The sequence below is a fragment of the Scomber japonicus genome, chromosome 23, assembly GCF_027409825.1.
Source record: "Scomber japonicus isolate fScoJap1 chromosome 23, fScoJap1.pri, whole genome shotgun sequence".
Lineage (NCBI taxonomy): Eukaryota > Metazoa > Chordata > Actinopteri > Scombriformes > Scombridae > Scomber > Scomber japonicus.
In genome coordinates this window covers 19,686,184-19,830,362 of record NC_070600.1, presented here as the reverse complement: position 1 = coordinate 19,830,362, position 144,179 = coordinate 19,686,184, and the positions used below count along the sequence as shown (strand labels likewise).

Below are 144,179 nucleotides of genomic sequence, written 5' to 3'. Positions count from 1 at the left end.
GCATTGTGTGAAAATTGTGAAGGATTTTCCAAAGCGGGCAAAAATTGAAAAAAATGACAGGGTCGGTAGTGTCGAAAAAGTCAAAAATGGGAAGGGTGGGGGATTGTCCCAAAACTTGCTACAAGGAGCCAGAGGGGCGGCCTGAATGAAAAATGTGTAAAATCAAGCACCGTGAAGGCATTGTGTGAAAATTGTGAAGGATTTTCCAAAGCGGGCAAAAATTGAAAAAAATGACAGGGTCGGTAGTGTCGAAAAAGTCAAAAATGGGAAGGGTGGGGGATTGTCCCAAAACTTGCTACAAGGGGCCAGAGGGGCGGCCTGAATGAAAAATGTGTAAAATCAAGCACCGTGAAGGCATTGTGTGAAAATTGTGAAGGATTTTCCAAAGCGGGCAAAAATTGAAAAAAATGACAGGGTCGGTAGTGTCGAAAAAGTCAAAAATGGGAAGGGTGGGGGATTGTCCCAAAACTTGCTACAAGGGGCCAGAGGGGCGGCCTGAATGAAAAATGTGTAAAATCAAGCACCGTGAAGGCATTGTGTGAAAATTGTGAAGGATTTTCCAAAGCGGGCAAAAATTGAAAAAAATGACAGGGTCGGTAGTGTCGAAAAAGTCAAAAATGGGAAGGGTGGGGGATTGTCCCAAAACTTGCTACAAGGGGCCAGAGGGGCGGCCTGAATGAAAAATGTGTAAAATCAAGCACCGTGAAGGCATTGTGTGAAAATTGTGAAGGATTTTCCAAAACGGGGAAAAATTGAAAAATAAATGACAGGGTCGGTAGTGTCGAAAAAGTCAAAAATGGGAAGGGTGGGGGATTGTCCCAAAACTTGCTACAAGGGGCCAGAGGGGCGGCTTGAATGAAAAATGTGTAAAATCAAGCACCGTGAAGGCATTGTGTGAAAATTGTGAAGGATTTTCCAAAGCGGGCAAAAATTGAAAAAAATGACAGGGTCGGTAGTGTCGAAAAAGTCAAAAATGGGAAGGGTGGGGGATTGTCCCAAAACTTGCTACAAGGGGCCAGAGGGGCGGCCTGAATGAAAAATGTGTAAAATCAAGCACCGTGAAGGCATTGTGTGAAAATTGTGAAGGATTTTCCAAAGCGGGCAAAAATTGAAAAAAATGACAGGGTCGGTAGTGTCGAAAAAGTCAAAAATGGGAAGGGTGGGGGATTGTCCCAAAACTTGCTACAAGTAGCCAGAGGGGCGGGCTGAATGAAAAATGTGTAAAATCAAGCACCGTGAAGGCATTGTGTGAAAATTGTGAAGGATTTTCCAAAGCGGGCAAAAATTGAAAAAAATGACAGGGTCGGTAGTGTCGAAAACGTCAAAAATGGGAAGGGTGGGGGATTGTCCCAAAACTTGCTAGGAGGGGCCAGAGGGGCGGCCTGAATGAAAAATGTGTAAAATCAAGCACCGTGAAGGCATTGTATGAAAATTGTGAAGGATTTTCCAAAGCGGGCAAAAATTGAAAAATAAATGACAGGGTCGGTAGTGTTGAAAAAGTCAAAAATGGGAAGGGTGGGGGATTGTCCCAAAACTTGCTACAAGGGGCCAGAGGGGCGGCTTGAATGAAAAATGTGTAAAATCAAGCACCATGAAGGCATTGTGTGAAAATTGTGAAGGATTTTCCAAAGCGGGCAAAAATTGAAAAAAATGACAGGGTCGGTAGTGTCGAAAAAGTCAAAAATGGGAAGGGTGGGGGATTGTCCCAAAACTTGCTACAAGGAGCCAGAGGGGCGGCCTGAATGAAAAATGTGTAAAATCAAGCACCGTGAAGGCATTGTGTGAAAATTGTGAAGGATTTTCCAAAGCGGGCAAAAATTGAAAAAAATGACAGGGTCGGTAGTGTCGAAAAAGACAAAAATGGAAAGGGTGGGGGATTGTCCCAAAACTTGCTACAAGGAGCCAGAGGGGCGGCCTGAATGAAAAATGTGTAAAATCAAGCACCGTGAAGGCATTGTGTGAAAATTGTGAAGGATTTTCCAAAGCGGGCAAAAATTGAAAAAAATGACAGGGTCGGTAGTGTCGAAAAAGTCAAAAATGGGAAGGGTGGGGGATTGTCCCAAAACTTGCTACAAGGAGCCAGAGGGGCGGCCTGAATGAAAAATGTGTAAAATCAAGCACCGTGAAGGGATTGTGTGAAAATTGTGAAGGATTTTCCAAAGCGGGCAAAAATTGAAAAAAAAATGACAGGGTCGGTAGTGTCGAAAAAGTCAAAAATGGGAAGGGTGGGGGATTGTCCCAAAACTTGCTACAAGGGGCCAGAGGGGCGGCCTGAATGAAAAATGTGTAAAATCAAGCACCGTGAAGGCATTGTGTGAAAATTGTGAAGGATTTTCCAAAGCGGGCAAAAATTGAAAAAAATGACAGGGTCGGTAGTGTCGAAAAAGTCAAAAATGGGAAGGGTGGGGGATTGTCCCAAAACTTGCTACAAGTAGCCAGAGGGGCGGGCTGAATGAAAAATGTGTAAAATCAAGCACCGTGAAGGCATTGTGTGAAAATTGTGAAGGATTTTCCAAAGCGGGCAAAAATTGAAAAAAATGACAGGGTCGGTAGTGTCGAAAAAGTCAAAAATGGGAAGGGTGGGGGATTGTCCCAAAACTTGCTACAAGGAGCCAGAGGGGCGGCCTGAATGAAAAATATGTAAAATCAAGCACCGTGAAGGCATTGTGTGAAAATTGTGAAGGATTTTCCAAAGCGGGCAAAAATTGAAAAAAAAATGACAGGGTCGGTAGTGTCGAAAAAGTCAAAAATGGGAAGGGTGGGGGATTGTCCCAAAACTTGCTACAAGGGGCCAGAGGGGCGGCCTGAATGAAAAATGTGTAAAATCAAGCACCGTGAAGGCATTGTGTGAAAATTGTGAAGGATTTTCCAAAGCGGGCAAAAATTGAAAAAAATGACAGGGTCGGTAGTGTCGAAAAAGTCAAAAATGGGAAGGGTGGGGGATTGTCCCAAAACTTGCTACAAGTAGCCAGAGGGGCGGGCTGAATGAAAAATGTGTAAAATCAAGCACCGTGAAGGCATTGTGTGAAAATTGTGAAGGATTTTCCAAAGCGGGCAAAAATTGAAAAAAATGACAGGGTCGGTAGTGTCGAAAAAGTCAAAAATGGGAAGGGTGGGGGATTGTCCCAAAACTTGCTACAAGGAGCCAGAGGGGCGGCCTGAATGAAAAATGTGTAAAATCAAGCACCGTGAAGGCATTGTGTGAAAATTGTGAAGGATTTTCCAAAGCGGGCAAAAATTGAAAAAAATGACAAGGTCGGTAGTGTCGAAAAAAGTCAAAAATGGGAAGGGTGGGGGATTGTCCCAAAACTTGCTACAAGGGGCCAGAGGGGCGGCCTGAATGAAAAATGTGTAAAATCAAGCACCGTGAAGGCATTGTGTGAAAATTGTGAAGGATTTTCCAAAGCGGGCAAAAATTGAAAAAAATGACAGGGTCGGTAGTGTCGAAAAAGTCAAAAATGGGAAGGGTGGGGGATTGTCCCAAAACTTGCTACAAGTAGCCAGAGGGGCGGGCTGAATGAAAAATGTGTAAAATCAAGCACCGTGAAGGCATTGTGTGAAAATTGTGAAGGATTTTCCAAAGCGGGCAAAAATTGAAAAAAATGACAGGGTCGGTAGTGTCGAAAAAGTCAAAAATGGGAAGGGTGGGGGATTGTCCCAAAACTTGCTACAAGGGGCCAGAGGGGCGGCCTGAATGAAAAATGTGTAAAATCAAGCACCGTGAAGGCATTGTGTGAAAATTGTGAAGGATTTTCCAAAGCGGGCAAAAATTGAAAAAAATGACAGGGTCGGTAGTGTCGAAAAAGTCAAAAATGGGAAGGGTGGGGGATTGTCCCAAAACTTGCTACAAGGGGCCAGAGGGGCGGCCTGAATGAAAAATGTGTAAAATCAAGCACCGTGAAGGCATTGTGTGAAAATTGTGAAGGATTTTCCAAAGCGGGCAAAAATTGAAAAAAATGACAGGGTCGGTAGTGTCGAAAAAGTCAAAAATGGGAAGGGTGGGGGATTGTCCCAAAACTTGCTACAAGTAGCCAGAGGGGCGGGCTGAATGAAAAATGTGTAAAATCAAGCACCGTGAAGGCATTGTGTGAAAATTGTGAAGGATTTTCCAAAGCGGGCAAAAATTGAAAAAAATGACAGGGTCGGTAGTGTCGAAAAAGTCAAAAATGGGAAGGGTGGGGGATTGTCCCAAAACTTGCTACAAGGAGCCAGAGGGGCGGCCTGAATGAAAAATGTGTAAAATCAAGCACCGTGAAGGCATTGTGTGAAAATTGTGAAGGATTTTCCAAAGCGGGCAAAAATTGAAAAAAATGACAGGGTCGGTAGTGTCGAAAAAAGTCAAAAATGGGAAGGGTGGGGGATTGTCCCAAAACTTGCTACAAGGGGCCAGAGGGGCGGCCTGAATGAAAAATGTGTAAAATCAAGCACCGTGAAGGCATTGTGTGAAAATTGTGAAGGATTTTCCAAAGCGGGCAAAAATTGAAAAAAATGACAGGGTCGGTAGTGTCGAAAAAGTCAAAAATGGGAAGGGTGGGGGATTGTCCCAAAACTTGCTACAAGTAGCCAGAGGGGCGGGCTGAATGAAAAATGTGTAAAATCAAGCACCGTGAAGGCATTGTGTGAAAATTGTGAAGGATTTTCCAAAGCGGGCAAAAATTGAAAAAAATGACAGGGTCGGTAGTGTCGAAAAAGTCAAAAATGGGAAGGGTGGGGGATTGTCCCAAAACTTGCTACAAGGGGCCAGAGGGGCGGCCTGAATGAAAAATGTGTAAAATCAAGCACCGTGAAGGCATTGTGTGAAAATTGTGAAGGATTTTCCAAAGCAGGCAAAAATTGAAAAAAATGACAGGGTCGGTAGTGTCGAAAAAGTCAAAAATGGGAAGGGTGGGGGATTGTCCCAAAACTTGCTACAAGGGGCCAGAGGGGCGGCCTGAATGAAAAATGTGTAAAATCAAGCACCGTGAAGGCATTGTGTGAAAATTGTGAAGGATTTTCCAAAGCGGGCAAAAATTGAAAAAAATGACAGGGTCGGTAGTGTCGAAAAAGTCAAAAATGGGAAGGGTGGGGGATTGTCCCAAAACTTGCTACAAGTAGCCAGAGGGGCGGGCTGAATGAAAAATGTGTAAAATCAAGCACCGTGAAGGCATTGTGTGAAAATTGTGAAGGATTTTCCAAAGCGGGCAAAAATTGAAAAAAATGACAGGGTCGGTAGTGTCGAAAAAGTCAAAAATGGGAAGGGTGGGGGATTGTCCCAAAACTTGCTACAAGGAGCCAGAGGGGCGGCCTGAATGAAAAATGTGTAAAATCAAGCACCGTGAAGGCATTGTGTGAAAATTGTGAAGGATTTTCCAAAGCGGGCAAAAATTGAAAAAAATGACAGGGTCGGTAGTGTCGAAAAAAGTCAAAAATGGGAAGGGTGGGGGATTGTCCCAAAACTTGCTACAAGGAGCCAGAGGGGCGGCCTGAATGAAAAATGTGTAAAATCAAGCACCGTGAAGGCATTGTGTGAAAATTGTGAAGGATTTTCCAAAGCGGGCAAAAATTGAAAAAAAAATGACAGGGTCGGTAGTGTCGAAAAAGTCAAAAATGGGAAGGGTGGGGGATTGTCCCAAAACTTGCTACAAGGGGCCAGAGGGGCGGCTTGAATGAAAAATGTGTAAAATCAAGCACCGTGAAGGCATTGTGTGAAAATTGTGAAGGATTTTCCAAAGCGGGCAAAAATTGAAAAAAATGACAGGGTCGGTAGTGTCGAAAAAGTCAAAAATGGGAAGGGTGGGGGATTGTCCCAAAACTTGCTACAAGGAGCCAGAGGGGCGGCCTGAATGAAAAATGTGTAAAATCAAGCACCGTGAAGGCATTGTGTGAAAATTGTGAAGGATTTTCCAAAGCGGGCAAAAATTGAAAAATATGACAGGGTCGGTAGTGTCGAAAAAGTCAAAAATGGGAAGGGTGGGGGATTGTCCCAAAACTTGCTACAAGGGGCCAGAGGGGCGGCCTGAATGAAAAATGTGTAAAATCAAGCACCGTGAAGGCATTGTGTGAAAATTGTGAAGGATTTTCCAAAGCGGGCAAAAATTGAAAAAAAAATGACAGGGTCGGTAGTGTCGAAAAAGTCAAAAATGGGAAGGGTGGGGGATTGTCCCAAAACTTGCTACAAGGGGCCAGAGGGGCGGCTTGAATGAAAAATGTGTAAAATCAAGCACCGTGAAGGCATTGTGTGAAAATTGTGAAGGATTTTCCAAAGCGGGCAAAAATTGAAAAAAATGACAGGGTCGGTAGTGTCGAAAAAGTCAAAAATGGGAAGGGTGGGGGATTGTCCCAAAAATTGCTACAAGGAGCCAGAGGGGCGGCCTGAATGAAAAATGTGTAAAATCAAGCACCGTGAAGGCATTGTGTGAAAATTGTGCAAAACTTGCTACAAGGGGCCAGAGGGGCGGCTTGAATGAAAAATGTGTAAAATCAAGCACCGTGAAGGCATTGTGTGAAAATTGTGAAGGATTTTCCAAAGCGGGCAAAAATTGAAAAAAATGACAGGGTCGGTAGTGTCGAAAAAGTCAAAAATGGGAAGGGTGGGGGATTGTCCCAAAACTTGCTACAAGGGGCCAGAGGGGCGGCCTGAATGAAAAATGTGTAAAATCAAGCACCGTGAAGGCATTGTGTGAAAATTGTGAAGGATTTTCCAAAGCGGGCAAAAATTGAAAAAAATGACAGGGTCGGTAGTGTCGAAAAAGTCAAAAATGGGAAGGGTGGGGGATTGTCCCAAAACTTGCTACAAGTAGCCAGAGGGGCGGGCTGAATGAAAAATGTGTAAAATCAAGCACCGTGAAGGCATTGTGTGAAAATTGTGAAGGATTTTCCAAAGCGGGCAAAAATTGAAAAAAATGACAGGGTCGGTAGTGTCGAAAAAGTCAAAAATGGGAAGGGTGGGGGATTGTCCCAAAACTTGCTACAAGGGGCCAGAGGGGCGGCCTGAATGAAAAATGTGTAAAATCAAGCACCGTGAAGGCATTGTGTGAAAATTGTGAAGGATTTTCCAAAGCGGGCAAAAATTGAAAAAAATGACAGGGTCGGTAGTGTCGAAAAAGTCAAAAATGGGAAGGGTGGGGGATTGTCCCAAAACTTGCTACAAGTAGCCAGAGGGGCGGGCTGAATGAAAAATGTGTAAAATCAAGCACCGTGAAGGCATTGTGTGAAAATTGTGAAGGATTTTCCAAAGCGGGCAAAAATTGAAAAAAATGACAGGGTCGGTAGTGTCGAAAAAGTCAAAAATGGGAAGGGTGGGGGATTGTCCCAAAACTTGCTACAAGGAGCCAGAGGGGCGGCCTGAATGAAAAATGTGTAAAATCAAGCACCGTGAAGGCATTGTGTGAAAATTGTGAAGGATTTTCCAAAGCGGGCAAAAATTGAAAAAAATGACAGGGTCGGTAGTGTCGAAAAAAGTCAAAAATGGGAAGGGTGGGGGATTGTCCCAAAACTTGCTACAAGGGGCCAGAGGGGCGGCCTGAATGAAAAATGTGTAAAATCAAGCACCGTGAAGGCATTGTGTGAAAATTGTGAAGGATTTTCCAAAGCGGGCAAAAATTGAAAAAAATGACAGGGTCGGTAGTGTCGAAAAAGTCAAAAATGGGAAGGGTGGGGGATTGTCCCAAAACTTGCTACAAGTAGCCAGAGGGGCGGGCTGAATGAAAAATGTGTAAAATCAAGCACCGTGAAGGCATTGTGTGAAAATTGTGAAGGATTTTCCAAAGCGGGCAAAAATTGAAAAAAATGACAGGGTCGGTAGTGTCGAAAAAGTCAAAAATGGGAAGGGTGGGGGATTGTCCCAAAACTTGCTACAAGGGGCCAGAGGGGCGGCCTGAATGAAAAATGTGTAAAATCAAGCACCGTGAAGGCATTGTGTGAAAATTGTGAAGGATTTTCCAAAGCAGGCAAAAATTGAAAAAAATGACAGGGTCGGTAGTGTCGAAAAAGTCAAAAATGGGAAGGGTGGGGGATTGTCCCAAAACTTGCTACAAGGGGCCAGAGGGGCGGCCTGAATGAAAAATGTGTAAAATCAAGCACCGTGAAGGCATTGTGTGAAAATTGTGAAGGATTTTCCAAAGCGGGCAAAAATTGAAAAAAATGACAGGGTCGGTAGTGTCGAAAAAGTCAAAAATGGGAAGGGTGGGGGATTGTCCCAAAACTTGCTACAAGTAGCCAGAGGGGCGGGCTGAATGAAAAATGTGTAAAATCAAGCACCGTGAAGGCATTGTGTGAAAATTGTGAAGGATTTTCCAAAGCGGGCAAAAATTGAAAAAAATGACAGGGTCGGTAGTGTCGAAAAAGTCAAAAATGGGAAGGGTGGGGGATTGTCCCAAAACTTGCTACAAGGAGCCAGAGGGGCGGCCTGAATGAAAAATGTGTAAAATCAAGCACCGTGAAGGCATTGTGTGAAAATTGTGAAGGATTTTCCAAAGCGGGCAAAAATTGAAAAAAATGACAGGGTCGGTAGTGTCGAAAAAAGTCAAAAATGGGAAGGGTGGGGGATTGTCCCAAAACTTGCTACAAGGAGCCAGAGGGGCGGCCTGAATGAAAAATGTGTAAAATCAAGCACCGTGAAGGCATTGTGTGAAAATTGTGAAGGATTTTCCAAAGCGGGCAAAAATTGAAAAAAAAATGACAGGGTCGGTAGTGTCGAAAAAGTCAAAAATGGGAAGGGTGGGGGATTGTCCCAAAACTTGCTACAAGGGGCCAGAGGGGCGGCTTGAATGAAAAATGTGTAAAATCAAGCACCGTGAAGGCATTGTGTGAAAATTGTGAAGGATTTTCCAAAGCGGGCAAAAATTGAAAAAAATGACAGGGTCGGTAGTGTCGAAAAAGTCAAAAATGGGAAGGGTGGGGGATTGTCCCAAAACTTGCTACAAGGAGCCAGAGGGGCGGCCTGAATGAAAAATGTGTAAAATCAAGCACCGTGAAGGCATTGTGTGAAAATTGTGAAGGATTTTCCAAAGCGGGCAAAAATTGAAAAATATGACAGGGTCGGTAGTGTCGAAAAAGTCAAAAATGGGAAGGGTGGGGGATTGTCCCAAAACTTGCTACAAGGGGCCAGAGGGGCGGCCTGAATGAAAAATGTGTAAAATCAAGCACCGTGAAGGCATTGTGTGAAAATTGTGAAGGATTTTCCAAAGCGGGCAAAAATTGAAAAAAAAATGACAGGGTCGGTAGTGTCGAAAAAGTCAAAAATGGGAAGGGTGGGGGATTGTCCCAAAACTTGCTACAAGGGGCCAGAGGGGCGGCTTGAATGAAAAATGTGTAAAATCAAGCACCGTGAAGGCATTGTGTGAAAATTGTGAAGGATTTTCCAAAGCGGGCAAAAATTGAAAAAAATGACAGGGTCGGTAGTGTCGAAAAAGTCAAAAATGGGAAGGGTGGGGGATTGTCCCAAAACTTGCTACAAGGAGCCAGAGGGGCGGCCTGAATGAAAAATGTGTAAAATCAAGCACCGTGAAGGCATTGTGTGAAAATTGTGAAGGATTTTCCAAAGCGGGCAAAAATTGAAAAAAATGACAGGGTCGGTAGTGTCGAAAAAGTCAAAAATGGGAAGGGTGGGGGATTGTCCCAAAAATTGCTACAAGGAGCCAGAGGGGCGGCCTGAATGAAAAATGTGTAAAATCAAGCACCGTGAAGGCATTGTGTGAAAATTGTGCAAAACTTGCTACAAGGGGCCAGAGGGGCGGCTTGAATGAAAAATGTGTAAAATCAAGCACCGTGAAGGCATTGTGTGAAAATTGTGAAGGATTTTCCAAAGCGGGCAAAAATTGAAAAATATGACAGGGTCGGTAGTGTCGAAAAAGTCAAAAATGGGAAGGGTGGGGGATTGTCCCAAAACTTGCTACAAGGGGCCAGAGGGGCGGCTTGAATGAAAAATGTGTAAAATCAAGCACCGTGAATGCATTGTGTGAAAATTGTGAAGGATTTTCCAAAGCGGGCAAAAATTGAAAAAAATGACAGGGTCGGTAGTGTCGAAAAAGTCAAAAATGGGAAGGGTGGGGGATTGTCCCAAAACTTGCTACAAGGAGCCAGAGGGGCGGCCTGAATGAAAAATGTGTAAAATCAAGCACCGTGAAGGCATTGTGTGAAAATTGTGAAGGATTTTCCAAAGCGGGCAAAAATTGAAAAAAATGACAGGGTCGGTAGTGTCGAAAAAGTCAAAAATGGGAAGGGTGGGGGATTGTCCCAAAAATTGCTACAAGGAGCCAGAGGGGCGGCCTGAATGAAAAATGTGTAAAATCAAGCACCGTGAAGGCATTGTGTGAAAATTGTGAAGGATTTTCCAAAGCGGGCAAAAATTGAAAAAAAAATGACAGGGTCGGTAGTGTCGAAAAAGTCAAAAATGGGAAGGGTGGGGGATTGTCCCAAAACTTGCTACAAGGGGCCAGAGGGGCGGCTTGAATGAAAAATGTGTAAAATCAAGCACCGTGAAGGCATTGTGTGAAAATTGTGAAGGATTTTCCAAAGCGGGCAAAAATTGAAAAAAAGAAATGACAGGGTCGGTAGTGTCGAAAAAGTCAAAAATGGGAAGGGTGGGGGATTGTCCCAAAACTTGCTACAAGGGGCCAGAGGGGCGGCTTGAATGAAAAATGTGTAAAATCAAGCACCGTGAAGGCATTGTGTGAAAATTGTGAAGGATTTTCCAAAGCGGGCAAAAATTGAAAAAAATGACAGGGTCGGTAGTGTCGAAAAAGTCAAAAATGGGAAGGGTGGGGGATTGTCCCAAAACTTGCTACAAGGGGCCAGAGGGGCGGCCTGAATGAAAAATGTGTAAAATCAAGCACCATGAAGGCATTGTGTGAAAATTGTGAAGGATTTTCCAAAGCGGGCAAAAATTGAAAAAAATGACAGGGTCGGTAGTGTCGAAAAAGTCAAAAATGGGAAGGGTGGGGGATTGTCCCAAAACTTGCTACAAGGGGCCAGAGGGGCGGCTTGAATGAAAAATGTGTAAAATCAAGCACCGTGAAGGCATTGTGTGAAAATTGTGAAGGATTTTCCAAAGCGGGCAAAAATTGAAAAAAATGACAGGGTCGGTAGTGTCGAAAAAGTCAAAAATGGGAAGGGTGGGGGATTGTCCCAAAACTTGCTACAAGGGGCCAGAGGGGCGGCCTGAATGAAAAATGTGTAAAATCAAGCACCATGAAGGCATTGTGTGAAAATTGTGAAGGATTTTCCAAAGCGGGCAAAAATTGAAAAAAATGACAGGGTCGGTAGTGTCGAAAAAGTCAAAAATGGGAAGGGTGGGGGATTGTCCCAAAACTTGCTACAAGGAGCCAGAGGGGCGGCCTGAATGAAAAATGTGTAAAATCAAGCACCGTGAAGGCATTGTGTGAAAATTGTGAAGGATTTTCCAAAGCGGGCAAAAATTGAAAAAAATGACAGGGTCGGTAGTGTCGAAAAAGTCAAAAATGGGAAGGGTGGGGGATTGTCCCAAAAATTGCTACAAGGAGCCAGAGGGGCGGCTTGAATGAAAAATGTGTAAAATCAAGCACCGTGAAGGCATTGTGTGAAAATTGTGAAGGATTTTCCAAAGCGGGCAAAAATTGAAAAAAAAAATGACAGGGTCGGTAGTGTCGAAAAAGTCAAAAATGGGAAGGGTGGGGGATTGTCCCAAAACTTGCTACAAGGGGCCAGAGGGGCGGCCTGAATGAAAAATGTGTAAAATCAAGCACCGTGAAGGCATTGTGTGAAAATTGTGAAGGATTTTCCAAAGCGGGCAAAAATTGAAAAAAATGACAGGGTCGGTAGTGTCGAAAAAGTCAAAAATGGGAAGGGTGGGGGATTGTCCCTAAACTTGCTACAAGGGGCCAGAGGGGCGGCTTGAATGAAAAATGTGCTTCAGGGTTAGGGTTAGGGTTAGGGTTTATTTGGGCTCCTTATTGTTGTATTAAGGCAGACTTGAAAAACTGTTAACCTGTATTTTTATTCTAATTTCATTATCTGTTGGTATTTTTTTCAATTATTTAGTCTATGAAATATCCTTGAGAGTTCCCAGAGAATGATGTTTTTAAATTGCCTGTATGGTCAAATTCACAGTCTGCAGCCTAAAAAGATTCAGTTTACAGTGATTTAAAACAGTATAGCAGCAACATCTTCACATTTCAGCAACGTTTGACAGTTTTGTTAAACAAATGACTTAGATAGTATCATCCCACGTTTAAAATAATCAAATAAGTCTCCTTCAGAATTTGTATATCCACAGTGTGATCAGCAATTTTTGAATACTGACATGATATTGAGATTACAGCTTCCATAAAGAACATCCTTGAAAGATATCTCTCTTTTCTGTGTGACTGACTCCACACATTCAGAGCTGTGTGTGTGTGTGTGTGTGTGTGTGTGTGTGTGTGTGTGTGTGTGTGTGTGTGTGTGTGTGTGTGTGTGTGTGTCTTTTACAGATAAAAATTTGAATACTGATGCAGTTCAGGCTGCAAAATCCAAGAATAATAGTAAGGTAGACCACCAGCAGGGGGCAGCACATGCTTAAAAAAAAACCAACTACTATCTCAGCAGGCATATTTTCCACTTCACCTTCAGAAGGACTCCCTCCTTTAATAATATGTATTAAAACTCTTTCATTACATACTAAATCTGTTCAGTGTTTAAAATGTATTTACCATTTTAAAAAAAAGAGAGAGATGGCTCGACAGAAAGGTTTTGAGCACAGTTTATCGTATTTTATGAAACCTCACACACAGGCTGAATCATCACAGTTAATAAAAAAATGTGTCATCATCTGGAGGTCATGAACACAGTTACATGTGATTATTTATAGTTTTCGTTGGTGTGGACAGACGGATGGATTGATGGAAGAAATTGTATTCTTTAATTCATGCTGGCTGCCACAGGGGAGTTAGGAAAGAAAATCAATTGTTGCCATCAGTGGTCCAGATTGATCCCCTGTGTGAGGTCAGATCACAGTGATCTCTCTCACACCTCCACAGCGGGGCAGCTGAGGCCAGTCACTGCTTCAAGGGACTAATTTAGCCAAACTATATCAAGGCTCAGATAACAAGACACAGACTAAGTGTTGCAACATCGCTTTTGATAACAATGACTAGATGATCCAATGTTAAAGGGTAACATGACACTGCAGTGGAGTGTGAAGGTTTAATCATTAATAATAAGAAATGATGACTGTCCAACTTATGTAATGAGAGTCAGAGTCATAAGTTAAAAATCCTTCAGTCATTGTTTTTTCTTACTTGACTACTTGCATAATCCTTGAAGAGCACCTGACTTTTCATGACTTCAACCCTAACCCTAACCCTTCTTGACCTAGTGCAGCACTAACTATTTTTAATTCATTAATAATTAACAGTGTTTGCTACTTCTTCTTTTTGCTTCCTCTTCTGAGAAAAACTGAGAAAATGTGTGCGGTATATTTGGATGTGAGCATGCGTCTGTGACGGAAAGAGGAGGGCTCAGAGGGGTGAAGAGAGAGAGAGAGAGAGAGAGAGAGAGAGATTATACACTCCTGAAAGCAGGGATGTGAGTGTAACAGAGAGAGAGAGAGAGAGAGAGAGAGAGAGAGAGAGAGAGAGAGAGAGAGAGAGAGAGAGAGAGATCCAAGGACGGACGGCACTGAGGGGAGGAGAGAAAACACACTCACTCACTCTCAGTCACACCTTCCTCACAGCCTTCAACAGCCTCAGTGAGAGACAGAGCTGATCTTGACATCCTGAGAAAGATGCATGTCTACACCAGAGGAGCATCACCATCCAGGACAGGACAATAGCTCTTCTAAACCTGCTGAGACAAATACATGCCAAGGACTGCACAGACAGGGAGAGAGAGAGAGACAGCCCTGAGGGAAGGACAGCAGCAGCAGCAGCAGCAGCATTTCAGAAAGGGCAAATCAGGGTGGAAGAGGCTAAATTTGCAGGTTTATTCTGTTGCTAAGGATCTTTAAAGAGGACCTATACATCACTGTGGGAACACGGACGTCTACTCTCTCTCTTATAGTCTGCAAGAGCTCACCCTGCTGCTGAAAAATAAAAAATACAAAACATTAAAATTGCTTCATAGTCTGAGACCATGAGTGAAGCGAAGAAAGGTGAGCTAGCCATCCGGGATAAAGCCATCCTGCACCAGCAGAGGCGTCTGAAGCAGGCCACTCAGTTCACACACAAGGACTCTGCTGACCTCCTGCCCCTGGATGGGCTGAAGAGACTGGGAACGTCCAAAGATTTGGTGAGTGGACTCTAAGGACTGCGCTTTCAGAGACTCTCATTGAGCGCTTAGGCAATTAGTTTGTAATTTATTTAATTGGAGAGGCTGATATTTGTGTGGCAAGGTGCTTCACTGAGTTGTTGAAGGATGTGTTAGAGTGGAAATAAGTGTTAATTGTACATCTGGCAATGTTTGAAAGAGAGATGATGAAAGAAAGTCAAACTTAACCACCTCATTGATTCTTTGACAGTGTGTTATCTGCTCAAGTAATCAATCATTTTGTCTATAAGCTGGTCAGAACATAATGACTTAATGTCCATCCTAGTTTCCCAAGAGCCCATGGTGATGTCTTTAATTAATTATAAAACAGAGAAAAACAGCAAATCCTCACATTGAAGGAAGTTTTTGGTCATATTTGCTTAAAAAAATGAAATAATTGCTGATTATTTTCTGTCAGCTGCACCGAGCTACAATGAGTAGGTGATTAATCGATCTGAGTCTGTCCAAATTCTCCTCTCAAATGTGAATGTTTTCTTTCTCTTTTCTTTTATGACTAAAGAAGACATAGTAAACTGAATATCTTGAGGTTGTGGATGGTTGTTGGTGAGGACAAAAGAAGACCTTGGTCTCTGAGAAGCAGTCATCGACATATTAATCTGTGATAAAAATAAGCATCAGTTGCAACCTCAGAGCTATTCATTTCCTAATGCATGCATTTGCTGTAAGCTCTATATGTGCTGTATATACTGTATGCAAGAAAGTGAGTGCAGTCTCTCAAAGGAAACTTGTCATCTGAAAGGGGTCATAAAAGATTCAGAGTCTTGCACTCTGCATGAAGAGGGGAGCAATGGCTTGTCAAAGTGTGTTACAGTACTGTGTGCAGGAGCTCTGAAAAAGAAAATGATGTCAGTATACATTCAGGAACAAACACAAATATCAGACCATGGTCATTTTTGGGGACATCACATAGACTTACATTCATTTACTGGAGACTTACCCCCAGTTATCCCCAGTTAACTGGTCCTAAGTCAAAGATTTGTCCTCAAAAGTAGCCAATGACAGACTACATGCACACATAATCAGATCATGGTCACTTTTGAGGACTTACATCAATTTCCTGGAGACTTACCCAAACCCTAACCATAACCACTGACCCAAAAATTAGCTGTTTCCCAATTAGGGACATGACTTTTGTCCCCAATTGGACAAACTGTCCCCAAATAACTGGTTCAAAGTCTTAAATTTGTCTCCCAAAAGCAGTCAATGACAGACCACATGTACACACAATCAGACCATGGTCACTTTTGGGGACTTGACATAGACTTACGTTGATTTCCTAGAGACTTACCCAAACCCTTTCCATAACCACTGACCCAACAATCAGCTGTTTCTCCATTGGGAACATGACTTTAGTCCCAAATTGGACAAGTTGATTCTAAGTCTGAAATTTGTCCTCAAAAGTAGCCTATGGCAGAACATGCACACACACACATGATTTAGGGTTTGACATACAGGATGAAAAATAGTGTAGTACAACCCTTGCACTTCCTCCTCTTCCTCTTCCAGCAGCCTCAAAAGCTGTTATACGCTGTGGAGGAACTCCCTGTAATAATCTGAACAATTTATTGCTCCACCTCTCCTCTGACACAGTTTTTCGGTGGTTTGATGGCAGCTGCCCAGATTCCCCAGAGCTCTCCAAGAACCTCGACACAATCACTCTGGCACTGGGAAGCAGCACAAGCAGTGCTCTGCGAATATCACACTGTGCATTTATGTCTGCCAGATTTTAAAACCAACATTTGTCGCTTGAAAAAAAAACACCCCCTACCCTCCTCCTCCCTATCTATTTAGTGATATTTTTTCACTCTCTTCCCTGCTTTGGCATTCCTACCTTGTTGTCTGAGATAACATATTTAAATTACTACCAGTGTTGCAATAATAACTAGCTTTCATTTAAGGTGTAAATGCTAATTTCTTGGAACTTTTTAGCTAGCGTTGGCTGTATGGAAGCAGATTGGTCTGTCAGCTGGTTGGTTCATCTGCCACTTTGGTTCAGATTTAAGTATTTCAACAATAATCGGATGGACTATCATGACACTTTGTATAGAGACAGTCTTAGTTCCCAAAAGATGAGTCTTACTGACCTTGGTGATCCCCTGATGTTTTATGTAGTATCATGGTAGATCAAAATTTTAATGTATCCAGTAAAATTCCCACAACATCAATGAGATGGGGTAACCTGAAAATTTGACATTCTTTCTATCCTCAGGATGAATTTTGATAACTTAAATGGTCCTCTGACTTCTCCCTTGTGACATCCAAGCAGTTACTACCACCACTTGGGGCTGAAGCCATTGTGGAAGTACCATACAATGCAATGCCACTAATGGCCACTAGATGAAATTTGTGTTCCCCAGAGGAGGTGGAACATTTCCTCTTTGATAGTCATAAAGTTCACGTTTGTGGTTTTGAGAGAAATATCTCGACAAATAACTGGTGGATTGCTATGAAATATCATGCAGGTATTCATGTATTCAGGGTGATTTTTTATGACTTTGGTGATCTCTTCTTGATATCTAGCACCAGCAGCACCACTGGAATACCTTGATATCTACTACATTTATATTTGATCATTTGGCAGACACTTTTATTCAAAGTGACTTACAAACTAGGCAAGACATTTGAGTATTAATTTACAAATTATTAAATAGCTGATGAGGTACAAGTGGAGCAAAAAAGAGTACTAGACAGAAGGTTGCTGTTTTTTTGAATCAATAAAGTAAGAAAGGATGGAAATAGATAACTGCATAAGAAAAAGAAAAAAACAAGGAAGTAGTGCAACGATCAACAAAAGTGCTAAAAGGTTAAAGGGGCTGAACTGTTGAGGTGTTAATGGAAGAACACATCACCTAGATGGATTAGCACAACATTTAAATTGCCTGTAATTACATTTGGTACAGATACTTATGTTTCGATCAAGAGGAAATGTAATATCTTTGGTAATTGTTTGACTTTTTAAAATCCATCACGTCAAAGTTTTAGTTTAGTTTAGTGTGGTTACCTCCAAAACGAATGAAGTTCCTGTTAGTCGCAGCTGTACTTTAGCGAATGTTGTCCACCCAAGAGAAATGATGCAACACATTGTAATGTCAGTCGCCCAAAAACAACATATAGTTACGTTTGTGTGATAGATGCCATCTAGTGGCCGTAGTACTTATGACACAGAGCAGTGGGGCAATTCAGATTACAAAATACCTATGTGTTGACAAATGTCTTCATTTAAGGGTGAAGGGATGCATAGAGGCTAAAACCCAAAGGTAGACTTTGCCAAAGAATAAAGATCCTTTTTCCCATTTTGAGTTGGGACAGTAACTACAATCGCCTCTTAACTTTAATCCACACGTTGCTCTAACCTTAATAAAGTGATTGTTTTAACACAAACCATGATCTCCCCAAACCTAAAAAGTGTTTTTTATGCCTAAACCTAACCAGACATTAACTGCAGCGTTGCCACATCATTAAATGTCATTATTTTATAACAGTGACAAAAGTCTAGTTGATAACTAACGATAGGGGCCCCATATTAAAAACTGCTCCTATGTGTTGTTTGTAGTGCACATAATCAAACCGTGTATTTGGTTGTTTAATTTGGATTTCTCTCTGTGATGAAAGCCAGAGGCAACAGAGTCCAATAAACATCTAAACACAATAAAAGCTAAAATGAAAAAATAAAACTCTATTAGATTCAAGGAGCGTAATACACAATTCATCTGCTGATTGCCTGTGATTCAACATCTCCTGCAGGGGCCCGAGACCCTCTTATCATAATACCAATTATCTTCTCCTTGACGACAGAATGAAACTCTTCTCGGTAGTTATCAAAAACCCAATCTGTGGCGCAGATGTGGCCACAGGGAGCAAGGGAGTGATTTGCATGGAATCTGTAGCGAGTAAATGTTCGATGTTAGAACAGCTTTCGGGAACTTGAGGGAGAAGTGGAAATTGCCAACAGTCTGCCACTATGCCTGTATCTCCTCTCTGCAGACAGCCAGCAACATCATCCAGGCACTGAACAGACATGGGTGTACTAGAAGTAAAAAGTAAAAAACTAAAAGCATGAGTTTCTGAGATGCACTGCTCACAAAAACATTCACAGACAAAAGATGAGATCATCTGCATTTGTATGGCTGTCGGCTGTCTGGTTACAAATCAGTCTGTTGTCTCCATGTTTTTATTATGTCATGATGTTTTGATCTAATCATATTACTTAATCACAATACTTCTTTTTCTTTTTGGCTTGTGGCCTTAAATGTTAGAAATGAATCTTCAGTGTTCCCTTTTCTTATTCTCTGTTCATTTACAGAAAAAAGCAATTAGATTACTTCTTTAAAAAAGGCGTAATATACTTAGTTTGCAAATCCAGATGCCACCATTTCTTCCACCAATCATTAATCATTGATCCCTAAACCTCTTTCCTTGCTCTGAAACTCCAAGTTGTTATAATTGGCCAGTCAACTGATGGAAAATAAATCATCAATCACTCATTCTAGCTTTTCAAATATGAGGCAAGATATATAAATATATGGTCTGCTGCTTACTCACAATTGTAAAAAGTGGTACATCTCAAATGTTTATCCTCTCCTGAGATTGTCCGAGCTACACACACAACCCTTTTAACTATAACCTCGTTTTTCTTCCGCTTAATTTCTGCTCACTGGCCTATTCTGCCCAGTGTGTATTTCAGCAGTGGAGCCTGTTATGTAAGAATGAATTTGTTTTGCTGCTCTTTAGCCTGAGGTTCTCTCAGTCTCAGCAGCAGCAGTAGCAGCAGCAGCAGCAGTAGCATCTCTACAGCCATGTTGTGCTGCAGATAAAGGGGAGCAGTGGGCATGAAAAGGGCAAAATCCACTGTTCTAAGCGATGGAGGGAATTGAAAGAGACGGCTTGAGATGGGTCGAGGAGGACACTCGGTCTAGCAGGACTGCTTTATGTAACATAGTGTGGATACATGGGTGTAAACAGGAGAGAATGAGAGGGAGTTGGTGGGAAGCATCTGAGCCCATTGACACGAACACCTGAGCTCAGCAGCACAGACCAAGTTATTGTGTAACTGCTATGCAGCCTCGCTATTTTCTACTGTACACACCTAACATTTGCTGCAAAATGAAGAAGAAAAGGAGAAAATGATAGCTTTAAAACATCAAATAAAATGTATGCCAAACAAGACAATGCTATCATTTATATGCCGAAGCTTCCTGTACATCATTTTTCTTTCATTATTTTCATTTAAGGCCAAAAATTAATGACAAAAAATGTGATTGTTTTCCAAGAATTTAAGTCTCAGGTCAGCAAAGCATTGAGGTTATAAAACTCTCCAGATTTTCATGCTGTTTTTTGAAGGGTAATTTCAATCAAATTACCCCCCGCCCCCTTCTCGACACGTTCTCATCTGCCCCTAGTTTTCAGTTTATCTAATTCTTGGTCTTGGAAACAGCATTTGATGAAACAACCTCAACTCAAGGTCTTTGTACTTGCTTTTCTGGGAGCTTTCAGACACATTGCATGGTCCTCATCAGCAGATTGAGTTTGCTCAGTTGCTTTGAAACTAAAGCTGTTCAAACTGCTGTTACTTTGAGCGCCTCCAAGACTTCAGCTTGACAGTTTATGCTTGGAATAGCTTATTCATTTTTTTGGGGGGGCTTTCACCATATTTTGTTCTTTTTTGTTCAGATTTGAGGTTCAGATATCTCGCTGCACACAGGGACTTTTTCCTCTGTAGAAAGTATACTTATTCAGTGCCTTTAAATTATTCAGTGTAATAGGAACAATGATTCTGTGAGGATGCTTTGCTGTTGAATTTTTAAAATGTAATATATGGTAAATTACATCAATAAAAAAAAGAAATATCAGAGAGAGACATCTCTAAATATACAGAACAAAAATGATTGGCACAGTTTATCCTAAGAAGTAAATTAGATAATAGTTTATTGTAATATGAGAGAACTGACCTTTTAAACATTGCCATTAGTCAAGCTGTCTGACAACATTAGACAGATTTTAAGAGGGGAGCTTAGTTTTTAGTGTAAGTCTTTCTTTTCATTATGATCAGGCTAATATTCCAGAAAAACAACATTAATCTTCTGATTCTGCAAGATTATGTGGTTTTAATAGTGGTAAAATGTTACGTCTAAACACACATATTGGCAGGAGGAAACTTTTACCATTTAAAATGTGTCCTTCACAATCTCATTTTGGTCCAATTTCACTGAACATACCTCATCTGCTGCAAAGCCTCCCTCCTCTTCTCCCTGCAGCTTAGCTGTCCATTTGCTCGTGTCCCTCTCTTACAGATGAGTGAGTCTGAAACCTGTGTGTGTGTGTGTGTGTGTGTGAAGAGAGTGGAGGCCTGTCTAATCGAGAGATTGGAGTCTCCAGGTACTTCTGAGGATGATCAAAAGCTACAGAACTGGGCTTGAATGTAGAAGAACTGTGGCATAGAAGGGACTGATTGTTTTCCTGTGTGCATTAAATACAACGTATGGCCAGATTTAGTAAACATTATGTCCAATATTAACCAAAAAACCTGCTAGGCATTTGAAAGATATTTTTAAAATGATGAATATCCAGTGTGCTTGGTGATGTACTGCTCTTTCATAAAGTCATGAATTTTAAAGAGCAGATGGCGTAAAGTACATATCATCCTAGAATGGGTTTTTATATCCGTCTTGATTTGCTCTAAATGAATTCAATTGTTTCTGATTTTCACCAGAAGGCAGAGTAGCACTTCAAAGCGAAGAGCAAACACAACACTGTCTCTCAGTGTAATCCCCTGGGCTCTCGGGAGTTTGTATCCCTTCCTCTCTTTCCCTTGTGTTAGATCAGTTCGGATGCAGCCATTATTATTAGCCTCCAGGACAATTAGGTGGGATGGAGGGAGGTTAGTGTGAACCTGTCTGTCTCTGTGTCATCTGGAGCTGTGGATGGGTGGTAACACTCTCCCTCAGCTGCTCTCTCGGGAGGCTAAAAATACCCAACAAAAACAAATAGGACAAAACAACCTCAACAACAGAAGAGGGGAGACTGCAACACTGAGATAGAGACAGGGAGCAACACAAGAAGAGAGAGTTCAGAGATCATATTTGTTGTGTATGACGTGGCTCCAATCATTTCTTTTATTGAATTTTCAGAATATAAAGCATGCAAACCATTCTCACAGAGATAGAGCTGCACTTGTTTGCCTGATCAATAGATTTGTCGATAGGCAGAAAATTAACTGGCTTTGATAAATGATCATTTTTGACGTAGAAAAATGCCAAAAAAATGTCAAGTCATTTGCTATTCTTGGTCTTATTTGATAGTAAATTCAATATGTTTGGATTTTGGACAGTTGGTTGAGCATAGCATGAAGTTTGATGGCATCAGCTTGGTTATAAAAAACTATGACAAACATGTTTCATGTATTATAGACCAAACTATTACTATTACTATTATAACTAACTAATGGAGAAAATAATATGTGGATTGGTTGATAATGAAAACAGCCATAGCCCTACAAACAGAAGCACTAACACCAACCTATACCTGTCCTATAAAAAAATATAGCACCAAAACAGCGCTGTGTTATTATCATACCCAAACTAAGACATTAGCTTTTCTGCTAAAGTCTTCTTCTTATATAACTTACAAACATGAACCTTCGCTTGTTGAACGAGCCCCCAGACAAACATTCATGGGGTAAAAGGTGCACCGCTAACATCAGTTAGCAGGCTAATTGGCTAATTTGCTGCTCAGCTGCATCACATTAGACAGTATGTAAACATACCTGCAAATGTCACTTCAGACCTGTTGCATGCTGGTTTGGTCATTGCTCTTGAATAACCCAGAGTAACCCTTTTTATTATACGACATCTCTAATGCTCTAATGCACATTTCACATAGAGGGTGGTGCAATTGGTACACAATTATAAGCAAAAAAAGAGAGGCAAAAACACATTATATTTGGGTTTATATGTAGTTGTTGACTTGCAGAAATTCTTATTAAATTACATTTTTCACAATTCTTTGACAGAAATTGCTTCACATATTAGCTTATTAGATTCTTTATTAAAAACTCTGTGAGAAACATCCTAAAATGCTAATATATTGAGTCTAATTTATCAAGAAACTACGTGTGAACAACTAAACCAACATTTTTGAATGGACTGCATTTATAAAATATCACTTTTGAAATTGCATTGCCCTTGTCCCAAAAATGTCTTGTTAAATACCTTCAAATTACTCCGAAATCTGCCAGGACACAACACTGTCTGTGCATGATTTGGAGCTACAGCAGTTTGTTTACTCAGTCTGTCATTCGGTGCAGCACCACCGCAGCAGCCTGCCAGCTAATGTCAATCAAACAAGCCTCTGACACTCTCTCCTCATGCCGGCTGAGACAAAATGGAGCATTTCTGGTATTTTTCCAAAGAGCTTGTCTCTTCATTCTAGTTTAACAGAAAGAGCAAGTTGACATTAACTTTCACTGTTAAAGAGTGATGATTAAATGTGATTTCAGTCGGACTTTAAAAGATGGATTTGTTGGCTGTTTAACTTCCATAATTACACTCATTCATGCTTGTATACTATTGTTACTCCTCAATGGAGCATTAAAAGACAGTTTCTCACAATGTCTAGGCTGGAAAAGTGGGAAAAATTGTTGATAAAATTGGTTGCCAATCTCTCGGACACAGTGTTCCTTTGTGTCCCTTCATATGTGACTGTTAACTGCTGATTTTTCTGATGTGAGTCCCTCGAACACAAACCAGTTCAAACTGATCTGCTGCCAATGGGACAACTGTTAGTGTGTGAGACAAGCGCTCCACATCATCCAGCTCTCTGTGGTTTTTTTCTCGGTCTCTCTTTCTCTGTAACTCTCCCTCTGTGAGTCACATAAGAGGCTAATTGCCATGTGGACTAATTATTTGCCTGCAACAAGCTCCAGCCAGTCACGTGATCTTTCTAATGCCCTCTTTCTCATTCTGATGGAGGTCCCCAGCGGCTGACTTCCTGTCGCACCGACCGGGAGGCTCCGATAGCTGCACATCTGCTGCCTGCCTGCTTGCCTGCCTGCCCCTCCTCTTCCTCCCTTCTTTCATTTTCAATTTACATCTCTGTCGTTTTTCTCTTTCTGTCTGCCTTCTTACATCTTTGTCCCTTGACTGAAAACCATTCGGTCAGTGTGATAAAACAACAGACGTGGTCATTAATAGTTCTGTTTGATGATTTGATCCCATCAGGGAGGGGCTTCGTTGTTTTTATAATTGATTAATTGTTAATTAACTGTCTGTATGTGAGGCTTTGTGTCTGAATTTTTATCAGCATATCCTGATTTTTAAAATGACATTAGTGCTGAACAAATAGTCAATGTTTGTAGACTTTAGTGGCATCTAGTGGAACAGACTTGGTAGAAACAGAAGTATTTTTATATTAGTGTATAATCCCATGAAAATGAGAATTATTGTATTTTCATTACCTTAAAATGAGCCCTTTATATCTCGCCATGTTTTTACAATAGCCCAAAACAAACTAAACACTGGCCTCTACCTCACCACTAGATGCCACTAAATCATGCACACTGGACCTTTAAATCGATGACGCCAACAAGAAGTCTTCTGTCAGTACTTTTTATTGTCCATTTCCTAGATAATCTGCAGCGTTCATTACCAAATAAGGAATATTTGTTATAGTGAATGGACTGCATTTATAATATAGGACTTTTATAGTCTACCAACGACTCAAACATGTCAATAAGCCACACCGTTGCACCGAGTGAAATGTTCCTTCATTAATCAAGACAATGTCTACCAGGGTCTACCTTACACAGAACTATTCTCCTGAGACTGAAAACGTGGCCGCTGTTTTTCTACCTTCAGTCTACCACAACCACTTCCTTTGTAAACCAGTACTTTTAATTGTCTGCCAATCTCGACAACTAACACCGAAAGCCATCTGCAAGTTGCTACGATATCTGTGACATGTAGTACAATCAGCAGCAATGACTGTTCAAAATGATATCATCCCCAAATCACTCTGCTCTGTGTGAAAAAGGAAATGGATTAGACCTCAGTGATGCCAAATCCACCTCAGCTGCTTCAACAATAAAAAAAAAAACACAAGCAAATGAGGCGTAACACCAGCTCACCTTGTTTATAATAGATAAACTGTTAATGGGACTCTGCTGCCTGTTGTTTTTATTGAAACAATGACCTGGTGTAATCTGCAACACATCATGATGCTAAAATCTGCAAGGAGGCCACATGATTCATATTTCACATATTCTCAGCCTGTTAACAAGCAGTCACTTGAATGAGGTGAGAAATTTGTCGAAACCTCGAGATGTGTCACGATTTATCTCACAGGAAGAACACTATATTAAAAGGCAGACAGAGGACAAGTGTAAAGAGCAAGATTTGCAATTCACCCCTGAACTGTAAAACAGAGCAGGGTCACTTGTTGCGACACTGAATGCTCCGTGCTGTTGCCTAACATGATTTGCTGGCGAGCTGGCCCCCGGAGTAGTCAGGGCTTAGCAGAAACAGACGCCAACCATCAGAGGACACAGACAAAGAGGGAGAAAAATGTAATTGTGCTCATCATCTATCGGTTTCATCTCTGATGTCTGATGAGAGCATGGATGAGGAAAACATCTCAAAGGAAGAAACCCATGATCAAACTCTCTGGCTCTCGTCTGACGTGATTTCCTCTCTTCTTATCCCTCATCTGCTGAATAAAAAACATTCTAGTGTGCAACCAGACTTGATTAACATTTAAATCTAAATGGTACTTTCCAAAAATAGTCCTTTATCTGTCACTGCTCACATCCCTCTTTCATGTGCAGTTTTTTGCATTCAGAAAACAGAACAATACTCTTGATAAATGTGTGATTTTCGGTGCCGAGGTGGGAAAGAGGTCAACTGATCTGCAGCATATTGAGAGAGGGAGAGAGGGAGAGAGAGAGAGAGAGAGAGAGAGAGAGAGAGAGAGAGAGAGAGAGAGAGAGAGAGAGAGAGAGAGAGAGAGAGAGAGAGAGAGAGAAAAGAAAACTGCTGGCCCAGAGCTGGAGGTCAATGTTGAGATCTCAACAATAATAACATCAGTTCAGTATAAAATTGGAGCTCCAGATTGGATTTGATTGGTGCAGATGTCAAGGAGCGCATAGTAGAGGCTCACATTTTGGGGGGAGTGTAGAATAGGGAAAGAAAAGGAATGAAGTACGGTGGACAAGCAAACAAGGAAAGGAGGAGAAGAAGTGGAAACAAAGGAATGGAAAAGAAAGGAAAGGTAATTGGAGGTTTGTGGAAAGGAAAGAGAAAGACAGAAGTGCATTGGAAGCAAATGAGGAGAAATTAAGAAAGGAGATGCGAGGTAAATAAGAGAAAGGGGATGAACGGTAAAGTGAGGAAGAGAAGTAAGAAAGGAATGAAAAGACAGGAAAATAAGAGAGAGGAAAATAGAGGGAACAAGGAAAACAATGAAAGGTAGTGGAAAGAAGAAAGGAAAGGAAAGGCAAGAAGAGGAAAACAAAGTAATGAAAGAAAAGAAGGACAGGGAAATAATGGGAAAGAGAATGGAAGTTCATGAGAAGAGAAGCACTGAGCAGAGGATAATTAAATAAGGGAAAGAGAATGAGTGATAAGATAACTGAAGACGTTTAGCAGAGGAAACATGAGAAGAGAGGAAAGGAGAAGGGAAATGAGGGAAGTAAATTGAAACGAGAAGAAATGAGGAAAAGATGGAAAGGGAATGAAAGGTACTGTAGTAGAGGGACATGAGATGAGGACAGAAAGGGTAACTAAAGGAAATCAGGAGAGAAGAAGAAGAAGAAAAAAAGAGAGGATAGGAGGTCTAGCTAGGCACTCCTCAGCCACAGCTGGAGCTCAGAGAGAAACCAATAGGCTAAATCAAACTCAGTGACACAGCTGGTGATTGCTAGTTTCTGCGGCTGTTTTGGAGAATGACCAGAAAGCCTAGATGGTTGGAGAGTGGTCTATGAATAGCCAACAATGTACTACAGAGTACTAAAACCTGATTTGTTCTCTTAAATAAATGCTTTTTGACCTAACGGGCAGGCAAATTGACTCTTTGATGGCATGTTGAGGTGTTGGATTGAGCTTCACATGTCTAAAATTGCTCCACGGCTCATCTCTCTGTGTCTCCTGTCCACCTTATTGCTTGCCAGTCCATGAAATTCTCCTTATCTTCATTCAGATTCTGCTCAGGAATACTTTAACAGCAGAAGCTTGCATTGCTGCGTGCATGTTAATCAGAGCAGAACATCAAATAATGAGCAGTAATGTGGAAAAAAAAGGGGAGATGGGTCTATCTTTGCCATTCCATTTTGTCTGTCCAAAGCTTTCTCTTAATAGGGGTCACAGTCACACAATCACAGCTGCTGGGATAGAGATGGAGTTCCCCTCATTGACACGAGGTCAGCATTTGCAATCCACTATTGTCTTTGTGCTACGCAATCATCCAGCATATTGTCTAAACACAAATGTCTAAAAAACACATTGCACAACCAATCTTATTCATAGTGCTCTCAAAAATATGTAAATTCAGCTACCGTGCCGCTTTATTCTAAGAGATGAGGAATCTCTTCTTTTATCCATTGGGACAGCACGTATTGTCTGCACAGCTGATGGGGGTCAAAGGTGACTGAAAAGAACTATCCAGTCTGGGGAAATTGTCTCTTACAATAATACGAGTGTCAACAGTGATGTTTAAAAGGTTATTTTCTCCAACAGATTCATTGTTAAGTGGACAGACACACCAGTTACTGTTAACCCTCACATACTTATATAATCTGACTCATAATTAGCCTCTAAGCCAATTCACATTCATAAATTCCCCATCAGTCATTAATAAGTGTTTGATTAATCTTATGTAAAAAAAAAAAAGACATTCACAATCACTATTTTACTGTCCAGGTGAACATTTGATAGAATACTGTATGAAGAATACGTTTGAATGATGATTTTTGATTTTTTTTTTAAATAAACACACTAATTTTGGACATGTGCATGTATAAAAATGTGTATCACCTACACAAAAGTAAAAAAAAGATGCATTTTATTCCCATGTTTGTATACTGTGAGCTGCATTAGGAAAAGTCTGGCTAAAAGAAATGTGTATAGAGTGTTTTTACAGCTCTCAAATGTAAGAATGTGTCAAATTTGTCCCTGAACATTATGTAAGGGTTAAAGTGTCATACGGCAGGCAATTTAAATAATTGTATACATCTACTGTAAGGAGTAATTCACAGCATGTAAGGTGGTTTGTATTACTGCTTTCTCAACAGGTGGGCAGATGGTGTTGTCCTTTACGGGACTGGCATTCAACCAAGATACTTACACTGTGACTTCATTGTTCTATGGATGCCAATATTAGCTGGCAGGAACGTTGTTTGGTTAGTCTGTCATTTTAGTCCACAGGACAGGCTTTAAATGACAAAAAAAGGTTTATGCTCTGATGAAGGATAATGTAGTGTTTTGGTCCCAAGTTCTTTAGATAACTCTTTGGTCTAGAATAAAATATCTCAATCTATTGGACAGATTTTGGTGTCATTATCAGAGGATTTTCCACGTGAATGCAGTTACTATCGGACTTTTAATAAAGCGCCACTTAAAATTAAACTAAATTTCTACTTGTCCAAAAATTCAGGTCTCCATCAGGTCTCGCAATTAAAATGACAAAATAATAATGCTCTCTAAAACAACATATCAATATTTTCTGATCAGACGCACCCTCAGACATTGTTCTGTGCCGTAAATTTGTTTTTGCTTGTTTTGGCACAAACACAACTTGATTAAGCTTAGGCATGGCTCATACTTTTAGTAAAAATAACGACTTCTTTAAAGTTAACGTCATCATCAATACAGTTAAGGTTGGAGAATGAGTGTGGCCATGGTTAAAAAACAAACAAACAATGCTGATGGTAGGAAACAGGAACTTTGTCCCTCTGCCGACTGATGGTATTGTTTTTCTTGTTATATATTAAATACTACTGTAGCATGATAATATGCTGCATCTGAAGATTAGACTCTTTCACTGCAGATTTTCTTTTGGTTAGTCATGGTTGGAAAAGCCACATGAGTTACCAGTTAGGTGATTTGTTAATTTTTAACAGAGGCGGATGGCTCAATGGGAGGGTTACGGCTATTAGGATAAATACATCCTTTGTGTAGGCCCAATATTTTACGAGATGTGAATATTAAGCATTTTAATCATGCTTATTTTTCAAAAAACACTGTTATCTCAAATTATGTAATTGTTGCAGCTGAACACAGTGCGGTCAGTAAAGGTTCGTCATCCACATTACCTGCTCCACTCTCAGGCTACACCAAACATCTGTAGTAAAAACTATATCTGTAGTCATGTCTCCCCTTAAATATTTTATTACAGAGGTGGTTTGGTCTGGAGGTGAATTTTCAACAGCAGAGATGCTCCTAAATGATCATAAAAATGTAGAAATACAACAAGCTGCAGTGTGTCTTTATGATCCTCTTACGCTTCCTACACATACTTGTCACTTTGATCATGAAGGTGACACTTCTCTACAGAGTATAAAGACTACAACATAGTATAGAATTCAGTATTTTTAGTATACAGTTCAGAGAATATCATAGATGTAAGATGAAACTGGCAGATGGGTGGGACTGACAGAAAAAGGCAAGCAATAACAAATCTGTTTGGAACTTCAGCACCACGGACAGCACCATGGATTTATCAATACACAGCACAGTTAGGCTCAGTGAGATAAAGGATCAGTGAGTCAGGCAGATTAGATTAATATATTCAACTAAACAACCTCTCTGCCCCTGTACTCTGGAGAGTGGGGATGGCAGGTTAACAAGGGACAGTTTTTTTTTCATTTTGCTAACAAGGATAGCCCCCCCCCCCCTTCTCTCCCACCTCATCCTCCTTCAAATCCCCTACTGGGTGTTACTAATAACATTAACATCCCACTAAGTGCCCTTGTAAGCTTGACAGTTTGACAACGAGCCAGTGTGCACAAAAACCAGGACCCAGAAACCGAAACAGCTAAATGGACTTCAGACAATACATATTTTGTCATTTACACCTGTGCTGTTCCTGCTGTGTCAAAATGTCTTCTGTGAAAAGGGTTTTTGTGAGGCTGAACCTGTCATGCTGAGTTTGAAAAGTCCTAAAATGGCCACTGTGCAGGGAATAAATGTGATCAGTGCTGTGTACGGTAGATAAAAGCAGGCAGATTGTACTACTTACTGCTGAAAGTGACATGTATAGTGGCACAACATAGTATCACAATATGTCCTTGTTTTATAGTTATTTTAATCATTTTGACTTTTTGAGTATACTTATATATTACAGTAGTGCCAATTAGGTTGTTTTATGTAATTTCATCACACATGTTCATTCATTTTGGACTCACTGCTGAGATATTTTTATAATCTAGGTGATTTTAGTGTTCAGAAAGCTTGACAGGAGAGCAAATGCTTTGTGTTTAATTTATGCAGTGACCGGTTTGGTGTCAGATGACTGTTCTTTTTAAAGCATGCTGTCTCAAAGTCTGTACTCCGACTGCACTGGTAGAACAGCAATGTGATTATAGAGGAACAGGCAGCTTAAATATGATTTGCTTTTTATATGATCCAGAGGGAACGGCACGTCACTGACCATGTGTCTTTTGGAAACAGTGGAAAACTGGCCTTGAGCAAGATATTTTTATTTAACATGGGCAGCGCACTAATACAATACATGTTGTACCTTGGATGATATGTAGTTGAAATTAAGTTTGTGTTACCATTAAGAAGACTGTGTGCATTTTTTTGTTTGTGCTACTAAAGAAAAGAAAGAGAAACGTGACTACCAGGCTGGTGAAGTAAAGTGAAGAAGAAGAGGAGAAATCCTTTAATCTGTGCTGACTATGATGATCTGAAAATGTTACCACGCCCGTTGAATTGGCTTTCGTGATATAATATGCCCTTCATTTCAGCAAAATTAGAAAGCATTATTTCGCCCTTTGCTGAAGCTAAAGTTAGCTGTTCAAATCTGCTTGTGAGGGGGCCGGAGGAGGAGGGAAAAGCCAGAAGAAGGCTCTGAAATGTCAAAGCATTGCTTAATTCTCCACTGTCAAAATGGCCTCTTCTTACCACAGTATGATAAGTTTTGGCTTAAAAGATATTTCTGTGTGACTGATCAGATTTTGCGCCCTCTTGAAGCTAATTTTAGATTAAATAGACATATATTGGATGGCACTTAAATTGAGCTACATCATGTTCAGCAGAAATCTTGCTAGTATTTTGTATAATCAAGCCAACATTTCCTTTTAAATACAACTCAACTGTGTGATATATCATACAGATAATTGTGTGTCTGTGTGGGAATAACATTTGCATCTATTATTACTATAATGTGAGAAAACTACTTTTTCTGACTGTACAAATAATCTCAAACCACAGGGGTTGTGGTGACATGTTCTTCACACAGTGACCTAGATACTGTATCTTCTTTTTTTTTTTTTAAAGATTAGATGTATCTTGTGGTGAGTCATATAGTCATGGTGCGTCACAAGCTAACTGTGACACACTGTATTGAGACAATGCCTCAACAATGTGGGTATTTTTCAGCATGTAAATGAGGATAGACAAGAAGATGTTGCCTACTATTTGACACACACTGAATTAACTCACTTCAGTTGCCAGCTCAGAGAAACTCCTTTGCTAAAAAATTATTCAACTCTATTGAATTATTGTCGATTTTAGTGGACTTTTAGTGTTTTTTTCCCTCTCAAGACTGTTTAATCAGAATCAATTCAAAACAAATGCTTAAATCAATGCTGAAATAAACTCCCTTTTCCACTTGAACATGTTCCTATGTGATATCTAATTCTCTCGTGTGTGTCCCCCAGCAACCTCACAACATTGTCCAGCGTCGCCTCCTGGATGGAAACATCACACGGCTGAGGGGGGAGGCCCGTGACCCCAGCTCTAGGGTTCGTTCCCCACTTGCCGATAACAAGGACGGACCAGCCGACACTGAGGAGAGGAGCGAGAGCACAGCTGATGACTCCACAGAGGAGAGAGAGTCTCTGGAGGAAAGCGAGAGGAGCTTACGGTCGGATGAGGAGGACGACAGCAGTGAAGCCGGGGCCAGACAGACAGCTGAGAAGACCGAGGGCACGGAGAGCCCGACCCTCCTCACAGCTCTGGTTGTTCAATGCAAGGTACCACACTGTGTAAAATGTCTCTCCTCTCCTTTCATATTCAATGCTTTGACACTCTACTACTGCACAAAAACTGAAAAAGAGAGCAGATACAAAAGACAGCACTATGCTATTTGTATGACTCATCATTTAAAGCCGGCACTTCATTTATTCCCTTTTTAACAACACTACAAAAGCTTAGCAGTACCCTGTGGCTGATTGGATCAGAAAATAAGACAACTCAGCCACAGGGACTAAAAATCCAACTTTGTCATGTCCACATGGGCCCCAAATGGAATAAAAGAAGGTTACAGGAGTAACAATTGTATGGGCTTGAAATGGGCAAGTTAAGGAACAAAAGGAAGAAACAAAATGGGAGGAAAATGTGAGCAGCGGCCTATTGAAACCCATGTGTAACCCATGTGCTAACCAACAGCCAACCCCACCACTGGGGGACAAGTTTTTAGGACTTGTACCCCAATGTTATCTCCTTAAAGCCCCTTTGAGCAGGTGAGCCACCTGTCAATCAACACCCACACGGCACATGTAAAAGCTACTGTCAAAGTCTCATAATCTTATTAATGGAGCAATAATTTTCAAAATGACCATCAGCAGACTTATAAGAGGACCCAAATTTTAGCGATTGAGACCATAATGGATTGATGAAAATAAATGATAGACTTAGTATTTCTGGAGAGAAGTTGAAGCTTTTAAAATGGGAGTCAGTTGGTGCTTTTCATAGCCGTCGGTGGCGTTGCATTTTAAGGTACTTTCACATTGACTTTAGCCTCAAGCTGTGGACTTGACTTAAGCAGCAGGGTCCTTTGTAGAAACAGGAAACATGCAGGTTGAGATTGAACTGTCAATCATCTGGTGTTTTACAGCTTGTATGGTAACAAGTTCTTGATTTGGTCTGGGCTAAATGGATGACAGTTTGTATAATGTACAACAACTGTCAGTACTAGCACTTTTTTTTGCCTTTGTTAGACATTTAAGAGCTGACAGAAAATGCGAGGAGAGAGAGAGGGTTACAAAGTTCAAAAAAGTTCCCCTGCTAGAATCAAATCAGTGATGTTGAGATTACATTTAAGCCCGTATTTGACCCAGAGGACACCTGAACGCCCCTTGATTGCAGGAATCCACTTATGGTACGAAACAATCCCAAGATGCCTAATTTTCCCCAACCCTCAGGGTGACTCTCCAGAGAATTGCTATAGATTTTTCCACAGAGTGAACTACAGTGTTGGAGCGCAATGGAAACTCCCTTGACGTACAAGAGTGCAGCAGTATGTACTCGTCAGTGAATGCGGAAAGTGCAGAGGGGATATAGAGCAGTGTTCATGCTGACACCTTTAGACAGAAAACATGTGACTGCAATGTCCCCTGTTTAAATCCAGATGTGGAACTTGGATGTTGCATGTCGTTTCCCGTCTAGCTCATCCCCAAAAAATCCCATGGTGAGGTCTTCCAGTGTGTAGTATGTCCAAAACAGTCCAAAATCCAAAAATGTTCAGTTAACTATCATTTATGACACAAAAATGCTTTAAATCCTCACATACCCTAACCCTTGCGAAACTGCAATCAACACATTTTTGGTATCTTTTGCTATTTTTTTGCTTAAGAAAATGATTTTTAGTTTAACAAAATAGCTGCTGATCAATTTCAACTAATCATTGCTGCTATACTATCTACAATCAAATAAAGACAAAAATGTGTGTGATTAGGATCAGGATTAATGAATAACTCTGAATCCAAATATTGGAATTAACCTCGAACACACCTAAACTACATGGAAGGATTTTAAGTTATGTTCAATTCTTATTTTTTGCTTTATTTGCACCTCTAACACTAAGATGTAAATATAAATGTTGTATTTTAGGGCCAGATTATGGTGCATTTTAAATTACCACTTTAAATGAGACAGGTAGTAGAGAGTAGCAGCATTATGCATGCAGTGACTCAGTGTTTATGCTTTTTATTTGCTGTCTTTACTTCTTACAATTTGTCTGAAACACATTAGGCATTAGGTTGCCTGGTTTCGCATGGAGATACTCACTTTGGTCACCCATCTAACACACTCAACACTACAGTGACTAATGTATGCAGAAAGGTCACACAGAATACTGAAGTAATGGTTCAGACCGTCCTCATTATTCATCCAGCATTTCATGTGATACTTCAGTGGCTGTTGCAGCAGAGAAACACAATAATAGAGCGACATAAAAAGTTAGTTTTAATAATATAATTTCTATTCTCTTTAGTTGCTCTCCTATACAACAACACGTTTTTTCATTAATTAGTCACTTATCAGGTAGAAATGCTGTTAAGGTCACTCTTTGCAGCCTTTCACTGTTTTATATCATTGTAAATTCAACACTTTTAGGTCTTGAACTGTCAGTCAGACAAAATCAGCAATTTACAGACTTTTTTAAAGGGCGTCTGGGTAATTGCGATGGGCTTTTTTCATTCTTTTCTTAAATTTATAGAGTAATCTAGCTCACGGGAATATTTTGTCACTGTAAATTAAAGAGTCTTGTTTTATCTGAAAAGTGGGCTCAGATAACTTCTGTTGTGATTTGGCATTATATAAATAAAACTGTCTTCACTTAAACTAATAAAAAAGGGCTGTAATTCAATGATTCCTCTCGCTTATCTTATAGCTTGACATTCTTTTCTTCTATGAAAACATGTTTTCTTGTTTTTATTATCTATTAAATCTAACTAATAGCAAACAAAGTAGATATGATTACAAACTTTATCTACTGTGCGTCCAGGGAGAGCTAATATTTGAATTGTAGTTAGGGGGAAATGCAGCCATTCATGAGCCATTTCAACACTATAGTGCCCTCCAGGCTCACTGGGATCTGGGCCTGAAGATAGCACTGTGTGATCGGATCCTGGACTTTCAGATGGATCGCCTCCAGGTGGTGAGAGTGGACAACCGCACCTCTTTTCCACTAAGCAAAGGAGCACCACATGGATTTATCCTCAGCCCCGTCCTGTATTCCCTCTACACCCGAGACTGTGTGGCGACAAAGCGTGAAGTGTGTGGATGACACAGCAGTTGTGGGGTTGATATCCTGTGGTGAGAAGACATCCTGAACATCACAGTGGATTACAGGAGGGGGAGGAGCACTCACCCCTTCAGCACATTGGTGGAGAAGGTGGACAATTTCAAATAACGTGAGAGTTAACACCTACAAGGACCTGGCATGTGTTATCCACACCATCACTGTCGTCAAAAAGGTGCAACAGTGTCAGTACAACCTCAGGTGCCTAAAGAAATTTGGCCTGAGTCCCAAAATCCTCAGGCACATCTACTGGAGCCCCATAGAGAGCTGCTGACAGGCTGCTTCATCACCTGGTGCAGCAGCTGCACCGGCACGGACTGCAAGGCGCTGAGGAGGGACGGTACACACGTCCCAGCACATCACTGGGTGTGAGCTGCTCAGTCTGGAAGAGCTTTGCACCCAGGAAGTCCCTCAGGGTCATTAAGCACCCAGCTCACCAACACAACAGGCTGTCGTCCCTGCTGCCCTCGAGGAGACGAGGAGGGGATACAAGACTCACAACAAGACAAATCATGCTCCAGCAGAGTGAAATCTAACAATCTGCAATATCTGATGAATGACTGCATAAGCACATTTTTACTGTTGTTATTCTTCTTTATTACAATTTTAATCAAGTTTTTATATTTACTGCTTTTCATATCTTTTATTGCTTTATAGCTTTCATTGCTTTTATTATAATTTGTATGCTGTTTTTATATTTATATTCCTTATATTTATTCACTGTTTGATGTAATGGAGCCCTGCAGCCAAAAGAATTTCATGAGTGCACTTATGCAACCAGAGTGACAATAAACATCTTGAATCTTTCTTTCATCCATCACAAGAAATCAATACAATGATACAGCAGCCTCTTCTCCCTGTGGTGTTTAAAGTATGCAGCACAGCGTCTGTGGATCCTGCATGTGTGTGTGTGTGTGTGTGTGTGCATGTATTTAAAATCAGTAGTGCACTCAAGACTTTTCTAGTGGAATCAGCGTTTTCCCCTATTACTCATTGTGTTTCGCTTGGTTTTATCATCAACTTATTAAATGCAAAGTGCTCCCCGGTTACTCATTCGCTCCAGCTATTTTTAAACTTCAGGGAGAGGGTGAGAGAGACGGATTTTGGTACTGCCGAGACTGAGACAAAAGAGCAGGTTTGTGGTCCTGCTGATAAGCCTGTGTGCCTGTGAGGACAAAGAGGGCTCAGCTCAGTCTGTACAGAGTGTGAGGGATCAAAACAAGGCTCATGGAAACTGAATGTGTTTATTTCCAACGGGGGAAATGTCCTCGCGTCAAGTGGATAAGGTATTGATTCATGAATGATGACAGGAAGGAAAAAGATATACAGACGTGTTCTCGAGAACCAGGTTGGGGCACCGGACAGTAAAACCCTCAGATGTTAGAAAATCTATTAATATAAGGTAATTAACTCAAACTCAAAAACAGAGACTTTAACATAACTTTCATAATGTTCTTAATTTTTTATGTATGAATACACAATTTTAAAAAAAGTTGTTGGAATTGCTGTTGATGAAAAGAGTAACGCCTGCACTTTGACTTCGGACCAAACGTGTATACATTGACCCCAAACGGATCAAAATGTTTTAAAAATGGCCACCACACCCATATTTATAGCCTACTGTATATATAACAATAGGCTGATAGGATTTATGAAGACAACCTGTCCATAGCAATGGCATTATTCAAAATCTATCCATAATTTAAGTAAATAAAACTCAACCAAAATTCATTAAACCTAATTAATACAGAGATCTCAAATATATAAAAACAGAAAAACTGTTGTAAACTACTTGAAAGAAAACATTAAAGTTTAGCACATGACAAAGATTATTAGACATCAGACACAAGCATTAAAAACTAATCTATGGACAGCCATCAACAAAAAGCTATTACTAAAATATATCTAACTGTACAAAATCTTACTTTTTGAATTCACAACAAATGTTGTATCTCATATTCTTGGTTCAAACCTCTGAGCGTCAGAGCGTTTTGAAGCATAAAGATGTAAGAGAAGTATTCATGTTCATGGCGTACTAGTATACTTGATGCAGATGTGACTCTGTGAGGCTTTTTTCTCTCTGTAATAATCTACCACTGCTGGTCCTGGCTGCAAATACAGCTCCTGTAGTCATTTGCAGTCAGTGTGCATGTGCAGGTGTTACTCTATCAGCAATGCTGCATTGTGATTTACACCTGTGATGTACGACACTCCTCCTAAAATGACAGTGTAATTTAATTCTGAATGAAATCTACTGCAATAAAAAACAATTAGTAGCTCATCACAGTCCAATATTTGACTTGAATGATCTAGAAAGTGACTATTTCCTGAACTGCAGATTGGCTGCCTTGTATTTGCAATTGGAAGCAGAAATATATGAAATGTATGCATAGCCTGATCCACAGTCAACAGTGTGGGGGTGGTGCCAGCATACTGCTTATCTCACATGCATGCAGAGCTACCATATGTTATGAATACATTCCTCATTCTCCCATTAATGTATTTTTTACTCCCACTAACACTCTCATCCTCTCCCTCGTGGACCATTTTCATGAAATTAAGTAAAATGCTAAGGAGGCAAAGCCCATTATAGACATTTCAGAGAGAGAGTTTCTATAAACCATTACAATCTGCTGCACTGTAGGCTTTTCTCTGCTTCCCATGAAACATGTCTTTGTGATGTGAAGAGCCCTGAAGGCAGCAGAGCAACTGTGAGATGCAGAAGATGAGAAATGTCAGTGGAAATATAGGACAAGCTGCCTGTTAGTAGTGCCACTGTAAAAAAAAAATCTGGCTTCAATGATGGGAAAATCAGGAAAAAAAAGATCAAAAATTAAAGGAATAGTTTGGGAAAGTATGCGTATTTACTTTTTTTACTGAAGGAAGATTGATATCACACTTGTGTTTGTATGAAATATGAAACCACAGCCAAGAAACTGTTAGCGTATCGTACCAAAACAGAGTCTACAGCCATGAGAGCAGCTCTGTTGGTGCCAGTTATTTTCATTATTGATTAATATGTTAAGTATTTTCTTGATTAATGGACGACTTGTTTGGAGATGGTGAAACATCTTTAACTATTTCCCAGAGCTAAAGATGACACCATGAAATGTCTACTTTTGTTCCAACCAACAACCTAAAGATATTCTTCTCTTTACTTTTATAGAAGATTAGAATAAACCGGGTAAATATCACAGTTGAAAAGCTGCAATGAGAGTTTTTAAAAATTGCTTTCTTAACCTTTGTGTCGTCTTCCCGGGTCAAATTGACCCCGTCTGTTTTGACTGTTCCTTCTTTCCTCCCTTCCTTCTTTCCTTCCTCCATTCCCTTCCTTCCTTCCTTCCTTCCTCTTTTCCTTTCTCCCTCCCTCCCTCCTACCTTTCCTTCCTTCCATCGTCCCTTCCTTCTTTCCTTCCCTCTCTTTCCTTCCTCCCTCCTTTCCTCCCTCCTTTCCTTCCTTCCTTCCTTCCTCCCCCCTTTCCTTCCATCTTCCTTCCTACCTCCCTCCTTTCCTTCCATCTTCCTCCCTCCTTTGCTCCCTCCCTGCCTTCCGTCCTTCCTTTCCCCCCCCCCTTCCTTCCTTGACTAGAGGACAACAGGAGGGTTAAAAATGACTCAAAAATGATTATCAAGATAATTGGTGATTCATTTTCTCTTTATCGACTTTCCATTGCAGCTTTAGCGTTTTATCAATCTTGTCATCAAGTTATTAGTGAAAACGTTTAAAGCTTAAAATTATCATTAAGTCAGCAATACTTTGAGTTCAAAGTTTGTATAAATGAATCATGTGACTAACCTCCTGATTTTGAGCTCTTCAGAGTGGAGTTGTTTTGCTGACTAATGAATTAAACATGCACATATGACTGAGCTGGTTAATATTTCATGCTCTGGTAACACATTAGAGATCATTAAGTAAGAAAAATCAAAGTGGACGACAGAATCAGCATTTTGTCAGGAAACAGAGTCAGCAACACGAGCGTAACAGATGAGCAAATAATTAAAAAAAACAACTAATATGATGTGTGACAGCCATACAGAGTGACCTTGTTGGTTTATTTTTAACTTGATTTTAAACTGTAAGACTACTCAACCAAACACCCGCAGCACTTTACAATGGACCAGTGATTGAACACAGAATCAATACAGATCAAGTTACAAACACACAGTTATGTTTGGCTCGGAAAAACAAGCGCTTGCTAGGAATTCCTTCAGAGATTTGTGTTGTTGATGCTGCTCCAGACTTTATATTTCAATCTGGCAGCTTGTGGCAGCCGAATGAGTTTGTTCTAAAGAAAAAAGAGTGGTGTTTTTTTTGGTTGTTTCAAAGGCTCCTCAGAGTTATATTAATGTGCTGTCGTGACTAGTTGTTTCCTTGTGTGTGGCAGTGTCAGATTGAAGTGAAAAAAAAATCACACAGTGACACTAAAACCCCCCTCTGTCTTCTCCACAGTGCTGCGAGACTGAAGTCAAGGCTTCCATCAACACCGGCAGCCAACACAACCACATCTCCACCTCTTGCTGCCAGAGGCTGGGGTAAGAAAACAGTTTTTTATAGTCAGATCTATCAAAAGCAAACCCCAAATTCAAATAATAAAGAGTTAAAAGTAAAACCAAGTGAAAGCCTGAAGATAAAGCGATAAGAATGAAGGATAAAGACAATTCAACAGTAACAGAAGGTGGGATTTACTAATGACAGCCTATAAGCTTTAAAGGCAGACTGGTGTAGTTCATAGAAGCCCTGAAATCACCTTCATTCTAACGTTAAGACTTCAAAATGCCTGAAAAACCTCTGCCTGAAGATCAGAAGCGGTGCACTGGCTTAATAAACGAGTGAAAAGGATGTGACATTTTGTTCTCATCTTAATTTCAAATCAGGTAACAGGTACAGTAAACAGTAACATTTCAGTAGCCTACTGTTTGTCTTTAAAATCCTGGTTAATATGAAACCTCAGCTGCACAAATGTTTGATTGACTTTTAATAAAAACCTCATGCAGTTGATCACAGAGTGATATGTAATGAGGAAATCTAAGATGAAATATACCAAAATGTTTTTTTCTTTGAACTACTGAATATATTATTATTCTATGTGTCTCTTTGTGTATGTGTTCGTCAGACTGGTGCCCAGTCAGGACAGTTCACCATGTGGTGTGACCAGTTCAGTGACGGATCTGCAGCTGCAGCTGGGCAGACAGACGGTCCAGTGCTCAGCTTATGTCAAAGGTAAGAATGGAAATTAAGTGAATATGCTTAATGATTTGGATTTTTTAGTCTTCTGACATGCTAAGCAGCTCTGTGAGGTTATACTACAGTGGTGCTTTAAGCTAAATGCTAACACCAACATGCTTGAATGCTCAACATGACAATCTTAACATGCTGATGTTGATTATAGACATGTTTCATGTCGATCATGAACATTAACCAAAATTTCAAATGAGACTGAGAGAATGAGGGAATATCATCAGCTTTGCAGATATTTGGTCATAACCTAAAGTATTGGACACATTTAGGTTTTGACCTGATGGTGGTGTTTCCTCTAGCGCCACCAAAATTTAAATATGTCCAATACTACTATGAACAGGGATCACCAAAATTATTACTATTAATTCTTTGAGTGCCAAACATCATGGAAATTCATCCAATCAATCAGTCAATCTTAACTGTCCATCAACACCCACACAGTAGACATCAAATCATATTAATGGTGCAATAATGTCCAAACTACCAGAACACTTATTAGAGAGTCTGACTTTAATGATTGAGATCAAAGTGACTCATTGAGATAAGAAGATTGACTCCTAGAGAGAAGTTGATGCTTTTTGAATTAGAGTCCATTGGAGCCAGGGATTGTTTTGGAGCCAGTTTCTAGAAGTTTTTAGTGGTATTGCATTTTATGGTACTTCTGCACTGCCTTCAGCCCCACGTGGTGGTAATAGCTGCTTGGGTGGCACTTGGGAAAACTCAGGATCACTTAAACTCATCCATGAGGCATTTCACTGGATACATGAACATTTTATGTACCATGATGCTACATAAAACATTACAAGATCAACAAGGTTAGTAAGATTAATCCTCTATGAACTATGAACGTCACTACAAACTTTCATGGCAATCCATCCTGTACTTGTTGAGATATTTCAGTCTGGACCAAACTGGTGGACTGACCACAATCCATCCTGAGGCAAAACGGCTAAAAACTCAGTGTTTTTATTGTAGTGGACATGTGAGTGTTCCCAAATGGTGTTTTTTAAACTGTCAAAACACACTAGGCATAAATGCAGTCGCAGCTCTAGCAGAAAAAATAAATTCACCTGCTGTGTAATTTCTGCATAGTTGCTTTTTTAAATTGTGCCTGTCTGTGTATTTAGCATTCAGACAGAGCATCCAACTCCCAGACAGAAATTAGCATTGAGCAAAACAATAGATAGGGGAGACAAGACAATGTTAGACCAGTAATTAGAAATATTTTCAGTCCAATAAATAGCTGTTTGACAGGCTTTTCGACACTTATGTGTACACCGTTTATGAGAAGATTTATATTTGCTATTTGTCTTTCCTGGGAATAATACCAATGCCTCAGACACTATTGGAAGGATTGTGGTGATTTGTACAGACCTTCATGGTATCTAGAGGGCGAGTCCTACTGACTTTGGTGATCCTCTAACTTTTCACAATGAGGTTGATTTGTAGTTTTGAGTAAAATGTTTTCTCTTTGTTGATCTTTTAATTATTCATCTGGCACCATTGTCGTGTAAAATATGAATTTGTCGACTACTTTATGATTAAATGCCTGCAAAACTTATATTATATTCCCATCAGCCTGAGATGTATATCTAACTAAGTATCTAACTAAGATAAAGGGTGTTTCCACAGCAGGAACTTTCCCAGAGGACTAAGAACCTTTTTAGGACCCCAAAGACTAAACCTGCATTTTAACCTGAGGAAGTAGCGACTCATAGTTCCTGTAGGACAGCGGTCTCCAGCCCTGCTCCTGAAGAGCTACTGCCCTGCATGTTTTAGGCATCTCCCCACTCTAACACACCTGATTTTAATAATTAATTCGTTATCAAGCCCTTTACAAGCTTCAACTGCTTGATAACGAGCTAATAATTAGAATCAGGCATGTTAGAGTGGGGAGATACCTAAAAACATGCAGGGCAGTAGCTCTCCAGGAGCTGGGCTGGTGACCACTGCTGTAGGATATTGATGTAGGGGCAACACAAATCCCTAATCTGGGGTCTACTTTCCGAAGGTATAGGAATTTAAAGGGCAGGGTTTGTAGGGATGACTGTCGCTCATTCTTCAAATATGGACATTACAGCTGCTTTAACTTGTACACCGTTTAATTCATAAAACAAGGAAGCACTAGTATCGATATAAGGACGAGGAAAGGACATTTCTCATTGTTAAATTAAGCCTTGCAAATTCGCATAATACACAGTTCTTCAGATGTGGAGGAAATGCAAACAAGAATGCACAACTAAGACTTTAACTTTCATTCTTGGAGTGTTTCGGTTGAGAATATGGTAAACTGTTTACCTGCTTAGCATCAGCATGTTAGCATTGTCATTGTGAGTATGTTAGCATTTAGCTCAAAGCACCACTATGTCTCAGTAGCTGCTAGCATGGCTGTAGACTCTTCGTCTTCTTTCCAGGGGAGATGTACCCTGTCACAGATGTTTAATAGCAAATGTAAATGCTCTCATGAATAGGGACATCCTCGCTGCTAACATAGCAGAAGATTAATTCGTCATGCACGTTTGTTCCATGACTGAGAAGACTGACAGTTTATTTTAAAGTCAAATCCCATTTCCAGAATCCCAAACCATAAAATTACAGAAGTGTCCTTTGCGTCCTCACTTGGTCAAAAACGTCCTTGTACTCCGGCGACTTACCTTAGTTATGAGAACATTAGTTCCTCGTAAAGATAAAAGACCACACACGGTTATTTATGTTCTTGTCTGGACCTTCCACTCACTATTTTAATTCATCCTCTGCAGTGAGTAATGACTCCAATTCAATCTCAAAGCACAGTGCTTGACTCTTTCATGGACATTAAAATCTCCAAAACTCTCACTTCGCCTTTACAAAACTCACATCTCTCCCTCTCGAGCTCATATGCTTATCTGTGCTCATTAACACAAGAAGGAATAATTTAGTTGTGTTGATGATTTAACCTGAATTCAGACAAATGTATGCATGTTGAGGGTGTTAATGAGGGGAAATGAGAGTGGCTTTCACAACGCAATAAGAAATTTCAGTTTCTTTCTCTCCTATCCCTCTCCCCGCTTATCTTCCTTCTCTTTTCTCACTTTCAGAGGATGAGGCGTTTGAGCTGTGCCTGGGTCTTCAGACTCTGCTGGAACTTAATGTAAGGTCCTCATTTGCTTTGCTAATTTTTATTTTTTTTTGGTGGTATTATCATATCTCTTTTGGTGTGTGCTTTTCAAAGAGCCCAGCTGCCTGGCTTGAAATGAGCAAAGAGGGGAGGAAGAAAAATACATATTGGAAGAACAGTGAACATATGAGCATTGCTATAAAAAAACAACACAGGCATACTGTCTGTGTTATCTCAGGGAAAGGCTAGGTAGTTACTTTAGTGCTGCAGCTATCTGCTCACTGCCTGCTGTGCAACTGAAGCCCAGATAAGAGGGAATTGAAGACATCCTGTTATGTGGATTTCTGAGTTTGCACATTAAAAAAAAGCTATTTAACTGCAATGAAATGACAATCTGCCCTCTTATTTGTTTTATGATTGCATCTGTTTCATATCTTCCTGAAAATCTAATTAGAGTAGGACTAGAAGGTGTGAAGGGAATGTGAGCTGTAATTTTGTAAATTGGCCCTTAAGGACTTTGTAGTGTATTATTGAATGTTTCCCTTCAAGCTCATCCATTTAGCTTCTCTGCAAATGTTAATACAGTTTAGTAATATTTATGATTAATGTCTTCAGCTATGATTGTGTTTACAAAAGTTTTATTTAACAGAGATACTAAAGGATGAATCCGTGTACAAAAAGCCACCATCATGTGGAAACCCAATATTTACTCATTTCATTATAGCATCATTAAATTATCTAAATGACCGATGCTTAATGTTTTTGCTTGTAAGAAAATGTAGAGCTGTATAATTTCTGTCGCTGCTTCGTGTTGATTACTTTTTTTGCTGAATCTATGAATTACTTTATCTATAAAAATGCCAGAAAATAGTTAAAACTGACGAACAGACGGAAACCCAAAGATACTCAATTTACAACGTTAACACAGCAAATCCTCAAATTCTTGCTTGATAAATTTTGCTGATAAGAATTTCAACGAGTACATCAAATCTGAGCAAATTTGGTATAGTGCAGTGCTTCTCAATCTTTTTGAATTAATTCCCCTTAAATTAAAGCAATGTTTACTTGTAACAGGCTTAACAGGCTATTAATGGAGCAATTTCTCCCTCTCAGACTGGATAATTTGAATAATTTTTAGATGCCTGAAGTGGTGAAACTATCCAGGAATATGAATAATCATAGAACATCTTTGTGTTGCTGAATATATTTCTTATGGTTTCCTATTTTGATAATCTTCTCCTAACCCTTCAAATTTGTCTTATGGGTCTCTTGAACCTCATATTGGGAACCACTGATGTCTAATCATGTTTCACTTTCCTTCACTGACTATTAATGGAGCAATATTTCCCTCTCAGATTGGCTAATTTGAATAATTTTTAGACCCTTCAAGTGGTGAAACTATCCAGGAATAGGAATAATCATAGAAAATCCTAAAAAAAGGAAAAACTTTGTGTTGCTGAGTACATTTTTTAATGGTTTCCTATTTTGATAATCTTCTCCTAACCCCTTCAAATTTGTCTTATGGGTCTCTTGAACCTCAGATTGGGAACCACTGATGTCTAATCATGTTTCACTTTCCTTCACTGGCTATTAATGGAGCAATATTTCCCTCTCGGATTGGCTAATTTGAGTAATTTTTAGACCCTTTAAGTGGTGAAACTATCCAGGAATAGGAATAATCATAGAAAATCAAAAAAAAAAGAAAAACTTTGTGTTGCTGAATATATTTCTTATGGTTTCCTATCTTGATAATCTTCTCCTAACCCCTCAAATTGGTCTTATGGGTGTCTTGAACCTCAGATTGGGAACCACTGATGTCTAATCATGCTTCACTTTCCTTCACTGCACAGTGCTGCTTGGACCTGAGCAGTCGGGTGTTGAAGCTGCAGGGCTGTGACGAGGAGCTGCCCTTCCTGAACCCTACGACCGACAGCCAGTGCCACCACGACACCAACGAGAACCTGTGAGCCCCGATTCGGCGGCAGCGATCAGCTTCGTCGCATCTCGAATCTGCTGTTGTTGCGGCAACGCGGTGCGATGCAGTTTTGTGTCTGGACCGTCCGATCACAGTGTCTCACACACTGCCAGAACACGGATGAGCATTTCAGTTTACATCATTGTGTTTGTAGAATTGAGACATTCACCATGATTATCTTAAAACAAAATTAGTCTAGTTTACAGAGCGGATGAAAGCCAGTTATGACCCAATCCGATCTCTGAGAGTCTGATCTTTCTTTCATGATTTTACTATATATATATATTCAAACCAATTTCTCTGTTGAGCTGCTTGAGTGCACTGATGCTCTCCAAAAGGGAAAACCATTATAATCATTTTAAAAGTGAAAATTCAGTGGAATATTTTGTGATTTGGCTGTATAAAAACTACTTTAAACGATCAAGCAAATGCCTAAAGTGTTGGTTGTAGACCTAAATCATTTCAGTTCAGATACTGTTAAAGGAATTTTTTGTCATTTTTGGACTTAGACTTATTGATTTATTTTTTTAGATGAAGGTTAGATGAGAAGATCAATACCACACTGGAAGCAGAGGGAGACTGCTAGCCTGGCTCAGTCTGCCTAATTAAACAAGTCATGTCCAACATTTTGGGCCCAAATACAAAGACTGAAGGGAATGGTTTTTATCTTTAGTTATAACAAAACCAAAATACAGAAAACATGGAGCAGAACTGGAACAAAATTGACAAAACTGGACGAAAGATCCAACGACTGAAAATCAAGAAGTCTTAAATACTAACAGAAATAATGAGGGAAAGGTGACTAGATACAAGTGCAGGCTGGCAGTGATTGGCTGGGAAGGTGTGAAGAGGAAAACATGAACACAGGAAGAGTGAAGGAACACACACAAGGGGAAACACTGTCCCAGAATATGAAACTAAAGCATACAACATCGTGAGCTAATTAAGAAAGCAAGAAAGTTCGAATATAGTCAAACAACAAAGAAAAACCAAATAATCCAAAAAGCCTAGAAAACATAAAAGCAACACAGTAAAACCAAAAGCACTAAACAAAGACTTTCCAAAACCACGAGACCATGACAGTTATATCTCTTTTATTTAATCTGCACTTTAAAATCAAGTCTAAAAATGTCAAGTTGTTACCCTTGGCTAAGAAATAGTCCAGCATGTAACATCTAACCCTAAACCCTAACCCCTAAACCCTAAGCCTAAACCCTAACCATAACCCCTAACCCCTAACCCTAACCGCTAACCCCAACCCCAACCCCAACCCCAACCCTAAACCCTAACTCCTAACCCTAACTTGACATTTTTTTCAACAGATTAAACTAATGAGATAAAATGTGTGAATTAGTGAGTTTTAGATTAATAATTAGAGCTTTAATGGTGCAGGCAGGCTTATAGTTTCCTCTGTTTCCAGTCTTTATGCTAAAATAATCCTTACATTTAAGGTGGTATGAATCTAATCTCATCTCAAGGAAGTGATAAGCTTATATATGTTTTTGTTTTTTTTTTCCTATTAAGAATCAACATGATGACTCAGCTAAAAAAAAAGTGTTAGTACTCAGGATGCCCTTTTTGAGTGTGTTCAAAGAAAATCTTAAGAAGCCTTGAAGTTTTTCGTGTAATTAGGCGTCGCTCAGGCTACCTCCTTAATAGCCAAGAAAGATTAAAAACAAGTGAGACTAAAGCGATCTGAGGAAAATGCCCCTTTTTTTCCAATAAGATGTATAGTCAGCTTTGTAAAGTCCCCTTTGCTCTTTTTTTACCCCACATTCAAAGACTGATGAGGTCACGATTTCCAGGACAGTATATACTTCGATGGCTCAGACTGACTTACAGTAGTTCCCTATAAATCTCATCTAATAAAAATAGACTTTTTTTTTTTTTTCGGGGGGCCAGCCAGCCAAACATATTTGACTCAGACTCAGCTACAGAAATATCAAAACATTCCATCTGCATGACTTTGTAAAGTTCAGCCTTTGTATAAGTCTGCATGTTTGTGTACTAGTCTGATTGTGTTGTGTGAAAGTGTGTATACGTGGGATTGAAGGATGTGTGTTTGTGTGTGTGTGTGTGTGTGTGTGTGTGTGTTGGGAGTTGAAGCAGGGTTTTTTTTTTCTTTCTTTTTTTGTTTTTTTAAGACTTGTTATAGTTCACATTGGGGAGAAAAAAAATAAAATGAATGAGTCTTATATCTCCCACAACCAGTCCGCCGAACTCCGGTCAGAACAAGCTGCCAAAAGCCGACCCCAGCTGCCTTCCCTCTCTGCCTCTTTCAGGAGATTTTAATCACTCGGCTGATGCTGCACTCTGTGCCAAGGCCTCTTCTTCAAGCTTATCTTCCTCTTTATTCAGAGGGGCTGCTCTTCTTCTTCTTCTTCTTCTTCTTTGTATATTTACCAGCTTTTTTGTTGTTGGCTGATACTGGTATTCACTCTGATGACACCTCATGTTTGCTGATTTGGTTACAAGACAAGATGAAACAAGCTGTCTCCGCCCCACTACAGTGCCACCTGCCTCTCTTTTCTCTCTCTGTGTGTGTTTTTTTGTTTTTCATAGTGTGGAGAATCAAGAACTGCCTCAAGATGTGCTTTCCAAAAAAACAGGCTCATCATGCTCTGCTTTAATAACACCTGAGCCGTGCTGTGATTTTGACTGTGCTGCAGTATGCATTCAACTTCTTCATGAGGGGAGCAGGGGGGTTGGAGGGGTTAATCATCCACACGTAGTTTGGCAATTGTTTGTTTTCTCTTTGATGTATTAGTGACCTTCCTACGCTGTGTGAGAGGAAATCGTTGTATGACAGAAATTTATTTTTGGTGTTCTCTCTTCTTCTGAACAGTATTTTCTCTGCCTAATAAAAAAAATATGTATTCTGGCTAGCTCCGTTTCCATAGTTGTAATTTTAATATTAATTGACACACAGGAGAGAGGAGTGAGGCTTCTGTTTTGGAGAAGCTGAGCAATATTATGTGAAAGGGCAACCGTTTAACATCTCTTATCTCCGTCTGTCTGAGTAAATGTGAATCAGCAGGCGGGTTTGTGGGTGGGCTCTGATAGAAGACAGCGAGAGCAGCCAGTTCCTAGTTTTATTGGAGCTTGCATCGATTCCCATGGTCTTCACTAAGGAAACGCCCCTGCATGTGCCCTTCACTGGTACATTCTGCTATATAAAGAACCTCGTCATGTCAGAACACAGAAAGCAGATGTTCCCAAAGCACCAGGGGGCTTCGACAATTGACCCCACTGACCATTGACGGTTCCCATCTTGCTCCATTGCCTTTCTTTCAGATGGAAAACAGTGCAAGACAAATCTTCTATCTTCTTCCAAAGCCCTTAAAGAGAGAGCTTTAATTAGCAAATTGCAAGTCAATGGGTATTTTTTCTTTTTGAGTCTCTGAGTTCTTATCATTAAAAAACATTTGAAGAGTTTCCCTCCAAAGCTGCCGGCTGAGAGCGAGGCCTGTCACTCAAGGAGCTTTTAGTCAAGCTTTGAGGCTTTGCGAGATCTGCCTGTTGAATATTTTTATTGCTTTGGGGTTTTACAAGGTCAAAACATGAGATTTTGTCAAAGATATTTTTTTATAGAGTACTGTGGTTCATATACAGATGGAAATGAGTCAGTTACTACTCAGTTTTAACAACTATAAAGCCAAAGGATGGGTTATATAGGTATTAATTTGATATTTAACCAGTAAAAATGACTAAAATACAAGAAAGAAGAAATAATGGAGCAGTATTAAAAGCTAAATAAACTTACTCCTTCAAATTCTTTCATATTCATGTGATACTGTGAAATGTTAGAGATGGAAAACATAACAAGGGGTTGCCAAACTTTAATCAAATAGGGAGTTTGTGTTTTTTAAAGCATGTTGAATCCTTTTTAGATGTGCAGTGTTCATGAAGTCATCCAGCCACATATTAAAGAGTCTAAAACCTGAGTTTCTAAAGCGGAGTGACATCATCCTGATTGCACTCATCAAGTTAATAGCAGTGAAATGGACAGAAACACGAGCAGTCAAACCATCAGGCATGTTATGAACGCAGCAGGTAACTAAACTGAAGCTAAGTGCCTACAACAGTTTTCATTTTAAAAGGATCAATGACGACGTGTCAGGTTTGAAATCTAATTGAAGAGGTTTAGATAATCTGCAGAGGTGGACTGATGCTAAAACTACTAATTACTGTTTTAAGTATTAACACCAGTGTCAATACTATCAATATAAAACTCTTTTACATTGTGCACATTTGAATTGAATCAATGACTAAACACTGCAAACACCATTCTGTTATTATCCTTTGTTAAGAGTCTGACCTTCGATCACTTTCCTCTGGGCTCAGTGTTTGCATTCGTTTGGTCTCACAGTATTTAACGAGCAATAATTAAGTAATTAACAGAGAATAGTATAAAGGAGGGATTCATGTCTGAGAAAACAATTAGTGGTTATGAAACTGGTATTCAGAAGTAGCCTAATGAGGCATTGCTCTCCTCTTACATGATAGTTCATTAGACATTTTTAATGGCCAATTACTAAATTAATCACCAACTATTTTGATAACTGATGAATCACTTTGATTCATTTTTAAGTCAAAAGTCAAAAAAAGTCAAAATTTTGTGATTCCAGCCTCTTAAATGTCAATGTTTTCAGATTTCCCTCTAATTATTCTAATAAACTATCATTGGGTTGTGAACTGTTGGACAGACGATTTGGAGGATTTCACCTTTGGCTTTAGGACACAATGATCAACATGTTTCACCATTTTCTTACATTTTATGAACTAAAGAAGAAAAATAATCAACAGATCAATCAATAATTAAAGTAGCCAAATTTAATCAAAACCAAAATTTGTCCCAATGTTTGACTTCTTCAGGAACTCAATTACTTTGGAGGACAAACCTTTATCAAAACTAATATCTATGTTAAATGACAAACCCAAAACTATGAAAATAAGACCTAAGTTGTAATAACTGACTTGAGTCCAGGTCTGAAGTCTGATATCTATTGATCTGTTTTCTACTAAACTAATGAGAGTAGATGGTCTAAATGTGTACAGGTAAAGAAAAGGTAAAGAAAACCAAAATCATTCACAACACTTTTTTTTCAGGAGCACATCTGCTTCAAATTGGTATTTCATTTCTAGTCTTACACGGTTGTTTCCTCACAAAAAAAAAGGTAAACTGCATTCATCTTGTCAGTGCTGTCAGGCGATGCTACTTTTTGGTTATGCTCCATGTGACAGCTCCCTGTACCAGTAAGCCATGGAAACGGTGGAAAAGAAACACTAAATTACAGCGAACATTGTTAAGAGAAGATCCCCCTCAATCCGCCCCCTCGCTTGTTTTGAGTCACTCTGCACACCACATCCTGTTACTGCTGCTGCAGGTAACACCTCTGGTAGGAAAGTACCATTAAGTATTCTCATACAAAACACTATATGGTCGTCCTTTCTAGACAAAGAGAAAGCACATGCTCCGTCTATAAAAACCACAAACGGATCAGTTGAGACGTTGCGGGCTGAAAACGTGGGGCGTGCTGACTTTTTGACTTTGACCATGGAGTTGCTCTTTAAGGCAGCAGCCAGTACAGGATTGTGTCAGTGTTGCAAAATATCTCATATAGTTTGTAGAGAGGCTCCTCTAACTGAAAGGGCAGAGTTTTATCTAGACTAGAGATTACAGTAAAGGGGGCACACGCACTGATCTGCAGCAGAGAATGACTAATATACATCTTCACCCAGAGGAATAAAAGCACACAGTGATCTCCCCAAGCTTTCAGTGAACCCATGAGCACTGAATCCTCTGAGGCTGTACACACATCACAGACAGTGCTGCATGCTTAGCCACCCATGTGATTGTATTTATAGATAATTATTGGTAAGTGAGGTCAGATGTGGGAGCAGAGCTGGGAATATTATCCACTACAGATACAATGAAACAAGCAGACACACTGCAGCAGGAGTTATAGTTACTGTAGATTTGTGTCCAACATTAAGTGAAGAGTCATTTTTATCATATCCTCTAGTCTACGCTGTGCATGACATCTTTAAAACTTAACTCTCCTGTTGTCCTTGAGTCAAGGAAGGAAGGGAGGGAGGAAGGGAGGAAGGGAGGAAAGGAAAGGAAAGAAGGGAGGAAAGGAGGGAGGAAGGGGGAAGGAAGAAGGGAGGAAAGGAAAGGAAAGGAAAGAAGGAAGGAAAGAAGGGAGGAAGGAAGAAAAGGAGGGAGGAAGGAAAGAAGGGAGGAAAGGAAAGAAGGAAGAAGGAATGAAAGGAGGGAGGAAGGAAAGGAGGGAGGAAGGAAGGAGGGAGGGAAGGAAGAAGGGAGGGAAGGAAAGAAGGAAGGTAGGAAAGAAGGACAGAGGAAAGAAAGAGAGAAGGAGGGAGGGAGGAAAGAAGGAAGGGAGGAAGGAATAAGGAAGGAAAGGAGGGAGGAAGGAAGGAAGGGAGGAAAGGGAAGAAGGAAGGAAAGGAGGGAGGAAGGGGGGAAGGAAAGAAGGAGGGAAGAAAGGGGGATGGAGGAAGTACAGACAGAAGGAAGGAAGGGAGGAAAGAAGAATAAGATGGGGTCAATTTGACCCGGGAGGACGACACAAGGGTTAAGTCTATTTTTTCTTAAATCAAACAGAAACATCAGTGGATTGAAGCAGTTTTACTTCTTTCCAATCTGAATAATCTTACTTGAGCCACATGCGGGGAGCGGAAACACATCATCACTTGCACTTGTATGAAAACAGTTGCTTTTTTTTTTGCACAGAGAAACAATATTACTCAAATGTGTTTCTGTCCAACTGTTTTTTCTTCTGAAAACAGATGCCTGCTTGCCTTCTGCAGCCAAAAACAGCTCTACGAGAGCACCGAGAGTGAACCATAACAGTAAAGTTGAAGCCAGACAGCTAAAGGAACTCACTATAAAGCCGAGAGAAGGTCGTAATTCTCTGCAAGTTCATCATTATGAGTGATGCCTCTGACTTTACACACTGTCCTTGATACAAAGTTATAATGAAAAATATTGCTTATAGTTGCTTTAAAGGGCTGCAGGGATGGAAATGTTAGTCGCTTCACTACTTCGGTACAGACTAACACATCTATTAAATGGACAGCTATGATATTTTCTACAGACGTTCATGGCCCACAGAGGATGAATCTCACTGACTTTGGTGACCTGCTGACTTTTCCAGTGTGCGAAAGTTTCACTTAACCATTAAATTATGTCCACATGGTCATTTATCCAATCCTTTGAAAACTAGTAACATTCCTGTCTGCAGTTTCTGTTTAGTGCTAAATAGCAAATGTTAGCATGATTAAACTAAGTTGGTCAATATTCTTTTCATTCTTGTTAACAATTTCTTAAGATCAATTTAGCTAAATGTTACGCCTGCATGTGAAACTCGAGTACTTTTTACTTTTCTACTTCACACGATCAAGGTTAGCTGTGGAAAGTAAATGTGGGCTGAAGGACTTTTCCTTTGTCACAGACCTTTGATATAAGCACAGCCTACTCCTCCATGTAGAGCCTTGTCACAGCCTGTTTACTCCCACACCAACAAGACTGTCTACAGACGGCCCACAGAAGAAATGATTTACTTCGCCTGTCACCAAAAATAGCTTTATATCTCTTTTTTGTCCTTCATCTCTATCAATAGCATCTCCTCCCGCTTTGTAACGCTCCTTCTATTTGGCCAAGTGACACACACACACACACACACACATACACATACACACACACATACATACATACTGTGCAATCCTGCAGGTTTTTAGTAACTCAGTGGGAATGATCCACAAGCCTTAACCTCAGCATGTCAGGTACGGATGCAGTGAGGGGAAAATTGATCAGACCAGGTGCTCTATGGCGAGGCTCTGTGGCGAGGCAGCTGTTACGTAACGTGCTGTGCCAGCGAGTGGGAGATCCTCCAGAGAGGGTTTGAAACAAGACAATGAATACATTTAATCTCTCGCTTATAATGAATCTCACAGAAATTAAGATGCAAATACAGAGACATCCATCATTAAAGGCTGTAGGGAATAGAGCGCAGAACAAGATTACTGCTGCATTATTATACCAACGCTTGTTTATACCTCAGGTTATTAATGTAATTACTGTTTTTTGATTTGTAAATACAGTTCTCGTGCACACCCGAGTAAAAATTTAATTTCCCTGGGAGATTTTTTTTAAAGCAACAATATACAGTATGTAGTTGAAAGTATGTGAACATGCAAATGACACTGCAGTTGGTAACTTTGAGGAGAGAGAGGACTTACTGTAGCATCAAATTTTAAGAAGTACAACTGTCAGATCCCTCCCCCTCCCTCTCCGCTGCACTCCTGCCCTGCCTCCAAAGTCCCTCCCCCAGAGGAGGCTGACGTGCGCGCGACCACGTGCACATGATCGGTAATACATGAACTACACTCCACACAGCTAGATATAAAACGCTTTACAGTGACTTTCACATGGCTATACCTTATCTAGAAACTCGGAGATATGAGTTTGACCGAGCTGAGGAGGAAGGGGGAGGGGCCTGTGTGCGTGAGCAGTGATTGACAGCTGTCAGACACTCCATCAGACACAATCCTGGCTCTGATTGGGTCTTTTTTCCGGCTGCGGTGGATTCTGGCAATTTGCAGTAGGAGCAGTAGGCGGGGCGAAATGAGCCTGTTTTTCTTTTTGTTTTTTTTTACAGATTACAAGTTTCATGTAATGCTGTCTTTACATAGTGACAGTCTTAGCAAATATGACAAAAAGTTACTTTTATAAGACTTACCAACTGCAGATTTAACGGCCATAGAGTCTTTGAACACACATTGTATTTATCAGCCCTCACACAGGTGTCTTGAGGGGTATGAAATGAATACTGACTATTAGCAAACATGAGAATTTTCCCATCCATCTAACATGATGAGAACGTGGCAAAATGGGGAGGGAGGGGACTAACCATTCATGCTTACATGTGGGTGATACAGGCACTTTGGTTAAGGTTAGTGAAAGTTCATGGTTTCACTTAAATGTTTAAAAAAAACATGTTGTGCTTGAAGTCACTGCATGATTGTTTCTCTATTTAACCAAGAACATCTTTTACTAACTTTAGCCAAGTGCTGCCTAAACATAACCATAAAAAGTTGAATAATGCTGTAGTTAGAAATAGCGGATACTGTACAGCAAGATCACATATTTTAGAATAACTACATCGTCTTTAAATTTTTTACACATATAGTCAACGTTATAACAACTTGTCAAATACCTTAAATAATGATATTTTTATACATTATGTTGAGAGAAAATGTAATTCAGTCAGCAATATGTTTCAAGCAAAAAGTATTTAGTCCTGCAATTTAGCCGTATATGAATGTAATGACAGGGTTGTGTACAGCTATATATTAAGTATCATTTCCACTGCTACGGTTAAGGTGACAAGTGTTTATGGAATATAATCATCAAACCCCGCCGCAGCTCTGAACAGCTCATTTCTGCAATGTTCTTACTTTCCTGGGTGTATATTCAGTATATAAAAAAAACCCTGTGACATAATTGATTCTGTACTGCATCTTAAGAAGACACTCCAATATAAATCCCACAGCAGTAAAAATGATGTGGGATTAATTAAAACAGTCCTTTTCTATTCATCATTGCATGGACAAGCTTTCATATGTGACACAAAGTTAAAAAAAAGAAAAAGCATTAGCCAGTCACCGCTAATCAAAACACAATTTGGAGTTTTAACTGCATCTGTAAAATGGATTCAATAAAAACTAACTACTTGCATCTGCGGCTGAGATAAAACCGGTGGCTATTAAAGCTTTCTGTTGGGCTGTTCCAGTGTGCACGAGAGGGATGATGAAACGGCGCACAGTTAAGCTTGACGCAGACGAAATTGGGTGCTGTTAATCAGTGGTGTCACTTCTCTCAGCGGATTGGAGCTGTTGATGGAATGTGATAGAGCTGGTGTAAAGCCCTGCCCCCCCCCCCCCACTTCTGCGGCTGGGGGGTCCAGCTGTTTGTCAGTCAGGATCAGATCCACATTAACCACACCCACCTCCAACTGTGCCATGCACCAGGACTGAGCACACGCACTGGTGCAAAAGCTGTTTCTCTAGTGTTTCCCAAGCCTTTACAATCCTCTCTCTACTTAAAGAAGACAAATCACAACCACTTTCAGGTCTGTATTTATATTCTGGGGCTCTACTAGAATATATTTGCATGATTTAAAATAGAAAAAAGTTAAAATTTATATTATACTGGGTCTTTATGCAGCCCTTCAGTTCAGCCTCTGTCTGAAATAGGCTGTTTTAACTCCTATCTCTTTAAAGGATAATTACCGTTTTTTACAACCTGGACCTTATTTCTAGCATAAAATACGATCATTTACTCACCCAGACAACTTTGGTGTCATTTGGAGTCGTTTGGACGAAATTAGCTCCAGTGGAGCACCGCGTATATCCGTATAATGTGAGTACACGGGGCACCAAAGCACAGCCTCTATATAAAAAGTTCATTTCACCAATATTTTGTTATATTACGTTAGTGTTATTCCCCTCCGAGCCCGTGGTGGCATGTGAGGCCAGGAGATACACGTTTGGATGTGTCAATAAACGTCTGTATCACAACACTGGAGGATTTCTGCTCCATGATAAACCGGGCTGTGGTAGAGACGTTCGGAAATGACGTCATCCAGATCAGAGGTTACTAGGACAACCTACAGACCCCGGATGTTGATAACATGCCACCACGGGGCGCTCCACTGGAGCTAATTTTGTCCGAATGACTCCAAATGACACCAAAGTTGTCTGGGTGAGTAAATGATCGTATTTTATGCTAGAAATAAGGTCCAGGTTGTAAAAAACGGTAGTTATCCTTTAAGGCCTGTGTCGTATTTCGTCTAATTCTTAAATACTTACATACACATTTGAGGCCAAATCAGATGAAATATACAAATGAACAACCTTAGCAACAAGCTTAGCAACAAAGGCTATTGAATGGACAATGTTTGTGGGCATGCATGAATGAGGAAGTAGAGGTACATTTGCAAACAGAGCATTCAAAGCAGGCATTTTTACATTATGTCCAGCTCAAATTGTGTAAGTTTAACCATGTTTAACAATGATATCTGACATCATAACAGTAGAATAATAACACACAATCACAAAAACCACATTATGTCCGCTTTAAGAGTCACAAATCAACCATATAGACTCACTCTAAATGCAAACTGAACATTTTCTAAGCTTCACCGGAGCAGGATTTCTTGCTGTGCGGCAGAATGGATTTGCATTAAATTCTCAGGTTTTGTTGTTACCTCCGCCTCCTGCAGCCTGGAGATGAGCCTTAGCTGGAAACCCTGATTCATGCTCTTTCAACACCTGTGCATAAGTATCCTCGTTATGTATCTAAGCAAATGCGGTCGTCCCTGCCATTTTGTGATTCATCAGCTTTCTGTTGAAGGTGTGTGTGAGGGAGTACTGTAAATGGATAGTGGATAGTGTTGGCTGTGTGTAAATGAATCACTGCACTAGTTTCTTTTGTGCAATCAAATAAAATAGTTGTGTATATTTCTCATGAATCATATTCAAGTGTAAGTGCACATCAAACGATACGGTGCATCTAAGAGTCTTTTGATGGTGAAGTTCAGAACTAAGTTAGTATATAAGTGATGAGAGCGGTACTTGAATACTAAAAAAGTGAAATTCAGGTGCTTTATGTCAGGCAGAGGAATAAAACAAGAAATAAGAAAAAAAGGGAAAAGAAATAAGAGCAAAAAATTCAAGATAAAAAAACTACTGTAAAAAATGTAACACATAAATCAATGTGCAAACTTCTTCTCTGAAAGCAATCCGCAGGAAATATAAGTAGTTATTGTAGTTTTATGCTACTTAATAGTATGTTTTATGAAATGTTACTTCTACCGATAACAAAACAATACATCTACTATGTTAGATTGGGTAATATTAATCATTTAAAACAACACGTCAAAACTGCTGAATGCATCATTATCAGTGTTTCCTGATTGAGATAAAGAAGTCATATATTAAAGATTAAATAAACAAGTCAAAGAGCCTGATCAAATATTTGATGCCAATTTTCAATTCTTGACATTTCCTTCATACACAGCGCTGCAGTCACATATTCCAGTTGGTGCTTAAAGAGCATTAAAGTTCAACACTCCTATTGAATTTCTATTTTCAGAATTATTTATAAGCAGACACACGTAACCTGGTTTATCATTGATGGTGCAAATTTTATGATTCTGTTCTGTTTCCTGACTTTTCTTCTTCAACATCAAGACATTCTGCTTCAGCACTTAAAAATCATACTATCACATTACTATGTATCTCCCTTTAGTACTCTAGTTTGCTATTCACAGCTCAGATCTAATAAGCACGGATTCTGTTTGCAATGAATTTATAGTTTTCTCTCCATTGTTACATGAAAAGGCTTGAGTTGTGCGGAAAATTGCAGATAAGGTGTGAACTCTATAACACACCCTTTAACATGTTTCTTGAATGGAATGGTAAATGGACTGTACTTATATAGCGCCTTTCTAGTCTTTACAACCACTCAAAACACTTTACATTACATGTCATTCACCCATTCACACACATTCATACACTGATGGGAGGAGCTACCACGCAAGGTGCCAACCTGCTCATCATTCACATTCACACACCGTTGGCACAGCAACGGGAGCAATTTGGGGTTAAGTGTCTTGCCCAAGGACACATCAACACGTGGACTGAAGGAGCCTGGAATCGAACCGCCAATCTTCCAATTGGAGGACGACCACTCTACCTCCTGAGTCACAGCCGCCCCAAACTTCTTCTTAACCCTCAAACAGACAGGAGTGGAAAATGAGACGTGTAAAATAATATCCTAGTTATCTAATGTCTAAATATCCTAGTTATAAATATGCTTTATTTCTCTGTTACTACTATACACGTCAATTTAATTCCTATCAAAGTATAGACCTACTACAAGCTTCAATCCTACCAATCTAGTCCTACCAATTCAAAGCACATACAACTGAGCAAGCAGCTTAACTAATCATGCTCCTAACAGAGCGTTAAAGAGTCTGTATCTCCTAGTGCACGTTTCCTGTTTAAGGGTTAATTACATGCTGCTTTAGTGCTGAAACAAATCAATCAATAAGAGTTGAGAAATGACTCGAATCGACAACAACCTGTTAGTTTGTAATTAATGATCATTTCCTGTGGTGGTTTATAGGTAGTAGAGATTATTTGGTTCTTCATCAGCAGAGCAGACCTTGTAGGAATAACGACAGCGGAGCAGCAACAATATATATATATATCTACCCTCCTCCGATTTGTGGATGTACTTATTTTCTCACACAGCAACCATGACAACAGATTGTCTGAGAGTCAACAGCTGAATGTACCTGACTCCCCTGTGACCTGCCACTGAAGGTTGAAGGAGGCTGGAAGGATGCAATGCGTGCTTTAGGAGAAGATGAAGCTGTCAGTTCATGTTCAGGCTCATCCAGGAGATTGTCTTGGCGGTTACATTTCTTTTAACAGATTAAGCTTTAAAAGGTTTTTAAGAAGTTTACAAAGCTCCTTTAAATTTGATGAAATCATACTAATTCCTTCTGTGTACACTCCTTTAAAGGGATTTCAACTTCATGTCTTGAATTTATTAATAGTCATAAAGTATGTTAGTCAGATTAAGTGTAGCTCTGGTGGGATATGCTACCCAGCAAAAAGGAAGAAAAAAAAAAGCTTAATATTGTATTTTAAATAACACATCATGTTTATGCAGTATGTATCAGACACAGAAGCAACCATGCAGCATGTATTTATTGGAGAGCGCAGAGCGAGCAGCCTCGAGGGAGTGAGGTTCACGCTGTCAGAGTCTATAGACGGGATCCTTGTGATGGCTTTATTAGTCAGTAAAATGTCTCATGGCAGCAGTCTTTTATAGATATTAAAGCCACTGTAGTGATATTTTAACCTTTACAAAGCCATACCTTAAATGTCAGATATTAATATTTGATTATAATCTTTTATTTTGCTTTTTTCTAGTTTATTTAGATGATTTATTACTGGATGAAACTTCAATTGAAAAGCTTTATTTCAGATGAAAAAGCCAAAATATAACTATATTAGGCTTATATAGGAGTCCAGTATAGAGAAGAATCACTTTGTTTGTCTGCTGGTGCTTTAAAATCTGCAACTGAAGGTAAATTAATTGGCACTGAGAGTAAAACAAATAGTCTTTTGAAGTCCTCATTCAGCTTTATTCTAAGTTAATGCAAGCTTAAATGTTTTTGTTGGTACTGTCTTCAGTGTTCAGGGTCAATGACTGTCAACTCAACAGGTGAGCAGTATTAGCTACATGTAATCAGAGCAAATGAAGCCCTGCTGTAGAAATAGAAAACATATAGCAGATACCAAGGAACTCATGTGGCAGTTACGATGATGTAGAGATATTGGAGAGAAAAAATGGAGGAATATTTGTACCTGGTAGCTGAGTGTTTACCGAGCATGCAACGTTCAAATCCTGCAAGTGACCTTTTGTTGCATGTCATACTCATTTCTCTCTCCCCTTACTTCCTGTCAGCCTCTTCGCCGATGACTTTACAATAAAGACAAAGGACCCAGAAACGTAATCTTAAAAATAAATTAAGAATGATTTTTTTTAGGCTGTAGAATAATAACCAGAAACAAAAACCAACAGAGACAAAAATAAATGAACATATGTGTTTGCTTTGCTTTGAAATAACAGCCACCACAACATGCTATATCTAGAAGGCTTCTCTTTCATTGCACCTCAAAGTTGTTCCCGTTGAATAATTTCAAGACTCTAAACCTTCAACATTTACTCTATAAGTCATCCAACTGACCCCAAAAACTCACGATCCAAGAATAGGATCAGATAGGATCCACAGCAATAGAAAACCCTATGCTATTTTCTACATAAAGATACACTTTGATACCATGATAAACTTTTCTTGACTCCTTAGAGAAACAAACCTAAAAACATGGATCCAAACTGAATAATAAGAAGCTCTCTAGAGGGAATATCCCGTGTGGCCTGACTTCCAGATGGCATCAACGCTGCTAAAAAAGGGCAATTGAAGTCAATACAAGAAATTATGTGGCTGAAATAGCTCCTGACAAATCACACACACACACACACACACAGACACACGCACACAAGGTCAGTTAGATCACAAGGCCGTTACCCCTGTGTGGTCATGTACAGGGGTCAAATGTCTGAGATGTGTTTTATGTCCAGCCTGCTTGTTTATGGAAATTACTGGAGCAAAAGTCAGAGTCACACAGGATTCATTACTGGAGACCGTGGAGGACCAACGCATAGTGACCAGGATGACATTTACACTGGAAACCAGAATGGAAACGGGAGAAGGTCGGTTGATTTAAACACTACTGAGACGACCGAGTGGTAGCCTTCTTCCTAAATCCATGATGAACAACACAACTAGATCCTGACCAATATATATATAATTCAACTGATATTGGCTGATATTGGCCTATCACATATATATATATATATATAAGTATCGGCTGTACAATGTCAAATAGGTGCTGATATATTTTTATTTTCAAAGCTATATAGGCAGCATTTTATGTATATTTAACCCCTGTTCTTAACTCAAATGTTATATATAAGCACATGATAGTTTAATTAACTGGTAATTATTACATTTCCAGTGAAGTTTACAGTGTTAGACGTATTAAGTGTTAAACTTTAAAATATCATACCTCCATCACTTTCTCACATGTTTGACATTTGAGACATCATGGCAAAAGTGTTTATAGAAGATTCTCGGGCTGATAAACCATTATTAGATTTCTTTTTTTTTCTTTTTCTCTTTAATATCAGGATTGGCCGGGCTTTAATCTCAACATGTCTGCCTGGTCCTGCTTGACCATTAATGGTCATAGACATGAATGAGTCTGAGCTGAGTGCACAGGAATGCTCACCGCTTATAAGGACAAACAGCAGCTGGGCAGATGTTGACTTTGTGATACAGCAGTAAGTGCATCATCACATGGACCCCTGAGGTTAATCTTAATAATGTTAATTGAAAGTAAATGATTACTTCACATGAACACATTTGAACATGTTACCATAATATAACCTACAAAACAGAGTGGACACTTTTTAAATGATGTACATTGATGAGGTGAATTAGACGTCATTGATGTCACTTATGGAAATGATACCAATTAAAAAGAAGATAGATAGAAGGAGAGATGAACTGAAAAAAGGCCACCTGAGGAGTGATTATTAGACTCTGAAACAACTGACATATGGATATTCCTTAAAAGGAGTAGTTTGACATTTCATTTATTTACTTTCATGCAGAGTTAGCTTAACAGGGGGGAAATGGCTAGCCTGGATCTGTGAAATCCTTTCCATCAGCTCTAAAGCTCACAAGTAAATAACCTAGATATAATCTATTATATCTATTATATATCACAGCTACTTTGACAATTAATTAATTGTTTAAAGTCTTGCTCCACTCAAAAAATGTGCTGTTTTGATTCTAGATGTTCTGAGCGTCACTTTGCAGGGAAGGCTGTTTTCACATTCATCTACTGAAGGGGGGAAAGTTTCTCTGTGCTCACTTTGAATTTAAGTTCAAGTCATGTACATTACCTACGAGCATGATGTGTGGCAGCCTCCAGTGCACAAACACTGAGACTGGACTTCACTGTTAAGTAGGAAACATGTTGCATCCAGCAGTTTAATTGCTGAAATGAAACATATTTGCATATTCATACATGAATTTTTAATTGAGGAAAAGGAGGAGATGTTATTTCAAGGATTTTAACAAGGTAACTGAACTTTTTTTTAGGGGAAAAACCATATTAGACACAAACTATTAGTCAAAGCGGAGTATTTTTACATATCTCAAGGCATGTCTGCAGGGGACAAAGTTTTCTTTTATAATAAACTGAACATTTAAGTATCTCATGTAATGAAATCTCCTAAAATAGTGTGTGGATAATAGGATTAATAAAGAAAAAAAACTGTTGGCAGACAATCAATAATGAAAATGATTAGTCTGGTTAGTTGCAGCTCTACTATTTAACATACAATCATCTCATTCTCAGCAAGAATGTGAATATGCATATTTCCAAAAATACCAAACTACTCCTTTTGAAGAAGAGGAGCAGATGGGAAAGGATCTATGAGCAAAGAAAGAACAAAGATGCTGCTTTTTTCTTCAAGGCGCTCAGTCCTAGAGGCAAAACCTTCCCTTGATGCATCTCTAAAGGGCAGAAGCAGAGGAGAGATGACAGGCTGCGGCCTACCAGGACACCTGAGCCTGAGTTTACCCTCTGGCACACACCCTGTTTACACAGAGACAAACACATGCACACAACTCATTTATATTGCATGAGAAATAGAGAGGCAGTCTACATAGGTGGTTATAGGATACTCCCATTGGGAACAGTAGGTGATTCCCTCAGTGCCCCCGATCGTCACACCCTGCAGACACTTTACTGCACGGCTGACAAACAATACTGTCGTCTTGCTGCCATGCAAATTTGATTACGCAACAAATACTCTATTATCTCTGGTAATTCACATCTTTGATATGACATGATACATCAGATAAATAAAGGAAATCCAGTCTTAAACGCTGCCGACGGGATGAAAAGGTGAAAAAGGCATTGTTGTTTGATTGAGTTCTTTTCATCAGCTTGTCATCGCTGACTGACGGCAGCATAATGAGTCTGCTGATCAAGCTCGCTCACTAATTCACACACTCGCCAGTGAAAACAGCAGGTTGAACAGTATAGCATTTCCCCTGCATTGTGTCCCGTCCTTTCATTCTCTCCCAGGCTTGTTAAAAGCAACCTGGCTGAACAGAATACCAATGACAGCCGGTGTGTACATCTGAGATTACAGCCGCAGTGAGCCGATCAGAAACCCGAACCTGACGCGTCTATCTGCAGGGAACACAAACAACCGGACCAGGAGTACTGGAGACAGACATTCAGTGTTTATTAACAGAGTATTTACAGTCACGGTGAAAAACAGGGAGGGTAACGTGTTGATGTGTGTCACTGTGAGTCCTTGTAGAGTAAATTTGCCACCAGTGATCTCACAGCTACTGGGTCCTCAGCATCTGTGGGAGGGAAGAAAACACACCAATGTGGAAATGACTCTTGACATGACTCACTTTGTGTGTGATAAATCTCATCAGGACTTCTCAACAGGTGAAACTTCTGTGATAGGAACTATGTGACTCATTTCCACTGACACATTATCACTGGATAGCATGTTGTAGTGATTTACTCACTGCTGACTTGACTCTCAGGGTCAACAGGCTGAGATATATAGCTATAGGTTATAGAAAAACAGAACATCTTATTTTAAAAATATCTCTAGAGATTTTCTATATGTTCCTTACTGTCAACAAATCTCATGTGCAGAGTGAAACAAGCAATGAACTCGTCTACTTACAAGTATTGTGTGTGTATCCAAAGCCTGATATATGTTATTCCTCTGCGTCGTAGACTTCTGTTGTTGTCCAAAAACTATTAAAAACGTGTCAGTGAGCCAGACCGCTGCTGCACTGGGTGACATATTGCTTCACCACAGAGATTATGGTCGTGGTAGTTTGACTAGAAACGGCTCCGAAGACTAATAACAGCAATCATGTTTTCAGTCTCAGGAGAGTAGTTGTGTGTAAAGCAGCTACTAGCTTGTTGTGCTGTAAATAACAACTTCTTGACTTTGTATTATCTTCTACAAAAAACCCTAAAGAGTAGTTTTAATACTTCTACTCAAAGAATGTGAATATTTCTTTAACCATGGATCATTTCTTAAAGATTCTACCCAGCGCTTCTCTTTAGCATCCAATACAATCAAAATATCTATATCCTTACTGGCACTGCTCAACTCGCCCTGTTCAACACACGTTTCTCTCAGGCCGAACAAGCTCATGATTGAGCTCATCAATCACAAATTAAAAAGATGACGACCACGCAGGAGCAGCTGTCCATCTTTAGAAAATATCTCTCTCTCTCTCTCTCTCTCTCTCTCTCGGAGACCTGACAGACTCTTCACAATTACCCTTTGGCTAAAGGGCGTTTATTAAGGTGAATGAACAGCAGGGAGGAGTCTCAGAGCTGCTGCTGACATTTCTGGGAAAAGTCAGGGCGAGGCAGCAAACACAAGTAACAACTTCAGTATATAGTTTAAGCACAATTAAAATATTGTTTTCCCTGTGGCTTTAAATTGATATTATATATAACTCTGCTAGTTTTTACCTTTTACCTTGAACTCTGGTTGTTTAAATCATGGGTTGACATTTGACATGTATATTCCCAAAACAGCACAATAACAAGTGTTCCCTCCCCCACACTCTGCCCATCAAACACATTTTACACCATTAGTTTGTCATCAATTGTGTCTTTACATCTGATACCCCCCCTCTTCTCCTCCTTCTCCTCCTCCTCCTCTTCCTCTACTCTCTCTTTCCTTGTCCAGAGGCTGCAACATCAGACATTTTTCACAGTGGGTTAAGCAACAAGCCTGTGAAATCATCGTCAAAGGAAAACACAACAGGCCCAGAGGTTGAATTATTAACACAGACAGCAGAGAGCTACGCTAACGCCACCACTGGGGTTTTTAAAAAATCTGATGTAACCAGCATTTAAATAAAAGAATCTGCTCTATGATAATGCTCAAACAAGTGCAACTAATGTGCTTTCATGTGGTCATTTCTCGCTAAATAGGTGTCCACTCTTTTCACAGAGATTCATGACATGAAGGGGGGTTGACTACCTGGTCAGCCATGCAGACCAAATAGCAAAGACTAATTTGTAATTTAATCAGACTCATCTTCTCTTACAGGATATTTTATTATTAACAACATGAGCCAGAACGTGTGCAGAGACAGGAGAGATTAATATTCCATTACAAAAGGACATTAAAAAAAAGGAAATGAACAGGAAATAAATAGCCATTGTGACTGACTTGGTTAAACATGGTGTTTGCCAGGAGGAGGATTGTGTTTGGAAAACTCCTTGACACAATTCCCCCTGAGAGAGGAGGGTAAAAAAGATGGAAGAGAACGAGTCAGAGAGCAGGTCCCTTCTAAAAATACTTCAGTCTTTTCAGCTCAGTTGACCGACAGGCTTTAGATTTATACGCATTTGGATGTAGGGAGGAAAACTTTGCATTAGAGGTTCCCTGAATGAATTTCCTCTATGACCTGTGGTGAATTTATTAAATGGAGCGTTATCCTGCACATTTCTAGGTCTATATTTATATTCTAGGGGCTCTACATGAATATAACTGCATGATTTACAGTTCAAATTATCCATATTTATCTTATACTGGCTCTTCGTGCAGCCCTGTAGAGTTAACTTTGTAGATATGGCAAGTATGGCATTTCTGCCTATGTTCACCTTAGTTTAATACTTTCACCATGTTTAACATCAGCAAGCAGGATATAGATTTCTCTTTCCTCATCTTAAGTATTCAAGCCCGTGTGTTACAACTAGTTGGAAGTCAAGTTGACTATAAATTGTCACAGCTGGACTCCCAACTCAAAAAAGGCGAGATGTCGGCTTGAATTTAATAGAAGATGCTCTAATCTGAACGGAGTCAGCTTCCTAATTACTGATTCCGATGTGGTTCACTCACCGACTCCCAGCGACTTCAGATGACTCCTAAACTCCGGTTTCTCCTCCAGGACCCGCAGCATGTTAGTGGACTCCATGCGCTCCAGCTCAACCTTCCAGTAGATGTAGATTTTGTGATTGAAGCTGACGTAAACAAGGCAGGGGCTGTTCTTTCCCTCCTTACACGTATACTGACCTGCAACCACACGACAGAACCCCCCCCCCAGCATGAATAACACTCAAACTTCATGTATTACACACAGTTTATTTTTTTTTAAACTCAGTATGTGTCACACACTGCTGTGATACAGTGTGTTACGTGAATCCCAATGAACACATCAGCAATCCTCTGCTGCCTGGCTACTAACATGAGTCTCTGTGACAGCGGCCAGCGTCCGCACAAACACAGAAAACAATCTAATCTGCTTTAATCATCACACAGAGCAGGCAGAGATTGGAGGGGAAGGGAGGGAGAGGGAGAGTCAGCTCTGTGTGCTGCAGGGTTGACTTGTTGTCACACGCACGTACACTAGATACGCACATTAAAAAAAAAAAAAAAAAAACCTGGGTGGAAACAGGCAGATCAAATAAACCCTCCTATCGTTTTCTTATCCACTTACTATTATACACACACACACATATATATATATATATATATATATATACATACATTAGCTCAATCAAACAACCTGTGTTCAAACACTGCAGAAAGATGTGAAAGGACAGTGAATGCAGGAGGAAGGAAGATGAATCTGAAGCTCAATGTTGCCCCCTGCTGGTGTTAAGAGATGTGTGCATGTTTAAGATTCTGGCCGTGCATTTACTGATATCAGCAGTGGCAAATGATGAGATTTAAAAAATAGTGAAAATGAGGCGTCTAACCTGCACAGAAGGCGTTGACATTCTCGTCAAACTGGAACCGTACGACTGTCCGGTTGTGGTCGATGATGTAGGTTTGACCGTCCCAGGCGCACGCCACCACCTCCTCTCTGCCGTCACCCTGAAAGCAAACAACCTCTCCATGAGTCTCAGAACTGTTATCAATAATAGTAGTTATTAGTTCTGCTTTGAGAGATGCAAACAAAACTGATCTGTTGATAAGTTGACAAGTTGAAGAATTAGTCAGATAATTACAACTATTTTCATTTATCAAACAAAAATGCCAAATATTATCTGGTTTTAGTAATATATGAAAATGAGCTGCTTCCTTTGTAGTTTTCCTTAACCTTTGTGTCGTCCTCCCGGGTCAAATTGACCCAGCCTGTTTTGACTGTTTCTTCATTCCTTCCTTCTTCCTCCCTTCCTTCCCATCCTTCCTCCATGCCTCCTTTTCTTCCTTCTTCCCCCCTTACTTCCCATCCTTCCTCCATGCCTCCTTTTCTTCCTTCCTTCCTTCCTTCCTCCCTCCTTTCCTTCCTTCCTTCCTCCTTTCCTTCCTTCCTTCCTTCCTTCCTTCCTTCCTTCCTCCCTCCCTCCCTCCCTCCTTTTCTTCCTTCTTCCTCCCTTCCTCCTTCCCTCCTATCCTTCTGTCCTTCCTTCCTCCCTCCCTCCCTCATGTCCTTCCTTCTTCCTCCCTTCCTTCCTCCTTTCCTTCCGTTTTCCTCCCTCATTTCCTTCCTTGACTCGAGGACAACAGGAGGGTTAAAGATGTTTGTGGTTTTGGACTGCTGGTGTGACTGCTATCTTTTTCATTCTTTATACATTTACTTGACTAACTGAAGTGCTCATATATACTCATATAAAGCTTGTTGTAACTTTGTTTCAAACACTTTTTATGATTCATGTTACATTTTTAATCTATCAATCGATCAAATGAAGAAACACAATCAATAATACATGAAAACTCACAGTGACGTCGAGCTTCTGCAGAGCAAACAGCTGATGATCCACCTGCACTGACCACAGCAGCTGCTCTGAGCTGTCCATCAACTTCAAGGTTCCTTTAAGTAGTACAAAATGAGAGAATATTACAAGTTATTCCATAAAGAAATTACCTTGAGAACAGATTTCTGCTAGTGTTATGAGAAGTAAAGAATAAATGTTCCAGTCAGTGATGGACTCTGTGAGGTTTCCATGGCTCCTTTCACAAAATAAATCATTTTTAGTCCGAGGTTTTTGAGTCCATTTGTGGCATTTTATTAAAAAGGACTATCACAATGAGAAGCCACAAATCTGTAACGAGAGCTGATATGATTGAAAGAAAACAGCACACAAAAACCTATTCAACACTGAGCTCAGTTTCAACAAGAAAAAGGTGTAAAATGAATTCAGCTCAGAGGACTTTTAACACCTCCACACTACGCTATCCTTCACAAGTAATCTGAAATACAGCTGGAGATATCGTCTCTGTTTCTTAGGTGTAATTTCCTGCTCTCACACACAGAATTAATGTTTTCTCTCTATGTTTCCCACAAGACGGCGACTGTGAGAGTCATGTCGGCAGCCAGAAGCCTTCAGTGAAGATAATCCCACTGGATCACATCTTCTTTATATATTGATGGAGTCTCCAGCTGCTCTGAGTGCTATTAGCCAGATATCTGCTGTTGGCAGGAGGATAACTTACATCGCCAACAGCCAACTGCACATGCCGCACGGTTTACTACACCAACTCTGCCCCTTAATATTTAATTAACACGACTCCTAAAGCACCCAGGGTATAACAAGCCATATGGCACTCACAAATGTTGGAAATGTTTTATTTAACGAGTCTGTAATTTATGAAGAATTTCCAAGATGTTTCCTAGAAAGAATTTGGCAGTAATCTAAGGGGAAATAACTCTTCAGATTGTACACCTCCAGCTATTTCATTATCATAAACTGCTGATATATCACAGAAAGGCTTTAAGTCAGTGGACAACAGGTCAGCTGAACATAAAAAAAGTATAATTTGACAACAATTAAACATATATGAAGACATAAAGGTCCCAGTAATAAATAAACAGAGCTTTTTTCTTTATACACTGTATGTTTTCTCTATCATGGGCAGCAAATTACAGAGTTATTAGCAGGAACATTACTAGTAAATTACTAAAAAATGACAGATCTGTAAGATAAAGTGTGCAAATACCTTCTGCTGACTGATAAGATTTAATACACTAATAAAATATGTTGATGTTATTGCCAAAAAGGATTTAAAATACACTCAAAAGGTGTTATCATGACTTACCATCTAAAGTACAGAGAGCAAACAGCCCACATTTAGAAGATTCCTCTTTTGAGCCTGTTAAAAAAAGACAACATCAAACTTTACTAACCAAGATATTTTAAGTATAAGATAAGATATTCCTTTATTAGTCCAACGATGGAGAAATGTACAATATTGCAGCAGCAAAGTGGAAAGGAAAAAAGCATCAACAAAAATAATGAAGAACAATAAATAATAAGTACACAAGTAATAAAAAACAATAGTGGTAAAAAAAAAAAAAAAAGTAAATAATAGGCCTGATAGTAACATTATGATTAGTTATGGTTAAATCTCCTTTTTCATATGATATAATTTTTAATAGTATAAAATATGCTCTATTGCAATAGGTTTTAAACTGTTTCATACCTTTGCTTATGCTGCCAATGAGGTGAGTTGAAACATTCTTGTTGTGTATCCGCCCGGTGGTCAGATGGAGAACTACATCTCTGGAAGGCCCTTCACTGTGAGGAAGGATGTGTTAAATCACTACTCTTTATATCTGTATGTCTATAAATTATCTTTTCTTTTTTTTAAATCATAATAGTGTTTGTACCTCCCAGGGGTGGCAGGAGCGTCGTCTCCGGAGCCAGAGGAGTCTTGTTGTGTCCAGGAACAAAGCAGGATGGCGTAACCACAACCTGGCTGCGACACCATCAGCTCCGGTAATCCCTCCGGACCCGGGTTCACTGACAGACTGTCCACCTGCAGCACAGACAGCATCATTACACACATGGGACTACAAATTTTACATTTCAGTGCATATGAAACCTAAATGCTCTGTGATGGAGATGAATAGAAATGTGTAGTTCATTTGTACTTCACACTTCTTGCTACAAAATATAACTCTCAGACTTTTCCACAAGGATAATTCAAGTGATCCAATTTCTAATTACTGTATAAAAATGTTAAATATGACTCATAAATCTGCAAAACAACAAAAACACAGAACCTTGACACTACTATTAGCAGAGCTGAATGAACACTGAGCTACACTCTAGTTGTTTTTTAGAGTCCTCAACAAGAAACTAGTTGATATACAGACTACAGTATGTAGCCAAGACCAGACTAGACGATATTATTCTAAATCCATCAAACTATAGTAAAAAAGAGAATTAAAATTAATGAGTCAAACTCATGTTCAAATATTGTTCCACTATTATTCACTGTCTGATGGTAACCTTTTCATATGTGTAAAAGAAAAACTGGAAAATGTATCTGGTATCTGTTATGGTATCTATTATATTGTCACATTATCATGCTGCTGTAAGTCAGCGATGCTGATTTATTAATGAGCCAAACTAACAATTAAGCTCATCACATTTTCAGCAAACACATGCAGAGTTAATATTTAATATCGAGCCGCTGTGATTCAGATTGCACCAAACAAATTAAAAAAAACACTGTGAGGGACTTCCTGTTGAGTGCAATCAATGAATCTGTTGATTATTATCTTGATTTATTGCTTCGTCTGTACAAGATTTAATTTGCTTTCAGACGTACCAACAAACAGCAAATCCTCACATTTGAGATGACGACCTGAGAAAACAAGCTTTAAAAATTACAGATGCGATAATCTGATAAAGATATTTACCAATAAATTCTCTATCGATCACCTACTTGTTTAACCCTCCTGTTGTGTTCGAGTCAAGGAAGGAAGGGAGGAAGAAGGAAGGGAAGGAGAGAGGGAGGGAGGGAGGAGGGAAGGGAGTAAAGGAAAGAAGGACGGAAAGGAGTAAAGGAAAGAAGGCAGGGAGGAAGGAAGAAAGGGGGATGGAGGGAGGAAGGAAGGAAGGAAGGAAGGAAGGGAGGAAAGGAAAGAAGGAAGGGAGGAAAGAAGTAAGGAAGGAAGGAAGGTAGGAGGGAGGGAGGAAAGACGGAAAGAAGAAAGGGGGATGGAGGAAGGAAAGAAGGAAGGGAGGTAAGAGAGAAGAAGGAAAGAAAGACAGAAGGAGACAGAAAGGACAGATGGAAGGAAGGAAGGAAGGAAGGAAGGAAAGAAGGAACAGTCAAAACAGACGGGTCAATTTGACCCGGGAGGACGACAGGAAGGTCAATTAGCTCATTGCTGCAGCTCTATAGTGAACACTGAGTACTGAGGTGAAGTGGAGCGTACCTGTCCCTCCAGAAGCCATTTCTTCAGTAGGACCAGCTGTCCAGATCCCACATCTGACCCATCAGACGGCTCCTCCCAACGAAAAGCTCGCACCACCCGATCTGTGTAGCCGACCACCAGCTCACAGCGGCCGTCACCATCTCCAATACAGACACGCACACACTTTTAGTCAGATTTATATAAATGCACCAAAAGCACACATAATAAATACTGAAGTCAAACCTGAATTTACCGATATCACTGATGAGGATGACTTTGGTGTTGGCGGGAATATGCTGTGTGAAGAAAGGCCTCTGGTCTTCAGACGACAGGAACTCATGCTGACTGGATGAATCTGATTTGCTCGCTGTGGCAGCTGTCAAGTCGAAGAGGTGAAACCATCCTTCTGCTCCCACAGCAACCACCAAGTTCTGATAAACAGGAAAAAACACACGAAATGCCACTTTACGACCAAAATATTCATAATCTTTTACATCCTGTTGATCTTTAGCAGAATCAGGGGCAAATACACGGAATCTGCCTTCAGTCAAAATATACAATTATCTACAATTAGGTTATCTTGAATAATATAAAGGACAATTAAAAAAAAGATATATTCTACTTGTAAATTACTTTTTACACTACAGTTTTCCTGTTGAGTAGTTCCAGACATTAGACCTTTGTATAACATGGTAAGACTGGCAATGGACTATTAAAAGAAAGTATCAAAATCGTTGCAGCTAAACTGGAAATATCATCTTTTTTACTTCATGAACAGATGATGATTTTTTAAAAATTGGTGGAGTTCCCCTTTGAGAGTTGCTGATATCACATTTGGGTTGCTGGTCCACATGGCTGTCACTTGAGAGTCGAGACACAAAACTAGCATCAGACACATGATGGTGAAATATGAAGGAGGCTGGTAGATTTACTTCCCTCACCAGACAAATAAAAAGTAATCTATTGAGTTTCTGGTCAAATTTGAACAGTCTCCAGTCATTTGGCACCTTGACTCTTGACCACTTCAGTTAAATACTATAATCCTCAAGCATCTTAAAATAAGTCCAGTTCCTGACCTGGACTGTGGATCGTCTCAGACTTACCTTTCCTTTGTTGCAAACGTCTCCAACGGCAACACAGGTGAGCTGAAAAAACCAACAACATGAGAAATAAATACACTACAGAAAATCATCAACCATTAAACTCTAGTTATTCTGTGTGTGGTTGTGTGCCTACCATGCCCACACAGGTCCTGGTGATCCAGGGTTTGGAGTCATCATTCTTGTAAATAAGCAGTTTTCCGCTGGTGTCCCCGACAACCAGCTCATTCAACTAAATGGAGACACAAAATGTTCACTTAGCCACAATCAGGTTTGGGAAGGTTACTTTAGAAATGTACCAGGTTACAGATTACTAATTACCTTATTTAAAATGTAATGATGTAACTATTTCAAGCTGTTAGGGTAAATGTTCCCATTAAGCACCAAAATCTAAGTTCAGCTGTTTTTCATGGATTTATAAGGCATGACATGATTTATAAGGGAGATCATTTCTTATAAAGCAACATTTATCTCTTATTTGAAGATTTATTCATTAGTTCATGTAGATTTTGGAATATAAAATAAAGATATTTGATGAATAAAAAGTCAAAAGTCTGGCATGGGCTTAATTGGTACTGTGACTCCATTTAAACCCACGTCATGATGTCTTTAGAAAATATTAAAAACATATTGATTTCAAAGAATTAAAAAGCAGCAATATATGTATTCAGTAACATGTTAAATATTTAATAAATGAGGAAAAAACCCTCCTGAGGAAAATCTTAAAGGCCTGACAGGAGCCACATCAAAGCCAATTGAATCACATCATACTATACTATCACCAAACTAAATTATCTTATACTTTTCTTGTTTTTTATATCACAGCATTTATTATTATTTGGTATTTTATTCCCATACATTGTGTGTTTGTGCTTCTTATTATACCCTATCTGTTTCTTTAGATGTGAAACGTATTTTTCCCACTACTATTATTTAAACCACTATGTGCAATAATGCAGTTTTGAATGCATGAAACATAATAATAGACATAAACATAGAAATAAAAGTTACCGAGTCATTGTCTGCATCTCCCAGACAGATTGCATGAGGAAAAAGAGTTCCGGAGAAATCCAAGCTGACCCTCTGCACATAGTTTAAAGACCTCATATCTGCAGGATGTGAAGGTTTAAACCCGCTATGTCACATTAAACATATTTATCTCATCTTAAAGCTAATTTAAACAGCTTAAAGCGAGCTCACAGACACCAGAAGCTGCATTAAACATTACCGTATTTACACAGAGGGAGATAAACCCGCATGCTAAATAAATAAATGGTTGTTGAATTACTTTAAAGCCTACATATATACATATATTTAAGGTTTAGCAGCGATTTCTTGGATATCTCAGTTAACGCACACACGCCTCTTCCTAGTAAATAAAGTCACGTGACCTGAAAGACTACGGAAGCTCAGTACAGACAAAATACTATTCACTGGTTTATTGGATTATTTGCACATTTGTGAAATAAAAACCAGTGAAAAGGGGTTAAAATAAGAATAAAACACATGTTATGGTTGAGGTAGAAAACCTACAATGGGTTTATCTTAAAACCTCACCTTTTATAAGAGATAAAACGCAGTAATAATAATAATAATAATGCAAAGTAAAATATCAAAATAAACATACAAATAATGAACCAAATTAATATTACATGGGTACAAACATTGCAAAATAAAGTATAAGCAAAACAGCAAAAATTACAAGTTCAAAAAAGAAAAAAACACCAAAAATCCTTGCAAACATTAATAAATCTAGATTATGTGTGCAATTTCAAGAGTTTTACCACTACTTTTTCAATTTAACTGGTACTGATATATTATTATAGTTCTTATATGATCGTTTGTGACTAATACACATGCACAAACTATTAAAAATCTATAAAGTTTCATTGTCACAGTCTTTTAAAGCAAAGTCAGCAGGAAACAGTGCCATCTAGCGGTGGGAGATTGAATATTTAGTCCCAGTGTTAAGTACCACTGTTGTCCTCTAGAGGGCGATATTCACTCACAACTGTTCATCTCAGGCAGAAAACAGCAAAAACGAGAGAGCTGTGATGCTTACACAACTATCACAGGAGAGAAGTTAGTTAAGAAAATAGCATAAAGGCATTGCAACTGTTTGGGAGGATTAATTACGTCTGTATTTTATGTTTTCTTAATGAATTGCTATACACTCATTGTCCACTTCATTAGGTGCAAAAGGTGCAATAATCTAATGCAATTAGGTGCAATGTAATTCAATCTAGTACAACAGCTCTGCCTTAAGGTCTACATTTAAGAAACTTATACATTTTCAGGTATTGTTGATATTGTCAGATAATTCTACTTTATGTTTATTATTGAGGTCATAGTGGGTGATGGTGGTTTATTAGGGTGAATTTTATTGAATGGTGTTTCTAATATTTTGTCCACACTATTAACATACACAAGAGGGGCAAACTATTAGAAACCTGCTACTTTTTACGACCTCAAAAATAAACATCAAGTTGAATTACCCGCTTTCTTACAATGTCAACAAAAACTGAAATAAGCGTTTCTAAAAGTAGACTATATGACAGAGCTGTTGTATTGGATTGCATTAGATTGCACAGATGCTCCTAATAAAGTGGCCATTTAGAGTGAATGTAAAGGGGATAGGTCAGTCAGTTGTATACATGCATGCTTGAGCAATTATTGTGAATGGTATGACAAACAAAACAGTATCAAAAATCTTCATAACTTTAATATAACTCTTGTTCCTGCAGAGTTAGAGCTATCATGCATTCCTCAGCATCTCTCCTCATATCTGTGGGCTGAAATGTTCTCACCATGCACTAAAGTTAGTTAAATCCCTCCAGTTTTCCCTCCATTTACAACTATTTTGCCCTTGCTATTGTATTCAGCAGTTAGTTACTATAGTACATTCTAACTTTTTTTATGTTATATGTCAGATAACACTAGTTCTTGCTTTAAAAGTCCACTTCAGCGTGATTCTTTAAACATAATCCTCCTGTGCACCTGCTCAAAGTAAACAAAACACTGTCAGAAGAAACTGTTTTTTAATAGCAAAGAAATTGAAATATAATCCTTTAACATCACACACACAGATTATCAACGGTGCTTATAAGTTTTTTTGTTGTTGTTTTGTTTTGTTTTATTAAACCCCCATGCAGCAAACTCTCTAAATAAAAGAGACCAAGAAAAAAAAGAAGGCAGAAAGTGGTTAAATGGGAACTCGGGCGCCCAGATGTCATATTAATTATTACACTCAGCTATGACTGGAAAGCCCCCTCAAGTAAAGTGAGCGCCCTCACAGCCTCTGGAAGACCGCAGGAGAGAGTGAGAGAGAGAGTGAGTGTGTGTGTGTGTGTGTGTGTGTGTGTGTGTGTGTGTGTGTGTGTGTGTGTGTGTGTGTGTGTGTGTGTGTGTGTGTGTGTGTGAGAGAGAGAGAGAGAGAGAGAGAGAGAGAGAGTCCTTACAAAACGCTAATTGGACTCTGGAAGCACACTGACAGGGCATGGATAGGTTTCAGAAAGCCTGGCGATGGTGGAGGGGTGCAGGGGGAGGCTGAATAGAAACCCACGCTTCTTTTCTAAACTCTCTTGCTGGGCCAAAGAGAGAGAGAGAGAGAGAGAGAGAGAGAGAGAGAGAGAGAGAGAGAGAGAGAGAGAGAGAGAGAGAGAGAGAGAGAGAGTAAGGGGGGATGGAAAGAAAAGAAAGTATTGGTGGGTGGGGGCTGGAGTTCTTCAATGCAAGCTTGATTTTGAATGCCACTGCCAACGCAGAAAAATTGCACAATTTATTACAATCCCCACTTCAAGAGGGCATGCACAGAGGCACAGAAATAAAGGAAAAGGGAGAGGGGGGGGGGGTGCCAGTACACACACACACACACACACACACACACACACAGAGAGAGAGAGAGAGAGAGAGAGAGAGAGAGAGAGAGAGAGAGAGAGAGAGAGAGAGACTCCATAAATTAATTTTACGCACGCACGGAGTGACACACCCAAACACAGACAGAGAGGAACACTGGGCATTAGCCTCCAGTTTGGTCTTGGAGGGTTCTTTTTGTTTTGTTCCCTGTTTGAAAGACATGTTTTATTATTCTACACTTTTCAAAGCGACAATAATCGACAGAGCACACCGCGTCGACGCTACTGTAACCATATCGGGTGTATCAAATCATACACAAAAGCCTCCTCCAAACTGCTTCTTAGGGCCCCTCTGCAGATTTGCGCCCCTCCGTCCCGCCTCTGTGCTGCTGATGATCTGCTCTAATCAAAGTGGAAAATTCGGCCTCTGATGCACAATGGTCCCTCAAATGAGAGGCATTCAGACGCGTCTGTAATGTTAACAATAAAACTAGACTGTGTTTGAGTTGAAACGCCACTGAGCAGCTGATTTACATGCTGAGCTCTCTGATAAACTACAGCGATCTAGAAAAAAAGAGAGAAAAAAAATCTGAGTCCTCGACGTGAGCTGTCTTTCAGCACCACAGTTTGGTCCAAAGCAGGGAAACTCCACTTATATGCACACAAAACAATACTTTATTTAGTATATTTCTTCATATTTCTGCCACGCTGCATTAATACTTTCTTTTTTTAAGCCATATTTATCAACTGGAATCTTCTTAATACACAATACATGCCTTCCTTCAGAAAAACACATTGGTGCAACAGACTCGATATATGAAAAAACAAGCAATGATAATGCTATTTATCATAATGTCACCTGTTGAAATGAGAGTGAGAATGAGAGAAACCATTTTCCATCATCGACAGCTCGTTGGGTGGGGGGAAAAAAGTTCATATAGATTTTTACAGAGTGTGGAGATTATGTGGCTATAGTGATAATATGTTCCTGTAAGATCTCTAAATCCTTCCTTAAAGCTTTTTTATTTATAGTAATAATAATCATACAATGTATTTATATAGCACTTTTCACAGACACGTCACAAAGAGTATAAAAAAAAGATATTACAGTAGTCCACACAATGCAACTGTATACATAAATAGACACATTCATATAAAACAGAAACAACAATATGAATGTATTAATTATACTGATCGTGTCTATGTATATGTTTAATGAGGAAAACTTCAGGATATATGATAAAAGTTTCACTCTTAACAAAACAGCTCAGTCTGGTTCAGCAATAAAACACTCAAGTTTATATTGTAGTTAACAGTTTTTCCTCCAACTTCAAAACTTTCCTCTGTGTTGTGCTGCTCACCTAACTGACACCCGTGATAGATAGAAAGAAAAAAAAAAGAAAAAAAAACCTCTCGCCACTGACTGTTTGTTTAGTGCTTCAAGTGGCACGCGTCCGGCGCGCGTAACGCACCGGCACCGGAGCAGGAGCCCTAGGTGTATCCACGCGACCGGAGGGCGTGGCCACCCTCACACCCCCCTCCTCATCCAAACGCATTGAAAAGCAGTGGCGTCTTTCCTCGAGGACTCAGTGCAGCTTTGAGGAGCGCGCGAGGCAGCAGCCCAGCGGACTGCCCCTACACCACGTGAACGGCACGAGCGGGACACACCGCCTTGAGACTTTTGCGATTCTTTATAAGTTTGTGTTGTTTTCTTTTTTTCTTTTCTTCTTTTTTTTAAAAACTGTGAATGGACCTCACAGCCAACATGGAAATTAACATCAGCCACCAGCAGCTGATGCCTCCCGCTTGTTTCTTCTCCTCCGCAGCGGCTCAGAGCATCCAGCTGAGTCCCAGCAGCAGCAGCCAGAGCAGCCAAGGCAGCAGCAAGTCAGGGTCCAAGCAACCCAAGAGACAACGCTCTTCCTCTCCAGAGCTGCTCAGGTGCAAACGGAGGCTGAATTTTGCGGGTTTTGGCTACACTCTGCCCCAGCAGCAGCCGCACGCAGTGGCCCGGAGAAACGAGAGAGAGCGTAACCGGGTCAAGCTGGTCAACAACGGCTTCGCCACCCTCCGGGAACACGTGCCCAACGGCGCTGCCAACAAGAAGATGAGCAAAGTAGAGACGCTGCGGTCAGCCGTGGAGTACATCCGAGCCCTGCAGCAGCTACTAGACGAGCACGACGCAGTGAGCGCGGCGTTTCAGTCCGGTGTCTTGTCGCCAACCATGTCGCAGGGTTACTCTGCTGACATGAACTCCATGACAGGTTCACCGGTGTCCTCCTACTCCTCCGATGAGGGCTCCTACGACCCCCTCAGTCCAGAGGAGCAGGAGCTACTAGACTTCACCAACTGGTTCTGAGCATCTATATATAAGGTAAGAATAGACTTGTTATTAGACTGTCACCATCAGACACTTTGACACTTAAAAACATTCAAGATAAACATTTTGAACAGTGATTTAACCTTCATATTCTCCTTTTTTCCCCCTCTCACAGAAATATGGATCAACTCACTTTACTGTTGTCGTGCGCTTGGGATGGTCCCGGAGGAGGCAAGGTGTCTTCAAGAACAAGATGCACTGACTACGCCTGTCCTGAAAGCCCGGTCCTCCCAGACAGACAGGCAGACAGACAGACAGACAGACACGGCCTTAAAAATCCTGAAAACTTGGGAAAATCAGGCCCGAGATCAGCGCCAAAGGATTACAGGAAGACGGGTCTCCTGACAGCGTGGGAATCCAAGCTTCTGTGCATTTGCCCATGATAAACAAACTAAACAAACAAACAAACAAACAAAACAAACAAACAAAAAAAGCCCTAAAGTGAACTCATGCTCTTCAGCAGCACATTAAAAAAAACATTATTTAACACGTTCTGCTCTTCAACTATGCTAAATCCAATCACAGAACACCAACCCTTTGGTAAACATCTCAGACGTTTAATTCAGAAAATGCTTCCAAGTCGCGGATTTATTCTATGAAATTCTATATCAAACGCTTTTTTTGAAATATATTAAGATATTTTTGTATGTAAGAGATTTATAGATGTTTTGTACACATCCTTTTGTATATATTTTGTCTATATATTGCGAAGTTGCTTCTATACCTCTTGCCTATGTAGACGTGTAGTCTATTATTCTCTGGCTCTTCTGTTCATGAGGTTTCCAGAAGGAGTTTGACACTCCGACGTTTTATTCTAGCACCAATGTGTCTTATTTAATAGCAAAAACCATGTTATTGCATTATGTCATGAAGTTCACAATGATCAAAAGTTATGCAGCTATTGTCCAAACAGAGCGCAATGGCCATGCATTGTCTCTTTACACTGCCAGCTCTATATTGTCTTCACATAAACAGATGTTGAAAAAGAAGTCTTATAACCATATTTTCTACACTCTAGTCCAAGAATAAAATGATTTGCTACTGAATTTTCTTTTCCATGTCTTACTTTGAGTGTGTGTGTGTGTGTGTGTGTGTGTGTGTGTGTGTGTGTGTGTGTGTGTGTGAGAGAGAGAGAGAGAGAGAGAGAGAGATGAAAAGAGGGAAAGACTTTTAGTTACAGTTGTCAAAAGCTGGTCAGTAAGAAGTTAAGGGAAATGGAAGATGAAGCTAAAATATGACGAGATACAAACTACACTGTAGGGATAAAACAAATCATCATTTGATAATTTGTTTCAGCGAAAACTGACTTTTACGCACAATTACACACATTTTACGCACGATATATTTTCTTACTTTCGAAATTCAAGATTCAAGACACAGTGGCTCTTTATAGCCTGGTGTCATTGGTCCCTCGGCTGAACCCCAAATGTCCAACCCAGTCCTCTCTCTTTTGTATTACTGCATAGAATCGACTTAAGGAAAAAGTAAATCTGGTGGCACCAGTGCGTGAAATGTAAGCCTTCTCCTCATAAGAGATTATACAATTACAATCTGGTACTACATACGCACAGAAACAAACAGTGTTTCTTTCTCTTGAGAAAACTATCATAAATGAAAAAAACTGAAATTATTTTCAATAACATGTTTTCTGATTGTTATCTTCACAGTCTGGACTAAGAGTTAAACTGTCCTTCATATCAACAAAACAACCTCAGTTTACATGGATTTACCATCCGTAATGTCCCAAACGGCTCAAAGTTATAAAAAGCACGAAAGTTACGCTTTGAAAAAATAATAATAATAATAAAAATAATGATAAGTTTTTATGATCAAAAAAAAAAGATTCACCGGGGTGTCTTTTTTATTTTTAGCAGTTGGAGGGAAAGATAACATCACCAACAGATTTTTGAAGCAGGGCTTGTGTTTCTCCAAAACTAAGTTTGACAGGTAGGGCGGAGGGTGCAGCCGGACGCGTGTCTGGTTTAATGAGTGAGTGGGGTTTGTATGGTGGTCGAGTGGAGACACAGAGCTGAATTGGCTGATGGCGTGTGCCTCCTGACAGCAGCATGCCGCTGAACACACAACAATCACCACCTGGGAGGGGAAAAAAGCCAGTGTGCGTGTGTGTATGTGTATGTGTATGTGTGTGTGTGTGTGTGTGTGTGTGTGTGTGTGTGTGGTTGAAGATAATACTGTTTGGCTCGTTTTGTTCTCATCTTTTTTCATGCAGCTCTTATCGTATAGTCGAGGAATCAAATCAAATAAACAAATTCAAATATTTGATTCAGATCATTAAAACTTTTTTTTTTGATTACCAGAAAGAAACGAACTGTAAAGCTTGTGGTATGTTCAGGGTTCATTGTTGCTCTCAAAGGAGGGTTCATGGACCACCAGGGGGCCCTGAGCGGGGGCTCGAGGGTCCCATTAAACATGAACAGAGCTGCAACACTACAATTACTCATTATAAAGAAAGCACTAATGAACATAACAGTAAGAATTACTATTTAATTAAGAATTGTATCTTTATTATTATTATTATTATTATTCTCTTCTTATGTGCAGATAAATAATGGTGAACATGATTCATCAACACAAATCATGATGTGAGACTTGAACATGTAGAAAACAACAATGTCAGACAACAGTTTGCTCGGTTTAAGTAGGCTGAGTTTTCAAAGGGTTCAATCATGTTTGCTTATAGTTTAAAATTTAACTAGTTCATTTAGACCCAAAAAACAAAGCAAAACAAAAGCCCAAAGAATGAGACTTTACAAATAGCCACATTTACAAGTAGTGCCTCATAGGAGACAATGTAGGAGACACAATGAAATAAACCTAAAGGATAGAATGATGTAACCAAACATAATTGCAACCAGTACAAAAAAAGTACAAACAACAAAAGGCAATGTTGTTTTTGCTTTGAGATGCATTTACTTCAACCTGCAGGGCACATTTAATTCTCATGTCCAACCAACCGAGTATGAGATTCTTACACAGACGAAATCACTGTCAAAACTGTCTATACAGAGGATGATGGTGGATATTTGGGCAGCTGGAAACATTTCAGTGGGGGTTTCTTCTTACATGCAAACAGCTATTTAGGGTTTAGGGTTCAGTTTTTATCTTTATGGTTGCAGAAGCTGGCGAGCACAATGCTGATGATGCAACAATGTTTTTTTTGCTCTAAAACCCCCCGACAGATAATTCTTTGGATAAGACTTTGGAGACATATATCTTCTCAGAGCTGCTGTTGTCATTTAAAAACAGTAATAAAACCATCATTCATAAGGACTTGGTTGTGCAAGGTTGTTGGTCTGTTCTAAATTTAGTTACATGATTGTGACACACTCCTAAAGGTCACAGTAAAGAAGCAGCTGAGAGGAGAGAAGGTGAAAATAGGGAATGATATGTAAAGGGGGGCAATTTATTTAACATCAAACCAGGATTTAAGTCCATTTTGATAGTTTTTAATTCAACAGTAGAATTGCACTATGCAGTGAATTTTAATGGAAAGTTTACATAACATACTCTCTTGTGGTTTTGGGCTGTACATGCAGGCGTACGCTGCCTATAGGACGTCCCTGATCTAACAGTCCTGGTTTGCTGCCTGTCAGAGCCCATTATGTTTCCCTCTGTGGCGGTCTGTCAAGCGTGCATGCACCGCGGGAGAGCACGGCCATATCTAATTGGCAAAGCCGAAGCAAAACAATGACTCAAACTATATTAGTTGAATATCTCATTGAATATCATTCATCAGTGTTGATTAAGTTGGATGGAGCTAGACAACAGCCTATACGTCTCTGTGGCTATGTTTGCTCAAATATATATATATATATAGAGAGAGAGATTTTTTTTTTACTCCAGGACAATAAGCAGTTGTTGCATCAGTAAATTTACATGAATACCCCCCCCAAACTCTACCCTACCCCAGTACCCCCAGAGCAGTGTGTCAGATCAATTTTGTAAAGAAGTTTGAGAGTTTTCATCCAGTGCACACTGATATAATAGTTGTGTGGTGCGTTTGCAGCATTGCACAGTGAGCAGTTGTTATAGTGGAAGAGTTCAGGGCAATTCAGGACCATAGACAGCACTTCACAGCTCTGTGAAATAAATGGTCCATGTGCTCATTTAATATTGCCTCTCTCCTCATGGAGTTTTCTAAACACCACTGTCACTATCCCATCATGATCTTTAATTATCAGAATATCACCTATGTGTGGAGGGAAGGGAAGAATTCAATATGCACTTATGTTCAAAGCACAAATATGATAGCGTAATAGTTACATTTTATCTGGAGGTAGATGCCATCTTTGTGGATTCAATAAATCTTTGTTGATTTATTTTACAGTCAACACTTGGTGATGTATCAGAATGCAAATACTTTACACAAAAAGTCAACATCCTAAATCTCCTCTGCACATGGTATGTTGATGTTAAGTAACTCAGCAGCGAAAGTGGGAAATGCTCTAACACTTTAATTACCAAGTATTAGGTTTTTAAGATTAGAATAAAATCAGCAGTAGGAAGAAACATAACTTATTTTTTACTAATTTCACCACTGCATGACATTTGGTCACTTGTCACTTGTTAAATCTGATCTTAGGCTGAATCATTAAGGTGGAGATTAACTTCTGTGTTATAATAGGAAATGTTTGTTACAACTGTTGCACCACCTTTGTCAAAGTCATTTTAAATTTACAATGGAGTTGGCCTCTGATCCTTAGGTCAAAGTATGACTTACTTTAAAAGTTATAATACTTACTTAATTTAATAGTTATAATTGAATGCTAATCATCCTTTTGTTTCTTCCACAGTTATTTAATGCAGGTGGTGAGCAGCTTCAAACCTTTTCTGTTAGTCAGGTGTTATACCTTTGTACACAAGACTTCAGTTCTGATAATGGCAGTTCAGTGCAGTGCAGTGATTGAGGTCAAGGGTTGCTGAAGTCATCCAGAGGGTTGGAGATGACCGACTTGTGAATGAGCATGAAGAGGGGCAGGTAGGCCAGGAAGTCCAGCAGGTCGAGGGGGGGAATGTGCTGGAGCTCCAGTCTGATGGCCGCCTCCTGCTCCAGCTGGATTCCCCCGGCCTTCAGCTCCAAAAGCAGCTGCTCGGCACTGATGAAGCCCTGCTGAGGGCTGACCTCCCCTCGTTGGTCCTCCAGGAGGAACAGGAAGAGTTGCTGCAGGAGTCATAATAATAATAACACACATTAATACAATTTGAAACAAGAAAAAACTGGATCTGGACTCTGCACAGTCGTGAGTGTGTAGGTGCACATGTGAGTGTGTTGTTTTTGTGTGTGCTCCTTGGAGTAGCCTCAGATTACATCAGTCTGTTTCTAGTCTTGTTTGAGTGCACCTGTTTGCACAGTTAATGCAGTCTAGGTAATAATTGCTGGGGGTAGGGGAAGGGGGGGACAATAATCCTTCTGGCAATTAGCCAATTTCCCCCTCCAACCTCTCCAGTTAACAACCCTATCCCTAACAGCTCTATAATTACAAAGCCTCCCCTACCTGGCCAAGGGCTCAGTTTCCACACCCATGGCCACAGGCTTTCATGTTCCTTCTGCCTTTCAGTTGCTCACTACTTCCTTGTATGAATGAGGGCCGGGCCGACTTGTGAGCGGCCAGCTGCTAGGCTAGTCCCGGTCCATCTGAGATGAGCCGTGTGTCTCAGGCTGATTACAGGGCTGGGCGGAGTGGACGGCATGTTCACTGCTGGGCACTTTAATGAGATTAAGGCTGTGCTAATCTATGAAAAGGGAAAAGCACCCGTCTCTTTTTCTCCCTGGCTTGCTTCCCTCATTTCTATGCATGAGGGCTGAGTGGCTTTCATAAAAAAAGCTAGCTTTACAAAGCATGCTTTGGAATTGCTCTTCAAAGTGTTTACCAGTATTTATTTCATTATAATTATACCCGCGGAGCCATGAAAGAGACACGGAGTTGGTGTTTGTGACATGAATGTGACTAATGTGGGAGTTAATCTGATGTTGCATGGAGGTAATCAAGTGCACCTTGTGCAAACAAATCTGAGAGTATGAAAATGTGGTGGTGTGGCCTTCAGTGCACCTAATAGCCAGCAACATTCTCAGAGAATTTGCCAAATAAAAGCTAAACCATGACTTTACCTTCGCTTTAAAGAGCCTCACTTCAAGGGAACGGAAGTCCATGTTGTTGATAAGTGATCGCATAAAATCACTGTAAGAAAAGAAAAAATAACCATCAAAATGAAATCATTAACTGCTAAAAGTTGTCTCTGCAAAGAGCATGTATGCTATTTAAATTTTAATTTTTTTTTGTGAAATACAATAAAATGTTTATTTGTCATATAAATCTAAAATGTGTTTAAAATCAGAAGAGTTCAGCTTCAGGTGACAGCGTTAGGAAAATCTGGTTGCCATGGCGGGTGATTTTTGGCGGGTCCGTCCCGTGCAATGTTGTGTTTGGAGAGACATGATGGTAAAGTGTTCTGAGCCCATTGTGGTTGCTCACAGTGGCCTTGCTGCCAAACAATGCGCGGGCACACAGGGACATCCCGCCACAGTAACGGATAAAACTGCTGTGGTTTTGGGACGGTGGGTGTGGGGGAGCTGGGGCAGAGTGAGCGGGATTCGTGTGGAGGTTTGAGGAGGGAAATAAGCAACCAGGGCACACTCTGGTGCAATGTGACCGCTCGCACACCAACAAAATCTAGGTCCGCTCGTATAATTAGAGGGAGACACAACCGATTGTGTTGGGACAGACCTCTCCTGTCCAGCGTGTGGCACAGCGACGGTCGTCCCTTCTCTAATGAGCGCCCAGTGTTAATGAGCCCCTCCTCACCGTGTGCTCAATGGCCTGTTAGTGCAAAGAATGGCCAAGCGCTAGGCCATCGAGTGCAATGCACGCCTGAGTGCTCCCTGTGCCGTGATTGGCCCTTGTCCTCCAACCACGGTGCAGGCAGGGGCTTGATGGGGATGAAGCGAGACAGGGCAGCTAATGATCATTAATTGCACTTGGTTTGCAGGAAAAGAGTCCAAATGCTGGTGTGCTAAGGACACTGGCGTGATAATGGCTAGCGTAAACTAGGGACTAGGGGACCGGTGATGGACTGCAGGGAGGATAATAGCAGCCTAACCCATTTTCTTTTGTCGGCCCTCCTCTGGCACCCCGCTGTGGCCAACACAGCAGACTTCTCGCTTACGTAATGCCAAAAGTTTTGGCGGTCTCCTCGTTAAGGGGGGGTACGGGGGGTGCTGAGATGCAAACATATTCTGACCTAGTTTGATTTGACAGAATTGAGAGTTGTTTTGGGATATTTTTGAGCGGGCTGCAGTGACGCTGTGCTATAAAAAGGGAACTCTGTGGAGGGGGAGGGGGAGGAGAAGGAGGAGGTACATGTATTGTTTGACAGTTTATGTGGCGGGGAGTCAGTCTGGGTTCTGCTGTCTCATGTTTTCCCCCTTCGACATACTGAATTAGCGCTCCTTCGCTCACTGACTCATTTAGTCCGGTTGAATTTCCAGGAACGAGGAGACTTACTGTAACTCTCAGCGCACGCATGCATGCTCACAAACCCAGAGGGGACGGGACTGGTGGTGATGAGCTCGACCGGTGCGGCTCCACTGATGGGAATCCTGTATGGCAATGTGCTTCTTGGCAGATCATGTGACTTTGCCCTGAGGGAATGTGGCGCTGTGTGAGGTGGACTTGTCGGGGGAGCACAATGCTACACAGGGACAGATGGGCTGAGTCAAGGGCCAAAACAGCATGGCATAGAGGGTGAGAGGGAGGCAACAAGAGAGTCGGGGAAGATGAGAGAGATGACGGCGGCAGACAGTTAAAGTTGAAAAGGAGAGTGAGGAGTGTGAGTGTGGGGTGGGGGGAAGGGTGCAATTAGCATGAGGTAAAACTGGAAGTAAAAAAAGATATATATTTATAAAAATTTGGGATACACTTTCTCAGATTTCAAAGCCTGACGTGATCAGAAAGGCTGATTGTGTAACTACTGTTTCAGCTCATTTCTAAGCTAGGATTAGAGACAACAGGATTAACTGAAACAGGTAAGAGGATCAATTTAGTTCAGTTGGGATGAGATGACAGAAGGATGCTATTGTTTTCTCCTTGTTTAGGTGGCGGTATTATGAATGCTGATCTTCTCTCTTCGTATTTAAATTGAAAGACAGAGTTTTGTGAAAGGAGGTTTAATATGGACATTCATTATCATTACTATAATTGCCTCTATACAGAGCAGACACCCTGGTCTTTCTGTGCCAGCGAGTCACTCAGTCTACAGGCCTCCTCTAATACAGAACACAAAGGGCTGGCCGTAAATCAGAGGACCCATGACCCTGGCCCTGTCCTTGCTGAGAGGGAGCTCTCACTCTGGGGCGAGGGGTTTTGGGAGCAGGCCTTGACCCTCAGGGACCTCCGGAGTAGGCTTGGCTCCACATACTCCTGTCTGTAGGAAGCTATAAACCCCAGGGCAGGAGAAAAAAAAGCGCTGTGTGTGGGAATCTGCAGCATATGGGACATAATGTAGTGACACAAGGACGCTGGGGCCAATTGAATCAGAGGTTCAGGTCATGTTTTAGCTCCATAAAAATCTATAAAATGTCAGAAAAGAGTGAAAAACGCCACTCACAAGGTCCAAGATCTTCACTGCAAAAACTTTTACCAAGTCCTTTCTGTCTGGATTTGAGTCCTTAAAGCATTAATATTCACTATTTTATCAAATTAAGCCATGATTTCCTACTTTATTCATTTGTTTGTGGAGATAGAAACATTTATCTTTACATTTATATTGACTGCACTGGAAAAGTAGGTTTTAAGAGTCAATTATGGACAGAAATGACTTCAGAGGAGACATATTTTATGGTGTTCTAACCTCAAACATCATATAAAGTGTGACAGGAATGGGATCAAAGAGGTCCCCACACACGATGACAAAATCGCTGGAACAGACTTGCGTACACACTCTTATTCTTATTTATGGCAGGTCAGTGACTCCCTTTTCCGGCCTCATTGAGAAGTGTGGAGTGTGCCTGCTGTCGGTCACTTACTCCATGGTGGCTATTTTCTGTGCCAGGCTAGCGATCACAGCAAAGAGCCTCAAGTCCACGAGCCCATCTCTCACCCTGAAGTCCACCATCTCCAGGATCTGAAAAAGATACGACAATCAAACCTGCTGATGTGACTGTGGTGTACGTTGTATAACTATGTGCATGAGTATATATATATATAAAGTAAAGGACCAACCCTGTAGACATAAAGCTCTTCTTCTTCAGACAGCAGCTCAGGAGGGATGATGTTTTTAAGAGTAAGTAGAACCTGAAGGCAGGAGATGTAACCATCACCGTCACTGTCCTCCTGCAAATAAAGACCAACATCATCATCATCTAGAGCTGAAACAATCAATAGAACCAGTTGGGCTTTTTTTTTTGTGACTCATTGTTTATATTTGCTGGCTTTCATAGTCTATGATTGTCTACTTTGGGTTTTGGATTACTGGTTGGACAAAAAAAGTCATTTCATTGCGGCAACTTGAGTTCTGAGACATTATGATAGACATTGCTTTAAATGAGATGCATCATGCACATTTCTAGGTATATATTTATATTCTGGGGCTCTACTGGAATATATTTGCATGATTTACAGTTTGAAAAAAAAACTCCATATTTATGTTATTGTGGTATTTTATGCAGCCCCTCAGTTCAGCTTCTGTTTGTAACAAGTCGTTTTAGCTCTTGACTCTTTAAGGCCTGATGGGATTTCACTTCATTCTTTCCTTAAAAAGGGAAATGTTCAAGCATGAGCAACCTTAGCAACAAAGGCTGCGGATGTCATCAAGAGGAAGACGTAGAGATAACTTCAGAGAAGGCTGAAGTCTGGCTTTTGCCATGCAGGGAACATTTTTACATGCATTCACCTCAAGTTCTGTAACTTTACAATCTTTAACATAGAAATCCAACATCTTAACAGTATATAAACAACAGAAGATCATAAAAAGCATGATATCTTCCCCATTTTCTGTCCATTTGTAGACCAAACGATGAATCAATAATGCAAATAACCGCTCTTTAGTTACTATGTTTTAATGGGAGTGCAACATATTGGAGTGAGTGAGAGTGGACATTCAAAAGCTCAGGGAATATACTGTAGAAAGGTTCAAACTCCCTTTTCACTTACTGCTTCAAAAGCTCTTTTGTACTCGGCCAGCTTCTCCTGACTGAAAATGCAATACTTTGCCAAGAAGTCGACTGCAAAGAGAAAAGAAAGAGACAAACGTTCAGAGTTTGTAGAATCCATATATCATATACACTACATACTTTCTGACTGCACACAAACAAAATGTAACAATGTGTTTCTTCAATGTATTAAATGTTACACCACAGCAGTGTTTTCCAGCTTGAGCAACAATCTTAGGCTGCTGTGTGCATGTATGTGTGTGTGTGTGTGTGTGTGTGTGTAGAGTGGATTAGAGCAATATTTCTCCCCTCTGGTGGCACTGGGGTCAGGGAGAGGGGACAATACAGGGTGAGCGGTTCACAGGGCGTCCAATTGGCTGTGATCTGGGGGGAGGGAGGGAGGAGGAGGGGGGGGGGGGGGTGAGAGTGGCACTTAGCTGCTGTGCCTTTTTTTATGAAGACAGAAAGCGAGATGAATAGATGTTAGAGAAGTATAGTGGTCAAGGCCTTGAAATAAACCACATTATTCTGCTCACTGCTATGCTTTAACAGAACAAAGATGTTTACTGTGAGTGGATATTTTGTGGGAAATGAATAAAGCATGAATGAACTGTGGACAGCGAGTGGAAATACAGTTTGGTTTACAGATTGGTCAAAATGATAGAGAGAGCCATCAGACATTTTATAACACATTATAGTTAGTTTAATCCTACATTTGAAACATTTGCACTGATTACATTAAAATATACAGAAGAAAAACTGTTTATGATCATAATCCTCAAACACGCTTGTCAAAAGACTCAAACTTTAAAAAGAGTAGTTTATTTCTTCGATTCCAATGTGATCATCAATACGAAAGTCCCAAATATTAAAATGATTACATAAAAGGCACAAACTGAGGCTAACCGCACCCATGAATATTTCAGTAGCCAAATTTGGGAGGGAGAGAGACTTGGAAAAAAAGGGGGTAGAAAATGGGGGCTTTTAAGCTGCTGCCACTTCAATTTAGGAGATGAGAATGAGTCTACTGAATAATGGATCTATTCATTGGTTTGGAGAAGAAAGAGAAGCAACAGAGTTGATATCAGTCTGGACTTAAACCCCTGGACCTCTGGGGTTTCTCTGCAATAGCAGGGGGCTGTTTGAATCTGCCATTTATCAGCTTAGGCCTAATCAAAACCAGGCCTTCCGTGGCCTCGTTCTTTCACATGCAAAATGTTACATTCGCATCTAGTCAACTTGACTTGTTAAAGCTTGATTGATCAAAAAACCTGCAGAGTTGGCTTCGTGCATCTGTTTGCAAATATCTGTGATGAGAAGAGGACTGCAGCGCTGGGATCTGGAGGCACACATGCAGCCGCTGGTCAGCCTGCATGGGATTTAAAAGTCTTCTCTCTCTTCAAAAGACACACGCACGCATTCACACTGCGGCTGGATCAGCGCACTGATCAATCTGCTAAAGTGAGATGGCAGCTTGTGCGACAGAGTGAATAGATCTACCTTCTTCTCTCTTTTAGAGCGAGGCTGACTGAAGTTGACTGGCCATCTGGAGCAGAGAGTCCAGAAACACAGATATGATAAATATTTAAAATTGACCCATGCTGGTTTGTTTGACTTCATACTGACTGACCAGAACCAGTCAGGTGGGTCATCTTTCTTCAGAAGTGGAGAGGAACTAAACATGTTTGCTTAAGTGCTGCACTTTTTCTGCACCATCTAGAGGCACTTGTATTTTTCTTATACTACATTTCATTTACTACTCTACTTTTGACTTATTTTAAAGCCAAATCATGTGATGTGATTTTACATGATAAATACATGATAACATATCACATAACTTTATTATTAACAAGGAAAATGTTTTGTGACATTATGCCATGAATCACCAGTTTGCTGGAGCTCCACATGGATGAACTAAACCTTTAAAATCTGTAAAATGCTTTAAAAGTGTCCATTCTGCATAACGAGAATGTCCAACTTGTGATACTATAGTACATTATTTTGCCAATACTTCTGTGTTAAAATACCTTATGAACACAGGACTTTAACTGTCACTGGATCATTATTACGGTGTGGTAGTGTTAAGAAATTCAATACTTTGCCCTTCAAGCTTCAGCTTTTAATATGCCAAGCCACTTTTTGATGAAAGCTAATTTCAGTTATGAGAGTTGATTTTCCAAAAAGTCTCTCAGTTAAATGAGTAATTGTGATGTACTAAATAGAGCATAAACCACCTTGCTTTCTTATGTATAGAAAAAAGGAGGAATATTTTGATCAGTTAAACATGAAAAGAGCAGCGAGAGGCGGCTGGGACATGATCAGGAGCTTCATGGACCTGCATCATCTAACCAGACCATTGTATTGTGGATCTTCCAGTACTGCTGTGACATTAGTGTTATTTTGTCCTGTAAAAAAGAGACAATGACAGGCTGATTGTTTTGTGACTAAACCCTCACACATTTCCATCCATTCATCATCTATTCATCTACTAACTAACTATTGCTTATCCTGTGTCAAAATAACAATATGCTGCTTTCAAGAATTACAAGCTAAGCGAGCATAAGAAATATAAACAATGGGATGAATTGTTTTGTTCATAGTTACAAAAAGTGGTTAAAAAGTTTCAAATGCATGTACTTCTACTGTATATATCTAATCAATCCTTTATGTCCATGTGTGAAAAATGTGTGGATCAATCTGGATCCAATTTTGAGGGTACATTTTATGTTTTTTTGCAGCTGGCCACTGTGTTCAGTACCAGAAATGGTTTAGTAAAGTTTAGTCACTTCTTTCTGTTTTCACCACGGACAAACAGATTAGTTTAGTGCAAATGAGATTGGGGGTAAAACATGATCTCTGCACAGTGATTGTGAAAATGCACCGAAAAAGAGGTGAAATCATTGCTTTAAGGGAAAATGTTTAATAAAATTAATACACATTTTATGACATTTCTTATAATATCCAGTGATGTTAAGTCCTTGTGATAAACAGCAGAGTAAATGCTGTTCTGTGAATGAAATAGAGTTTAAGTGAATTCACCCTCAACATCAGCCTTGACTGTCTGCACTGCTGCTTTCTTTGCTGCTGTGTCACACACACACACACACACACACACACACACACACACACACACACACACACACACACACACACACACACACACACACACACACACACACACACACACTGTTGGCCTGCAGTGCAGTGCTGCAGGAGGAGGTCGGGGGGTCCCTGGCTGAAGGGAGCACTCCGTCAGGGAATCAGCTGCACAAAAGGTGCAGTGGAGTGAGAGATTGAGGGAGGAAGCGAAGGCGGGTGGAGGAGTGGGACAAAGCCGAGGCAGTAAAGCCTCCTGCCTGATAGCCTTATCTGATTCCACTCCAGCGCTTGATGGCTTTTTTTCCACCCTGCCTTTAAAGCGCACAGGTTGTGCCTTTGGTGTGAAGCCTAGCAGAAAATGTTAATCAAGAGAGGGACTGTGAAAGGCGAGAGAAAGGGGAGAGTCACTCTGTTGAGGCCATAATCTGTAATGAGACCGAGGCGATTCAGTAGCAATTGAGAGAGGAAGAATGGGGCCATGATGATGATGAGCAGGGAGGTTCACTCTTTCATTGGCGTTTGTTTTTCTGTTTTGTTCCTTTTCTCTTGCAGAGTCACTGCTCGTGCACCGGTCCGCGAGCTGCAAACAGCCTCGGGTCACAACTCATTTAACACACACTTGGACGTCACTTTCAATGTCTGCAGCTGACAGATGAAAAACACTGCTGACTGCCCGTCTGACAACTATTGGTACTCATCTGTGTATGATTTATACTTCCCTCCATGGCCGACAGGGCTAGGTGTCAAACCTCAGTGATGTTTTTCAGGTAGCAGATGAAATGTGTCTGTGGCACTGAGTAGTGAAAACTGTCAGCTACTGAAATGTCTGGTCAGCTTTGTAGTCTTGATTACTAATCTGTTTGATCACATAGATCCTTATTTAAATAATCTAAAAATCTGCCTTGTGTTAAAACATTTAACGCTTGAGAAGATGTGCACTTCTTCAAAAACAAGGTACATGCAATATAAATGTAATCTGAAAATGGTGGAATAAGTAAATACCTAACAAATCACTTAAAGATATACTATGCAGGATTTCCCAATGTATAGACTCATGCAAAAGTAATCTCTCTAAATCATCATTTATTCATTCATTTTCCAGACATAAATACGATAAATGCTAAAATACTAAAATCAAACAGCAATAAAAGACGAATAAATGGCTATCTGAATTAAAAACAAGATAAAACAATGAACAATGCTAAAAAGTAACCACCTGTAATGAATCTGATTTGATTATCAATCTCTTTTTTCAGTTAAGTCTCTTTTTTAAAATCACAACATCTGGATGATTTTGAGATAATATGATACTCAATCGACCATATTTGTCATAACTTATAAAAATATATATTTAAATGTAAGAAACCAAAACCAAGACCTACAAGAAGTGTGTTTATCTGCAGAGACTCTGACCTCTGCCTGTATTTTCTTATTAGTTTCCTACATTTCAGACATTTCAGTGCATCAACCTGTGAAATCAACCTGTCTCCTCTGCTCTGCTCTCTGTCTCTGTGTCGTGAATGTATAAGGAGCTGCAGGTCTGTGTGTCTGTTTGACCGAGGGCAGGGCTGAACTACACACCTACAGAGCAGAGAGGCCCGCAGCGGACAGGATGAAGCTCTGCATGCACATGAAATTTCAGCAAAGGGTTGTGTGAGGAGGTGTGGGCGTTTTTATTTGTGCTTTAAAATGTAACTGCCATGAAACAATCAGATAATAGCCTTTTATTTATCTGATTCATGGCTTTGTTCTTGCCAGTACCACTCGCTCTCTTCATTTATTCTATATAGCTCGCTCAACCACAGCTGCTTTCTCTTTCTGTTGCTCGTTGAGCCGAAGAGGAGAGTTCAACTTTAAAGGCCAGCCAACCAATCCTGCATAGTATACTTTAAGTACAAGTACATACAGTATTAGTAGAAGTACAAAAAGTAGTCATTTTATCACTCTGACTGACATATTAATATATTATTATGACATCATTAGTTCAGGCTGGGGAAAAGGGTCAGTAGATAAATGTGAGGGGTGGTGAGATGATTAATGGGAGAGGAAAGAAGAAAAAACAAAGTCCTGATACATAAATCTGTTTTCAGTATTTGGACTTTTTCTGTAATATTAGATTTTTGCTGAAATATTGGATCATTTGAATATTTATTGAAGTTTAGAGGGAAAAATCAATATTTGTTGGAGCTGTTAACAACTCATAGACATCTGAAATGTGACCCTGACTACATACTGCTTTTTGGTTTCATCTTTAACAATGTGTTATATTTTAAAAGCTTGTTATATTATCCATTGTGTCAAATCTTCATCTGAAAAGTAACTAAAGCTGTCAAATAACTATAGTGGAGTAGAAAGTACAATATTTGAAAAAGTCAAGTATCAAGTAAAGTACAAGTACCTCAAAACTGTACATAGGTACACTACTCAGTAAATGTACTCAGTTATTAATGTGCAATTACATGAAAATCACTTCTATAACTCACTAGTAAAACAATGTCAGATCCTGGATGCAATTTTATAACACACACACACATACACACACACATACACACACACACATACACACACACACACACACAGGAGGTCTATTGTGTTTTTAACGCATTCACTTGTTTGTTGCTCTCTTTCCCGCTTAATCCCAGACTTTTGTCTCAGGCTCATCATCAACACTGTATAAAGTGTCCCATAATTCCTTTAACAAAGGTCACATTCAGCAGCAGAGAGGAGGTGACCCCCTTTTTAATAGCAGGAGAATGTCAGAGTGCAACATGCCCCACATATACAGCACTAAAATATGTGATTAAGACTGCGAATTTAGAGCAAACAGCATTCACACACACACACACACACACACACACACACACACACACATACATACACACACACACACACACACACAGATAAACAGGATCTAAACTGACGAATGAGAAATAGGTTTATGGGATGTTTTGGGTTTAAGTTCTTAAATTTGTGATGATCCTGTAAATCTACTGGCTCAATGCGACGACACAAAGCCATAAAGTATGAAATATGGTGCTGCAAGATAAGGAGGTGAGAGGTCTGAGCGCCAAAGCAGACCTGTAAACCAGGCCAAGCGTATCATTTCACAATAGTATAGAATGAGGCATTGTTGGGCGTTTTGAACAAGCTCCACATCAAAGGTAAAGATCGAAATCTTATCTGATACAAGCGCTGCAGGAAAAACAGTGGGCCGCAGCAGGCCAGCAGGAGGTGCAGTAGAAGGAGGCCGTGCAGGTTTTCAGACTGATAAAGCAGTCATGCGACCCACATGTGCACAAGAAGAGTGACTAAATGTGGTTTCGAGCTGTCGTAACCTTCACAAGTGCACACTTACTTCTGTTTGTGGATGAGTGAGAAAGCATGAAAAGTGAAAGGCAGCACCTGTGATCATCAAGCAGTTAAGTTGATGAGTAAAAGTGGTGTATTATTTACTGTATTTCCACATTTATCATGACATTAGTTTGATGCTATGATACAGTGGGAATGTGTGTCATACTGACTGAACTAAGCCTATAAAGATTAAAGGATTAAGTCTCCGTAAACAGGAAAACTACATATTAGCTTCACATTCCCAGGAACAATTCTCACTGTCACTTTCACACATTTTTATACAAGTTCACACAATTTACTTCTTTATTTGACCATGAAGTTACTGAAATAACTTTATTTGTTATCTAGCAAGCAAAAAAAAGGTTTCTTCTCAGGTGTTCTTCAAAACACCCACATGATTGTTACAAAAACACTTTATATGAGAATATTCTGATCTGGTTCAGATGGGATGTAACATGTGACTCATTCAATCTGATGTTATTTAAAGATCTTTTGTATCATATATTGATCATTTATTGTATGTTTCCACTACAACTGGATATGTTTATTTCAATCTCTGCTTTTAAGGGTCTACTTAAGGATATTTTTAATGATACTTGCACATGTTTTACTTCTGTTTGATTAATACTTGTAAATGTTTTACTGGAAATTTGCTGGCACTTTCCAGGCAGTCATAGTACATAAACTGTTCTTAATGTCTTGCCTGATCAAATCCTTGTTTAATAAAATATCTAATGAATAAATAATAATATATCAAGTGATGATGCACATTTTTACACTGTATTGCTATACTCAAGTAAAGGAATTCAATATTTCTTCCACCACTGTCTTTCTTCTCCTGCTATAGTTTTTAATATGCAAAGCACTCATTTCAATTATCATTCTCAAATTCTTCATGCTTATTTTCCAAAATTGCCCTGTTGCACACCTGTTAAGTTAGAAATTCATTATCCATCAACAGCTTTTTGCATTGACCTGCATCTCAGCAGAAATAATGATTATGATGAGCTAGAAGGAGCACAATCATCATATCATATTTCTTTAGTATAAACACATAACTTAAATAATGTTGATGTTTTTGCTTCTTTTTCGCTGTGATCGAGATAGATACTGAATCGTCTAGTTTGGTATTTTATTCTTAACAGTAACATATACGATGATATCAGTATATCTACAATAAGCTGATATCAGCCAACATATCTGTGTCGCTTTAATGTCTTGTGACGGTATAACAGCATCTTGCCACTTCTACTATTGCTACTAAGAGAAGACAGTAAATACTCTCATGGCTGCAAGAAGCTGCTTGTCAGGAAAGTGTTAAGTGTTAGAGGGAACATAAGTCATTTTAAGTGATGGAACAAACGATGTGAAGAAACCCAAGCGGTCAATGTCAGACTGACCTGGAAAGAAGAACATTGACACTGGCAGCAGCTTAATGCTCCACAAGCGCTGTCGTAAAGAGCAATAAAACATGTCATTTATCTTAAACTTTACATATTTTTCTTCTGTGATCTGTGGGCTGATAGTGAATCTGCTCTTTTCGACTCCAGACCCAACATACCCAACAGACCCAAGATCTGCTGCAATAGATTGAGATCCTACAATACAAGACGTGATTAGACTCCATGTTTTGATGTCAGGTCTTTGTGGACTTGTGAAGACCACCATTCACATCCTGTCTCCTAGTAACAAGTCAGGGTTGATTTATTTCAATCATGGCAAAAAAATCTTTTTCAAACTATAACCAAGAAGTTAGTATGACCGCAGTAGATCCCTGATAATAATCATTTTAGCTGCCTTCTATCAATCATTTCTGTACTGATTGAACAGATTGTGTTGGAAGACTAACAAAGGACCTATTTCGTTGCTTAGGTTGGTGTACACGTAATTTTACAAATACTAAGAGATTGTACAAAAATAAAAGTATTGCAGCAGATTGAATATCAATATATCATTTTGCTTTTATGTTTAGTGTGCTGCAGTAGTGTCATGGAAATAGTCTTTTGGCAACGTGTGCTGGTTTCTCTTGAGTGCGTACTACAATGTAAAAGTGGATGACAATATTTGGCAGAATGCTCCTGCAGTCGCTGGTTGTTGTGTTGCTCCATGAACACACGACTCCTCCCCCTCACTTTCTCCAAAAAGACTGAGGAGTGTGTGTGTGTGTGTGTGTGTGTGTGTGTGTGTGTGTGTGTGTGTGTGTGTGATGAGGCGGAGGTTAAAGCTCTGGTAGGAAAACAAACAAAGACACACGTAGCGGCCACACTCCTGTCTCTGGCTGCACGCCATCGGCCTCACCACAAACCACAACTTATGCTTTCCACACATGCACACCCCCACACACACATACACACACACTCACAGCTTGTCACACACACGCCTACACCCAATCAGAACCTGCGGCAGATCCTCACTGATATGCTCCCAAGAGTCCAAATCATCTGCTGTATTTCAATACCAGATCTCCAGCGATAACCTCACAAAGCAAAATCATCTGCTATTATTGCCCTGCCGCTCCTTGACATTGTGCCATTAATAAGGCCATTGTGGAGGGCGCTCTCTGTTTGGACACTGTATAATAGACTCTTTGACAGATTTACTTTGTGCTCTCCCTCTACCCCTACCCTTTTTTTCTCTCTCTTGAATACAGCAGGCTTATTGCACGCTGCCGCTCATCAATAGGTGAGCTGTTTGTTTGCCCAGTCATTCTGGACTGATGGTAAATACATAGAGGTATTCCAGACCAAAGGCTGAGCAAACAGGGGTTACATAAAGGCACTGTACCCGAACGCACACACTAGGAACATCATCCTGCACACAAATACACACATTCTTTAATCCCTTCATCTCTCTCTCTTTTTTTTGTATAAGCGGTTGTTTATTTGACATGCCTTATCTTTCATTTTTGCTCCTTCACTGACTCGAAAACAACATTTTGACCTGCTCCTTCACCCACAATTATAAGGTGGTAATGTAAGCTGGTGGCTGATGGTGGCTGCTGGTGGTGGGTGAGTGGGTGGGTGGGTGGGGTCAAAGCGAGGCGTGCCCCGAAGCCGCCAGGTGTTCCATATCAACACTGACATTCATCAGAGACCCACAGAGTCCCTCACACCACAGTGATTCGCTGGTTAACAGGTGCTAGCTGCTGCTGCTGTGCAACACAAAAGGAGACCACAGCTACTTGACATCAGTGTCACGCTGCTCTCCGTAACTCAGCCTCAGTCTGTTTGGTCTGGGTTGTGCAGAGAAGTCTAGATTATGTAAACACAAATTGGCAATTCTACTTTTGTATAATTCACTGTGTCCCAACTTCCAACATTATTTGACAGTGATTTTTGTCACGTGAAAGCAACTTTGGCACAGCATTACAGCATCATTGACATATCAGTATAGTCAAGATATTTAAGTTTGATTAGCATGAAAAAAATATAATTGACTCATTATTTCATTGACTTTTTTTTAGTATTTTCCTGCCCTTTTATTTCAGATATCTGTGATTGATGTTGGTAAGATATAGCCATGAGGCAATGATAACAGAGAGCTAAATCTAGACCATGCTTTCTTTTAAGAATTTGAGAGTAAGGTTTCCATAAATACATTGCAACTCCTTCAAGTTTTCATTAATCCCATTTGTAAAACATGCTCTTAATTCTTATAAATAATATTCCTTATGCTGTTTAACACTTTCTCTTAACTATAAATTCCTCTTATCTATATTCTTCTCGTTACAGTTTTTCTGGCTTTTAACATAGATCCTTATTGTCTCAATTGCATGTAAAGTACCTGCAATGTAATTACCCTGTGTGGTGTGCATTTATCCTCTTGTTGGACAATTAAATCTGAACTGAATCTTAAAATTAAAGTAAAAAAATCTGTTTAGTGTCATATAATTCATGTGCTCAACACTTGGCATTATATGTCAACAAGGGGGGGACAGGTTTGGCAATGCTCGTCTCTGTACTGAGAACATGATTACATCTGCTCTTTGTGCTTTATGTACATACATTATCCTCCTGTGCTCTTACTCTCGTCTGCTCCACGAATGTTGACTCCAAGCACACCGCTGACTGATGACAACCTGGAGGGTCACAGAGTTGAATGGACAGATGAGTGGCAGAGTACAGGAAGTTATAGGTGGGAATGTGTGTGTGGAGGGAGGGGGCGGTCTATATTGGGAATCCTTTGGCAAGTGGTCAGTGTTGGACAAAACAGAGACAATTATGACCAGTTAGCCCTTTCAAAGCTTAATGAGAGGCCATAGTTACAAGTGTCTGGATGAGAGGTAGCCAACACACACACACACACATACACACACACACACACACACACACACACACACACACACACACACACACACACACACACACACACACACACACACATATACACACATACACACACACACAAACAACAAACACACAACCAAATGAGTGTGTATAAGCAAGGACACACACGATGAAACAAAAGGATCCCGGCAAATGTTCAGGACTAAAATATGACAAATTGTACCAGAACACACTTTGTAAACACACCACACCCATAAACACAAGAACAGAGAGCACAGTGAGTGAGTGTCTTTCTCTAAAGAACACCACACACACACACACACACACACACACACACACACACACACACACACACACACACACACACACATACACACACAAGTTTGCACAGCCATCATTGTTAGAGCATTGCATTGGTGTCCTTTCATTGCCTGACCCAAACCCGAACCCTAACCCTAATCAGGACCTCAGAAAACATTTTTTTTGCCTCTTTAGAACCAGGCTTTGTAGTCTCTATGTGGACTACTGGTCCCAACAAGTTTGGTGTTTATACTGGAAAAGGTCCCAATGAGGTAACAAAAACACACACACGCACACACATGGCACATCTTTGCCTATTTGGTGTTTTGAAGGACTTGAATGATTGGAAGCATCTTGTGTCCTCACCACAAGAGGACCTTTCTCTTTGAGCTCAGAGGCTTGTTGCAGCAGGAAACTGCATATTCAAAATGTGTGTAGACAAAAAAATAAATAATATTGAGATAAACTGAAGAGCTGAGCTAAAACCTTAATCCTTACCCCAAATCTAATGCAAACTAAAATCATACATTTCTATAACATTTGCTGAGCAGTGGTCACCGTGGACACAAGTGACAATTAAGTATAGTGTAACAGTACTACAAGAAGAAAAGTACTATAATGATGGAAGATTAGTTATACAGCACAGTATAAAAACTTAATTACAAATAAAGGCCCTGCATTTATAATGTTACCTAACCATTACCAGAAAAATGCACTTAAAGCTACAAAAGTAAAACTCATTATGCAGAAATGGCTGAATTAATGTCTGAGCAGCATTCAAGTGTTGTAGTTGAAGTGAAGCTTGTTTTAACTACTTTCTATATTGTAAAGTAGTTGTATCTGCAACAATACATCATATTTTATATACTGAAGATCTATTTTGTGTGTAACCTGGAACTTTAGCTCTCATATAATTGTACTCAAGTAAAATTTTATCAAAATGTTTCTTCTATAATGTAGTGAAGACGAAGTATAATAGCATAAAATGTAAGAAGGCTACCTCAAGATAAGTATCGTACTTGAGTAGTTATAGTAGTTATACTTAATTATACTGCACCACTGTACTATCAGTTATTCAGCAATTAGCTAACATTAGCACACATAACATATTAATCATACCAAACCAAGTAAAGCTGTATAGTAGCAGCAAAACCTATGAGTGTATTTAAATGAAAAATGGTGCTTTTTTAATCTTGTGAATTTTAACTTTTTATTTGTGAGAAGATAAGTTTGTTTTTATTCTTTCAGAAGCTACATAGCTTTCTTTAAACCCAACACCTAGCTTAAAAATGCCCCTCGAAAAAACAAAAACCATCCAAGGTGACGTCACTTTGCAAAACTTTCCTCAAAGCTGTCGTTATTATACTATACCTGGTTTCATTACAATACACACACACACACACCCACACACACACACACACACACGTATACACGCATACACATACACACCATACTCCTGTAATAGCACAAAAAGCTTTCCATCAGTAATAACCTTGCTGCAGAGAAGTGAGGCCAGCTGCAGGGTTCTTCATCTTGCTTGATTACCGTCTGAACAAACCTGTCCAATCAGTCCCATTCACGGCTGCCAGCATTCACCGGAGACCTGACTGACCTCTGCAGAGGGCCGGCCCCTCAGACTTGACCTTAGGTGTGGATGCTTATTGTCGGACTCGCAGGCCCCAGCACTCTCACAAAGGCTTGGATGCCAGAAATTAGGCACTTGAGGGAAACTGGAGAACTCCTGGCTAAACTCCTGTTTTGCGAAAAAAAAAGGCAATTCTAAAAATCAAGTGCCGTAATTGAGGGGGAATTTTTTGAGTCGAGAGTTGGTAAATGCGTCGGGGTGTTTGTGTTTCTCTCACACGGTCTATTGTGTGAACAGGAGGCAAACCCTAAGAGTGTTGGCAGGCAGAGATATATATACCCTTTAAACACTGCTGTGCTGTTTTTTAGCACTGAAGTATAACACACATAACGTAGCTTTATATTTTTTGCATTGTCTGCTAATTGATTTTACATTTTACACACATTGACTCAATTATTTATTGGGTTTTTAACACTGAAAAGGTATTAGTTTCATTTAAGTGTATTTGACACATGTAATGGACACATAAAAGGGTACATAACACACTTTCTTGTTGTTTTATGATATATTTTTATACTGTTATAATGTTAGATGTCTATGTTAAACTTTTTTGCCCATGTCCACAAACAGCCGTCTGTTCTGTAGCCTTCACGTTGTCCACTCACATATTTCGCATCAGGTTTAGGCTCAAACATGTCGAGATGTATTTAGGAGATCTCCAGTTTGAGTAAAGAACAAGAAAAAGAAGAGAGATCCTACCAATGGAAGCTGACCAATCAGAACAGAGTAAAGAAGGGTCCGTAAAGAGACAGGAGGTAAAACGGCCTGTATAAGTTAATTAAGCAGTTTCTGGACTGTAAATTATGCAGAGATATTCCAGTAGAGCCCCAGAATATGAATATAGACCTGGAAATGTGCATGATACTGTATGTCCACTTTAAATGAGCTGCACCTTTCATTACAGTCATCTCAATGTGAGACCTTTGACCTGTTCAGACTGTATTTGACAGATGTGAAACTATTAAAGCAGTAGTTGTTCAATGATGAAAAATAACAGGGTCCAGGTTGAAAATGACCAAAGTTATGCATGACTGGCTAATTTCATTATCATTTTATAATAAACTCACAGTCCTCAAAGTTGGAGCAGCCTTTGTTTCCACTGGGCTGACGAGGTGTGTCGTCCTGCAGTTTGGAAAGCATGTTTAGCACCTTTGTTTTCCTCTCTTCCATCCTTCTGTCCTTCTCCTCAGCTCGGTGATTGGTCCTCCTCCCTCCATCTGAGGACTCAGCTTGCTCCTTCCATCCTGGATAATTGGACTCCTCCTCGGTGGGGCCCCCTTCATCTGCACTGGAACCTGGAGCAGAGGCAGACAACATAAAATATATATATTAAAAAAATCTAATGTAGTCATCTAGTAGTCTTTTGCTCTGTCTGTAATCATTGTTAACATTGTAGTCAATACAGATTTGGACAAAAAACCCACAAATCTTTATTCATGGTCGTCTATGTGGAAGTAGCCACTTAGTAAAAAGTACTAAAACCCATTCCTGTTCCTTTAATAAACACTAATTCTCATCACATTGTTCTCCTAAATGCCACATCACGTCTCCCTTCAGCCCCTTTCAGAGTCTCACTAAGGAGCGGACGCTCTCCCTGAAACCTAAACAGCCATCCATTTTGTCAATGACCAGCCAATTAAGAGTCCCATTATCTCTGAATACAAACTCCAATGAATACACCTCTTGGTATAGCAGCACAGAGACAAAGAGCACAATCAATGCAGACTTGAGCTTAAAAAAGGCCCGGATTGTTTTTTGCAACAGTTTCCATTAAAGTTTCGGACTCTTTTCTTCATACTACTTTTGCAAACACGAGTGTTACTTGTGTTAGCGCATGAGCGATAATTCCAATGTGATACATTGGGAGATGCTTCTATTCATTAGGAGGAGAAAGCTTGACCAGTCGAGTAGATGACGGGCAGCAGATTCATCAAGCCGTCAAAACATGGCGGCGAGTATTCATTTATCCCGTCAGTGAGCGAGCAGAGGTCAGCAGCCCAGATTGATGGAGCAATGTCTCATTTGACGGGCCGTCTTCCACCACGCTGCACACAATCACACGCTCCCATCAACCTCCGTGTCCTGCTGAAATCTCAATGTCACCAAAACAGACGACAGGATGAGAAATTTATTCATTTTTAGAGCACAGAATTCATCATTCCCTGTTGTTTTGGGGGGGCGGGGGGGGGGGGGGGGGGGGTTGTATGCAGCATAAACCAAATGTCTCGGATGTCTGCAGGGACATCATGATGCATGTGATGGAAAGAAATGAGTTCTCTAAAATCTAAAACTTCTGTTCGACATGCATCTTACATAACATTTAAATTAGCTTCAGCCAACAATTCCAACTAATGAATGTTTTCAATTACACAATATTTTCTCCTAAAAAGCTCATTATAATTTGCAAGAGCCAAAGATGATGCCTACAAATGACTTGATCTGTCTCCATAACCCAAAGGTTTGCTAATTACAGTGATATAAAAAAGAGAAAATGGCAAATCCTCATATTTGAGAAGCCACAACTACAGAATATGAACTATTTGTGCTTGATAAATGATAGTTGTTCAGTTTGGCATTCTTCCTCGGGAAATAAGAATGACTCAAGTATCGCATTTGTTGATGATTACATTTCTATCAACTAATCATTCATTGATAATAATAATTAATATCAGCAAGTCCAGACTATTTCTACAATGTGCAATCTTTAAAACCGGGTGAAACCACGACTGAAATTATTCAGGATTTGGTTTCCTTCTTTTTGAAACCCTCCTATCCTAACCTCCAACACGGCCTAATCCATGAATGCACCGCAGTGATTACTGGTCAGTTCAAGCTGGAAACAAGAGCCCATCTAAAACACACAGAGCAGGTTACCATACCAACCATAGCATCTGAACACAGCAGATAGCTGGATTTGGCTGCGAGCGGCCAAGTCAAATCCCCTTGCTAATCTCGAAAAGGCCACTGAAGACAATAAACGCACACACATGCACCGCCCACCCTTCGTCCGATTCCCTTTACACAGCGTGGTCCAACATCCAGCGCACCAGGCACAGGCAAGAAGGTTGGACTTGTATCTTTTTCTTTACATGTTTGAGAAAGGGATGAGCATCAGCGAGACAATCAGCATGCTCAGGCTATTCACTGATGCCACCCAGAGCCTTCACTCCTCTATCTCCTGAAAGAATGGCCGAATAGAGCGGGGTGGAGTAAAAAGGGAAAATCCTTGCCAAATTATTATTCATGGGGAGGGGATTTTCCTTTCAGGGCTTCCTTTATCGAAGCCTTTTCCCAACACGTCACCCTCTCTATCAGCCCTGACAAGTGCCAATCAAAGGGCTTGAGTCCAGGTTTTTTTTAGGAGGAGAAGCGGGGGGGGGGGTGCAACTTGGAGAAGGGCTGCAGGATTTCAGAGACAATAGCCAATGAGTCCACAGTGGCGGTGGCTTAGCGACAATGGTGACATGGCTACACTGTCAGTGTGTGGTCCTCTGGGGGGGAAACGATCCTTGCTTACACGACTAATCTCTGCTTGCACCATCTCTGTGTTTCTGCAGCCTAATCTGTCCTGTAGCTTCCTCAGCGTACCGGAACAATCCACCAGGGTCAGTTCAGATTAGTGCTCTTTGTGGCCCGCGCTAGATCGCTACATTCATTTTGGACACTATAACGTCTTCAGTAGCAGCTGAATGCTAAACATTGGGGGTGAACGTGGAGTGACTGGGGCAGTGGGGAAACAGTCATGAAACAATTATGAGGGAGGGATTATGGTACCTATGAATTCCTGATGAGCAAAAATGGACAATGGTTTTATCATGAGCCTCACTGGGGAGCAGGGATGTCCTATCGCAGCTGAATTCTGGCTTCAGATTGATCCAAAGAGAGATTTATTGAAGTGGAATCAAAGTGGTGCCAGAAAATTAGTTGGTAATTGAAAAAAAAAAAAACGTATGGAAAAGACTGAAACATATAGGTGTCTGTTTTGTCCCCAAACCCCCAAAATATAGAAGCCATAATAAATTATTTTTATGTTCACTTGAGGCAGTGGTTGATGGTTTTGATGCCATTTTATCACTTTATAAAGTTAAATATTCGCTCTCCATTTAGCTCTGCTTTGGTTTCCCCCAACTCGTCAGGCTGTGGCTGCTAAATGCTTCGCTATGTTCACCACCTAGTTGCCACCTGTTTGGTGCTAAGCAGATAGTTAGCTGTAAAACCAAATTAATGAGCAAAAAGAGACTAAATGTTTCAAAGAGTTACTACGAGTCAACCATTTAACATTTCATCCATTTTCAGTGTTTTAAAAAATATTGTCACTTTAAATTCATAAGCAGAGCAGCAAATCATCATTTTTGGGACCAGCAAATGTCTTGATACTCTAACAATTAACTGAATATCAGCTTATTTTCCACTGATTTGTCCAACTGATTCACCATTTCAGCAGTTTTTCAATCTATCCTCCTCAAATCTAAATGTAAATCAGCACATTCAGTCATGTTAACTGGTCATCTATCCCAAATGCAAATTGCTCTTATGAGCCTATTTTCTTGACTGTGTCACATACATTGAGTCAAAATGGGGTCAACCCCTCCATTACTTAGGAGTCCTATTGAAAGGTTTAACTGCTCGCACCTCCAGGGTAACCAAATCTCACCTATCCACACAAAGACATGCCACACACTGGGCATCTTTTAGAGACTGTGTGACCTCAGGCGTGACCTCTCTACGCCCTGCTGATGACCCCCTCCTCCTCCTCCGCATCCACCCTCAGAAAGTGACCATGCCTTTGGCCTCTAAGAGGTCAAACTAACCACACAAGCACCTAAGATCCTCTGGGTGACGTCTGCTTTCATGAGTCCAGTTTGCTTAATTCAAACACAGCAGTTAAACAGGGAAAGTCTTGTTTTTATATGTTTGGGAAGCTGGAAAAGCTGCATTTTAGAGCTAAAGGAAATTCCACTGATTGTATGCAAAAAACCAGATGTCTACTACACAAATTTAAAGAGCTAGTGCATGCAAATATTCTCTCTGATAAAAAAAACAAACAAAAAAAAAACATATTGTTTCCCAGTTGCAGAGATGAAAATTGGTGTCATATCATTTTGGTGATATTGCACAATAGAGTAAGCATAGAAAGGCATAAATAGAAGTATCTATAATAATAATCCCTGAACCTCCTCAATGAGTCACTGATTCATTAGAAATGTGGCATTATATAATGGCTATCATCAAAATTGAAGCAGTAGAAACTAAAACTCTAACTTTAAGTGTTTGGTATGGCTCAAGCTCAAAAAACCTAGATCCTACACTTCCCATAATGCAGCTGCATGATATCTTTTTATTAGATCCTCCCTGCCTGGTAAACTCAGACTATTTTAATGCAATGTAACAGAGGTGTTCTGTAAAAAACTGACTTTAGAAAGGTCCTGAGCCACGGAAGATATATTTCAACCATTTTCCCAAGAAAATAAATTTCCCACCATGACTGATAAACTGACTTTGGTGTATGAAGGTGGTGGCACATTATAGCAGCCCTGGAAGTTGCTCAGTGTCCTCTTGATCCCTTTCTTCATATATCCATTACAATTTTTTCATCCTGTTTTCCATTATATGTTTCTGTTATTTATCTTTCTTGGTCTATTTGGCACACTCAACATCTGTCCATCCTGGGAGAGGAATCCTTCCCCTGCTGCTCTTCCTGAGGTTCAGGGAGTTTTTCCTTATCTGAATCAAGGGTCTAAAGATGGAGGATGTTGTATTACTGTGCAGATTTTAAAGCCCCCTGAGGCAAATTTGTGATTTGTGATATTAGGCTATACTAATAAAATTAACTGGACTTGAAAAAGGACTAGAAACATACAGTATGCCAAACAGTAGCATGATGCATTATTGCCTAAAGGTTTTGCAGCAGCAGTAACATTTCAAAGATGCTACATTTAAAATAAAGTTTCACCTTTAAAAGTGGTGGCTATTGGCTATTGGTCTTACATTCATCAGGTAAACAGAAACACAATGCCATTATGTTGCTCCATATCTGTATGTTGCTCACACATGTGCCTCAACAACTTTATAAGGCGATAATATGACAGTGGTATATTTACAACGTATGCTCTCAAAGTGGTAAAAAAAAAAATTTAAAAAATGAAAGTGAATGCATAATTTCTGAAGGTTTTATGAAAGCTAATGTCAAAAGATTTCATGTTTGAAGCCTGATTGATCTATGGCTCCTCACCAGTGTGCCACCAGTGACCAGATACATAAAATTCCTTCAGAAACACCAAACACTGAGCGGTCAAATAACTAAGCCGTGCAGCATTTGTCTCTCTGACGTGAGCCGTGGAGGATTAACAAGACATATCAGCGACCTCTGGTCCAAACAGTAAGCTGCAGCTCAGATGAATCAATCTCTGATATGATGGATGCATCTCTAACATCCTCTATGAGTACCAGCATACCATGGACCATTAGCGTTATAGCACAATGACTGATACTGGACAAGTGAGTCACTGGCGAGAAATTAACAGAGCATGATCACAGTCTGACAGAAATGGTCAAATGAAGGTGGGGGGGGGGGGGGGGGGGGGGGAGCAGAGCTAGCCACTAACTCAAGGGTGGCTCTTCATTTCCATGTGGTGACAGTACTCCTGACCTTTTTCTTGTCTTCTGCTGCCAGCTTTCCAGTTTTTGTGGTCTGTACTGTAAGCACTGCCACTGAACCATCACTCATGAATGTACACAAGCAGGGCCACACAGGTGAAGGTGATACTGCGAGCCAGCTGGCCGTAGGATTAGCGGGCTTAAGTGTACCGGAGGCAAGGGAACGCCAAACACAGCGCTGACAGTGAGGAGACAATGGCTCCTAATAAACCAGAGCTGACAGGGACTGAGTGGGCTTTTACCGGATCAGACGCTAATGGTTAAAAAGGGCTCTTGTATTGATTAAGTATTGTTGTTATAGGCTCTTAAGAGGGAGCGCCAGTTTTAACAGAGAGGTGGTATGTCATAGCAACACACACAGATCATGAAAAAGGTGGATGAGAACACTTTCTGGGTAGATTTAAGGGATACAGTACCAGGATTGGAGTTGCAGGGAGAGTCTGAGGATCTGAACATGTTGTATGATGGACTCGGGTCTATGATCCATGATGAAGGCGACCCAGAACCTCCCTCTGACTGATCCTGCAAGGATAGGAAGCAAAAGATAAGGGATAGTTCAAAAGGGATAGTTTGGATTTTTTTGAAGAGGGTTGCATGAGGCACTTGTCCATAGTCAATGTATTAGCCCCCCAGTTTTCGAGAAGCTAACAGGAGAACTACTGTAGCACTAGTTAAACAATGTACTGCTGTGGATGGGGCCAGCAGCAAAACATATTTTAGCCACCTAAAAATCAATGTAAGTTTAAGTGTATGCTATATTTAGAATATTTTCACCACTTTATTGCAATATTCCTACACGTCATTCATTGTATCCCACTGCAGATCAGCTGTTTGCATCAGAAAGTGCTGCAGCAGGGTAATACAGTGTGTGGCATGTATAGGAATATATATGTTTAATGCTTGATAAAATGTAGTGCCAAAGGAAATGGCTGTCTCACAGTAAGGTAAAGTGGTTCAAATGTTCTAAATATAGTACACTACATACTACACTAATATTGGTTGATTGATGGATAAAATGTGTTATGGTGCTGGCCTTGTCCACTGTAGTACATTACATCCATCTACAAGCACCTCTAAAGCTCACGAATAAATAATAATATGTTTGATATGTTTTATCTATTTAAACAACAAGCTCTGGTTTTAAGGGTTTTTTTGTGCCTGACCATTTCTTAGCAGTCACTTCCTGGAGTTACTGACGGTTGCCAGATAACCTTGTGGTTATGGCAAGCCTCCAGAAATTGGATTGACTCATCTAACTCTGCAAGTCAAAGGAAGAAGCATATTTCCCAAAATGTTAAACTATTCCTTTAAAACTCTGCACATTAGAGTTATTACTAAAATGATAGTGGTAAATAAGTACTTCTGAAACCAGCGGCCCCTCGTACTTTACAATTTAAAAAACCTACTCCTGGTTTATCAGTTTATCTTCATTATAAATAATCCAGTGTGTCGATACTTGCTTCAGCGAGGGCCATTATGCAAATGACTGTATGAATCCTGCTCCGAGCACTCCAGCTCGTCATTGTGGTTAGCAATGATTGTGGGGGGCTTATGAGGCTCATTCATGCTTTTCAGGGGCTCTCTCTCATCCGTCATAAAGGGGAGATTAATCTTAGATCACGTGGAGCACCTGCATCCATTCCGCTGCAGCCCAGCATGCACAAGCCCTGTTTACCCCTCTGACCCCTCAACCCCTGTCTGATTCTAGTAGTGGTGCATCCTCCAAAAGAATCCCACCGCGCTGGGCGTTTAGCAGAGCGTACCCCCCTGCGACAGCAATGAGCTGGTGTAAAAGCCTGCCTGCTCCCGTACAGTCGGGCCTCCCCCCTCCTGCAGCCCGTGACTGATTAACCACACACCTGCTGCACGCCGCGTGCCCTCTGTTATATTGTGTCTCAATTATCAACAACAATTTGGCTCTGGTCTTTCTGGAATGACAGTTGTAAATGCATGCCAGTTCAAGTTTATAAATGGGGGTCTTTGTCTGGAAAGGAGACTGTGTGCCAGGTTTGGGGTTATTGTCTAATAGGAATTGATTCTTGAAGGTCTAGTGTTTGCTCAGGAAAAGGCAGGAAGTCTGATAGATGAACGGTGTTAGGGGGGAGGAGGGGTAAGAGAGTGAAAAGCAATTTCACGAGTAGCAAGCAGCACTCACCGATTTGTTTTGCCAGACTTTCCCTGCAGAGTCACACCTTTCAGAGATGCTGCCAGCTGTGAGGGGCCTCAAAACATCTGACAAAACCACACAGAACACAGCATCAAGCCAAAAAGAGAGGAAGCAATTGTGTGCATGCAGTTGTGTATGTAAGTCGTGTTGTAGGCAGGCAGGAGTGCGCGTCTGTGCATATGTGTACATAAGCGTTAGCCTCCGGCACACAGTTACATGCAGTTGTCTTTTGTACTTGAGTGTGTGTGCAGACATATGAGTAATGTAGTGTATTAAGTCCAATTATGGCCCTTAATCTCTGAGTAAATAATGGCAGAAATGGAGCAACAAAACCCTAGAGGAGCACCTGTCCACAGAAGCGTGCCAGGTGCAAACATTGTTCTGGAGACAGAGACAGAGAGAGAGAGAGAGGAAAGACAAGCTTCCAACAAACTCAGATGGATTTTGTCTTGTTGTAAATATTGGTGGCACAGATGCATGAGCAGAACAAAACATATTCACCATGGTTATCATATTTCTCCTCTGCTGCTAAAAGGCCAGTCCATTCAAATAAAAAATAAAAAAACAAAACGTACCTTTAGTGGTATTCGAGTATTTATGCTTTGAGATATTAGCCTATGAGATTCCTGTTGCCAACCCAATACAATGGAGGTGAATTGGACAATTGAACCGCAGCATGTTTCTCCTTGTTACTTGTTGTGTCCCTGTTACTCTAAATAACCAACATTTGAGGTTTTTTGTTCCATTAAAGTTTGAATAAAAATGCAATTTAAAGCAAAGTCTGCAGAAAAAGTATGGCCCCATAAAGGCTGAGGTATTCTTAAAACAAACGAGTTTATTCAAAGTGTCGTCTGACCACATTTAAAAGGCAGAGGTATTCAGATAAGATATAAACACAGGTCAAAGGTGAGATAAAAAAGCATGCTATAATAGACAGAATGACAGTAATGGGGCACATTTTTGGACAGTCTCTCCTCAAAGGCATTCATAGTGTTGCTCTAGTTGTACAAATGAAAAATGACAGAAGTAATGTGAAATATTATAAATGAGAGTTTAAGATAGAAGTTCAAATCCTGCTGACTTCCTCGACTGTTTCCATGGCAAATCACAGAATAATGTCAGCATGGTTGTTTATTTCGGGAAGTTCCTCCCAAATAATGATTTTTGGAAAAGTGTGGACAGGAAAGGGTTTCAGGTCTTTGCTTGTAATGCTGTACATATCAGGTTAATAGCACATCACCAGAAGGATACTGATTCCCAATGACAGTGCATCACTGTATATATATCTGATCTATATCTATAATGATGTCATCCTGTTTTGCCATGCTGTACTTGTCTAATTTTGTTATCTGGTCTATCTTTACATAACATATATTGTATGTCTGTCTGTTCTGGAAGAAGGATCTTTCCTCTGTTGCTCTTCCTGAGGTTTCTTTCATATTTTCCCCATTAAAGGGCTCATCTGATACGAGGGTCTAAGGATAGAAAATGTTGTATTGCTGTACAGGTTGTCATTTGTGATCTGTGATTTTAAGAGATACAAATTTAATTGAATTTTTTTTTTTGAAAGCAACATAGCTCCAATTGAGAGCATGAAACTGATGTGCTGCACAGACAGTTTACAGCTATTGCTTCTTATCGCTATTCAAGCAAAATTGACATGACTTCTGATGGCAGACTGTGCAAATTTGCAGGTCAAAGTTGAACCTTGGTGCACTCTGACTGCGGGTCTTGCACAAAAACAGGAAATGCAATCATGAATGTGTCAATCAAGCGGATTTAAACTGAAGTAAATGAGTGAATATTTACAGAGAATGGCGCTAGCTAGCGTGAGCACACCAAGCACTTAATGGAAAGAGATGTTGCTGTTGTTGTTTGCTGTGGCTCTGGGGATGGCAGTGTTGGTCAGTCTACCTCTTTAGTCCATTTTATATTATAATACTGGATTTACACAAATTTATGGTCTCCTTTTGATAATCCCCAACCAGCAACTGTAGTGTAGATTTCCTTAGCCAATTGACATCAGGGCTAAAGTTTAGGCCCAATACACCTGCAAAACAAATGACTTTCCCATCAGCCTCAACTGTCCTTGATGATGGCTCTTGACTGTTCTTGTTAAATGTCATTTTTTAACACTGTGAGCACTAAAAGTTAAATTCGGTTCATATCCTTTGCATTGGAATGGAAACAAAACCTGCACAAATAAAGCAAAGCATCAGCATAGTGAGATACCATGTGAGATATCTTTCTTTATCATTTAGGGGAACCGACTCTTTAAACATCTATGGTGTCTATCTCCAAAGTGTTATCAGACTTTAAACAGCAGGCGCTAGACTAAATGAGTATTCTTTAAACACTCCACAGTCTCTTATCCATTGTTACGTGTGCAGTGTTTGTTTCTAAGTGTGTTCAGCTATCTTAGTCGGACTTTCCCGGTTAATGATCCACTATGCGGTTTGATCTTTCTTAATATGGCACATCCTGATATCCCTATAAACCTTTCCTCTAAGCCGCCACACCTTCAGAGAAAAGCAGTTAAGAGCTCGCAGCAGCATGCCTTGGACAGATGAGAGGCGGTATCGCAGTTTGTTAAAAGAAAAGCCGCTCGTCGCCATAAAGGCATTGCTTACCCTCAAGGCCGGCGACGGACCAAGAAACACACCTAGGGTGTCGAGTTTTCCCCCCTTGTCTGGTCATGTGATTTTCCACCACACACAAACACACAGACACACCTGTCTGACTGCTCCCTGTTATTAAATGTGACGGTTTTTGCTTATCAAACGATCTCACTCAAACTGTCAAAAAGACTGGTCAGAGCAGGACGTTTACACTCAGCAAACTGAGATTGCTTGTCAGTCTCTGCTTTTCCATCTGGCATTGAGGTGCTACTTGTATTGGGAGTATCTGGATGCTTCTGCTGGATTTATTATTAATCCTGGCACTAAGCTGTGTGCTTTCCCTAATATTTCTATGGGCGTTGCTTATAATAACATTAAACGTCTTTAGAGTTGCCAGCAAATAATGAGAATTGGATGTTGGCTCTGCATGGAGAAGTTTATTCTTATCAAAGTTTTTGTTAAATATGTAGTTGTTCTTTTGTTGATAAGAGATGTGTTGATTTCATTTTTTTTCCACAGGTTGAAAGTTTTGGAAAAAAGCCAGTAAGTGGACCTTTAGTTAAGATGTGAAGTGTTAATTTCAGAAGGAAAAGTAGGGGTTCATTCATAATTATTCTTCTAAATCTGACTCTGGGTTGAGCTTTCCTTTCTTTACTATACCTGTTGAAGTCAATTCTATATCATAGTTCATCCCGAGATCAAGCCAGTCCTGCACCGGGGAGAACTCCACATCACGACCAAAGGGACTCTGCAGGGTCGCTGGCTCCAGTCGGTCCAAGAGGAGAAGCTGGACGCGGGACAGGGAGCCCAGATTCCCAGAGTCACAGCCTACTGTGAGCGCTGCTAAGCCTGGAGACAGCTCTGCATGGGAGACATCAAAGTTTATAGAAATATCCTGCATCACTTTGGCACCAATAACAATGTAACTGTTTTGTTTTGCATATATGGATCATTTTGAGAACTTATCAGACCAGTGATGGGTCTGTTAACAATAACCAGCCTAACAAGTTATTTCATGACATTGAAAGATAAATCCTATTTAATGCTGTTCCAATGTTTGATTTAGGAAGAATTGTTATTATGTCACCAAGCAGATATTTAAAATTAGACTAAATTAATCTTCAGAGCTCCACAAAAAGTAAATGAGTCACTGCAGTAGCCAACTAATGAGATATATGAAAAAAAGAAAAGATTTTTGTATTAAACTATAAGAAAATATTCTATATTTCAATTCCTTCCTCTGTCATTAATTATTTTTGTATCACTAGTTCAGTACTTTTAATCTATTTTCAGGTTTCTATGGTTCAGGTATATCTAGATCTTGACACACAATGAATGTTTTTAAGGTAATTTAAGGTAAGTATGTGTTCAGTTACTGAAGGTATAATTTATATAATTGGTTATGTAAATGTGTGTCATGGTACATGGCCAGGGGCACTCTGGAGGTTTAAGCAGGAGCATGAGAGCATGTGCCGCACCTTACTGGTTATTAAGGTACTTTTTGCAAAAATACAAGTACTAATCAGACAGATAGAATCAATTTTCCAAACTCAAAATAGAAACCTATTTGCAATTACCATTCTACACAAAACAGCTTTTGTTTTTAACAATTTTTTTTCTTTTAGTGAGTTTATTGCTAAAGGTCTTTGATCAAAAAGTTGGTACCTGAGGACACTTTTTGTTGACAGTGTGCAGGAGTCAATATAAAAATGCAAACATGCTTACAATGAATATGTGACGTCAATCTTAATTTGGACTAATTAGCACTAAACACAAAGTATAGTTAGACTAATGGGAAGTTTATTCATTATTTAAAAAAAGATAAAAAAGCTTTGGACAGATACAAATTTTGAACTGATGATGATGCCATTTGAAAAGATAAGGGACTAATTATAAATCATCCCAACAACTGACCAACCTGCTACAGTATCAGTACAGCCACACTGTTAGCATAGCCAAACATGCTAATGGTAAAATATGAAAGACAGCAAGCCTAGAATTTACTGTCAAATGTCTGTAAAAGAAAGTGTAGATTATAAGTCGTTGACCCTCAAAAATAGTATTCAAAACTAAATTATGAAATTACTATAAACTTTATCTCCACACAAACCCAAACTGCCCCCCGCCCCCCCACCCCCAAACACAGACAACCCCCCCTCGCAGGCTTCAAAGTTCTCATCGTCACACCCAATTAAAAGCGGATCAGTGACAGTGTGGCTCCGTGCCCATGCAAATCCCCAGCCCACGCTGACAGGGTGTAGAGCTGCCATTCCTCTCCGAGGGGATTTCACACAACACGGTCCGCTGCAGGTACACCATTACACACACACACACACACACACGCACACGCACACACACACACATTTCCCAGCAGCATCCCAAAAAGCTGCAGAAAAGCCTCCACATCCCCTTTACATTAGAATAGCTTTCACAGACACACAGTTTTCAGTTTGCCCTTGAGAACTGATTGTGTTATGTCAAGTTTTCTACACACACACACACACACACACACACACACACACACACACATCAAAAGTCTGTTTTTCAGTTGGGAAGTCAAACTTGTGTGGGTGTCCGTAGGTGTGCTGATGCTTCGTAAAGTAATCCCTCAGGTGAGAAAAAAGGAACTGTTGCCTTGGCTGATAAATTAAGGAGTCGTTGGAAGGAAATCCCTGGGATAACTGTGGGTGTAACGTAACGTGGCAGGACACACTTTCAGTTAGGCCGGGTATTAGTCCATCATTAGTCGAAAGTAGCCAGAAGACTGAAAGACACTTAGCAAACACAATCGCAGATAACAAATGACTAATGTAGTGATTAAGGTGTTGGATATACTCGTTACCACCCACTTTGTGTCAGGAAGACAGAAGAGTGTGGACACATACTTCACAAGTTCTTAAAATGTGGACATTAAAAAGACAGAAATCATACAGAGTGACGGCAATCAAGTGCAAGAAGGATGATCAAAGTCTTTTAGAGAAAGTTAAAGTCAAGTCTAGAGTCATGTAAAGCAAATACAACTCATAATCTAATTGCAATTCAGTTGAAATGAATGACAGTAATTGAAGATATTTCTTTCAAATCTGTGTTAAAAGAGCATGTTTTATGGCATATTCATGGTATTTGGCTATGCAATTATCTGTCTCTGCCTTACTTGTTTTCTTTTGTTCTAGGATTTCAAAAGGTCAAAAATGTGTCCAAAGTCCAAAAACTCAAATCAAGTCCGGTCTGTATGAAGTATGAAATCTAAATAATCAAGCAGCAGTCAAGATTAAGTCAAGTAATCCTTATTTTTGTGACTTAAATCTGGCTCTAATCCAAGTCTTAAATCTTAATCTGTTATGTTTACCGACGTGTGATGACTCATACCAGTTAAACACAACTGAAGGAGAGTCTTAGCTGTTCAGACACTGTGGACTGAGTTCAGTCAGTCAGTAGGGATTCATCATTTGGAGACCTGAGTCACGTTGGGTCCAATTTATTTTCAGTCCAACTGGGTCAGGTAGAGACTGTGGCAGTGCTGTTGGTCTCTGTGTTAATATGATGCTAATACGTGGCTGGAGCTAAGTGGACACATTATGAAGCTCCGATCGCATGAACCACAGCAGGAAAATGTAGTTTTTGTAGTTTTTCTTCTATATTCCACTGCAGTTGCTATTTAATTGGTAACACATCATGCAGCTGCCACTATTGATTTTGTTTGTTTTGGTCTATTTTAGAAAGTTTAATTACTCAGCGACACAACTGCACTATTAAACAAATCTGTATAATGTCAGTTAGTGATGATGAAATGTTCCTGGAGACACAAAAAGACCACTGGAAGTTTATTGCACACAAAAAAAGTGAAAATACACACTGCCTACCTTTCTGGAAATTAGCAGTTTCAATAAATATTTTCACTTTTTGCATGCAAGAGATTGGCCAGTTTGGAAGCCCACTTGCATATGAGGATGAAGTTTTGACACTTTGTGATTCAGTGCAATAAATAATCTGTATTTTCTCTTTGCAGGTTTAAATCTCTTCTATGCAGATGTAAATTGTGCCTCATGTCAACCTCTGATAGAAATCAGGCTGGGGCATTAGCTCACATTTAGTTTTAGCCCCGAGTTGATTTTATCACGTTGTGGTTGCTGTGGCAGCGGCCGCCCTGATCCTTCCACATCCTCAGGGCAAAGGTCGCCGGGGTCAGACAGAGGTTCAGGTCAAGCAAGCAGGTTAAACACCTTGTCAGGGATTAGCAGGGGAGGTGAAGGAAGTCTTCATTGGCTAATGTCTCTCTTGGCAGCTCACTCAACCACCTCCAGGACACACACACACACACACACACATTTACACATGCTATCTAAAACATGCATGCACACACACATCGCATTTACTCGGCCTTTGTTGGCCAACACTGGCTGACACAAAGACCTGACACAGTGAGCGCTCAGATAAGCCCATCCCTGTCTGTAACAAGACAGAAGTCACAGAGGAAGGAGAGCATGTCTAATTGAGACATTACTGGGAGCCACACACAAGTAGAAACAACAACAAACAAACACAAATATATTAAATTAAACACAATGTTGGCTGTTAAACCTTTCACTTTCATTATTATGGAAATTGTCCTTTTGTCAGTTAACTAAGAATGGATTTGGACACAGCTGATTATCCAAACCTTAATATTACAGTATGTAGACTGCAAGTTTAACTATTTAAACTCAGTATCTTTGCATTTTTGTGCTGTTGTTTGAGAAAAACTGTTTTCTGAATATTCAAATATGGGCTTTAGGAAATTATGATGCACTTTTTAAGCTTTTTTCTGACATTTTTTAGCCTTAATGAACGTTTAGACTGAAAATTAATCAATAATGTCAATCATCATTAGTTACACCCCAACATTATATCCATACTGTAATATACATTTAAACAAGATCAACACATTTGAAATGGTTCTCTGGAAATGACTAAGTTTCAAATTTGGTGTTTAAGTTGATGCTTGTATTTCTGTATGATTGTAAATGTAATATTTATGCATAATTTCAAGTAATTTTAAGACTTCGGCTCGTCCTCTGAGAACTCATGACGACACTTTATAGACTAAACAATAGATCAAGTAAAAAATAGATAAATCAATATTGAAAAATCATCATTAATTGAAGGCTTTGATTGAAGGTCGACTTATGTGTGTGTGTTTGTGTCTACCTGTATCAGGTGAAGGGCAGCCTGATGAGTCTGATGGCTCGTCCAGAGACGGACAGGAAGTCGACCGAGGGGCGATGGCCTCCAGTTCATCAAACACATGAGACTGACTGCAGCTGAGCTCCGAGTAGCGTGAAGCTGCCGAGCTGCATCGTCCTGCAACAGCACAGAGTGGGTGTGTTGATGATAATCACAATGATGATGATGATGATGATGATGATGATGATGATGATGATTAGATGTAACTTTAATTGGCACAGTGGGCTGTTGCCTTAGGAAATAAAGACACAGCAAAGAAGTGTAGGAATAATAATAAAGCTATATGAGTCTGCATGACTACAATGAAAAAAGGGAAATTCAACAAAACATCAAATTCTCACCAAAGATACATTTGTGTCAAGGTAAGTGATCTTGATTTCTCAAATGTGGCTTCTACTGGCTAAAAAATGTGATGTAACTTGTTAATTTAGAAGTTCATACACAAAATCATGACCTTAAGCTAAGCTAACTGTCTCCCAACTGTAGCTTCATACTTAACAAACATTTATTTCTCTGCACAATTACTTTTACAAGTAATTTTTTGCTTACTCCATAAGCAAATTTTTCAGATGACTATAGATTCTTTTCAATTAGCCTTTACAGTGTACTTAAAGCAAATAAAATCTAAACATCACAACAATAACAAAAAGCTACATATTAAGATTCATTTTATCACAACACATTTTGGAAAATAAAGTATCAAATTACACATTTGTCCTCTTGTGATGTCAGCAGATCCCTGGAGAGTTTAGACGGATAACTAATGAGGTGTAAATAAACAATGAATACCACAGAAGCCGACAGCTCAAAAGCTCCTGGAGGACATTTTCTGATGCTGCATTATCAGACTATAAATCTCGGCTGGATGTTGTAGTGGGTTTAGTTAAAGCCCATCTCTTCCAGGTTTAACACTCTGACAAGCAGACAACACTCAGCACAAACCCCTCGGACCTCCATGAGTGGCCCTCAGGTGAGGTCGGAGCTAAAGTAGTCTCATCTCACCTTTAATAAACATGGCGTAAGAAAACTCTGCCCTTAAGCCTTAATTACCACAGACCTCACTCAGAGGAATGGTAAAAAACTGTCAAGCTAATCACTAATTACTTATCTCCTGTCGAAATACCAAAACAAAACTGTTTCACTCTGGCTGGTTTAGAAATGAGAGGATTAGCAAGTGAAACTGTTTCACCAGGGTGGTGTGTTTTGTCGTCGTCCTGAAAGAGGCTTGTCGAGGCTTTTCTCACATTAGAAATGCAGAACAGCTTGGCCCGGACAAAAGGATAATATATACGGAGGCTCTAAAAGGAAAAGGCAAACTCAGCTCCTTGGTGTCTGCCCACACGGACAAGCATAAATGTACACATCAAGCCTCCCTCACACAGTCAAGTATGTGAACAACAGCACGCACACACCAGCGCACTATTGTGCACTTGAGCAGCTCGACGCTCTACTCAGACACACAATGAAAGGACTTGACTTGACACTTCAAAGCATATTGCTGCTGTCAACTCAGCTGTCATTCTCAGACGACGAGGGCTGCACTGAGTCAGGGAGAGTTTTTTCGGGGAGGTTAAGGGTGGTGGTGGGGGTCAGTGGGTTTGATATGACAGAGTTAGAGGAGGAGAAGGCCTTCTCTGTGTGCCTGTGGCCCCTCTTTTCCTGGTCACAGTGCCAGGCTGAATGGCCCTAAGAGGAGAGGGCAGGCCAGGCTGGGACAGTGCCCCGCTTCATTGTAAGGGGCAGTTACACTCTGGAGATGGCGGTCAAAACAGGTCAGCTTGGGGTCAACCTTTGGTTTGTTGGTGATCTGAGAAAACCATGCTTGAGGCAAGCAGCAACCTCCAGGGTGGAAAAATTAAGCCAACGTGGAAGTGCCAAAATCTTTCACTTCCATTCATGGCCTCTTAAGGCTGCCTCCAAAAGAGAGTCAATCCCCAGACCCCCATGTTAAAAACAGAAATAAACATGTTTACAGCCTAGCACAAAAAACAGCTTTGGTCTCAAGAGCAACTGTACTGTACTTGCCTCCTTAAATCTTATTAAAGCTTTAAGGTATGCAAAATTAAGGGAGCAGCCCCTTTGACTGACAGATGGGTGCCATTACAGGGAATTCACTACCATGGCAACAATGTCAGTTAGACAGCATAACCATGGCCTAACCCCAGATTTACAGGCGTAGCTGTAGCCGTCGCTATTTCATTGTGTTTTCATTTAATGAAAGTTCATTGCAACATTTTAGTCGCCTAAAATAAGTCTTATTGAGCATTTGATTGTATAAAAAAACTTTTCTGATGAGTATATTTTGTATTAATGGTTTTAAGTCTGATTTTTCACTGGCGAAAATTGGCTGTCGGTCCTACAGTATACAGTATGTAACAGCTGATATCTGGGGTCACGTCATATCTCAGCAGTTACTTTGGTGAGAACAGTCTTATTGTAACTGTCTGAAATGACAGCCAAAGTTACAAAAATAAGACCCAAGTTGTAATAAACCAAACTTATCCTTTAAGCTTTACACGCTGCCACATTGAGCTTGAATTGCCTCCATCTGCGGTGAAATAAATGAACCAGTGACACTCGCTCTGTGTCCGCAGTGAAGAGAACAGCGTGCTACGATACAGCATGGGCCCCCCTGCAGCACAGCACGACACAGAGAACAGTAGATGTCTCTGATAGAAAAGAGAAAATCCCTACACAATTTCCACATTGTTTGCTTTCTTTCATAAAGTTCTCGGAGGAGTCAGATGTCATTGGCCCTGTTCTTTATCCCCATTCGGAACGGTAAATTAGCGGCCACAGGAAAGCTGCGGAGGTATTCTATTGTGGCGGCCCTCCTCAGTGTTCTGCCGTCAGCGAGCGGTGGTCAGTGTGGATTTATGACCATCGGCTACACGTCTCCCTCTCAGAGTCCAGAGAATAGGCAAGGCATGGGGGAGCCGAGGCTGAGAGGCACGGCACACGAGGTAGGGACCCCGACTTCTATTGTTGGGGCCTCATGCCTTTGAACAGGGAATCAAACGGTACCAGCTTTTCATCAAAAGCTCCCCTTTCTATTGCTGATTTAGAGGAAAAAGAAAAGCTTTCTGCGTTATTTATTATGAGGTGGGAGGAGGTGAGAAAAACAGGCTGACAGCAATGCTTTCACAATGTGTTGATGGGGGCAGGAGCATCTGAACATCTCACTATGGAAGCAGGCTTTGATTTCTCTGTCTCTCTCCCAGCCCCTTTGTTTACTAGTGGATGTCCAGCCATGCTCAGGACAATCCGGCCTTTAAGAATGTGGGCAGGGGCAAAGCGCCGGCCAAGGAGGAGGCTGTGAACGGTCCATATGTGGTCAGCAGAGCTCATTTCTCACCTCTGACAGGGGAGATCGGAGGCAAGACAGACCAGCGATGAGACTCCAGCTGAGGAGGAGAAGAGGTCAGCTTTACTCCTGACCCTGAGCGGTAAGTGGTCCTTTGCGGACTTGGGCAGGAAGACCATGTTGCAGAGGGGAAAGCCGGTGTAACAAGGCAACGATTAGAGTCCAGGGATAGGTTGAGACCAGGATCTACAGATGCATCTTGGAGGAGGCTTTTGGTGCTTTTATGACTGCTCGCAGGCTTTTCTGAATGAGGACGCACGCTTGAGGTCGGGCGAGGTGAGAGAGGTGTGGTTTGACCCAAGAGCAGGTCACAGAGTGGAGGCGTGGTCCTGGATGTGGCTTGGTGAGGGCTGGATCTTGCTGCAGGGTAAGAAGCCAAAGGTGACTGCATCACTGGGGAAGGATGGAGCGGCGAGGAACAAACGCTGCCCTCTAGGTCTAAATCCCTGATATCTGCTGCGAAAAGACAAAGGAAAATTATAGTCACTTCATTTAACACACCATTTTCTCCCTTAATGATAAGATTATCATTAATTAGTCCTAGTACCCATTTCATAGTATATGCACATTTGCCTAATGAAGCGAACATGCTATCGTTATTTACTCCTCACTTGTTGCAGTGATCAAATTTTCCCCCATAGTAGAACTTAAACATAACATTTAGATGGTGGCAAAGAACTGTATTGTTTAGAAGAGATGACTAAACATGAACATATTGCCAGATGAAAAATAAAAGACACTTACAGTACTGTACATTCAATTTACTACAATGATGTTTGATTAACAGCTCATTAGTGTTGTTTCTCATGATTTGGGGAAACTTATATCCAATATTCACCCATCCATTCATCTTTCTTTAGTGAAGAATTCCAATAAAACAAATAATTGATTAAATGATTACATCATTTGACCAAAAAATAACAAAGAAAACTAAATATTCTGTGGTTCTTGCTTCTAAAATATGAGGATTAACTGCTCTGTTTCATATCAATGTTGAGTAAATATTAGGTTTTGGGGTGTTTGAAGACATAAATAAATGGTGCATTTTTCTGTTCTTTTCTGTCATTTTACATATGAAACAAATCAATTAGTCATAAACTAAGTGGTGGACTAATCAATAATCATTAATTGCATCTCTGAAGTACATACAGAGAAAATACTACCTTCATTGTCACAGTAAGTTTTACCAGACAGGACACTGGTCCTGCCACTGGCGAGGTCCGTGCTCCGGCTGAACAGGCTGGAAGGTGGACGACTGAAGTCTGAGAGAGACCCGTGTGAGACATGTGCAGACGTCGGTGACTCTGTACGCTCTGACCCAGCAGGCCCGAGATGCAGCTTCCAGTCTGGCTCGGCAGCCTCTGTGATGGACACCAGGGCAGGTTGTGGCACACTTTCCCTCTCCTGAAGCTCATTTTTTTCCTCTGGAGGAGGCAAGCAGGGGGGAGATGGTGGGATGATGTTTGGCTTGCTTAGTTGTCTTCCAGAGATGGACTCAGGGGTGTTTCGAAGGGGAGGTGTTGGATTGATGGTGGATGATGGCAGTGTAGTGTGGATTGGGAGACAGGGAACAACAACAGCAGAACGCCTTCCTACCATCAAGCCTTCATTCTGCAAAACACTTCTTTTTCTGTCATGGTTGAGATGGAAGACTCCTTCAATAAAGACAAAAAGAAAACATCTTGTCACTTTAAGAGTTTAAACATGGGTTTAGATATGTTGGTGCAAGGGCCAGAGTTTAATTAAAGGTAAAACATTTGTGTTTCTGAATGGTCGACATGGTTCAGGTCATCTTTAAAATTGCCAACGTCTGCTCGTGGCATTTTCATTCCCACTTTCCTCAGCCCTGAAGCAAACACTTGTTTCCCTGCTGGGTGGGTCGGCCTGCTAACAAAGGATGGAGAAATCACCCCACTGCAGCAGCTGCTTGTTTCCCAACTCAATATTCACAATACCAGAGGGCAGGGGAGCATGTATGCACACAGTCTTTCTTATAGGCTGGAGATGGGGGACTGTCATGTCGGTTACAGGTTTCCCTAAAAATTAAATTTTGGCAACAAGTGCTTGAGAACTGACAGCGCTGCTTATCGGGCAGATTTCTCCCCTGTTGATTTGATTAGGGGAATAAAATAGTTTTGGGAGGGTTGTGATAGTTTGGGCTAAATTTTGTACCATTTGGTTAAAAAAAGTTTGGCTAATTTGGTCAGCTCTGCTATAAAAGTTAATATTAGAGGAGACTTTTAATGTTGTATGATCTAATAGTTTCGATCGCCTAGTTATATTTGTAAAGCAGAAGACAAAAGAGGCTCGTCTTGACACTTGTATTAGTCTACAGAACATACAGTATATAGATATTAATATTTTGGATGTCAGATAGATATAAAATCCCATCCTACATCTGAAATGAACAAACTCCAATTAGGCAATATGGTGTCAGTCAAACCTGGTAATTCTGGTAATTGGATTATTAATATTCACTTAGACAGAGCTGCAACTATCATTTTCATTATTTTCCAGAAAATAGTGAAGAATAGAGCCTAAAGAGACACATTTATCTACTATCCAAATCCAAAAATAATCAATTTACTGAGATAAAATAACAGAAAAAAGCAGCAAATTTGCATTTAACACGCTGGAACTGGTGAGTTATTTCATATTTTCACTTAATAAATGACTTAAACAGCTACTTGATTAATTGTTTTCAGCACTACTCTCTAAAAATGCCCATACACAATGCAAACCAAAACTCATTTCCAAAGCACTTGTAGCACTATTTTATCCATCTGTCTTGCTTCCTACCGAACTCATTATCTCTCCTGCTCAAACTCGTCTTTCTTCTTTCTGAGCATTTCCTTTCATCCCTCTAAGATTCTCTTCCACAAACATCAACTCCATCCAGCACCGCCCATTTCCCTTTCGCCTTCCCCATTCTTCCCCTTTGCTGCACACCCCTTCTTTTCTCTCTGCTCCTTTTTTTTTGTTGACCACTAAGCATGTGTGTGTGTGTGTGTGTGTGTGTGTGTGTGTGTGTGTGTGAGTGTGAGTGTGAGATGGGGGGTGGAGGGTGTCAGACAATCTGCTCTTGTTTCCTGGGGGTCTGCCGCCAAGAGGAGTCAGCACAGGGGGATAAAGAGAACGCATTGGAGAGCACATTTCTGCACTGCTCCTCTTACAATGCCCTGCCATTCCCATCTGTTACACACACAGAGAAGTGTACATGAATGTGTGCATGTGTGCGTGTGTGTGTGCGTGTGCGTGCATGTGTACTGATGTGCATATGAATGACATGTGTTAGAGCGCAAAGCCATGGCATTGGGCGTAGCACGTTTCTTCAGGGAGCAGGGTTAAGGACGATTGTGAGGAAGGCGACCACCATATGGCAGAATAATTAGTATTAGACCCCAGTGCTGAGAAATGCCCCCCTCCTCTACTATACATACACACTCAAATACACACACACACACACACACACACACACACACACAGAGGCCAGCATGCTGAAAGCAGTGCCCTGCTGTGGAGCTGAGGTGAGTCTTGGGAGAAATGCCTTCACATCAGAGGTCAGCCTCTGAAAGGAGCGGCAGGTCTCCCAGCTCGGGCCTTTCAGTCCCACCAGAAGACCACCAGGAGGTTGGCGCTGTGGGTACTTCCTCACCAGAGAGGATGGGCGAGATTTGCACTTAACCAAACACAACCACAGAGGGAGATTAAGAGCTAACGACGAGCTTGGTGGCCTCTACCTCCACTGCTCCAGGAAAGGAAGAAAGGCGAGAAAAATTCTTAATGAGAGGAGTCAAAAGAGTCAGCGTTCCCCTGCCAACATCGAGGCTGGGGTCTGAGATCACGTGAAAGCACCAGGTGTTTTGTTGATAAGCCTCACCCTCGAGCGTTTGGGTCTTTAAGGCAGTGAGGTTGTTTGTATTCTGCATCTTCCCCTGAGATGGAGGCTGTGGTTTGGACTTGGAGCTCAGGAAAAGAGGAGGCCTGAGGTCTTCAGGACGGGCTTTCATGTGAGACAAGAACCGTGGACACAATGATGGACGGTGATTTGAACTGGCATGTGCCTGTAAGAGAAGATAATATAACATGTGACAGCTATTATCAGTATATTCACATCATTCCTACTCCTTTAAATAAATACAAGTCACTGAAAACTGGCCAAATAAAGAAATAAGACAATTAAAAAGAAAAAGCACAATACTTTTTTTTTTTTTAACTACTTTATAAAAAAGAGAGGGAAGTCTGGGCTTCCCTGCTTAGGCTGCTGCCCCCGCGACCCGACCCCGGATAAGCGGAAGAGGATGGATGGATGGATGGACTTTATAAAAAATGATAATACATGTGATGATGGAATACAATAAAATAGAATAAAAATTATATCAAAAAAATTAATAAAATTTTAAAATATTGAAATCCTGGAATGTGTATATTTACTTTATCATTATTTTTATTATTGTTATTCATAATAATAATAATAATAATATGAGGAATAACATTTGAACATTATATCATATTTTTTAATAAGTTACAAAATATCATAAAAATAGAATAAAAAGTTTAAAAAGTATTTTATGTAAAATATTTTTAATACAGAAAAAAAGGGTTAAAAAATTAAGAAATATATTTTTCCTGACAAATAATAATAATAATTTTTAAAACTCAATAATGCAATACTGCAAAACAAGAGTTTATCTATTCAATAATTTAATACTATCAAATAGTCTGGAATCCCATGAACAAACAAACTAATAAATAATAACTGAAAAACTAAAACAAAAAAATGTGTGAAAACTAAAAAGAAAAAAGACAAATGATTGAGTAAATCAAAATGTTTTCAGTAACATAAAATAAATTTTATAGTATTTTAAATATAATAAAAAAACAATACAAAGGTTGATTTTTGATTAAGATGTGATTATTTTATTGTTTCATGTTATCCTCCCATTTAACCTTTTCAACATTATTTAGTGATCAATATTGACGCTAATCCAAAAATATATTTGTTTTAAATAAATACCATTAAAAGTCACACTGACAAACAGCTGTGCCAGACTACCAGAAAATGAAAGCCTGAGGTAGAGAGCCCTCTGTACTGTGTCAGAGGGAGAATTCAAATGATGCATGGTACCACCGCTGCCCCCTTGTGTCCAAAATACAGATCACAGATGTCTTCCTCCATCACAAAAAAGTACATCCAGCTTTCTCTCTCCCACTCTGCTCTCCTCTTCTAAACCTCCTCCTTTTAAAAGACAGCAGGCAGAAAATTATCTCAAGGGTAATAAAACTCTTTTGGGTACACTGTCAGGACACGGGAGATAAAAGCAGGCAGGACGGTCAATATTGAAAATGTGGAGGGACGGCTGCTTGCAGCACGCCAACCAGTGAAAACCAGCCCAGCATACGGCGGCGGTGCCAGTGACTCATCCAGTTCCTCTGTGGCCTTTAAAGAGCAAACAATTGTAATAAATGGCCCTGTGATCCACACACACACACAGATGCAGTGCTTTTATTTGTCTTGGATTTAAGCAGCATCGGAGGCAGAGAAACAAAGTTCAGCTCCTCACCCTTTTAACACACAATAAAAACAAACAGAAAATGCACATGCTACATCTGTGTGTGAGTACAATGATGAACCAGAAGACCTTCAGACACAGGGAGAAAAGTGGGGGGAGAAAGGTGGGGTCACTGTCTGTGACTCACACAGGGAGGATCAGCTTTTAAATCCCTACACCATCTCCACTGATTCCCTTTTCTCAGATCTAGAGGCTTTAAAGATTTGCATTCTTGTGATGTAAAGAGGGAGAAGTGAGGTAGAAACAGCAGAACAAGAGCCGGTGATGGTGCCTTTCTCCTCCACGCTCCTCTTTCCTCCCCTACGGCCTCCTCATTACCTGTCACTCAGGCCCGTCAAAAGGCTGAGCGGGGCTTTGTGAGGCTAGACTCGGCTAGTGTCATCAAACTGGTGAACTTTTGCACAGCAGGTCCGGGCATGTATGTTAACGTAGGCGTGTGTCATTACAACCCACGCCAAAAGCCCCCTTAATGCACCCATACACGCAATCGTAGATAAAGTATAGGACAATGCTGTGTGGCTTTTACACACACACAAACGGATTCTTATCTCAACACAACCACACTGCAGAGAGAGTGTTGCATGGTGTACAGATTGTTAATGAAGTTTGTGTTTTATAATATTTGTGTTATAAGTCTACAGTGTATTGTATTTCATTGCTTTCATTGCTTTATTTGATTGTCAGTAAGCACACATCAGCCACATTCTTGTACATACTGATGTCAGAAAATCATTCAAATCAAATGATACTTCTGGGTCTTGAGATCGAAGGTTTCACATCTCTAAAGCATCTATGAGATTGAGTGATATAATCAGAAGCTCTCTAACAGCTCCTAATTGACATTTTGGGGACATTGTTTTGTGAAACTTGGGTCATTTTCTTAGTTTTGTAGACAACGCTATAAAGAAGCCTGATGTGGCAAGAAACACGAGCAGTGAAGTGATCGGGCAGGTTTTTAAACAAAGCCCAGACTTAGGTGACTGTTTTCAGAAGACAAAAGCAAAGACAAATAGTGAAATTATTACCCAAACTGTCACATCATCACAGTTTACAAACCAGCTCCCTGCATGGTTCACCTTTGACCTGCTGTACCAGTGTTTCTTCTGTGCAATGAGGGACTAGTAACGACATTTCAGGTGTGCTCAATTTCAGGTTTAGCTCCACATAAAGTTGGCTAAATTGTTGGTTTAGGACCTGTCACGTGTCCAACTGCTTGTGTTTCTTGCTTGTTGTTGCTCCCAGATCTCAGCAATGATTTTGGTGTTATGATGGAAATGATGGCCCAAACTAGATATCATTCAATATTGCGATATTATTGTTACTATTTTTAGTATCCCTTAACTTGTATGAGTCTGGAATAAGTAGGAAAATATAATAATATTGCTGGTGAAAGTTATTTGTATGTTTTACAAAGCAAACATTTCTGTATTTTTCATCTAAACTGAACTTCACTGTATTAAATATGCATCAGGAGGAGGAGGTTGGATATCATCTGTTGACAATACAGCTTTAATCTAATATTTACTGAAGACAAACTTTAATAATCCAAATTATTGAAATGAAAATAGCTCTTTGATGCACCACTGATTACTGTAAAATGGTTTAACATTACTGTAATATGTCAATTAGTGTCAATAGGCATTTCCAGGAGGGACAGTAGGTACCGTAGTTTCTGTAGAAACCCATAATACTTGTGTGGGCTCCTTCAGGCCCCTGCAGGCCCCCAGGAAACAGGCTGACCTCCTGGCGTCAGGCAACCCACACGCTGTCCTCACACAGCCAGAACTGGCTAATGTCATTATGGGCCTGTTTGTGGTCAACAGCTCCCTGATTGAGATGTACAAGTAGCGCTGCTAGATGAATGTAGGAAGTCTATTAGTTAGTCAGAGTCCCAGATGGCCTGCAGAGGACAGACTTGCGTGTGCTCCTTCACCCCCCCTCACCTCTAAACACACTCTGATACACACATATACACACAAACGCAAGCATACATAAGCTGATACAGACACACATGCACACACACACGCACTTAATTACACTGCCTCCGAGTGAACCCTCTGACAGGCGGACGACTACGAGCAAAGACAGAAGTGTGTCTATGTCCCAGTGTCTGCAGGAACAGAGAATTCTTCACAGAGCTGATGCACAAGAAAGCCAGGCTTAGGCCCTAACAAGGTTAAACCCCTGAAAAAGAGTGACTTTTTAAATCATGGAGATTTGTGTTTCTGTGGGGTGTAATTAGCTTTGCTGCAGGGGTAGAGGGAGGGTGGATGAAGGGTCGGGATGCTGGCGAGGGGGCCGGCGAGAGGCAAAGCGGGGGACGACGACAGTGGGGCGCATTGTGGAGTCCGGCGGATTCAGGGGAGTAAATCTGATTATCAGCTCGTGTCAGAAGCCAGGCTCAGATGCAGCTTAGCATTCAGAGCAACTTTCTACTTTCGATGGTTAGACAATGACCCCGCTTTTCAAGCCCACGCAGCCCCAGAGGGCCCGTCGGCTCTTCTCCCGAAGCCCCCACATCCTGAAACAACGCAACACACCACAGCAAAGCACAGGATGACAACTGCTCCAAATTACATGCAGTGGAGGAAGAAGTGCTTAGACCCTTTAGTTAAAAGGGGAACTGCCACGGTTTTACACATCAAAGTCAGTTTTCAGGTGTTAGGGAGCACCGGTGCTTATGTGAAAATAGCTGCATAAAGCCTCCTGTGGCTCCAGAGGAAGTTCGTCTGATAAATTGCCTCAAGTGTTGGTCAAGTTTGAAACTGAAAAAAAAGAAAGAAAGAAAATTGGGGGTGTGGAGTTAGACAGAAGTTATATCAGCAGATCTTTGTAGACTGCTCCTCACCTTAAAGTTGAAGATGTGTCCATATGAGCATAATTTTGTGACATAAGCCAATCCTGGTCCAGTATGCAACTTACGTAAGTATGATGTGGAAACTTCCAGTGCAGAAACACTGAGAACGGACTTTTCTGTGTTGGAGGAGACATCTTGTGCTTTTACACATATGGAAAACTTCAGAAAGTAAACTTGTCAAAGTTAAGTTGTATAAGAGGTTTCAGATTTGTGCAAATAGTGATGAATCTTTTTCTCAACTCACTGCCACAATTTAAGAAAACAACCAAACATACCACTGCAACCATAAAACCCAGGCTTGTGTAAAAACACATACAGATTTGTAGCAGATCTGCTGCACTGTCGGCTTGTTTGGGCACCTGTGCATTCTGACCTGGACTGTCCCATTGCAGCTCGTGTCCCTGGGTGACAGGACAGGAGCTTTGACGCCTATATAAAGCAGAGGGATGGGTCAACAGCCTCTTGTCGGCTGTCTGTCTGTTTAGACAGGGACACCCTTAAAAAAAGTTGTGTCGCTGTATAACGGGAGCTGTTTTACCATCACAATGCCCTTGTGATTTATAAGATATTTCAGTAGCGGGGCAGAAACAGAGGGTGATGCCAGGCCTGATGAACTTGCTGAATGCAGAAGTGCTGAAGGCAGTTGAGGATGTAAATGAGGCTGTAAGGACCAGCGAGCGTCTTTGTCTGCTGACTTTACTTGTTTGTTTAACCAGAGGCCAAGACAGGAAGCCAGCCCACACTCTGCTGTCCCCATGGCAACTCCACTGTTAATTGTGGCACATCCACTCCCAGACTCTTTTGAGCAAAGGGGAGAGGTGGGGACTTGTGAGTGTTGGAGGAGAGAATAAGAAGAGTGTGTATGTATGTATGTGTGTGTGTGTGTGTGTGTGTGTGTGTGTGTGTGTGTGTGTGTGTGTGTGTGTGTGTGTGTGTGTGTCTTTCTTTTTGCTTGTTAGGGGAAAGGCAAATATATTCAGATTTTGCATAATTTGTTAAAAAGTCACTCTGAAATTGAATGACAAAACAAAAAATGACAATCTTGGTGCCGGTTTGTATTTTAAATCATTGTAAATATCGACATAAGACTGAAGGTCGACAGCCAAGCTAGCGACTCTTTCATGATGTTTAGGAGGAATAACGTTTACCATAGTCACCGCAGAGTGTCAGCATGTGACATTTGACAATTCAATAGCAATAAGTACAGCTGAGGCTGAATTTTAACTTTATGATGGTGCTAGATGATGTATTTAAGTTCCTTCTGAGCGGGACCCTAACCCTGAGTGTCTGCATCAAATTCTATTGCAATCCTCATGGTGGCACTAGAGGAAAGGTCAGGGGTCATTAGGATCTGTCAGCCAGGAACCATGAATGTTTGGACAAAATGTTGTGCCAGTTTATCTACAGTAGCTGCTGATATATGTCAGTCTGGACTGAAGTGGAGGTCTGACTGAAAGGCTGACAGCCATTTGTTGGTTTCCAGAGTGGATGTGCTGTGATCTTCTTGTTTTGGATTGTCTGTTGGACAAATCACGCAATTTGAAGACATTACTTTGGATGTTTTTGATGGTAATTTTTCACTATTTTCTGAAATGTCACAAACAAAATGATGAATTGAATAATTAGCTCCATGCCTACAATGGCTCTAAAACTTTGCAGATGTTAATTGGTTGAACCAAAATAATCATTCAGTTCAAATAGCGTCTGAGCACTCACAGTGTGTTGGCAGAGTCCTTTATCCCACAGGATGGCCTTGCTGACAAAAGACACATAAATGGGTCCCTGCAAGAAACAGAAAAAAGCCACATAAAAACAAAGACATATTGATGACAGAAACAGCTTTTACATTTAATTCTTTTAAAAAACAGATCTATCAGAATTAGATTGGGATTGATCAATCAAAGGAATTCAGAGATGAACTGCTCTTAATAGCTCATCCTCCTTCTCCGTGGGCCTCCACACTGAGAACAATGACTGAAGACTGGCAAAACAAATGTAAAGCCACACAGTAAGAGGGCTCTCCAGAGACATTCAAACCTCCACCAGTCCATTAATAACCAATCTGTCTTGATTACTGAGCTCCTGTGAAACACCTCCAGTGGTCTGTGCTACTACAACAGAAGCTGAAGACTTTATGATGGAGTCTGCTCTCCCACGCAGCAACTTTCCTCCATCTGTTCAGTTTACAAAGCGTCTGTTCCTCTCTTTACTTTGAAGCTTCTTCAGGACAGTATGGTGGTCTCATGGATAGGGTGCATCAGTTTGACCCATGGTGCAGAGGACACTTTGTTAACTCATCCATCACTGGAGACACATCACCAGCCAATGCCCAGCAGTCGGCACAGCAGCTCATCCATCTCTCTTTGCAGCTCCTGGCAGCTCCCAGAAGCACCGAGTCAGCTCCAGAGTCAGTCCACTCCAGGGTGCAATAGAGCAAATCCTCCCAGGACTCACCCTCTATTCATGGGCTGTAACCTCGGAGCAGAGTGGGTGACAGGGGGCACGAAAGGCTTGCAGGGTAGGAGGACAATGGAGGTTGATGTGTGCCTCCTTTTCCTTTTGAGTGCACTGGTGTGGAGATCTCTGCCAGCTTGTGCCAGACTCTAAAACCTATTCAGTGCCACTATGAGAGGCTAGAGGGCAGCGTCAGGTCTGGCTGTCTCATCGCCTTTGTCTATTGGCTTTATTTAGGCTGTACCTGTTGTATTCAACAAACCCCATCACATATGATTATGATAGAAATACCTCGCAACTCTTCCATCCTTAATAGAAGCCTTAATTGCAGCCGAATAATGAAGCTAGGGGGAACAACAACCAATTTCCCAGTGAATCATGGGTGCTTGTGGCCCAATGACCTTGCTGTTACTAATTACATGCTGAATGTAAAATCAAGTACATTTTTAGACTGTAGAGAATGAAGTGGCTGGGGGTTGGTGGAGGCCTTTGTAAACAATGTGGAGAAATTAAATTGATTGCAATAGAAAATAAGCCAAAGAAAAGGGCAAGAAGCAAATTAATGTCTTGTCTTGCTTTTAAAAAATGAAAAACGCAACATAAAAAGTGTTACGTACTTTGAATGGAAATGTGAACATCTACAGTTCCATGACAACTGGGCAAACTCTGTCAGCTGATAGCCAGATAGTGTGAAATGAACAAAAGCTCCAGTATAGCTGCTAAATGGAGCTTAAACTACTGTTTCCAAAGTCAGGAATGAACTTTCACTCTCAGCAGCTAGTAATACGGATGACAATTTGATGACAATAAAGATTTGAAAAGGGCATCAAAATTATATTATTTTGGAAAAGTGCTCCAAAAACAATGTGATGCTCTGTTAGCTTAAAAGAATGCATCCATCAATGGTCCTGCTCTGCCTTTGATGTCATCGTTTGACCCGTCATTGTACATACAACACATAATCCCATAGAGAGTTTGTCTAAAGTGATTGCTGCTCCTCTTTTCCTTGTTCAATTCAGATGATGAGATTAAGGAGATTCCTGGCAGATGGGATTTCCACTGTGCATTTGTTGACAGCATGTATCCCCCCCTTTTCCATGCGGACTCCACCTCAAGGTACTTCCTGTTAGATTCATTGTGCGCAGTGCGGCGTGGGCTGGCAGGACTCAAGTGGACAGGAAGCGCTGTGCTGCCAGCGTGAGCCAGCAGGGGGAAATATGGTCAAATATGGGCAGTCTTATCAATATTGAGTAGGTGGAATGGTCCAGATCAAATTACCAATTTAGAGCTAATCACCAAAGTGGTGGCTGGTCTTTGCTTTATCCCCTCTCCCACTCTGCTTTTTCCTCTCTCTGGTGACTCCTGCCGCCATCTGTCTGTCTTTCTCATGGGAGCCCTTCCTTCTCTCCCGAGCACCACACTGGATGTTTTATTAATTCCGTTTCACCTGATTACACCCTGTCTGTGAGTCAGGGCACATTAATAGGCATTTAATCAACGTTTAATTAAGGGAGCAGGCACTGAACAGAGAGCCAGAGATCAGAGCTGCATCCTGGAAAGGTCAGCACCAAGGACACACAAACACACACATTATTTAAACCAACTAACATTGAGACAAAAGAGCTACACAGTTGCCAAAGCACAGACAAAACTTTAAAAGCACACCACAGGAACTTGTCAATGCAGCACAACACACAACAGATGAGGAGATCCAGTTCAGAAGACAATCAAGCAAACTTCCAAGCTATCAATGGCAAACAAAAGGCGAGGATGACCACCTCAGCATGGTTTGGGCCAGGTTAGAGCCAGAAACAGAATAGGAGAGCACCCAGATTGAGAGAGAGAAAGCCCCGGGGTCAGCTATAATGAGCCGTGAATGTGAGCATCCGACCAATCCTGTTTAATGGAGTTCATCTATGGAAAGGTTTCTGTCCTGCCTCGCACCGGTGTTTGTATGTGTTCACGTTGCGGTCCGGGTCAGGGGGCTGCAAGGACTCTGTGACCCTGAAATGAGCTCTGGGAGTCAGTAGGGACTCCTGCTGGTAAAACAGAGCTCCTTTTATGCTTTAATCTGCAAGCAAGGGGGATCAATATGGCGACTATTGGCTGGGATTGTGTGTGCAGGAGTAAGCGGTCCAGCCATTTTAGATGTCTCAGAGGGGGTTGGCGCACCCTGACAAAAGCACAGCCCCACTGCAACCACCGGTCACAATGACCTGTGGGACAGTGGCACACCAGCAGCTAACCTACTTAACATTCATTAGTGTCAGAGAGGTGGACAGATGCTCCGGGTCTTACGGATCTTCTCTCTCATGTTCTCTACATGGGGCTCATTCAGCAGCGTTTGACGTGTCTTTCATTTGGGATATTGGAGTTGTGGGCGGTGGCGGCAGCAGGACGCTCTGCTGTGGATTTAGGAAGAGCTGGGTGGGCATGGATGGACTCACCCTGTGCGCGTGGTGTGCAGAGTGGGAGCTGTCAGGCGGCCAGGTGCTCATGCTGAGGGGATGCCTAGGCCGAGCCAGAAGCCTCCGAGGACGCTTGAAATCCTGGTTTCTGGAAGGCTGGTTTTCCCAGTGAGGCTTGGGAGCTGTTCTTCTTTCCACAACAGACATATCCAATAAGCTCTAGTCTTTCAATTTACTCATTTTGTCTGTCAAAAGTTTGACATTTCAGCCCTGAAGTAGCAAGGAAACACTGACACTTCCCTAAGGAATGTTTTTGATAATACCTTCACTCTAGACTGAGCGAACACAACAGGATCCTGTTGATATGCCTCTCTGTGGGAGGCTAAAAAATGCAGTCTATTTAAATAGCTTATGGCTGTTAATAATTACCATCTTGCTAAACTGGTGCAACTCCCTCATGCACATCGTTTCCTTGGCAAACAAAGGGCACAAAAAAATATTCCCTTCTGAGTTTACTACAAGTTTTCAGGCTAACAATGCACATCAGCCCTGTGTTCCTTGCACATGCAACACAAAAACAAGGCCCACAATAAACCAAAGCTTTCAATTAAGCAGTGAACAGCACTATAGCCCCGAACAGTGACAGAGGCCAGAGCAGAAATCAGGACCAGCTGGACAGAGAGAGGGCTTTTCAGCCCAACTCCAGACACAACATGGATCAGGTTCTGGGCTGCTATACAGCAGCATAAATCTCCTGACCTTAATTACATTACAGGGCATATAGTGGCAAGCTCTGTGGAAACAATGGACCCTATCAATTCCACAAATCAGAGCTCTGTGGTGTGTATGTGCCTCTGTGTGTGAGTGCGTGCATGTTCTGAACAGCCCTCTATCTGTATCTCCAATCAAAGCTTATTATCTAGAGTGTGTCTTGGGCTTGAGGTTCTTCATCTTCAAATTTGGAGAAGAGGAAAAATCCAAGTAAATACGGTCTTGGTATAATATTAACAACGGCTCTGGACAAGTGAGGAGTAGTCAGTGTTTTCCATGGTGACCAGACTAAACACTTACAGCGGTGACACAAGCAGCCACCCCCACACAACCCATGTCCCACTGCTGCTCAGAAAAATGTTTTAAACTTGCTCTAAATCCTGAGACATTTGTCTTCTGTAGAATCAGCTTCAGGATTAAAAACAAGAGTCTGCTTTAATTAAAAAATGTCAAAGAGACATGAAAATGAGTATAATAGTACAACTTGTGACATGTATTAAAGCTTCTTGGGACAATCTGAGATCAAGACCTCTGCCTTCATAAAGCACACTCAGCCTGAGGTGTCCCTCTGTTCAGCACTACGGGGGCTCTGCAGTACACTTTGGGTAATCCAGATGCCACAATACCAGTTGCTAAGACACTGCAAGAAAATGTAATGTGTGAGGGGAAGTAAGGTTGGGAATCATAGGAAGTTTGTGGCATGGATGGTGTGCTGCTAAAGGTTTAATTATTGTCTTGGATAATCAATTCACTAAAAACATTTGATTAATTAACCATTTTTTCAACTTTTTCCTCTTGTTTGGATTTTATATGAAGTTCCTTTTATTGGTAATGTAATGACTAATCCACTATAACATCTCACTGAAAAGACATTTTAGCCACTTGACTAACATTGCCACATTTACAGTGATGTTGATTAATGTGCGATGTTCCTGTCTAAATGAGTTTTCTGCATTAAAATGTCTACAAATGACTAGAACTATGTTATATATTTTGTTGAGTTGTGTACTCATATTATTCCAAATGTTGTGAACAATGTTCCAACCCAGAAAAATCCCGATGATTTTAATCAAGGTACAGATCAATTTCATTTGTTGCCTGTCAATGGCATCATATCCCTTTTACTACAACTAATTACTATTACTTCCAGGGACACGTGGGAAAGACCAGATGGTAGACCAAAGAGTTAGGAAGGAACACGACAAACTAGCTAGCTAGCTATCTGCTTTTTTGTTTGCTATTGTTTGTATTGCTCATTTACAATGGAGCACGATTATTCATTAGCATTAGCTGAGTATGTCATTCAAGCTGTCCCCATGAAGTGAACGTTAGCTTAAGTTACTTGTGGCTATTTCAATAGAATATTTAACATAAATAAATATATAATATATGCATACATACATAATAAAGATAACTATCATGATCCCACACTACTTGACAACATCATTAAACTCCTTCTTTTGTTAATTTTTGACTGAGAGACCCTAGCAGTGTGTGTTGGTGGCTGTATCTGCTAGAAGCTTCAATACGTTTACCAGCTAGTTGCTAAATGTGTCTGTCTGCTGTTTGGTGCTGAGCAGGAAGGGTACAGTTGGTTTTTAGACCTTTTTTTAAAAACTGAAATTAAATAGCTCCCTGTTGTATCTGAAAATTACACTAATGAGGTCAATGGGATTAAAATAAAACCAAAACAAAGACCTGAAATATACTAAAATGCTCCATAAACTCATGGGGTGAACTGCAGAGTAGTCGTTTCATCCAGAGTCCAAATTTTATTTAACCTTTTTTAACCAGGAAGTCACACTGAGATTAAAATCTCTTTTGCAAGCGAGAACAGAATAACAAAAATATTAAGTTTTTTGTTTTTTTGTTTAATATTAAACAAAATGTAAATATTGAGTATAGACGCTTATTTTAATTTTTGAGAGAAATACAAAAAAAAACTTTTTCACCTGTTTTCTCTTGTTTTGAGTCTAAATCTGATTTACTGTTACTTTAACGGCTAATAAAACATCTGGCTGAGGGGCAGCAACTGAACAATTAGCCACTTGGCTAGCACTGGCACATTTATGGTAATGTTGTTTTTGAACGTTGAATAAAATAAAGCACTCTTTGGATGAACATTTAATTAATTTTCAACCCTTTCTCCTTAGTTGAATAAACTACCTAATTGAAAAAGGGGTAAAACACACAAACACACACACACCGCACACAAATAAACACATACATCAGCACACAAAAGCTGACAAAGCCTCTCAGAAAACACATAAAAATACCATTACAAGGGCTTTCATGCTGTTCTAAGGAAAGCAGCCCTGCCCACTGCGTGCTGCCCTTTGTCGGCTGCGGGACCGAGAATCAAAGAGCGCTGACCTGTGCCGGCTCTGCCTGCCAGGCCTGCAGGGAGTCCTACTCTGACTCCAAACCATGGTTGCTATGCCATGCTGGGACCCCCCCCCCTTCACCCCTCCCCTCCTGCTCCTCAGTTAGCTCCGTTATTTCCTCATCTCATCAATCTGTCAGCTAAGCCCTTTGACACGCAGCACAATATGGTCCCAGTATTTCTCAGTTCATGCCCTCTCTTTCAATATGGTTCCAGCATTTCAAGATTAGTCAGCTCACCCACAAGGTCTGGTCCCCTGGTGCCTCGGGAACAGGGGGGGGTCGGCGGCAAATTTAGTTGCTAGAAGCAGTGGCAGCTTTCAGGCCTGAAAAGCAGCCTAAGATGTATTTAAAATCTCTTTATATTCAGTTTATTATTCTATGACAGACATCGACCAGATCTGTGAGATCATTTGTTTGCAGCCTCCAAACGAAGGTTCAGACATGACCAATCAAGTTTTAAGGTGTGATGTCATAAACCCCGTCTTTCTCTAGGTGATGCATCAGATGCTATTATGTCATCTTGACTCATGAAGTATCAGATTTTGGTATCTGTTTTCCCCAACCTGGATAATTTGTTATCATGCTTATTCAACATTTAAGACCTATTAAAAGCTGCTTTTTCAATCAGCGTCTTACTTTGAATGATGAGCTCTGACAAAAACACACAGTTTTGGTTCTTTCACAGTCTTTCAAGTCTTTTTTGTCTGTGTATTCTTACTGGTTTGTGTGGCCTCTCTTGGCAAAAAGTAAAGCCATCGACTTCCACTAATCAGGATTTAACATTTGAATCAGAATCAACCAGTTGTGGCGTTGCCAGCTTGTGTCGGCAGGCCTGTGTCATATTAAAAAACACCCACAGTGACAGTCCTGATGAAACAGATTAGTTTTTGAGTGTTAACCTCCAAATAAATAATACATCAGGATGGGTTGTTTTCCCCTGAACTTAAATACTGATGTTTTGTGATTAAGTCATGAGTATTTTGTTTCATTAGTGAATATTTGAAGCATTGGACAATGTGATGTTATTCAATCAATCAATCAATCAATCTTTATTTTGCTATATAGTGCCAAATCACAACAAAAGTAATCTCAAGGCACTTTTCACATAGAGCAGGTCTAGACCGCACTCTTTAATTTGATTTTGCTAGTAGGAAGATCCTGATAAATTATTCTAATACAAATTTATCAAAAGTTTTAGATATTAAAATCCGTAACTGAAATGAGGAGGAAAAGTTTGACAGCAATACATGCAGAATATGCACAAAGTTGTGTGACAAAGAAAAATGGTTTAAGATATGAACTGTCACATCCAATTATAACTAATTGGAAGGACTGCTTGTGTCGTTCAGTGAGTATATTTTAGTTTGCTCTGTTTTATTTTATGAGTACAAAATAAGACTGTTGAAGTAAAGTAAAAAGCAACATGGAAACGTCCCCCTAACAATTTTATCTCTACATAAGTAAAATTAGAAACACTACATTTGTGTAAAAACCTTATTGTGTTTTCAGGCTCTGACCAGCTTCTCCTAACATCTGCTCTCTATATACTCAACAGATATGTGAATGATAAACAGAGAGATGAATGAATCCAGAGAGAAGATCACAGCGAGTTTATAGACTATCTTGTTAATGTAAGATTGCACAAATGTGACATTTTTGAGTAAAAGTTGCTCATGCTGGATAACAATTTTATGTCGAGCGAGAGATGAGAACGATAGAGAGAGCGAGAGAGAGCGTATTCCTGTTTTGAGATCCCTGCCTCTGGAACAGCCTTCACTTGAGAACAGACCATTCAATTTATTTTCAAGTAAGGATGAAAGGAAGACTCCAAACTATGCATGTAGTCTATTCACTGGTGACGCTCTTTAAAGAAAGGAAAAAAAAGACAGCAAAAAGAGTTGGAAAAGGGTGGAGGGGTGGAGCGCTGCATAAATTTTACATACACAAGGCAGCAGACAAAGTGATTGTTGCTTCCCCAAAACTTTTTTTTTTCTCCTCCAGAAAACACTTTCCTTGCTGAATAGGCACCTATTAGTGACTCCATTATGGGCACAGGGCTCTTCAATGGCTCCTCACTGTGCGTCTTTATCATAGTCAGGCCATGAATACAGGCAGCCCCCCTCCTCCTGCAGCCCAACCAAGCTCCTTACAGCCTGTATTGATAGGTGCTGTAGTGCTGGTGATGATGGGTGAGTTGGAGGAGGAAGGGGGTAAAGGGAGGAGGGGGAGCGGGGGTGGTGGTGGTGGAGAGGTGGGCTGCCACTCTCACCCCCTGTTGTGTGCTCCAGGTGTGGTGGGTTAAGCGTGGAGCTCCGGAGCCTCTATTGTACCGCACACTTTTTCTTTACCACTTGTTCCAATAAGAAAAAGAAAAAAAAATGGATGCAGTGTTTTACATGCATTAGTTGATCTCCATAATGCCATTCCCCCCCGCGCCCCCGCCGCTGCACCCCAAAACAAGTCAGGCCTCCGGCGAATCGCTGCACACTGCCTCAGAGCCCTGTATTGTTGCTGGATTATTCAGGAGTTAGCTGAAAGAAAGAGACAGGGAGAGTGGGGTGTCTGTACTTTATCTCCAGGGGAGACAGGGGCTAAAGAAGGAACTTCTTTAGAGGAGTGAGTTACTGCAGCGAAAGGCCCAAAAACACCTGCAGAAGACAAGCGCAGGGAGGCCGAGGCAAGGAACCCCCTATTGTTTGTCTTTACTTTTCTTCTGACTGCCATCCAAGAACTTGACGTACAGTACAGTGGCCTCTCCTACTAAATGCAGGAGCCTCTATTTATCACCCGTCCCCCGTTTAATAACCTGTCACAACATTATCACCTCGCTTGGTCCGCACAAACCCTGCCGTATTGACAGACGCATCAGAATGTTGGCTGTCTCAATCAGCGGTTCAATTCATCAAAACAAAGAGTGAACAAATATCTCATGTGTGTGTTGGTGATTCATCAGGGGGAGAGGGTTGAAAACTTTGAAGTTATGTGTACGCGCATGCATTTTGAAGGAGGCAGAGACAGAGAGAGTTAGAGAGACTTTATGATGAATATGGAAGCATTGTTCAGCCATGCTTACCTCCACAGGGAACCATCTGCTCCCTGTCAATGCATCACCTGCTCGTCTGAGCCGTCTCCAGGCAACAAGGGGTGGGGGGATTAGGAGAGGTTATGGCTTTGATGGGAGGGGCCGTCGCTGGGGACAGGGAGGAGGTTTTGACTGGGAGAGGAGGAGGAGGAGGAGGGATGGGTGATGGGAGAGAAGTTGTCGGGCGAATGTCGTCCTCTGCTGGTGGAACTCTTTACAGCAGGGTCTCTCTATAAATATAAATACACAAAGCAAAAACAAACCACTGCTTGATGAGATTCCCTCCCACAAAACCCACTTGTTGAACACATTTGTGGTGGTAAGGATGAAATTAAAGTTTAATATTGTTTAATAAAGTTTCAAACATTCACTTTAAAGGATCAGTTCACCAACATTTCTCACTCGCATACCTGTAGTGGTTCAGTATATTGCTGTGCAGATAGTTTTGGTTTTGACACATCTGTCTCCAACGTGAATGTAATTTAACCAGCGGTGCTCACAAAGATGCTGAAATATGTGTGTGTGTCATTTTCTGGCCCCAGTCATATTATGATAAGATGATAGACGAACATTAAAATAATATGAAAATCTAGCCTGCTGGATATAAAAATGTGCATTAGAAGGACAGACCCTTGAAGAGAAAACTGAACATTGCACCATTTGAGGGAATTTTAGGGCAGGCTGTCTTGATTTCTATTTTATAAATTACATTTCATTTTTTAGAATCTTATCAATTCATCTGTATGTATTTGTGTTAATGTTTCATTCTTGTAATACCCTACGTCTTGTTATTGCATTTGATTTTTCCTCCCATTGGAAAGCACTTTGAGCCTCTGGCTTTAAGGATGGAATCTAAATCCAGATGATTTTAAATAATTTATGTATTTCTTGTCTTTTTTTTAATGCTAGTTGAATCACCAGTGCAGTCAGATTTTGACAGTCCTGGAAAAGATGGGGATTTAGTATCTAGCTCAAGGATACTGAATCCTGTTTCTCAGGTTGGAGGAAAGCCTCACAAGTAAGCAGATTTTCTCTGTAAGCTTTCCAAACTTTTTATAATGTTACGAGATGTGTGAGTTAATTTTCCACTTCATTGTCTTTAAGGAAGTTCCTAAATTGAAAAAAGCGTGGAACTTACAATGAAGGTGAGCTGCATCATAAGAACACCTACGTACAGTGGGAAAATTACGTCAAATGTGAGTGTGATTAGCAGCTGAAGAGTGACAATGCCGCTGTGTCTTTGTCATAAGCAGCCATACAGACAGTCTGGTGTTGTGTGTAGTGGATCAGTGAATGTCAGTCAATCAGAGTTTTCATTATGTCTCCTTTTGTTCTTCCACCTACAGCACACTGTAAGTTCTGCCAGTGACGGCTGGGTAAACACAGACCTGAGGACAGCTCAAAAGGCAAACACGTACGGTGGGAGTTGAAATACACCTGATGAATGACTCGGCCTGCAGCGCTTCAATGTTTGGGTCTCTACTGAACAACAAATCCTAGTACAGCAGCTAATAAGATTAAGCTTCACACGTAACATATGTCTGAGTATAAATATGTACCGAATATAATATGTAGTGGAAGTTTAATGCTCCCCAGTGCCTTAATAAATGCTGCTTAAGTTCTGTTCCACATTAACATAATCTCTATTGACATGGGGATTTTTAATTGCACAGATGATTGAATTGCATTCATGAAAATAATGTTTCATGTGAGTCAAAGCAAGTAGTAATTAAAAGTAAATAGATAATAAAAGTTTTGTAACTATGCATAGTAGACTGTCTTTGTCTCCACAGGCTCATGCGTAGGAGGGACGTTGTTGAAGAAGTAAAACAAAGTGGGGCATTCAGCCTAGCTTAAAAAAACAAGGACAAATTTCATTAGTGAAATTATGAATAGCCTCCAAAACTACAGATTTGAAGACAGAGAGCAGCTGATTGTGCAAAAGCTACGACGGGCCTCAGTGATGAGCAGCAGACACTGTGGTGTGTCTGCAAGGAAACAGTCTCTGGCTAAGCATGCTTTTCACATGCACTGCAATGCACATTGCCTTAATTTGGTAATTGTGCCCAGACTAAAAGCAGTGCCAGAGGCCTCATGCTTTTTTTCCCTTTATTACAGCACCTATATACATTTCTATCTGGACTCTATGTACACCGGAGAAGGCAGGACATACAGCGTGCAATGTTGCAGAGCTGCCAAATCTCAGTAATGTTAGATGGGCCTGCATGTTAAATCCTGTCAAAACCTTATCGACTGGCTTCCAGCTGTTCTGTGTGCCCCCCAGATGTGTAGATGCACAAAGACTTTGTGGGCAGAAAGACCTAAACTTCATTGGCCTTCTGTCTTTTCGGAGGATACTGGGAGACACAAAGTTTCTGTGTGAATTGCTGCAATTTTCATCATTGAATTTAGTGAGTGATTGACCTCACTGAGAAACTACAGGATACATTTGTGTACTGCACAGATGAAGTATTTCGGGGGTGCTTTGGACAGAAGTGCTGGACATTGATCAACATTAGCACTGAGAGGGTTTCCAAAAGGCAGCCAAACACTAACTCTGCTCTTCATGGATCTGTTGTCACATCCACAATTGATCAGGAAAACAGTGATCAAGATAGTCACTGTACCACTGTTTTCTATCCCATCTTAGACACTGTGCATGCTGAGCTAGAGAGTTGTGTCTCCAAACCAATTATGATAACAGGAAAGGGATTCAAGCACTCAATCCCAAAAGCAACAGCTTTTTGGAGGAGACTCCTCTGTTTTTGTTGGGAACCATTTACAACACAAACCTGGATGATTTTAAGCATGAGCTACATCAAGCCAAGCAGATCTTGGAAAGGAAAGCTGCTGAAATGAAGAATCAAACCAGTTTGCTTGAGTTCACTGTGTTCCTGGAGCAGTGAGGTCTTCTCTGAACTGTTCAGATTATGAATAAATTGCCATGGTCCCACCTCTAAGCACAGCTGCCTGTGAGTGCAGCTTTTCTGCATTGAAACTGATAAACCATGAACAATGAAAGAATGAGTGACCTCGGGGTGCTAAGTGTGGCGCCAAGGCTTTGGATATGGATGAGTTCATAAGGTTGTGTAGTAGCTGACATGAAAATTGCAAAAATACAGAGGTTTTGAAGTGTCTGTACCTCTAAATGCTGAGAACTGATTGACTACTTATTCTGCTTTATTACACAAAAAACTAAGATGTTTACTGTACAGAGCTGATCTGTATTGTTGTTACTGTTCAATTAAAATGATTCTTTATTAAAAATAATAGCAATAAATAATATATATTGCAGTATGCCTATCTGTGATAATCGACAGTGCTGTAAGCTGTCAAATCCAGTCAGGTCATACAGTCAGTCAGTCAGTCCAAAAATGAGAAAAAAAAAGAAGAAAAAAAAAGTCAGTCACCCCCCTTCTACAGTGTGGAGTTGTACAGCTGGATGGAGAGCTGAAATATTATGCTGATAATGCTCAAAATGTACTTAGATTTAAACTAAAAATCATAAAAAGCATTAAGAACATTTTTTCTTTCTAAACTAGTCTAAAGCCATCCGTTGCTCCACATATGGGCATTGTGGTGGTAAATGACATGAGATGCTGTTATTTTTCACACACACCAGGTGACATGAGGACACAGGAGCCTTTGGGACTGTTTCACCCACGCTGGGCTCAGCGGAGGAGCCGTTAGCCACACATGAACGCTCACCTGAAACCGTCCTCCGCAGACTCTGG

General features: G+C 40.5%; 4 protein-coding genes across 4 annotated transcripts; 2 read left to right on the top strand and 2 right to left on the bottom strand.

Annotated features, from left to right (window-relative positions):
• The first annotated feature begins 13,863 nt into the window (after positions 1–13,863).
• Positions 13,864–44,797, top strand: nrip2 (nuclear receptor interacting protein 2). Its single transcript, XM_053314169.1, has 6 exons — positions 13,864–14,223; positions 31,130–31,444; positions 38,945–39,027; positions 39,609–39,715; positions 42,811–42,863; positions 44,681–44,797. Exons 1-6 carry the CDS (start codon positions 14,068–14,070, stop codon positions 44,795–44,797), a joined length of 831 nt encoding a protein of 276 aa, XP_053170144.1. The 5' UTR covers positions 13,864–14,067.
• A 17,976-nt stretch (positions 44,798–62,773) lies between these two features.
• itfg2 (integrin alpha FG-GAP repeat containing 2) lies at positions 62,774–73,147 on the bottom strand. The gene is made up of 12 exons (XM_053314166.1): positions 72,815–73,147; positions 71,940–72,035; positions 71,807–71,848; positions 70,957–71,134; positions 70,725–70,864; positions 69,165–69,313; positions 68,978–69,072; positions 68,594–68,647; positions 67,276–67,367; positions 66,310–66,427; positions 65,450–65,623; positions 62,774–62,921 (listed from the first exon to the last, which is right to left on the bottom strand). Exons 1-12 carry the CDS (start codon positions 72,908–72,910, stop codon positions 62,857–62,859), a joined length of 1,299 nt encoding a protein of 432 aa, XP_053170141.1. The 5' UTR covers positions 72,911–73,147; the 3' UTR covers positions 62,774–62,856.
• Positions 73,148–77,404: 4,257 nt separating this feature from the next.
• Positions 77,405–78,203, top strand: ascl1a (achaete-scute family bHLH transcription factor 1a). The gene is made up of 2 exons (XM_053314172.1): positions 77,405–78,031; positions 78,153–78,203. Exon 1 carries the CDS (start codon positions 77,405–77,407, stop codon positions 78,014–78,016), a length of 612 nt encoding a protein of 203 aa, XP_053170147.1. The 3' UTR covers positions 78,017–78,031; positions 78,153–78,203.
• Positions 78,204–82,854: 4,651 nt separating this feature from the next.
• Positions 82,855–140,544, bottom strand: LOC128353108 (uncharacterized). The gene is made up of 15 exons (XM_053313795.1): positions 140,437–140,544; positions 131,062–131,127; positions 124,796–124,979; positions 122,103–122,570; positions 120,907–121,371; positions 117,516–117,668; positions 112,989–113,189; positions 109,699–109,775; positions 107,960–108,065; positions 101,954–102,181; positions 88,207–88,277; positions 87,277–87,387; positions 87,081–87,178; positions 84,168–84,237; positions 82,855–83,219 (listed from the first exon to the last, which is right to left on the bottom strand). The coding sequence occupies exons 3-15, from the start codon at positions 124,923–124,925 to the stop codon at positions 82,968–82,970; spliced, it is 2,430 nt and encodes an 809-aa protein (XP_053169770.1). The 5' UTR covers positions 124,926–124,979; positions 131,062–131,127; positions 140,437–140,544; the 3' UTR covers positions 82,855–82,967.
• Positions 140,545–144,179: the final 3,635 nt, after the last annotated feature.

Bases quoted from the DNA above. Each gene is read 5' to 3' on its own strand.
- nrip2 (XM_053314169.1), top strand. From the start codon at position 14,068: ATGAGTGAAGCGAAGAAAGGTGAGCTAGCCATCCGGGATAAAGCCATC. The intron at 14,224-31,129 runs GTGAGTGGACTC...TGTGTCCCCCAG, and splicing joins TGGGAACGTCCAAAGATTTG to CAACCTCACAACATTGTCCA. The intron at 39,028-39,608 runs GTAAGAAAACAG...TGTGTTCGTCAG, and splicing joins TCTTGCTGCCAGAGGCTGGG to ACTGGTGCCCAGTCAGGACA.
- ascl1a (XM_053314172.1), top strand. From the start codon at position 77,405: ATGGACCTCACAGCCAACATGGAAATTAACATCAGCCACCAGCAGCTG.
- LOC128353108 (XM_053313795.1), bottom strand. From the start codon at position 124,925: ATGAAAGCCCGTCCTGAAGACCTCAGGCCTCCTCTTTTCCTGAGCTCC. The intron at 122,571-124,795 runs GTGAGGCTTATC...TCTTTATTGAAG, and splicing joins AAAGACCCAAACGCTCGAGG to GAGTCTTCCATCTCAACCAT. The intron at 109,776-112,988 runs GTATAGTAAAGA...TGGTTTTGTCAG, and splicing joins TATAGAATTGACTTCAACAG to ATGTTTTGAGGCCCCTCACA.
- itfg2 (XM_053314166.1), bottom strand. From the start codon at position 72,910: ATGAGGTCTTTAAACTATGTGCAGAGGGTCAGCTTGGATTTCTCCGGA. The intron at 69,314-70,724 runs GTACGCTCCACT...TCTGTGCTGCAG, and splicing joins AATGGCTTCTGGAGGGACAG to GTGGACAGTCTGTCAGTGAA. The intron at 67,368-68,593 runs GTAAGTCATGAT...TACTACTTAAAG, and splicing joins TGCTCTCTGTACTTTAGATG to GAACCTTGAAGTTGATGGAC.